The 121,896-nt window shown below is 46.8% G+C and overlaps 7 protein-coding genes across 13 annotated transcripts; 4 read left to right on the top strand and 3 right to left on the bottom strand.

Annotated features, from left to right (window-relative positions):
• Positions 1–1,057: 1,057 nt before the first annotated feature.
• ndst1b (N-deacetylase/N-sulfotransferase (heparan glucosaminyl) 1b) lies at positions 1,058–50,564 on the bottom strand. Of its 2 annotated transcripts, none has more exons than XM_076032981.1 (15): positions 50,178–50,564; positions 17,881–18,962; positions 14,007–14,489; positions 12,390–12,477; positions 11,858–12,012; positions 9,749–9,934; positions 7,886–8,014; positions 6,929–7,111; positions 6,372–6,468; positions 6,008–6,131; positions 4,379–4,553; positions 3,689–3,859; positions 2,470–2,579; positions 2,096–2,198; positions 1,058–1,989 (listed from the first exon to the last, which is right to left on the bottom strand). In XM_076032981.1, exons 2-15 carry the CDS (start codon positions 18,433–18,435, stop codon positions 1,870–1,872), a joined length of 2,679 nt encoding a protein of 892 aa, XP_075889096.1. In that variant the 5' UTR covers positions 18,436–18,962; positions 50,178–50,564; the 3' UTR covers positions 1,058–1,869. The 2 variants fall into 2 exon arrangements, with proteins under 2 accessions (XP_075889096.1, XP_075889097.1); XM_076032982.1 differs by lacking the exon at positions 50,178–50,564 and adding an exon at positions 34,847–34,867.
• Positions 50,565–52,273: 1,709 nt separating this feature from the next.
• Positions 52,274–56,632, top strand: rbm22 (RNA binding motif protein 22). Its single transcript, XM_076032977.1, has 11 exons — positions 52,274–52,416; positions 53,425–53,478; positions 53,556–53,585; positions 53,731–53,863; positions 53,963–54,063; positions 54,271–54,443; positions 54,546–54,746; positions 54,874–55,038; positions 55,347–55,435; positions 55,530–55,658; positions 55,941–56,632. The coding sequence occupies exons 1-11, from the start codon at positions 52,363–52,365 to the stop codon at positions 56,093–56,095; spliced, it is 1,284 nt and encodes a 427-aa protein (XP_075889092.1). The 5' UTR covers positions 52,274–52,362; the 3' UTR covers positions 56,096–56,632.
• On the bottom strand, positions 56,190–60,879 carry LOC142892725 (myozenin-2-like). Of its 2 annotated transcripts, none has more exons than XM_076032978.1 (6): positions 60,795–60,879; positions 60,504–60,594; positions 59,352–59,515; positions 58,540–58,693; positions 57,832–58,000; positions 56,190–57,135 (listed from the first exon to the last, which is right to left on the bottom strand). In XM_076032978.1, exons 2-6 carry the CDS (start codon positions 60,583–60,585, stop codon positions 56,952–56,954), a joined length of 753 nt encoding a protein of 250 aa, XP_075889093.1. In that variant the 5' UTR covers positions 60,586–60,594; positions 60,795–60,879; the 3' UTR covers positions 56,190–56,951. The 2 variants fall into 2 exon arrangements, with proteins under 2 accessions (XP_075889093.1, XP_075889095.1); XM_076032980.1 differs by having other exon boundaries at positions 58,612–58,693.
• Positions 60,880–62,496: 1,617 nt separating this feature from the next.
• On the top strand, positions 62,497–71,057 carry LOC142892723 (soluble guanylate cyclase 88E-like). Of its 2 annotated transcripts, none has more exons than XM_076032975.1 (19): positions 62,497–62,642; positions 62,765–62,940; positions 63,058–63,198; positions 63,813–63,952; positions 64,091–64,225; positions 64,852–64,975; positions 65,081–65,200; positions 65,281–65,365; positions 66,394–66,480; positions 66,773–66,890; positions 67,488–67,617; positions 67,871–68,017; positions 68,312–68,458; positions 68,561–68,717; positions 68,794–68,903; positions 69,005–69,094; positions 69,692–69,850; positions 69,950–70,087; positions 70,215–71,057. In XM_076032975.1, the coding sequence occupies exons 2-19, from the start codon at positions 62,821–62,823 to the stop codon at positions 70,365–70,367; spliced, it is 2,301 nt and encodes a 766-aa protein (XP_075889090.1). In that variant the 5' UTR covers positions 62,497–62,642; positions 62,765–62,820; the 3' UTR covers positions 70,368–71,057. The 2 variants fall into 2 exon arrangements, with proteins under 2 accessions (XP_075889090.1, XP_075889091.1); XM_076032976.1 differs by having other exon boundaries at positions 62,540–62,682.
• A 2,729-nt stretch (positions 71,058–73,786) lies between these two features.
• arl3l1 (ADP ribosylation factor like GTPase 3, like 1) lies at positions 73,787–77,807 on the bottom strand. Its single transcript, XM_076033060.1, has 6 exons — positions 77,473–77,807; positions 76,591–76,734; positions 75,349–75,465; positions 74,840–74,890; positions 74,458–74,643; positions 73,787–74,234 (listed from the first exon to the last, which is right to left on the bottom strand). The coding sequence occupies exons 1-6, from the start codon at positions 77,488–77,490 to the stop codon at positions 74,187–74,189; spliced, it is 564 nt and encodes a 187-aa protein (XP_075889175.1). The 5' UTR covers positions 77,491–77,807; the 3' UTR covers positions 73,787–74,186.
• Positions 77,808–81,543: 3,736 nt separating this feature from the next.
• rgs14b (regulator of G protein signaling 14b) lies at positions 81,544–90,469 on the top strand. 4 transcript variants are annotated; one of them, XM_076032972.1, is made up of 15 exons: positions 81,544–81,887; positions 84,782–84,803; positions 84,953–85,104; positions 85,238–85,330; positions 85,606–85,749; positions 85,842–86,003; positions 86,095–86,170; positions 86,283–86,383; positions 86,520–86,726; positions 86,978–87,051; positions 87,738–87,864; positions 88,198–88,279; positions 88,974–89,017; positions 89,104–89,158; positions 89,589–90,469. In XM_076032972.1, the coding sequence occupies exons 1-15, from the start codon at positions 81,768–81,770 to the stop codon at positions 89,837–89,839; spliced, it is 1,710 nt and encodes a 569-aa protein (XP_075889087.1). In that variant the 5' UTR covers positions 81,544–81,767; the 3' UTR covers positions 89,840–90,469. The 4 variants fall into 4 exon arrangements, with proteins under 4 accessions (XP_075889087.1, XP_075889088.1, XP_075889086.1 ...); XM_076032973.1 differs by having other exon boundaries at positions 81,545–81,921; XM_076032974.1 differs by lacking the exon at positions 81,544–81,887 and adding an exon at positions 82,419–82,598.
• A 6,477-nt stretch (positions 90,470–96,946) lies between these two features.
• On the top strand, positions 96,947–109,927 carry slc34a1b (solute carrier family 34 member 1b). The gene is made up of 13 exons (XM_076032970.1): positions 96,947–97,007; positions 98,949–99,022; positions 99,131–99,319; positions 99,506–99,637; positions 99,971–100,114; positions 102,010–102,121; positions 102,804–102,999; positions 103,605–103,700; positions 103,856–103,946; positions 105,367–105,534; positions 105,695–105,811; positions 107,799–107,923; positions 109,238–109,927. The coding sequence occupies exons 2-13, from the start codon at positions 98,962–98,964 to the stop codon at positions 109,829–109,831; spliced, it is 2,025 nt and encodes a 674-aa protein (XP_075889085.1). The 5' UTR covers positions 96,947–97,007; positions 98,949–98,961; the 3' UTR covers positions 109,832–109,927.
• The last annotated feature ends 11,969 nt before the right edge of the window (positions 109,928–121,896 follow it).

The following is a 121,896-nucleotide window of genomic DNA, read 5'->3' as shown; positions in this document are numbered from 1 at the left end:
ACAATAGTTGGCAGTGAGAGGAAACAATCTTGGCGGCACAACAGAGCCATCCGGACTCCCCCTCAGCACAGCACTGACGTTTCACACTATGGGAATGGGCTGATGGAAAGTGTAAACCTAAACACGCTCAATAATTTAGGCCTACCGACGCTCGAGTATTATGTACATTACAAAGTCTGGAAATAGAGGACCGACATGTGCATTATTATTAATTATTATTATTATTATTACATCATCAGAACATTGTACAAAACTATTGCAGTAAGAGCAGCTTCTTGTTATCTATGCTTGACATCTAGTTGCAGTGGTAACACCTTGAACAACAACCAAACATCCTCGTGGTCTCGATGGACATGCTGTTGGCTTGACCGGAAAAATAAAAAAAAAAGAAATTCAGAAAGGTTTTTTTTTTCTTTCCAGAGACAGTTTCGAGTTCCCCGTTCGTCCTCATCAGCTTTAAATTCAATTAATTCATTAAATGACAAAGTATAGGACAAAATATACAGCTTTGACTGAAGAGAAAAAAAAAATGGTGAAAATATATTCGAAATGCACAATCCTGTTCTGTACACAATCCCAACCTCGCGGGCCAGAGCGTCTAATTGAACCTACAGTAGCTAGCTTATGATCTTCTTCACAGATTGGAGCAGAACTCTTCTCGCTTATGTGCTTTGCAGTAACCTGTTCAGAGTCAGTGTCCACGTCGGGCGCCTAAAGTTTTGTGCTTTCAATATTGTTTCATGGCGGTTCCTGCTCCAGCCGACTGAAACGGCGACGGAACTGCTTCCAGAGCTCAGCGGAGCCAAAAGCGCTTTCAACACACCGGTCGAGTGCGCATCTGGACTTTGTGAAAAATGACATAGGATGTTAAGATTCCGTACATTCTACAATGATGCAATACCCTCAGCATTACATTAAACATTAAAACCAATAAAATAAAATAAAATAAAATAAAAATCTGTAAAGAAAACGAAAACAAAAAGATATGAAACTTAAAAAAAAAAAAAGGAACCCTCAAGCGTTCTTTTCTTCTTCTTCTTTTTTGAAAAAAAAAAAAAAATGAAGATTCTGTCCTGGCACTTGTAATGTGATAACTAGTTTCTACCAAGGCCTATCAAGTCAGGCTACAACATGCAGCCTGTCAGGACTCCTGATGGACTTTATTCTCTTCCCATAGCAACACTCCACTGTTGTCAAAGGCGTTCGCAGCCAACGTCTCTGACAATCAGGCTCTCATCTGTTTCGTCAAAAGCCGCGGTGCCCGTTTTAATTTGCAACAAACAACACGACTTCATAGATGGCGACACGGTTGATTGATTCATCTCCTCCACTTGTCCTCCCCCGGCTTCCCTCCCGAGAGGTGAGACTGTCAAAACTGCTCAAGTGTGAGAGTTCTTCTCCTCAGCTTGATTTTTCAGGTGAGTCTTACTCCAAGCAGTTTGATTAAGGAGAGCAGCGTTGAAGGGAGGGGGAGGGGGAGTGGGAGGAGGAAGTGGTGATGGCCACACACTGACCGCCTCCAGTCTTTACCCACCCTCTTAAAGACACAGTTAGGCGATCTGCACCCATCCTGTTCCGTCCTGCAGGGGGAGATAGAGGACTCGACGCTCTAACGGAGAGCAGAAGAACAATCAGCTGCTGAAAGCAACACGCGCTCCTTCCTCCTCCGCTCTTTTCCTCCTCGTTTTGGGAAGATTGTGATTTTGCAGCTCGAGTACACGTTCAAAACCCTTCCCAGAATTCTCCCTCCATGTCGGAGTCCCTTCCCAAAGCGTGTCACCGTCCCAGGCCCCTCGGCCGGCGTCGCCTCCCTTGCGGAGTTGAGCTGTGGTTCAGTGTGCGCAGCTGTGAACCTCCGCTGACGCGCTGCTACCTGGTGTGGACCAGCTCCTCTCGGAGCCAGCTGGGCAGCGGCTGACCCATCCTGTAGAGCAGCTTGGACAGCTCAATGTTGTGATCCCGGTAGTATTCCCTGAGGAACGCCTGGGACTGAAGCGCAAATGGAAGAAAAAAAGAAAAAAAGAAAAAAGGGGTGAGCTGAACTGGTGGGAGAGAAACGACAGGAGGTGCAATGTGCCGTGTGAAAGGTTCGTACCTCAGGGTCCATTTCAGGGTACCGGCGACCTTTACTTTTCCCTAAACACTTGGTCTTCCCTCCCTCCAGCAGCTGACACCAGAAGCCTTTCTTGGGATCAAACCTGAGCAAAACAAACAAAATATGAAAGACTGAAAAACATAAAACAGACACATGGCTTAAAAAATGGATCCACAGCGACAAATTACATCTTCCCTGCATTTAAAGATATAATATAAATGAAACCAAAGTGTTCCTTGACTAGAGAGTTAATGTGCACAGTGTTCTGCAGGTCCTCGGCACGTCACCACTGTGCACACCTCAGACCTTTCAGACATGCAGTTTTATGTTAACACCTGAATCTTGGTATGCGCACGCTACAGAATGTCACTTACGCCAAGATCTTGTGGTAGTTGATGTTGTTAGTCAAGCTCAGATACTTTTGGACTTTATCCATGATGGAAGCAGGCTCCGTCTTCAGCATCTGCCCATCCAGGACTAACAGCTGGGGGAAACAGAGGACAGAATTGGACGACGGAACTGTGACTGCTGAAATTATTTTACCATTTTACCCAGTATAGAAGACAGTGCGTGAGCGTTCCTGAAACTGACTCCCCCCAAAAAATACTTTTTGGTGTCTGAGAGTCAGTTAATTGAAGCCAGTTAAAGCACATTTTTTTTATTTATTAAAAAAAAAAAGAAAAAAAAAAAGGCCTGGATTTTCAAGACAAGACACATAGTCAGGTCCATAAATATTGGGACATCGACACAATTCTCATCTTTTTGGCTCTAAACACCACCACAATGGATTTGAAAAGACACATTTTCACTGCAGACTTTCAGCTTTAATTTGAGGGTATTTACATCCGAATCAGGTGAACGGTGTAGGAATTACAAGTTGTATATGCGCCTCCCACTTTTAAAGGGAGCAAAGGTCACGGGGCAATTGGCTGCTCAGCTGTTCCATTGCCAGTTGTGTGTAATTCCCTCATTATCTCATTTACAAGGAGCAGATCAAAGGTCTAAGAGTTAATTTCACTAAGATGAGAATTGTGTCAATGTCCCAATATTTATGGACCCGACTGTAGTTACTTAAGGCAAGAAAACTTTCAAAAGTCCCTCTAATATAATCATCCTTTCCATTAAAAAAATAAATAAATAAATAAATAATAATAATAAAAATAAAAAAGACATTTTATGCTCATGACCTTCTGGCACAACTTAATTTTTTACCAGGTTACAGGAGCTCAAACTAGCTGAAAATGCTAAATAGAGGGATTGCCCCCTTCTGGTATATTTAAAAGTTTCTTATTTCTAAATAAAATGTTATTAAAGGCAAAGTGTTTTCATGCATTTATAAAATGCGTCCCAAGAGAAAGTTTAGAGAAGTAAACAAGACTCGATTAGGTTTTTTTTTTCATGTAAATTAAGTAGAAAGTGATTGTGAATTGGCAACATTGAAGCCCGTGGTCAGTCACTGCAATGCTCCCACCAGTTGGATCTCTCAGTCAAAACACAGCTGTCGGATAAAAGTTGGGAGGTCTGAGAGACAAGGAGGAGTCTGGCTTGCCGTGGACGGTGGAAGAACTTTGACACGGATGACGGCTGCAGTACCTGGCTGGGGTGGTAGTGGTTGAGCCAGCGCTCCAGGTGGACGGCGTACCAGCCTGGCACCAGGCAGCGGTTCTGGAGAACCCGCAGCTTGCCCGGGGCATCGTGGCCTGCGGTGATGACTTCATGGAAGGAGTATTTCAGCGCCACCGGGTCGTCGTGAGCTCTCTGGTGCTGGGAGGGAAGGGAGTCGGACAAGAACAAGCATTTCATCACAAACATCTCATGTAGAAATAAACGGGGTAGTCAGTGAGTTGGCACAATCTATATTAAGGTGAAGATCATGTGATACTAACAGTAAAAATGAAGGTTGACAGACAAAAGAATCAGAGATGGGAAACTCCAATCTTTTGCTTTTGTTCTGTTCTACTCGTCAGACACCAGAGGCCATCCCTTTGAGAGGTCACACCACAGGACGGTTGGAATGATCTTTTTTTCGTTGGTCTAATTATTCCTGTGAGACAGCTCTGCCACTTGAGTTTGAGATGAAAACTAAATAAAATATTATGACATTCCAGTGTTTAAATCTTCTGTTTTTCCATAGAAATCGATGTCTCTCTGGTTTAATGTGGGCCACGCCAAAGACGATTTTCTGTTACGACAGATAATAAAGTTCTTTCTGATTCTAATTCTGAAATACAAAGACGGGTATAAAAAGGGGCCTTTGAGGGTGAATGTCTTCCTGGTACTGACCTGGTACCAGGAGTAAGCTCTGTCCGCGGGGTTGATGAGGATGGTGATGATCTTGGCTTTGGGCAGGAGAGACGCCGCCCTCTGAGCAGCCACCTCAGAGTCAAAGTAGTTGGCACTCTTCTCAAAGTAGTAGTCTGAACTGGTGTTGGAGGGCAGAGGGAAGAACTCCATATACCTGAACACCAAAAAAACAAAACAAAAAACAAACAAACAGCATGTCACAAGCAGCTTTCTGTTGACCCCGTTGCATTTGCCCTGCTAGATAAGAGGAGCTCCTCTGTGCTCTCTGTGGGTGAGCAGCCATGCGCAGCGGCTTGTGGGACAAAAAAAAAAAAAAAAAATCCAACAGCAACGCGACGGCGACGAGTCAATCGGAAAACCTGCAGAAGTCGTGTGCCAAGTCAATTTCCTGTTGCACTCTTAACACAGCAAGACATAAGACGGGTTATTTTATCATTTTTGCCAACAGTAAACTTAATTTGATAAATCACATAGACGTTGACTGCGTGTGTTGCTCTGAGACGTTTGACTTGCTGGTTTACAGCTATTCCAAGTCAAAAGAGGAAATGCTACTTTTGACACTCTAAACACAATCATTTCTTGAACGTCATCACTAGACAGCCACAGTGGAGCTGTTCAATGTGCTGGCTGTTGTCTTGTTTTATCATGCTTCAACATTTTCGTACGAATGCACAAAAAAATAGCATTATAGAGACACTTCAAGTTCCTACATGCTGCGGAATAGCAGTAGTGTTAATAGTAGTAGTACCGGTAGTAAAAAAAGCAGTGGTCCGGTTCACTTTGCAGTCAGCGAGACAACAGTGCTAAAGGAAACAGGCCAAGCTGGGATTCAACAGTTTGGGAAATCTAAAACATAGCCGGTAGTGCGTTGGTAATTAAAGGCTGCAGCTTTCAAGGTCAAACGGTGAACGTGCTGTTTCCACACTGCTGGAGAGGTCCTTGAAGCTAGATTTGGCTTTGCCCGCGAGGGAAAAAAAAACCAAACTTTTATTTTCCCTCTGCAACATGATTACGGTTTGGAAACGGAGAAAAAAAAAAAAATATGCGGACGGCTAAAAGATTGTTTTTCTCTCTCTGTTATTCGTGTTCCGACACGTGACCGCGAGTCCTCGGGAAACACTTTTGGGTAATATGGACGAGGCCTCTCGGTGACAAAGGGTCCTTGCGAAGTAAAATGTTTTTTGTGAGTTTTTCTGCAAAACAAACTCACACAGACAAGACAAGAGAAAAGCAATAAAAGAGGTAAAAAATGAAAAATCGGAGTTCTTTCAGCGGGGTGGACGGTGTTGTCGCCATTCGTGAGGTGGACTGAACGAATTGAGGGGTGAGGGCGCGCGTGCATGTTTGGTGGGGGGTGTGCATGAAGCACAGGTCGGAACGAACGAAAACAAAACACTTTGTAAATGAACCAATTTTGACTGTATCCAAGATAAAAACAAGCAGACGGTCAGACTGCAACATCTAATGACTCTCACAATGCACATCGTAAAGCGCTTTGTGTGCCTTGAAAAGCACTCACTATAGAAATCCAACCCATTAATATTATCATTATCGTCCTTGGAAATAATGAATCTGTGTGAGTGTCGGTTGGGGAGTGACTGTTCTCACCAGTCGATGCCTCGGTGGTAGTTGTGGCCATTGAAGAACTGGATCTCCTCAAAGGTCTCCTTGCTGGGGTAGTTACTGGTCAGGTCTGGGTGCATGCCAAGAAACAGGTAGAGTGCCGTCGTACCTGAGAGGGGGGAAGAAGCGATGCAGACAGGGCGGCGGAGGAGGAGGAAAGCAACGGTCAAAGTTGGAGTAAATCAGACCAGGGAGTCGTGTATTGGAAACACAAGTGTGCCATCTCACAAAGAGAAACATCAATCTGATGCACCACAAACATGACGGACGGAACACACGTCTCTCTTTCAAGCCACACAAACATGTTAGAAATTCCGCCTGTAGGGGGCGTTTAAGCACTGCGTCTCACCCGTCTTCTGAGGCCCAATGATGAGCAGTTTGGGGAAGCGATCGCACGTTTTCTCTTTGGACCAAATGTCCTTGTGCCTTTTGTCCTCGCACGGATCCTGTACACACACAAAGGAGGTAAAGAAGGTAAAGGAGCGTTCGCCATTTCAGCTGCTGCTGCCGCCGCACAAAAAGGAAAGTGGGACAGCGCAACTGGGCTTTCTTTGGAGGGCAGCCTGAGGAAATGCCTTTTCCAGAATGTTTAAAGGGGTATTATTAACGGTAACAACTCAATGAAAGCAAACAAATGATTACATGGCCTGCTTTCTACCTGTAGCATTACAACAAACTGTGGTGACAGCAATTTCAAAAGCCTTTCATAAAGTTTTATAACAGAACATTTCAGAGCTATTCCCTGACCCCTCTACAGGAACACAGTCCATTTCGTCAATACTTGCAGCTGTGGTAAATCAAACAAAGAACCAAACAAACAAAGAAGAAGAAAAAAACTGTCCACAAAGACTAATCTAAAAGTTGGCCGTCAATAAAAAAGTGCTGTAGAGGAGGCGTTGGTCTTGCCTGCCAGAGTGGATCTCGCTCGCTGGGGAACAGGCTAAAGTATTTCTGGGCCAGTTGAATGGGCGGCAGCGTCTGAACCTTCAGGTTGGTCCACGTGCGGATGAACATCATCAGGCTTTTGAAGGTGTACAAGCCCAGGCGGTCGTTGCCGTAGTTGGACAGGTGGGTCATGAAGATGCTAATCTGTGAAGAGGAGAAATCAAAAAGGTGATGGAGGTGATCAGTAAGATGAATCCCCCAATAAAATAGCCCAGCTCCCATAAAATGGACCTGATCACATGAGTCACACCAGGAGATTCAATCGCTGCACCAGAATTCAGTCTTTACAATACAAGTCGGAGGTGCAGCAGGATTTTCTTTCTCTTTCTTTCTTTAATCCCCCTTTTTGTCAAGAACAATCATTAACTGATAATCATCTCGAAATCGAGCCAGTCAAGAGCGCCGATGAAAGACAAATCCAGCGCCTTGTTCTTCTTGTTCTTCTTGTTCCTCCGTGTTAAAAACACAAGTTTATCTGATCGGCGCCCGTCCTCGCCTTTCAAGCCAGCGGGGGCAGGTTACATGTTTACGGAGCTCGTCACACAAATCGGCCGCTTATCGAACACCGGGACTGCGACAGCGAGGCCAATCTGACACAGATGAGGTGAGGCGTGGCGACGCCGTTTGCGAAGGAAGGAAAAACAAACAATTTTTTTTTTTTTTAATCTTTCATTTCCATCATCCCAAAATAAAAACACAAATCAGCTGATAAGATGTTTTTTTGTTTTGTTTTTTTTCAGCGACGGCGGAAAAAAAAAGGAGGCTGGACTCTGTCGCCGGCGCATGAGTCATCAGACAGTCGCTGCCCTGTGTGATGTGATGTTCCAGTACACACACACAAACGCACACATGCACACAGCAGCGATTAAATGCGTCCCCGCCACCCCCCCCCCCACTCAGGACGTGCGCCGGACTCACGGGGTTCAGCAGGACGGTGAGGAAGAGCTCCCCGCCGTTGATGAGCTTGTCCAGCTCGTTGGGGCTGCCGGGGTAGTCCTTGTAGAAGATGGTGTGAGTGAAGAGGCCGCACGTCTGCCGGGGCAACACCTGCCACAAAGAATATATATATACACATCATCAAACCCCAAAGGACAATAACAAGAAAACAACAACAACAACAACACACACACCAGAGGAAGGAACGGAACGAGCGCACAAACACCATCAGCCCTCCGCTGGGAGCGGCGCTGTCAGAACTCCAGGCAGTTACCCCACACATTGTTTTCTTTCAATAACATTCGTATTATGCAGCTCATCTAGCCAAAGCAAACCTCTTATTCACTCCGAGTCTATATGGAAATTCATGGAAATGTGTTTACAGTGCGCCGCGTCTGGGGGACTGAATATCAATCAGTGGTAAGCAGCAGCGACTGGCCGCCACCGCCGTGCCTCGCTATCTCGCAGACGGCGGCGAGGGCGGCGACGGCGGCGGCGTCCACCTGAGGCCGCCTGAATGCCAACGCTACAAAGGGACCCCGGGACCGACGGCGTGCCGCTTCCGAGCATCCCTAAAGGTCAAGCTGGGAGAGGGAGAAAGAAAAAAGAAGCTCCCAATATAGATAAGATTCCGCCCCCCCCCCCCTCTCCCCCTCCCCTCTTCAGCGCCATCTATTCAACTTTAATTCTGCTCTCAAGCCTGAATTATTCAGCGCCGGCTCACACTGTGCAGCCCCGACCAGAGTGCAGTTCTTGCTCCCTCCGTCGACCCCCCCCGACCCCTGCTAAAGTTTCCACTGATTGGCTGCTCCCTGACACTGGGCAGGCCGCTGCCAGAGGTGTCAGTCTGGGTTATGTCGCCCGCGCTCCGCAGGTCGTCGCGACCCAGGCAGGTGTCTAATGTGAGAGCGCGCGCGCGCACACACACGCAGATACACACACACGAGAGGAGTCCAACAAAAATAATTACATCCACGTTCTTTATCAGCACTTTCGCAGCCTCGACGACAGGCTGGAGAAATGAAAACAATACGCAGCTCGGTAGCGCCGAGCAGTTGCACTCTGTCTGTGAGAAAAAGTCGGGGCAGGACAGAGAGAGCGCGCAGGGAGAGCGAGAGAGAGAGAGAGAGAGAGAGACTGAGGGGGGAAATACAAAGGCTGCGTTCAGACTGCAGGCGAATCTGATTCAAATCAGATTCCTTCTCAAATCCGGGCCTGTCCACAGTGTTTTTAGCAAGTGTTCAAATGGGATGTGGCTCTGTTCAGACTGGGCCACATTATTGACCCATCTGACAGATTGCTGCAGCAACCACGTCGGAGCCGAGGCATCGTCCAGCGTAGCGTGTAGCGTGTGACGTCATATAATTGCGACAGTGGCACTTGTTGCGATTCATGCTCTGGAGCTTGGCTTGAATGGAGCCATTTCCCCACACACTGATGAGCCAATGAGTTTCCTCCTCTGTCCAGGTACTGCAGTTCTTCTGTCTGTACGTCACGGACAGTCAAAACCGGTGTGTTTGGAGCTGTTCGGACTGAGGCGCATCTGAAACTGAAACTTCTGAAGGCGGTTTCAATCCGTTTAGCAAAAGTTGGATTTCATGCGAGTTGTGACTTTCCAGACTTCAAAAAGAGCCATCCGGTTTCAATCTGGATGGGATAGAAATCAGATTTGGGCTGGCAGTCTGAACGTGGCTAAAAGGAGAGGAGGACGTGCAGATGGAGATAATTATTCGGTGAAGAATGGCGAGTGGGAGAGGACGGACGCTGAAGACGAGGAGGAGCCAGAAGTTACGAGATAACGAGGCCTCGTGGACAACGAGGAGCAGCAGGAGGAGGAGGTCTTACGCTGATGCCGCTGTGGATGAAACCTCGGCGGAAGCGGGCGGGCTTGAGGTGGGGGTACTCCTCCGTGCTGGTCACCTTGATGCCCCACACCTTCTTCCAGGCGTCGTACAGCTGCATGTGCACCGGGTAGACGCCCGAGTGGTGGGGGGCCACGGCGTAGCCCATATTGGTGGGAATCCCGTGTTCCTAGTGGTTGAGAGGGGGAGAGAAAAAAAACAAACAAGTGGAGGTTTTTACAAACTTTTTTGTTTGGTTGGGAAGTGGCGACCTCTCTGGTGGAAGCATGTAACTGCAAGGAATGTGCAAAAAAAATGACATTGACATTTGAGCAGACAGTCATAAAATGTTGTGTTTTCTTCACAACTGGCTCATATTCCAATCACGTGAATAACAATTACTCATCACTTTATGAGATTTTCTGTCCGTGGACCGTTTCCAGCAAGCCGCGAGCCGAGGCCGCAGGGAACAGGCGGCGCTGCCAACCTTGACACCGAACTCCGCCGTCTGTCTGCCTTCTGTGTGGGAATCTTCTTAGGCAAGGTCTGACTTCGGCTTGACTGAAGTTTGACTTTGATCACATCACACGCAGCCAGAAAACATCCATCAGTGGCTCTCGCCCCGGTAACAGGCGTCAACCACAAGAAAAGCTCGCTCATCATTAACTGTTTGCAAAACAAAGACGGACTAGACTGTCAGTTAATCTGTAATTTATTAACCGTCTCTGGAGCTTCCCAGCACAAACAATACCTCTGTTATGTTGCCAACAATCTCTGGTTTGCAACACATGATGCATCGTGAATCATTATCAAGTTGGAGTTGTTTTAGGACACAGCGTTCCCCCTTGTTTGTCTGTTTTTAACCTGTTCTGCCAGGTGGTTGGGAAAAACAAGCGAAAGGTCTGGATGGCCTGGACTAAGCCAGCAGGTGGAGGACAGCCAACAGAGTTCAGCCTCAGACTGTTGCATAAACCCTATTAATTGATTAATAGATTTTTAAGTATAGATGCAAGGACACGACAAAGCACATCCAGGGCAACAGCAGCAAAGGCTTCCGAACAGCAGGACCCAGGGCTTGTTTTAAGACTTGGGACGCTCGCTGTGACCTCATGGAGCTACTTGTAAGGCGCCGCCTGGCTTCCATCCGTGACTCTGACAATCAGGGAAGGCGTATGAGAAGCTGCAACGCAACACGCTCAGCTGCAAGTTGGCTCCGTAACTCAAAACAGTAGAGTCTGATATAGCCCTGAACGTGAAACGTGCCCTGAACGTCATCCAGCACGTGCTCCATCACCAGAACGGGAATTTCACTTTTCACTTTTCAAAGAGATCAGACGCAACGCTGAAGATGAAATGAATGAACACCAGAGGTATGGCCGATCAAACACAAAGTTCAGAATTTCGTTTGAAGAGTTTAGTGAGGAAAGAATATTGAAATTTCTCTTTTTCCATCTCTGGACATATGCTTGAGCGTTTAATAATAACAATAATCCCTTATTCGAATAGCCCATCTGCAAACAGAATACAAAGTGCTGAAACTGAAACTTTAATGAGTTAAAAAAAAAAAAAAATAATCCAAATGTGAAAGTGCTAAAATTGAAGATGAAATCATGAGAGTCGCTCTGATGACACAACGGTCCTGGAAGGGAGATGACTGAGTCACCCGACCTCATTTCTCCCGGCAGATTGTTCAGGAGCCGCGGGGTGCTGAGTGCACACTCTCTGTCCGTCTCGGTTAATAGTCTGGACTCCGGCACGGTCAGAGGAGCGCGACCTGAACATCTCATTGTACTGTACGAGCGGCAAGGCGCGGCACAATGAGGTCAGAGGAACAAGCCAGTGGGAGCCTCGAATCTAATCAGCAAGAAAGAATTTTCTTTATTTTCTTGGAAGAATTGGTTGGGAAATGGACAGTGACTCAGCGGAAAAAGCAAAGCGGCGTCTTTCTCTTCCTGCCAAATGTTTCACAGCTGTCCGTCTTTTTGCAGATTCCGACTCAGTCATCCTCCAACTGGGCGAACAATGTGCTGCTCAAGGCCCGCTGCGTTACACGTGAATTATTCTTTTTTAGATTTGTATCCAATTTGTCCATGTGTGTGTGTGCGTGTCCTACCATGGCAAACTTCTTGTTCAGCAACATCTGCTCCGCCAGCACCGACTGGTTGTGGAAGAGGTGCGGCTGCATGTGGCTCCACATGTGCGGGAACCACCAGAACTCCTTGACGTAGGAGAGCAGCAGGTCGTCTCCCAGGTCCTCCTCGTCCGATCCTGAGGCGGCACGCGGAACCGGGATGCGGCGAGAGAGAGCGGAGGAGGAGGAGTAGGAGGAAGAGGTAGAGATGGTGAAGGAGGAGGCGGGGATGAGGGGGAGGTTGGCAGAAGAACAAGGAGCGATGAGTAAATTGGAAAACGGGAGGAGATGAATAAAACATAAACAAAGAAGAGGCAGGGGTGAAACGGGGTCGGCGATAAAAAAGAGGAAATGAAAGACGGGGGGGTGGGCGAGTGAGGCCAAGGGAGTGACACAAAGGAGGAAAGGCAGAGCAAATTAAAAAACATTATCCAGGCATCGGGTGGAAGGAGAAGAGTGACGTGGTGCTTTTTTCTGCTCGCTGGAGGGGAGCTGGAGGGGTTGAAGGTCTTACCAGCGTGGAAGAATTTCCCTGAGAAGCCCAGGTTGAAGGTGAAGTTGGGCACATGAGTGCGCAGCTCCCTTTGTGTCTCCAGCAGGGCCTGGGAGGAGAAAAAAAAATATATAAAAAAAAAAAAAAACAAGTGGGAGGAGAGTGACTCAGTGCAACGCAGCGCACGCTGCAGCTGCATTAATGAGCGCAGAGCGATGAGTGGCCGGGCTCTCTCTCGCTCTCTCTCACGAGCGCGCGCCCACATCCATATTTTATCCTGCGAGTTTCTGTCGGTAAACATCCGACATCCACTCCCAGCCTGCCCGCCTGCCTTGCTGCCTGCCTGCCTCAGCGCTCTCCTCTTCATTCCGTTTGATTTTTTTCTCCCTCTTCTGATACGGGTGTTTGTTTCATTTGATCCCCACGCCGGATGAGACTCCCAACACGCGCACGTGCACGCACACACCCCTCACGTCGCTCCCTCGTACTTCTTCTCCGCCCCCCCCCCCTCTGTCTGCGTGTGATTCGTTCGTTCCTAAAAGCTCGCTGCCAAGCCGGCAGGATTTGATGGCTGCTCTCCCCCGCTATGTTTTTCTTACGCCCCTCCAGCCTCCACATGCGAGGGTGGTCTGTTCTGCTCCGAGGGGACGCGAGTGCCGAGCGGCTTTTCAACATTCTTTGTACGTCTGCGGGCCCGCTGAAATATTCATCGGCGCCGAGCTTCTGTGTGACAGCGCGAGCGGCGGGGCCTGTCAGCTTCTGAGCGGCCTGGCGGGACGCAGGCATTGAAAAAGGAGGAGAAGGGGACGCGAGCGAGCAGAGGGGGCTTTTCTGTGTGACTGGCAGAGGGTGGCGCTGTGCCGCGCGTCGTGGCCAGGGCCTTTGAGTTTGGCAAGAGCGCCGTAGAAGGAAGGAAAAAAAAAAAGGTCTGGCTGACGGAGGCGCGAGTTCGTTTATCCGCCCTGGAAGGTTTTCCCTCGTGCAAAAACACCCAGAAAACTCACTTTTAGGGCTGAAAATGTGAATCGATGCTTCGGAAGAAAACTGACAAGATTGCACTGCATCGAAATACGCCGGTACGACTCACCTTTCTCAACTATGCACAATGATAATTTAGCATGTAAAAATTATTCATTCATCAACAAAGGGGAAATAATGGATGATCGAAAAGATAATCGCATATGCAATAGGAATCGAAAAAATAATCATTTGAGTGATGGAGAAATTAATCTTTAGATTAATTGAAAAAAATATTGTTTGAATGACCGACAAATTAATCGTTAGATGACGAACAAAAAAATAACTTTTTCAATTGATTGATTAATTATTCGAAAATAATTATTGTTTGAATGATTGAGAAATTAATCGTTAGATTAATCGAACAAATAATTGTTTGAGTGATCGAGAAATTTATCGTTAGATTAATCGGGGGAAAAAAACTGTTTGACTGATGGAGAATTAATCGTTAGATTAATCGGGGAAAAAAGGCTTTGAATGATGGAGAATTAATCTTTAGATTAATCATCAAACAAATAATTGTTTGAGTGATCAAGAAATTATCGTGAAGGTGAAGCAAAAGATAATAATGGGTAGATTAATCGTTTTAAAAAAATAATCCTTTTGCCCAGCCCTACTCACCTTGACGTCGGGCACCTTCATGCGGGTGCCCTCTTTGCCCACGAAGATGTCGTCTATGTCCACCAGGATGTAGCGCTCCAGGGACATGGACAGCCTCTTGCCGGTGAGGAAGGCTACGGCGTCCACGAACACCAGCTTGTGCAGCCAGAAGGCTAGGTTGTTGCCGAACAGGACCCTCTGGATGCCGTCGTGGAGGCCCAGGTCCTGGACCACCGACGGCAGCAGAGCGGCGTTCTGGCCGATGGAGGCGACGCTGTCGGCCGACTGGGTCTTGGCCAGCAGCACGGGCTCGTAGGTGGAGTGGTTGGACTGGAAGACCGTCCAGTCGTCCCCGGGGAGAGGACCCGGCAGCGGCTGACCCGAGCGGGTGATGAAGAGCAGCGGGGACTTTGGGTTGACCGCGCAGTCCTTCAAACCCAAGTTAGAGTGCAGGAAGAGGGGGAAGCCTTTCAGCTGTGCACTCAGCAGACTGTTTTCGTTGGCCTGGTCGGCAGAAAGAAACACACAGCGAGAGAGGGAGAGATAAAGACACACGAGAGAGTCATCAAAAGGCGAGCGATGCAGACGGGAACTTATTTTTCTTCAATCATTTGTGAAATGAGGAACGTCGGGGCTACTCTGACATGAAAGCGCGAGGCAGCTCCTGGCCGCTCGGCTCCGAGATGGCCGTCAGAATGAAGCCACCCCCTGATGCGTCCTCTAAAGTCAAGGACTACGGGCCCGGTGATTATTGCATTAATTTCATCGCATAGATTTGACACTCTAATTTTCTCCCACATCTAAGGGCATAATTAGAGTCCTGCTTACTTCGGCACTTTTTACACTGCTAATACTCCACCCGCCCTCCACCTCCGCCCCCTACTGCGAGTGCAGGGGTGTTGGATGCAGCATTCGTTGGTGTCCTCCGTCTGAACTTGGATGGCGGATGGTCCGAGCTCGGTTCGAGATCTGCTGCACGCCGGGAAAATTTTGGGGGGGAAAACGTCCCGAACGCTTTGAGCGACGTGACCACAGCGAGCGACTTCGCCGGCGAAACCTGAAACCTGTCGTGAGGTGCGTTTCTCAAAAGAAACTTTCTTCGATTCCCACTTTGAACGTTTGCTTGGGAAGGTTTATGGGAACGGCAGCAATTTGAATAAACTCCCTTTGATTTGCATCATATTTTTGTCCACTTGCCTGGGGCCGTTTACGCTCAATCAGCTGAAAATGCGCCTCGGTTGCAAAACTGATTGCAGCTAATGTGCGAGCACCACTGCGTTCTGTTTGTGGACGACTGTAAACACCTCCAAGGGAACCAACCAGCACCGCCCCCCCACCCGTCTCCATTTCCTCCTCCATTTTCCCTTGAGTGCAAAAAGTGATCCGCTCGAGTGGGAACCAACATTAACGGGTTTCTAACCGCGAGCGTGCCAACGTAGTCGTGTCTGTTACCCTGCGGCCCTTCCACACAGGGCGCCAACAGCGACTAAAGACGTTGGAGGGGGAAAAAAAAAGAGGAGGAAATCCTCCGCCGAGTTACAGCAGAGCAGCTGCCGACGCAGGTCTTGCACCGCAGACGCCGTCACGCGTCACAATCATCAGAATCCGGCCCGCTGTGTGAAATCACACGCGGGCGCAGCAGCGAGCCGCCTGCATCGAGTCGTGCGAGAAGAACAAAAGGCGGCTCACTGGTGGACATTCTGACGCAGCTTCTCCTCACTACAAAGGTTCCAGTTTGTTTGCCGTCATCCAAATTTAGCTTTAAATTTCTTCCTCTTTGTTTGGTGTAAACACAGGGCCTCGGTTGGCACCGACTCTTTCCCCAAGTTTTTCACCGACGGGATCGTTTCATCGCTGATCTTTTAACGACGTGGGCTTTGGGATAAGATGGTTTTCTTTTATTCTATCTAGCTTCCCGATATACCAGCATAATAGACCCCTAAACACACGAAGTAGACTGGGACTTGTTCAAAAATGTAAATAAACCTTAATCCTCTGGCAGGCACAATTCAGTCAAATCTCTTTAAAAACAGACTTTAATCAAATAACAGTTTTTTCCTCCAAATCAAGTTAAGACTTTTTAAAGCTTTGGAGGACTTTGATCGTGAGATATGAGCTGTAGGAAGGAGGCTTAAGCGATTTGGACTTTTTGTTTTCCACAAGCTCCAAATGACTTTGGGTGTAATGGAGAATGCAGCATTGATGTTGTTGCTGAGGGGAGCCAGCTTTGTTTTTTTGTTTTGCTGCCTTCGCCCAATGACATCTGGGAGAGGCTCCAGCAGACCCCCGTGACCCTGAGCTCGGGAATTAGCGGGTATTGAAAATGGATGGATGGATAGATGGATGGATGGATGGATGGATGGATGGATGGATGGATGACATCGGCCAGACAGAGCTCAATGTTGAAGCTCAAGAGCAGCTGAGGCGTCCAGTCATGAACTAACACCTGGTGGCCAGTCAATTCTCCCCCAATCGCCACTTCATTCGGAGAAAAGCCACCAGAGCCTCATCCATGACGTGTACCCCACACCCCCCTTCACGCCTTCTTTTTTTTCCCCAGCTCCTGCAGCGGCAGCAGCAGCAGCGGCGGCAGCGCCAAAGCCATCATCGCGCTTTTGTGTACCGATATCATCCGACAACAGAGACTGACTGAAGCACTTGCGCTGATAAGATGTGAGAGGACGCCCACTTGCCACTTTAAATTGTGTTGTCGCATTTTCCCACTTATTTACTCCTTGCCTGTTCGATTCCGCCGAGGTTGCGGCGGAAACAATAAGTCGAAAGATTTACAAACGCGGCGTCGAAGCGGGGGAAAAAAACAACAACAAAAAGAAAACATTCATTTCATGAAGCGCACAAGTAATTTTCCGTCAGATCCACTCACCACTGCCCCCCCCCCCCCCCCCAAACCCACACACACTCTCTTCCAACAATAGAGAAGTGATATTATAAGCTTATTAATTTATGCTTTCACAGCCGCACATTTTTTTTTGTTTGTTTTTTTCTGCCAGCGCTCCTTCCTGCACTTGGCAGTCGCCGCTGTGTTGCTTCCGGGCAGGATTATGTCTTCGTATTTGTCTACTATAGTCCGAAATGCTATTTGTTGATAAAAAAAATATGCTGCTGCGCGGTTTGCAGCGTGTTGTATGTTTCACGTGTAGAAAAATAAACCGAGTTGTTTGCCTGCGTTACTCGTCGCAGGTTTGGGTTGGAGGCTAAACCATGAGAACGTGCAGGGTAAGCAGAACTTCAGGCTTCAGCTCAGGCTTTGGGTCATTGCGATGCACGTCCTCGCTCAGCTCCCCTCTTCTCCTCGATAGCCGCTAAATCCCGACGGGGCTTTTTTCCTCTCTAACCTTCACCTACGCTGCTCGACATCGACGCTGCCTTCACACGTCTTTCCATCTCCCTTCCATGGGCTCTGAGATGCTGATTAAAACCATAAGACCTGAAAACAGGCCTTGGGCAAAAAAGAAAAAAAAAAAGAGCTCAGCTCGGGGATTAGTGTGGTGGAGAGGAGAGGAGGGAGAAAAGATAGCGTGAAAAAAGAACAAAGTCTGGTGTGAAACTAAAACAAAGCAGAGACAACAGGAGGATAAAAGAGGGGGGGGGGGGAGTTAAGAAGGCGGGCGGCAGTGGCTGCACGCTGATGGACAACAAGCAGGAGACGGAGGAGGAGGAGTAGAAGAGGAACCGTGCGCTCGGGGCAGAGCGATATTAAGCCCAGCAGGTCTTTCCCATCTCCTTAGAGACGGTGCAGCCAGATGGACAGGGCAGAAGGTGTGAGAAAGGGGGGAGGGCGGGCAGGCGGGTGGGCGGAATGCGAGTGTGCACACGCCTGTATGTGTGTGTGTGTGTGTGTGTGTGTGTGTGTGTGTGTGTGTGTGGCTCTGACCTTGAAGAAGCCGATGATGCCGACGCCGTACTCCACGCAGTACTTGTCCAGCAGCTCCCGGTTCCAGGCGTCCAGGTTGACGTACTTGAGGATGTTCTCGTAGATAACCAGCGTGAAGCGGCCGCGCTCCTTGTCTGTCAGAGTGGGCATGTCGCCCTTGCCGGGGGAGATCTCAGTGCGGTACTTGAAGCGGCCCGACTCCAGGATGGCCACGATTTCCTGGCCCAGCTGGGAGTACTGGCTCTCCACGAACACCAGCACCACGGGGTCCGTGCGGGCCGCCGCCGCCGGCTCCTCTCCGCCGGGGCCGCCCGGCACGCTGCGCAGGGGCAGCAGCCGCGACGGCGTGACCCGGGGGTCGTCCGAGTCGGCCGACGCCCCCTCGGCGCCGGACACGCCGCCTCCGGCCGAGGGCTCCAGCTCGCGCTTGACGCCATAGAGGAAGTAGGCGGAGACGAAGACGCTGACGGTGCAGAAGAGGAAGAGGAGGAGGAGGGAGGTCTGCAGGGGGAGGAGACGGACCAGCCGACGGACTCGCGTCATGCATCCCAGCATCGTCTCGCGTGGGCGCCGCCTCCACCTCCGCGGGCCCGGCGACCACGCCTCGTGGGGGTGGGAGGTGGGCGGGGCAGTATATCGGTCGGGAGCGGGGAGGGGGGGTGAAAGGCGGCGGGCGGGCGTCGATCAAGCGCAGTCCGTTTGGCGGCGGAGCCAAACACAAAGGTCAGGGGTCGCGGTTGCAGCGGCTGCAGCTACTGGAGAAAGAAACGAGACGGTCTCATGCTGGCTCTCCCTCATGCTGTAGCGCCGCTTATGTCACCATGGCAAGAGAAGAGGGAGGCCGGTGGACTGCTGGTACAAAGTTCCACCTTCAGGGGCGGAGGGGGCGGGGGGAAGGGGAAGGCTGCCGGGTCGAGTCACTGGTGGCGACGGAGCGATTCCATCACCTGTCCATCACGCCAGTGGCCAGAGAGATCTCACTCTGCTCCTGTGACCCTCCTCAGGACCACCGCTCGAGTAAATCCAAAGTTTCGCAGGTCACCTCAGCCGCACCATGTCCTCGGAATCACCTCTTCTCACACCTTGAAAAGAAAAAAGGAATGGGAAAGAGGAAAACGTGTTAAAATGTGAGAGCGGAGGATCAGCTCCTATATAAGGAACAGGATATTGTTCTCTCTTTTTTTTTTTTTTTTTGCTGAGTGGGCATTGCAGCGTGTGGGAGACTGTGGATATGCACGCACGGTGCCAGGAGGAACAACAACAAACACAACAATCCAAAAGTTCGCTCTAAAGTAGTCCTTGTGTTCACCTACACAAAGCAAGAGCTGCAAATTTACCTTCGACTCATGCACAGCGGCAAACAAGCAAGTCGGTAAGCAAACTCGCTCGCACAACCACACAGTGCAATCAATAGTCAGAGTGAGCAACAGGCAAAGCAAAAGGAGGACACTCACCTCCCATCTCATCTCATCTTAGAGGCCGTTTACACAGACAGATTTAAAAAAAAATTTTTTTTTTGAAAGGCACATTTTAGAAAACGCTCTCAGGAAAAAGGAAATGCGTTTACACGAAGTCGTATTAAAAAATAAAATTAAGAATAAAAGAAGAACACTTGAAGCACGCCATGTTGAAAGCAGCGGAGGTTCGCTAACAACATTAGCGCCACAGGGAACAGAGAGTAAGATCGCTTGTGAACAGACGATGTGGATAAAAGCACAGAGTTGAACTTCTGCTTCAAGTTACTTTAGAACATAAAACCTTAAAAAGGTCCATGTTAAGGTTGACTGGGAGTCGTGCCAGTAAACGTTCGCTAACACTTTTGCCATTTCAGTTTCCTCCCTCAATATCTCAGTCCGCCCACCCAAAAGAAAATAAATAAAAAGTAAAACCGGAGGTTTGCAAATCGTTTTCGTTGCGTTTATTTTCCCTTTGCACGCAATCCACGATCGATACACGACCACCGTGTGCTATTGTTCACTTTTGGCTGATGGGAAGACTGCAGCCTGATCAATGGTAGCAGTAACGTGTCCGTTGCATGACGTGGCTGTTGTTGTTATGAGTGGTCGTTTGAGGAGCATTTTCGAAAAAGTGCGGTTTCGGTGAAGACGCCGGCTTTGTGTAAACGCAGAAAGGCAGAACCAACTAAATATTTGGGCAATTTCGGAGAACGTGTAAACGGCCCTTTAGACATCATTTCAAGAAGGGAAACACCCAATTAGGGTACTTAGACAGACTTACAGGTGTAAATTCTGAAAGTCAAAATGTGTTTGTAATTAAACGCTGGAATCTGAAGAGTATTTCAGTATTTAACTGAATTAAGAAGAAATCTGTATTAATTATTTTTAAATCAGCTTCCTCTAATTTGCAATAGTTAAAAGTTAAAAGAAGTTAAAAGTTTGTTTGAACATCTTTTTCAGAATCAGAAATAATGCCTCTTAAAGTGTAATGTAAAGAGACATTTGCAGAATAAACACTGACAAGGCAAAGCAAACATTCAGACGTGACCTGCTTTGCATGCATCCTTGGGGAGATTGTTACCGTATCTGGTGAATAGAAATTAATTCTGAGAATTTCATTTAAAAAATGCGATATAATTAAACAAAAAACCCAACGAAATTTGACTTGAATAACTCTAAGAAGATTGACAGCACTCCGAAAATCATTTTGTCAGAATTCTGAGGGAGAACAAGATGTGCCCAACAGAAAACTGCTTTTTCATTCAGAGATCTTTTCATCTGGATTTTCCGTTCCATTGTCAGCAAGCCAGGTTCGCTTTCATGCTACACTTTAAAAATTCCTTCAATGCCCAGCAGTCACAATTGAAAGTAACAGCGACCACCAAAACCCAAAGAAGAAAAAAGACAAAAAAAAAAAAAAAAAAAAGATCTTATGCTGCCAACAATTAACCACAGTGTAATTAAAAGGCAAATAACACTAAAAATCCCAGAACGGCATGGCAAAGTTAACCCTGTGGGTTAGCGCTCCCCACCGGGTGACATTACAATAAAACTACTTTATAGCTGCCTATCATTTACTGCGCTGACAAGACGGCTGCCGTGAACATCAGATAATCTTTATGGACGTTTATGACTGTCAACACGAGTAACCTGGTCAACCGTAATGAAAGAGGAAACTGTTTTAAATGTTCGCCGTCGTGAGCTCTAAACTTAGGAGCCAGGGCGTTATAAGTTAATACCAGTATGATTCGGAGGGACCACGCTGGGAAATCAATAATGTGCATCAGCAGCAGCATCAGTAAAGTTAAAGTAAACAGGATATATTGAAAATGCTCTGTGTGAAAACCTGCCGCACGTCATTGGATTCATTTAAAGCTGTTTGCATGTCTATGAATCACATCTGTAATAAATCTACAACCTCAATCATGCTTCCACTATGTTTTGGAGCCACCTGACTTGAGATTTAGAGAATAATAATAATGATCTCTTTGCTTTTAGCCAGGCAACATAAATCTCCCTGTGGGTTTTGCTTCCAGATCTCTCTCTCCTTCACAGTGAAGGCCAGCTATAATGCAAAGGGAAGCCATGAGAAGCAGTGGGCGTTAAGAGAATGCATCGCTGCAGAGCAGCAACCGGGGAAAAAAGAAACCCAAGAGCTCTGCTTGCTTGAAGATTCTCCCTGAAACAGTGTTTGTTCATTTCTGTGGCAGCAGCAGTCCGTGCCTTGGCATATCAAAGTGTGATTAGCCACAGGAAGTGACTGCAGCGGGAGACAGAGGGGAAGTTACGGGGGGACAACCTTCAACAGGGCAACAAAGCATGACAATTTTTTTTATGTGTTTGGGGGATTAAGGGCTTAATGACAAATTCTAGAAAAAAGGGGGAAAAAATAAACTTTCCAATGACGAAACTTCTTTGAACAAGTGAATTTATTGTGATTCCAGTTAGCAGAATTCAGGCAAAATGTTTAAATTGTCTCAGTTTTTTCAGGAAATGTTGATTACTGCTGCTTATTCTTCTATGTAAATATTAAGTGTGTGTTTGCATTGGTAGCCAACTAAACGTTTCAAATGTGGCTCCTGTTAATTTTGCAAAAATGAAATACAGCACATACACATAAATACCGAAAACACTGAGCTAAAGCACTCCAAGTCTTCAAATAAAACAGCTTAGCCTTAAAGTGCGTTTAAGGCAGAGCCTTATTATGATTAATTTCAACTCATTTGCGACTTCCAGTCTCTGAAGTTAATTGTGCGCCGATAACGAAGTGAGAGACAAAACTGAGCTGTTGGACATGAGTGAACAAACTTGATTTGCTACACATGGTTTGCCGTCACATTTTCTCTCCATGAAGTTCCACACAAAAAAAGGGAAGGAGAGAAATCACTTGTGCTGGAGTAATTACGGGGCTAACCCCGGAAAAGTTAATTTTATTTCATCCGAATGGGATGAAAGAAAATTCATGGCAATTTTAATGGGAGTGGAATGGGGTTTTTTTTTCCCCTCCTTATCCTTTAAAATGGCCTGGAAGCTGAATGAATGGTGACACAACACAAACACGAGAGCCGGGGCCACAGTGTGAAAGAGCACTTCTTGCCCAACTCACAGCAGCGGTGACCGCCTCCCGATGTTGACCTCCAGACTCTGATACAAAGAGCTACAACTGAAAGAGAGCATGGGGGTGGGAGGGGGATGTAGAGGGGGAGTGGGGTGATGGCCAAGAGGCCAGCTGACACATATGAAGTGGCGAGTGTGACGCCACGGCTCTGTGTGATACAGAGGACAATGCAGAGAAGCATAATGGAGGACGGTCGCTGACTGAATAACGGCCAAGCGGATCTGAAACGAGCGCTTGTCTAATGCGCGTCTTTGACCTGCGCCGCCGTGCGCATGTTGGAAATATAAAAGCTCAAAACATTCCCCGCCCCTGATCGATGCGCGCTGCGGAAAGATGCAAGCGCGCAGAAACAGGCGGCGTTCACAAGCAGCGCCGCCGACAATGCCGAGAGTGCGCCGGCGGTTCAATGGACCCGAGTGTTTTAGTCCAAACGGAGGAGAGTCGACGAGCAGCTCATGCATATAAAGCCCGAGTCGGACGGAGACTAATGCGCAGCCGCCCGCCCTGCCTTTTCATTCCCGGTGACAGAAAATAGCCGCGGCTGAATATGAACTGCGGCACACGTGGGATGAAACACTAGAGGTCAATGAAAAATAATGGGAGGAGAGAAAGAAAACAGAGGGAACAACAGAAGTGAAGACAATAGCGGAGGGAAGGACACCAAGATCAACAACTGAGCCTTGAAAGGGAGGGAAAAAAGAATAAATAAGTAGAGAAATTCAGCCTGAAGGCGACCATCAATCTCTGAAGGCTCTGGGAAAAAAATAAAAACTCAATTAAAAAAACAACAAAAAAAAAAAACTCCCCCCTCGTTGTTGTACAGCGGCTGTGAGGTTCGCCCAGGAATGGAGCGCAGGCGTAAACAAAAGCGGGCGACGGCCGAGGGAAACGGACTAGTGGCTCTCCTGCGGGTGGGTGGGTGGTCACTCACCTGCTCCCCTCTGCATCATGGGAAGCAGGCCAGGAGCGCGGCGTGAGATTAATGAGCAAGGGGGGGGAGGGAGGAGAGGAAGGAGAGGAAGGAGCCCCGGTGCTCAGCTGTAACAACTCCCTAGATAAACAACGACCAGGTCGCCATATGCAGCCTCAAATGTCTCACCCCTCCCCCACCGTACGAAAGAGGATTAGGGGCACAAGAAGAGAAAAAAAACATTCCAGGAAGGAGATTTTTACTCAAGTTTTCATTTCGAGTTTTAAGTTGAAATTTTTGTGAATAATGTCAAAATTTCATGAAAAAAGTCGCAGAAAAAGACGGAATTTCATGATTAAAGTCGATGCAAATAAAGTGCAAATTGGTGAGTAGACTGGATGGATGGTGGATTAACCCAGTTAGCCACAGTTAAAAGTAAACTGCTGAAAACAGGTGTATCCCACAAGGTTCACCCACCGTAATCAGGAAAGCGGTGAAAATGGAAGCACTCTACTAGACTTGCGCGTGGAGCCTTTGCACTTTATTCTTAACATTTTCACTTACGTTGACATTAATTGCAAAATGTTAATCACAACATTTTATCTTTTTTCCACTGTATTCTCGAAATTTCGACTTTTATCTCGAATTCTATCATAATTGTTTCTGTCTTCTTGCGGCCCTAATCCTTTTCCGTATAAACAGCTGCTTCACTTATTTAGGGTTAAAAAAAAAAAAAAAAGATGTGAGAGAGACCAAATGTCCGGAGTCTTGCAGAAGTGAAAACAAGTGCCTAAACACTGGTGGCCTCCTGGAGGAAACGCCGGAGGTGAACCTTGTTCCCAGGCAGGCAGGAAGGCAGGCAGGCCAGAGGAGAGAGGAGTTTAAAAACAGACAACTGAGCTCATCAGAAAGCTACAGTTGTCACTCTTTACTCTTCCCCGGAGCCACACCGGTACGGGGGCGCATCGATACGCAGCAGACAGACCCCAGAGACCCATTAGGTGCTCCACCATCCAAATTACGATCCCAAGGAAAAAAATAATAAAAGCCACGAGTCTCTGAGTAAATAAAGCTCAAGTTTTTTCGTGCAAACGCCACCGCCTTAAAATACCTGAAAATTTGAAAAAGAAAAAAAAATTTTTTTTTTTTTTTGTTCGGAGTGGCTGCAGCGTGGGCCAGGGGCCACGGGTGAAGGTTAAATGGGCAACAATGACGCCAATGTAATCCACGATCAGTAATCCTGTTAATCTCGACACTGCAAACAGTACCAGATGCGCTTATGCCAGCTCTGTTACTGTGCGGCAGGCCTGCGAGGGATTAAGAAACTAGACACAATGGAGTGACGGAGGCGAGGCCAAGGACTGGACGCTAAATTGAGGGGTGGGGGTTTAGGAGGGGGGGGTAACAAACCGCACCCCGACTCTTGGTTGTGACGAAGACACCTCGTTTCTGCTGCGTTTCGGACTGAAAACCAAAAATAATCTTAATGTGTGACATGAGAGGTTTCTTTTATTTTTTTTGGCCACTGTTAACTGCTACCTCTCTCATGCAGAAGGCAAAGCATTTCTTTTTCTTTTTTTTTTTAAATGTGAGCCCAGACTCAGAGCCCAGACTCAGAAAATTTCTTCTTCAAAAAAGCAAATTTCCATATTCCTCTTGAAGCACAGTTTCAGCAAAGCAGAGCTGTGACTCACCTTGTTAAAGGGGGGTTACGTTTGAAATGCCGCACTCACTCACTCACACGCTCGCCTTCCTCCTCCTCCTCCCCCCCCGTCTCCCCTTCCACCCGACCAATCTGTGAGCCGGGCTTGGCATTCATCAATACGAAATCAATCAATCCCTCGTATGAATTCCGTTTTATGCCTCCGTTGAGGCGCCGGCTGCGATTAAAGGCTTCGGCTGCGAAACAGCGTGGAGCACGTGGCGCCGTGTCCTCGCTCCTCCTGCCACCGCCGCCGCCTTCCAACCCTCCGCCGATCTAAAATGCACAAGCAGGCGGCTTCATTTTGGCTGCAAACATTTACACTGACACATTCCCTCTCCCTCTGTCTCATCAATTCATTTCAAGCCACCGTGTGAAGGACGGAGAGACTCGGGAGGGAGACGCGTTTCTTTCCGCCGTCTAATTCTCCAGATAGCGACTCGCAGACCATTTTCTCTCGCCTCCTTCCCCTCCCCCTCCCCCACACACACTCACCCCCAAACCAACAAAACCACGCGGCTGAATTATCACATCATTTTTTTCGCCACCTCAATTTACTGTCCCCAAGACTCGGGCAATTTCGCAGGAGAAAAATGCCTTTTTCCTCTGTTCATCCACGGCCCCTGCAATTACATTTCAAGGCCCTACTTGAAGAAGTCGGTCCCGGTGCCTTCATAATTGAAAGGATTGCAGCCGTTATTCCTTGACACAGTAATGGAATTTGTCGTCAAATTTAGACAGGGACTGCAATCTCCGAACAATTACGAACACAAAAAAGGGGGGAATTTTAAGTAGATTCGGGGACACGGAGAACATCACTAGTTTGCACGCGAGAGTGAATGGAGCCGAGTCGAACATTCACGTTACCATTAGCGGGATCATGTCAGGTGTACGGAGGGGGATTAGGGCCAAGAGAAGAGAAAAAAATTAAGATAGATTTTTTTTTTTTAAGTTTCCAATTCGAGAATAAAGTTGAAATTTCGAGATTAATTGAAATTTGGGCGACACAGTGGTGCAGTGGTTAGCGCTGCTGCCTCACAGCAAGAAGCTTGTGGGTTCGATTCAGGGGCCCGGACCTGGGACCTTTCTGTGTGGAGTTTGCATGTTCTCCCTGTGTCTGCGTGGGTTCTCTCCGGGTTCTCCGGCTTCCTCCCACACTCCAAAAACATGCATGTGAGGTCAATTGAACGTTCTAAATTGTCCATAGGTGTGCATGTGAGTGTGAATGGTTGTTTGTTTCTATGTGGCCCTGCGATGAACTGGCGACGTCCAGGGTGTCACCCTGCCTTCGCCCTAAGACAGCTGGGATAGGCTCCAGCAGACCCCCGTGACCCTGAATAGGAATAAGCGGGTATAGAAGATGAATGAATGAATGAATAAATAATTGAAATTTTGCAATTGATGTCAATGTGAATGAAGTTGAAAAGCTATGAGTGCAAGTCTAGTGGAGTACTTTCGTTTTCGCCAGTTTTCCTGATTACTGTGGGTGAACCTTGTGAGATACACGTTTACTGCAGTTTACTTTTAACTGTGGGTAACTGGTTAATCCACCATCCATTCAGTCTACTCGCCAATTTCCACTTTATTTGCGTCGACTTCATTCATGAAATTTCGTCTTTTTTTAACGTCAACTTTATTCACGAAATTTCGACTTTATTCACGAGATTTTGCCTTTTTTAAGGTCGACTTTATTCTCTAAATTTCGTGTTTTTTTTGTGTTTTTTACGTAGACTTTTTCACAAAATTTTGACTTTATTCACGAAATTTCAACTTAAAACTCGAAATAAATTTCTACTTCCTGTAATATGTTTTTCTCTTCTCGGGGCCCTAATCCTCTTTCGTACAGATGGGATGCACGCCAAAAAAAAGAGAAAAGAAAAAAAATCGTCCCTCAATGACGATAACCTGAGCAGGCACGGGCATAATGGCGTGATTACACATTCATAATGTGCCGGGCTGGAGGAGGGAGACGAATTTGAAAACATGATTAAATATACACGCCGCTGTCAGTCCCCTTATCTCGGAACATGTTCCCAGACTTCCGCATCTTTCTGTGCCGCGTCTGGGATCTGGGGCGAGAGGGGCGGACGTGTAAAATGGATTCGCTCACGGGGGCCCTGGGAAAAAAGGGAGGAGCGGCGGGGAGCCATCATGGGAAAGAGCGCGGCGGGCTGCCGGAGACGGAGTGGGGAAGGGTCACCAGGTGTTGGGTTGGATGGGGGGGGGGGGGGCGCTGTAGCCGAGGTATGAAATGAAGACTTGCTTCATCCGTACGAGTCCCCAGGGCGGGCGGGCGGAGCCGAGAGGAAGAGCAAGCGCCGTGCCATTATCGATAGCGTCGATTATCTCCGCACATGGAGAAAAAAAAAAAGGGGGGGGGGGGGAGGAGCAGTGCGTACCCACCCACCCACCTACCCGCCTCCACCCCCGCCGTTCATTCCTACCAGCAGCTCACTAATATCTATTTATAGACACTGTGTGCCCCATTTACAAGCATTGGGACGCTGGATCTGTACAATTAAACGCAGCGGAGGCCGGTGCTGGGGGGGGGGCGCACACGTCATCTGTGCGCTCTCTCTCTCTCTCTCTCTCTCTCTCTCTGCCGACCTTCAGCAGAAGCTGCAAACGTAAGAACCCACCACCGAGTTGACGCGCGCGGATTAATGGCAGCGTAAGCGGGAGGGAGGAGAAATGACTGACCCCGCCCACAAACGCAACACAGACGCGCCGCGTACCATTTCATCTGGGGGTGTTGCTCCAACAGAGTGCATCATTGAAATGCATATTCAATCATTTCCGCCGCTGCTCCTTTTGATGGCTTGACGCGGCGCGCACGGAGACCCCCCGCAGGGGGTAGGAAAAATCACACATGTGACGTGTTTGTACGCGGGAAGTTATCAGAGGGACGTGCAGCCGTGAGTAACCCGCCACATACCATGAGAGGGTGGGTGGTGGGGGTTGGGGGGTGGAGGAAAAAAAAACACGTACATTTTCTAGAAGAAGCAGGAGCACAGACTCTATTCTGCAGGCAGAAATGGGCTTGTAGAAGCTCGGACAGCCGGCTGGAGGCTCGGGGAGGTGGTGACAGAGGGAGGCAGGAGCTGGTCATTTATCATTTTTGTCAGGCCTGCTGGGAAAAAGAGGGGAGGGTGGAGGGGTGTGTGTGTGTGTGTGTGTGTGTGGGGGGGGGGGGGGGTCATATAAATCGAGCGTAGGTGGAATCAATGGGTTGTTGTTGGTAAGGATGGGTGGGGCCAGAGGGAAGAGAGATCAATGCTGGTGGGAGTGACTGTTTGTTTCCATTGTTTACCCGCCGCCGCCGCTGCCGCAGGATGCCGATGAAGGACGGGGGCGGAGCCACATATCCATCGGGGGGGATTGGAAAACTCCTCAAGTGTCCCTCCTCAAGGCAAACAATGGGCGTCACCCGGAGGTTAAAGCTACTCCTGCATGCAAACGAGGGCCCCGACACAAGTGAGGTCGGCGTGGCATCCGGTGAGGGTACAAAATCTGTCCGGGCTACGAGATCTATGCGGGGTCTTACGGCAACTCTATTAGGACAAACTACATCGCGGTCGAACAAACAAGCAAACAAACAGACAGATATAATATGATTACATGACGAACGAACGAACTAAAGATAGATGGATAGATATCTATCGTTCGTTTGTTTGACCGCGATGTAGTTTGTCCTAATTGAGTTGCTGTATGTGTCGTCATCGGCAGTTCAAGGACTCCCGGACAGAACTCGTAGCCTTACAGACACCACTTAGCCAATGACAGTTTGCCACGTCAGTGAAACCGCCGGACAGATTTTGTACCTACACCAGAAGCGGGGCGGCCAGCCACCGTTGACTCAGCTGTCGAATCAGCGGAGTGGGGGATGGGGGGACGAAAACCCTCCCCTCCTGCCTCGGAGATCCTCCGAGTGAAGCCTAGCAGTTTTATTAAGACTCTCAACACCTGCGGCGGAGTGGCGGTAACGGATCCGCCGACCTCACGTGAACCGGAGGCATTATTAGAAAACGACAAAACCCGAGACGCCCGCCGAGACGAGTCAAGAAAACCCATCTTGGCGCTGATAGTACCCCAGGGTATTTGGGGGGCCAAAAGGGGGAGGAGCCTAGCAGAGGGGCGGAGTGCATTTACCGGCTTTTGCGACGCACTCTCCAAAACGCTCGTTCCGTTGGATGAAACATCCGGACGGACGAAAAACGGGTAGTTTTTTCCTCGTTTACCTCGCCTGCGTGTGGACGAGGCCTGATTTTCTTGTTGGCAGAGGAGAGAAGCAGAGGAGAGGCTGGCGGATGGACGAGCACAATACTTGGCCAAGAGCTCAAAACCAAGAGGAAGAAGAGGAGGAAGAAGAAGACGAAGAGGAAGAAGAGGAAGGAGCCTACGGGAAAAAGTGGATTTCAGGTGTTATGATCGTTCCCATGGGGAATGGAAGGGAAGGGAAGGGAAGGGAAGGGGAGGGGAGGGGCCACCCCCCCCCCCCCGCCACCCCCACATACACCTCCCTCTTCCATCTCCGCCTGCTTTCATGGCCAGATAAGACGGGGCCCGCACTGATCTGACTGTGATTCGCGCAGCAGAAAACGCATTCCCATGGGAATATCACCGCGCCGACAGAAAAGCTGACACAAGAGATGAGATTCTGTTGTGCTGCCCATATTTTTGCCTGCGAGATCAAACAGATAGGGCTTTTTTTTCTCTCTCTCTCTCTCCTTCCCTTCTTTCTCCCTTCTCTTCCCTTCCCTTCCCCTTCCTGCGAGAAAACGCACGACTAATCACGGGCTCGCTTTCAAAAGCACAAATCAAGACCACCGGATAAATGGATGGAAGTGGAAACTCATCCGGCGGGCTGTGTACAGTGTGACTCGCGTAAACAAACAGGCCGCACTTGACACACACACCCGGAGTGCTGATATCAGGCAGCAAGAATGAGAAGGGGTCCGGCTGCACGTGGAGGAGGGGGGGGGAGAAACACAGCCGACTGATCAGCTCACTGCAAGAACAGTGATTACACTCCCAATTACCACCAATCCTATTATTATCCGACACATGAAGTCTTTGATGAAGCATTACGACCCATCAATCAAACACATTTCAATTGAGTTTTTAATAACATGACTCATGCGTTCCAAATGCATGATATTCACACGATCATATTCTGAAATTCTGAAAATAGATCGTCTAATGATAACGTTTCCAATTCTGTTGGAGTGTTGAAGTCTGAAGAATGAAACAAGCACATTTAGATCAGACCTCAAACTAGCAGCTTGGGCTGGGCGATTTTGGACAGAAGTAAAATTCCAATTCCTTTCTCTGAAAACTCGATTTTCTCGATTTCAATTGACATTTTTTGGGAAAACTACAAAAGACAATGCAATAAATTATTTCAAATATTTTATCTTTATTTTCAAAGAAATATAGCAAACAAATTTGCCTATTGGGAATGAACCGCAACCGAAAGATACTGTAAATCCTGCTTCAGTTCAGTGAAATCACAACATTAACATTTACTTATTGACCAAACAAAGGCGGGAAGTGAGAATCTCACTTTCAACGAACTTCACTTGAAAAGGAACAGGTTCTTCAAAAACAAAGGTGAAGTTCCCTTATTTAGGAATAAAGTAAAAACTGAAGAACCAAACACAAATGAAAACCCCTGTGGATAAAGTCACAACCTGAACTGACTTTCAAACATCACTTTAAAAATAAAATCTATCATCTTGAAGCATGCGAGAGGAAAATCGACTTTATGATTTTCCTGTTTTTTTTTTGTTTTTTGTTTTTTACATCTTTTTGACTAATCTGATTTCGATTTAAAATCGATTAATCTCACAGCCCTACTAGCAGCTGAGGTCGGCCAACCCTTGGCAGTACTGCGCACTGTTAGACCGTTTTATAACATTACTGTACAACATGTACAGGGTAATTTGTTTTACAGCAGCTGCAACTCCACCGTGAAGTTCATGGCTGCACACTCGTTCGTAAACAAGCTCTTCCCAGGGCAACATATTCATAAAAAAAATACCAATCTGCACTGAGAGCGGCTGTGTGTACCAAAGGGGTATAAACTGATCGGCGCGCAATGCAAATAACGTGGACAACATCTGCATGTGCATGATAAAAAACACACCGTTTGCGAGTTAAACACGGCGTCACTGGGGGACAGAGACACGCATATAAATCTAAAAGAAAGGTAATAGGAAAGTCGGAGGGGCTAAAACTGTTTATACAGCCGTGCCATTTGCCAAGCTGTACTTTAAAACTGCCGCCTGCCTCTATTAGGGCGATGGCGGCAGCTCGGAAGAATTTACAGGGTCTGGAGGCTGAGAGACGAGGAAACACCGCGCATTTAAATGCCGTTGCCCGGGGGAATCACCAGTAGCCCGTTTCATAGCAGACCTCCGAATGAGAAGCCACAAATGCGAGGGAAAAAAAAAAAGGAAATGGAAAAAAAAATCCCTTGCATGTCATCTGAGCTCATATTCTATGCTCGAAGGCATGTGGGAGAATCGGGGAAAAACACAAAGTTGAAGTGGGCTTCAAAAAACGCAAAGAGGCGTTAATGTCGTTTTTATTGGCCCATCACGTCGGGTCCTGATGTTGGCGCGAGGCTGTGAAACTTATCTCTCCCGGCTGCCGACCGGAGACGGGAAAGGCAAATACCAGCCGGCGGCGAGCGGCGTGAAACAGAGAGCAACTGTCCTCCAGCGCCGGCAGCTTTCGGTCTCACTCCTGAGCAGGATGTGAAACTGTTCCGACTTTCGGCCGTCGTGTCACAGACTAATAATTTTGTCCATGAAAATGTTCGTCAGTTATCATCAATGACCTTTTTTTCAGACTAAAATGAGACAATGACAACTAAATAAAAATGTATTCACAAAGACTAAGACGATGACGAGGTTTATTGACATTTTCGTGATCGAATGAGAGCTCATTTCGTTTGCGGAAGGCAACGACGATTTAGAAAGTGGTGGGAGGAGTTCAGAAGAAAACCAATCAGAGCAACGTGGTCAGGAAGTCACGTAGTACGTCCACACAGATTATCAGGAAGAGACTAGTTTGAGACCAAATGTCAACACCGGGGAGCAAGAGGCGACTGGACATTTGGACGCACTTCACATTTGACATGAAATAAAATAAAAGTTTGGCGCCAAGATATCAGGAATCGACTAAACATACTGTAATTTTAGTCGACTAAAATGATTATGATATTTCGCCAACTAAAACTAAAAAAAAATTTAAATGATTAAATTATGACTAAAAGTAAAAAAAAACATTTTAGTCAAAAGACTAGCACTAAAACTAAATAAAATTTTGTTGTCAAAATGAACACTGGTCACAGAAGGCTGTGTGTGTTCGCGGCGATATTCCAAACCCTCAGCGAGGGGGAGGGGTGAACAACGGGGCCGCCGCCGAGGCCGTACCTTTGGCTGGCTGCAACCTCCACTTCCGACTCTTGTCGTGACTCGTGCCTGTTCTCGCTCTACCTGCTCTCTCTCCCCTCCCGCTCCCGTTCCGAGCGGGAGGGCGCGTGTGCGTGAGGCATGTGTGGGCGTCGCGGGGCTGACAGCTCTATCTGGGCTATGGCCCTTCCTCATTTCCTCCCTGCGCCGGGGTATCCTATCTTTGACAAGCTGCAAACACACACACTTACAAAATATCAGTTTACCAGTTGGAGGTGAGGTGGAGGTGGGAGGGGAGAGGTCGGCTGGGGTCAAGCCTCCGCAGAGCTGCACGCACGGTGCACGTCTCCTGGAAACGTCACGTCCCCGCATCAAAACAGCGCTGGCTTATTTATTTATTTAGACAGGAGAAAAAGCTGTGTGTGTGTCTGTGTGCGTTCTTGTGAGGAGCGGCCAATGCTTTTCCCCCTGTCAGTTCAAGGAAATAACGTCAGCCTTATGGATTAAACGACACACACACACACACACACACACACACACACACACACACACACACACACACACACACACACACACACACACACACACACACACACACACACACACACACACACACACACACACACAGCTTGACAGTTAATGATGCGTCCGTGTACAGTTATGCACTGCTGGCAGATTGCTGCAGATTGGAGAGCGGAGCCCCTCCGCCGCATGAATTACGCCGACCTCAGCCAGTGTTTCTCTTTCTTCAGGCATGAAAACACCACTAAACTCTTTATATTAGCATATTATTTGATTTGAATATCACTGTATCGCTTGTTAGAGGTTACGTGATGTAGAAAAAAAAAAATAAGTACCTGCTAATGTCTCCTATCATAAATGTATTGGCAGGGTATCCTTGATTCAAGGGTGCGTTTTCCATCTTTGCTTGGTTGCGGAAAATTTCAAAAAGAGGTCAACAGTTGAAATGGCTACTGGCTACACCGTGTGCGGCCCAGCCATGAAAGCCCTTTCATATAACAGTAAATCACGGTTTATATCTTTTATATTTGTCCACTTAAGTGACCGTGAAGGGTTTCTTTTTTTTCAAAAAAAATAAATAAATAAATAAAAAGCCGACCGTCACTGCGACATTAGCAAGGCATAATCTAAAAGTTGGTGCCGCCGATGACGGCGCGGCCGGCAGCTGCAGCGCTCAGCGTCACCGTAAACCCCATGTAACACGTTCCTCTCCTTCGCCACGCTTCCCTGCCATTTGCTGTCCTCAGCACACAAATAGTCCTTTTCCACTCTCCACCCCCCACACACACAGACGGTAGTGGTGGGCTGTAACAGGTGTGCGGGGGGCAGGAGGCGGTAAGATGATCCAACCACGGCGACCCCAGGCCTCCCCCCCCCCCCCCCCCCCTCTGCCTTTGCCAAATCGCAACCCTCCCACCCCACCCCCCTTTCGTGCCGGTCACTATCCTTCATCTCCTGAAGGGTAACTTCCAATCAGTCCGGCAGATCAATACGCCCAGGCCTCAGGATATGAGGCTCTAAAGCTAACTAGAAACACTTAAGGAGAGCGGGATAGGTATTGATCACAGCGGGTAAATGGGACCTAACGCGCTGGCGGTGCAGCTTTTTTTTGTTGTTTTTTTTGTTTTTTTTCCCTGACACTGGAAATGTACAACTTGGTCGGATAATTGATACAAATTGAAACCTGCGCGCCGCCGAGGATTTAATAACAAGCACTTTTTGCTGCAACTTAATAAAGCGCAAAAAAAAGAAAAAAAAGAAAAAGAGGATCTGAATGAAAAAATTATAAGGGCTTCCGGGGGCCGGGAAGCGAGCGCACGAGGTGCCACGGCGAATCAGTGCACGGCGAGCCGGACGAACCAGAAGGAAAGCAAAAAAAACTGGTAAATCTTTCATTGTTGCCGCGAGTGGAAACGCCAGAGCATGAGAAGGTTAAAGATGCCGCGACATCTCTGCACCGCCGTCAATTATTCATCAATGCCTCTTCTGGCCCTTCAATTATACATCAATGCGCGAATAACAAAAAGGGCCGAAGGATGCTCGCCGCGTCGCTGCTTACAAAAGTCATGACAATGAAACCGGATGGTCGGGGCGGAGGGGGTGGGGTGGTGGCTCGTCCAAAGGCTAACGTGCCTTTGGACGAGCGGATGGAGGAGGAGGAGGAGGAGGGAGGGATGGAGGGATGGAGGACGCAGAGAAAACAGGCCCTGGGGTCTCGGAGCGCCTGCTGTCGAGCTGTCGCTCCTGATGCGCCCACCTCGGCCCGCCGTGTGATCCGAGATCTAAGGGTTAACTGAAATCCTAGCCTATAGCCCCCCACCACCACCACGCCGCGCTTACATTATTCAGCAGCTTGTTACAACAGCACCGCTCGCCGATTTCACACACACAGGGAGACGAGCGCCGGAAGCTCCTGCAGAGGGCGGGGGAGGGGCACGGGGGATGGGGCTGGGGACAAAAAGCTGGACTTCTTTTATTTATTTTTTTTATTAAGGGGAAAAAAAAAAGGAAACGGGTGGAAAAGACGTGTGGGAGAAGAAAAAAAAAGGTGAGGCCTCGGTACGAAAAAAAAGAAAAAACAGCAGGCTTAGGAGGATGAAAAGGGGGCATTGAGGAGAAGAAAGGATGAGAAGGTGCTGAGAGACGGCTGAACAGGTGGACAGAGGGGGGACGGACAATAGGGCCGGCATCTACCTGTTGCCGCCAGGGCGGAGGCGGCAGGGAGGAGGAGGGGGGGGGGGAAGGTGTGGCTCTGCATCTCTGAATCGTTTGGCCTTCCGCGGCCGCGCCTCATTTTTGCCGTTTGCCTTCCGCTCTTTCATCCGAATCTTTTGTGGCCGGGACGTCGGCCACAATCGAGAGGCAAAACGGAGCAAGACAAAAGATCCCACGTGCGACGCGACGCGACGCAATCGGAGCCTGAAATGCTTTTTGTGCTAACGTTCTAATCCATTTCGTCCTCGTGCCGCCCGTGTCCCGCCAAGCAGACACCACCTGAGTGTGGGCCGGTACAACAGGTTGCGCCGGTATCGATTGGCTTTTGTACGAGAGGGCGCGCACGGCGCACAACAAAGCAAAACAACATCCATCAGACCGACTGACGGCAACCGTGTTCCCTTTTTTTTTTGGGGGGGGGGGGGGGGGGTGCCCTGTTTATAGTCGTAGTCTTGCGCCTCTGCTCAGTGAGCGGCCTCCTTTGTTCATTAATTGATTGGCCTCCCCTGCTGCTGGGCCTCAGTAACTAGGTTACGCAGACCCATGAAAAGAAGAGGATTGGCGCCCCCTCCCTCGGAGAGGAGGCAGGCAGAGGACGGCGGGATGGATGGACGGATAGAGGGAGGGATGGACGGACGAACGAGCGACTCCCAGGCAGAAATTTGAGCGATAATGCAACTAATGGAGCGAGGAATGACAATAACTTTATTGAAATCACCCGTGTCTAATTAAAGGGAGCAGCAGGCGAGAGCAAACAGGGCGGGACGGCGGGCTGAATTTCCCGAGTGCAGGGAGTTGAAGTCGCCGTTCCTTTTAACTGACGGGCACTCTGCATAACTGTCGCGGCAATTTGGCAAAAGAACAGAAACAGGTTTGGGAGGGGAGATGCGAAAGGTTGCTGCCAAACGCGAGCCTCCAAACTGCAGAGACATTTCCAGAGAAGAGCCGCGGTCCCCTGTTCCAGACTTCTTCTGAACGCACTGCACTACGGGGCGACATTTATCAGTTGCTAAAATCGTCTCACGGCAGAGTCAATTAGCGCGTCTTAATAAAATGTCAAGCGAATTTTAAGCAAACTTTGAAAAGCAAACTTTAAGAATTTGCTTTAAAAGATAAGGAAAGAAATTGTCCCACATTTCCATGAAGCAATTTGCTGCAAGCAAATGGAGCAATGAAAGCATAGCTCCCGTGTTATACAGTAAAGGCAATTGCTTATTTATTTCATGAAACCTTTGTTTATTTTTCTAACATAAAACAATTGGGTGTTTTTCTTGTTTTGGGCTCGAAAAATATGACCAACACATTAAACGGGGAGAGAAAACTTGCACACTGCTGCCATATTTACAAGTGAGGCTCACCACAAGCCAGTGCGTAAAACAAAACCATAAACCACCAACCAAACAGGACAAGACAGTACAGCCAAGAGGCTGAAAATAGACTTTCAATTACCACTTGGCAAAGGCAATTATTAATAAATAGAGAAAGAGTGGAAATCGAAAAAGAAAAAAAAATTGAGAACCAATTTGGAAGTACACACAAAAAAAAAACCTTGCAGCAAAAGAGTCAGTTTCTCCGGTGGCTGTCTTACTCCTCCGATAAGGAGTCCGGAGACACCGTGAGCCCTTCCTGTCAGCACGTGGCACAACAGCTGAGCCAACACAGCGTCAGCATCTAGCCTGCACTGCTCAAAGGATACTAGTTTCCACCGTCCCCCACCCCCTCCCCATCAGGTGACTCCTACCCTCCTCCTTCAACAAATAGATCCGGGTGAACAATGGAAATGACAGCGGGCGGCGAGTCAACAGTAGCTGCGTTCCCATCACAGTTCCTTCGCACAATAAAAGCGATATTTCTAAAATTTAGACAAAGTACAAGGACAGTACAATTGCGATTTGCAGGTGTTTCCATTGAAAGGTGTGAAGCGCATAAGCCCTAATTCTCGTAAAATCTTGTCCCGCGAGATTTACAAGAATTACATTTGCGTTTGTTTGTCTGCTGTCAAGAATGGTTGTTATATTTTTCTCTACGATTACTTAAAAGAAATACGCCTCTTCCTCCGTCCAAACGTAACACGCCATTTTTTTTACTTGAAGTGAACCGGTCATGTGACCTCCGTACCACCCATGCACCGCGTAAATCCGATACATCTGAAAAACCACCTCGCGTAAAAACCTTTGTGATATTTGGGAGATTTTTTCGAAATTTAGGTATTTCCATTCCCTGTTTTTTATTGCAATATTTAGGTTTTGCACAATTCTAGGGGTAGTGGAAACGCTGCTACAGACACCACCAGCTTGTTGGATACTGGCACATGTGGGTACATGGCGGCCAGCAGGAGATGGCGCGCCAACTGGGAATCAGCGCAAATATACAAGAATCCAAAACCCCCTGAATAAAAACGAGGCAGCTTCTTGGAGATGGGATGGGAGGAACTGGGAATGACTCTGCAGAACCGTCTGGCAGGAAAAGATCCAGTTGCCGACTCACTCACGGCACGACCCTGATACAGTATTTTATGTCCCGACCCCGAAGCGACAGCCGCCATAATGCATTACCAGCTCCAGTGGGCTGCGAGTTCCTTGAGCGACAGAGCAGTTGACCACTCCTCCTGGAGGTCACGCGAGGACATCGCAGAGAGAAGACGGGGTCAACGCTGCTGTCAGCAGCAGCCAGAGGGAAAGAGGAGAAAGAGCGAGTCAAAGGAGTTAAAAAAAGAAAAAAAAAAAAAAAAGAAGGAGCAGAAACAATGAAACGAGGGAACCCAAAACATTTCACCTGGATTAATTCTGACTCAAAGTCAGAATCGGGGCCAAGTGCGAACCAAAGGCAGGCCTGGGTAATGATGTCGTCTTTAAAACCTTCCTCAGTGACTGATTGCTTCTGATTTTGTGGCGGCAAAGGTTGAAGCTCTGTGCTAATTCTAATTTAGAGCCAGCGGGTTCGAATCAGTCTAACCCATTTAGGAGCTTTCCCACGGGAGTGATGAAGTCAAAAACAATATTATTGTGCCGGCAAGTCACTGGCTGTGTGTGTGCAATTTCATTACGCTTAAAGACTGTGATTTGTGAAGTCTGGTGACCGTAATGGGAGAAAGCTGAAGTTCCCCAGTGGCGCATTGTGGCCAAATAACGTGACGGAGAGGAGGGGGAAATGCATCACATCAAATAAAAGTTAGGGCTGGAGGGTTCGGAGCGAGGCGGGGTGTTTCTTCCTCGGCCTCATCTCCGTTGCTCACCACCTTTCCATCCCAAGTGCTCTTACATGAGTCCAATTAGCTGCGTCTTTATGTCCATTTCCGCTCGCCGAACGAGATTAACCACCACCGCGTCAGCGTCAGCCTCCACATGAAACACCATTAAGTGGAGCAAAGGGCTCGGCATTGGGCTTACATCTTCCCCACCTCATCAGAGCACAAAAAACAAAAAGACGACCTCACGACACAGCTCCACTGCATCCAGGGCAAGATAAGGGAGTGAGCAGGAGTGTTCAGCGAGGTTGCCATGGCTTCAAAGACAAAACCTCATTGTGAGAGGTTTGAGGTCCCACATTACGGCCCATTTTCACATCATTTAGTTTCACCCTGAGCCTCGTGATTAAATATCAAAAAGAGCCCTCTCAAATCTCCAGAGAATAATCTTTATCCCTCCGTTTACAGCCTCCACCAAAAATCGTACTAATCGGGACCTTCCACACATCTGCAGGGAGCCAAAAAAAACAAAAAGGTACAAAAAAAAAACTTTCCGAGTATGGACATTTTATCCAGCGTTGAGGTGGCCGAAACACACGAATTTTAAAATGGTTGAAAGAAAGGCCGAATCTCTGATCAACTTTTCAGTGGTATCGTGTGATCACATTTCTTGATGATGTTCAAGAAAAACTTTCTGGGGGGGAAAAAAAAAAAGAAGGGAAAAATAGTCGACAAGGCTCTCGAGATCGGACTGAACACCCGGCTGGGGCTGATGTCACTAACCTGGGAGGGGAAACGGTGCCCTTGTGATGTCACATGGGGCCAATTTTACAAATATTTGTTTTGGAACCCGTTCTATAGAAAGTGGAGCAAGTATTACCCTCCTTAGCATTTCTAAGAAGATCAGTGACAAACAAGTGTGACGTTTAGAAAATAGTTGCTAAGGTGATGTTTGCATATTTTAGTGATCTATATAGTTGAACACGACGTGTCCTATTTAGAAACAGGTAGTTTGGGAGTTCACGGGAGTCTATGAAATATTGAGCAAAACGTTTCGCGACGAAAGGTATAGAGACCAAGCGATGCATTATAAACACATGCCAGAAGAAATGCCAAGTAAATCTTTCCATGTCTTCAAACTCCTTGTCAAAATGCCTCAGAGGGCTCAAACCCAAGAATGTCAGGGAGGACAAGAATTCATACAGACGTGGACTCTGAGCTCGCTGAAGACAATCCATTGTTTCAAATGGTTTCCAGATGCTACATACTTTAAACTGTTGCATTTTCTGGCAAAGCTCTGTCATTCTTGGGGCTTCCTATTAGTTCCCGTCAGCCGGGCCACCACCCAAATACATCTTTAGTGAGCAAGAAAAAGAGAACTTCTGGGATCACTGGGTGCGTTCATTTTTTTTTCCCTCTCCTGTCCTTAAAAGAAATTCTCCACCAGCTCCCAGAACTTTATTGCTCAGAATCAAATAATCCGGGAATACAGACTCGACGCTGCGAATACAAATGCCAGTGGCTCTGTAGATGTAAATACTGTTGCTGCAGAGATCCAATTTTTTTTTTTTATCTCAAATAACTGTCAGGATCTGCACAACGCGTCGCATGGTAGCAAGTATAATTAGTGCAGAGTCAGCGCCCTTCGACACATGTTAACAGGCTAAACCTTAAAAATGTGCAAATGATGGCAACTTAATTTTCTTGTACAAGAGATTCCACATTTATATGCAGGTCTGACTGAGATTTAGATACATAGCATTAGTGCTGAAACCCTCCCACATTCTCTGCGAGGCTCGGCATCCTAACGAACAACGACTAAATAACATTTGGGTCTATTAAAATGACACCAAGGATTGATTTACTCTCATTCTGTCCATAGAAGACGGCAGATGACACAACCCTCGTATCTTGAGCCATTAAATACATAAATCAATATCCATTCATTGACTAAAGGATACATGTTGTGTCTAATTTAATGTTCTTCCCTAAAATGAACAGAAGCTGATTCCAAAAAAAAAAAAAAAAACACATGACGGAGTATTAGATTCATTTTGACCGGACTTAAAATGTCAATGTTTCCGCTCCCAGTGCGATGGTTTTTTTTAAGACCTTCAGACCACCTCAAAGACGCCGCGGCAGGGAAAAGGCTTCACATGAGGCGCAGACGCAGGCAGGAAGACAAAAGATATCCGTCTGATCGGACATGCTGTCAGCCGACGTGAGAGCACGCAGCCGATATTTACAGCTTTCTGGAAACATCTGTGGGCTCACAGAGGACTGTCAGGCAAGCCGGGTAGACATCATGCTTAAGAGCATCTCTAAAACCCCGGCGAGAGCTGAGCCCGTCAATCACACACACATCAAGCTGGTGGAAGAAAAAAAAAAATCTGATTCGGATGAAAAGGAGGCTGCGCGCACGGAAGCAGGGAGCGCAGCTGCAAAGAAGCACAGCAGCTAATTGCAAAAAAAAACAGAGTTGAGAGTTGAAGTCTCCGATGGGACAAACAACAAAAAAACTGAACAAAAACCCGACTAATTGAGATGTTTTGCTGAAAAAGTTGCATCGGATCGTTTTAGCAACTGCTTCGAATGCGAGTTCCACAAGAGGGGGAGAAATGTGCCGCTGAACGCAGCGCAGACTGAGGAGGAGGAGAAGAAAAAGAAGAAGGGAAAAAAACAAAGTGAGAGAGAGTGAGGAAGAGAGAGAGAGAGAGAGAGAGAGAGAGAGAGAGCGGCACAGCAAACGTAACAAAAGACAACAGAACAGAGTCGGAACACAGTGGAGCCGAGCACAACACACCAGAACAGGCTGTAATTGTGTTGTGCTGGACTGACCCTGGCGCATCCCAGCAGGCACTGCATGATGAATGGGCCTGGCCGTGACTACATCCCACATCCATCCTCCCTCCTCCTCCTCCTGGTCACGTGCTCTATTCTCTCTCTGTCGCCACCATTAGCCCTCCTTCTTCCCCTTTTCCCCTCCAAAAAACAAAACAAAACCCCAAAACCACACACTCTATTCAGCTGCTGCCATCCCACTAGATTAATTTGCATTCAGTGCACTTAGTGGCGACTATTGTGCCCTGACACAATGACATATTACGGCGGATGGCGCACACCTATTAGACACATGGCTCGAGATGGAGCGATGACGCGTTTATCTGCGAGTTGCTCGCGATACGGAGTACAAATGTGCGGAGAGCAAGGCGCGAGGGTGGCGGGTGGAGCTGTTGGAAAAAAAATAACAACATGTGGAGGCTCTGACACGCGAGTCGAGATGAAATCATTATGGGAAGGGTTAGATAACACCCCCCCACCCCCGATTAATGATTCACAAGACCCAAACTAATAAACTGGGTCAGATTGCGTTAGCAGTGTCGGCAGGAGCAGCGCAGGGCCTACAGGTGAGGCAGCCAGAGCGAAACAGTGCGAAAGGGAAAAATTAAAGAAGCAATAGAGGCGCCGCCGTTCCTCCACCACAGACCCTGAGGAAAGAGACGGTAATGCATCGGAAATAGGCTCCTTCCTCCAGCCCCCTTTGCTCCCCATTCTCCTGCTATACTGTTCCATCACGACCACGTCCGAGGGGAGCAAATTTAATTTGCGACACCTTCTCCAGCCTTCAGCACCCCCCCCCCGGGGACAAATGAAATGGATTCTGGAATTTGGAGGGGGAAAAAAAACAGAGTGACGCAGGCGGGCGGGAGGGTTGAGGGGGGAAGCAGGAAGCTGCGTTATGTGGGCCAGATATCCACGCCGTCGCTTCTCACAAACGCGCTCCGGAGGCCGGCCATCTGGGCGGGGCCACGGGGTTACTCAAACATTCAGAGCGAGGAGGAGACTGAGGCGGCCACCGCCGCTGGCGGCGCGCAGCGACCAAGCGTGGAGGTAGCGGCGGGGCGAACAATCCATTACCTCATCCTGCTCTAGTCCCATGGGAAGACGCAGGATGGAGCCGGGTGGCACGCGAGTGTGCGTGTGTGCGTGCGTGCGTGCGTGCGTGCGTGCGTGCGTGCGTGTCTTCCTCCAAACCCAGAGCTGCGCACCTTCAGGCTGTTACTCGACAAAAGGGAGCTTGTCGGAGTTACATCACCCACAAAGACCAGGGCCTGTGTGCAGGAGGCGAGTGGGAGAGGAGGGCGCGAAGGCTGGAGAGGCTGCGGACGGCAGTCACTGGGAGTCGCGTCGACTGACTGGAGGCGCTGACGACTCCCAAGTTAAAGGCAGAGTCTGTGCAACTTCAAACGACGGCTTTAGGCGGGCCAGATCAGAGGCACCGGAGGGATAAAGGGGAAAGAAGGTGGGGGTGTTGAGGGGGAACAGGGACTACGGAGACACGGGCATTAGCTATGTTTACATGGACACAAATAATGGGAATAAAAGCCTAATCAGACTAAAAACGCTTCATTTAAACACGTCAATCGGAAGATTCTGAACCGATACGGTCCATTCAGAAAGAAATTTAATTCCGAAAGAGAGAGGTGGTTTATGCCGATGATTATTCCATGCGGACAACGCAACATTTGCTTACAGCACAATTGGGAGCACAACTTCTATTTCTGCTACGATTTCCTGAAAATTAAACAAGTCCGCGCATGCCCGAATGAATTATCCTGATTAAACACTTGGTGCATTTATACGCACGTCATGATCACACCATTTTATTTAGTGTCCGTGTAAACAGTGGCTTTGGAATTTACGATCAACAAAGGTTTAGATCGGATTGGAGCAATTTGCGCGCGTTAACATAGCTATTGTGTTGTATTTCATGATCAGAGTCTTGACCAGTTCAGCCACATCGCAGTCCCACATTAGAGGGCTGGGAGAAGTAGAGAGAGAGGGAAGCTTTGACCCCCCGGCCCATTGAGAGCCAATGGGCTCTGCTTGATTTGCAGCAGAGGGTTGGGGGCCATTACAGAGAGAAAACAAACACAGACCTCTGGTCAGACACGACACACACACACACACACACACACACACACACACACACACACACACACACACACACACACACACACACAGACACACACACACAACCCAGTCCAGACACCTGTGTCCCATTCACCAAACATATCCGGCCACTTAACACTTCACAGAAGGGGTTGGGTGTTGTTTGTGTGTGCAGGCTTGCACAGCCACCACTAAGGCTCCTGCAGTTTTGCTTCTCTGCCCCAAAACAGCCTCTGAGTGCGTCTGGGAGTCTGTTGAGGACCAACTGCTCACAGTCGCGGCGCGTCCCGCTGAGAGCAGGCCAGCCGTCGCGCCACCCGACTGGCGCGACTGACCCTTTTCAAAGCAGCCCACTCTGAAATTCAAACGGGCGTTACAAAAAAAAAAAAAAAGAAAAGGAAACTGCACCTGTGCATACCGCGATCGTTTGCAGCATCTGTTGACGTCTCTATCTACGTGTCCCAGCTACATCTGGACCGGCCTTTTGGTTTTGCCAGCAGCTGTCCTGCACAGGGACAGACAGACAGGCAGACAGGCAGACAGACAGACTCTTGCCCGCCACCCAGGGTCGCTTGGAGACAGGCAGGAGGCTGGGAAGGCACGGCGCTGCAGCGGATCAGTGGAGGGGTACGCCTGGAGCTGCTGGGAACTAAACCTTGGGGTGCGCACCGTTGCAAATCTTTCTGCCTCAGCGGTTCAAAATGGAGACGAGGTATGCCATCAGCTGGGGCTCGGCTGATAGGCCAGTTTGTTGTTGTTTTTTTTTGTTGTTTTGTGCGTCAAAACAATTTGATTAATGTAAAACCCAGGAAGACCCACCAGCCTCGACAGATCGCTCATAGTTTCCACCAAGAGATTGCAAACAGATAGCAGCACAGGGCTGTTTAGATGTGGCGGAGGCCCTTGCATGCCGCAATGCTTTGTTTGCAGCGAGGCCAAGCTGAAGTCACAGATGGGAGTCGACTGAACACCAGATGACTTGCCGCAGCACAGCGCCGTGGTTGACTCTTGGTCAAGGGGGAAAAGGGAAGTTAGCAAGGGGTTCCTGGTTTCATGTTGTCCAGGCTAACAACATTTTGCTAGTGTTGTTTAGCATTAGAAAAGTAAGAAAGAAAGAAAACCTCACCCTGAGAGTGACCTACCACACCGCTGCATTTATCACAGCGGCCCTTCAAACACAAACTGTGGTTGGTAAACACAGACCAAGGTCCTCCGGACTGCATCGGGTCACAGCTGTGATCTTGTTTGAACTTCAGGATGAACAGTCAAACAGAGCAAGCACAAACAGCTGGAAAGGTACACCCACCGACGGCTAATGCAGTCCAGTGGAAAAGTTTGGAAACGATTCCGGCTTGGATGGAGGTTGGCGGGGTTGATTTTCTGTCTGAAGTGCCTGCAGAGGTGCTGCTCTTTTGGCCATTTTAGAGACTTGCGATAACATCTGCGGAGAGTCAGGATTTTTGAGTCCAAATTGAAAAATGGATTAAAAAGAATCAAGATATCAGGGACATCTCCTTTTTTGTTTCTTCAGTATTTCCATACCGTCATCAGTTTGAGTTTCTTTTTAGAAGAAAAAAAGAACTAGGACAGGAAGTAGATTTTTTTTTTTATCATACTATTTTTCTTTAACCCAAGACAGCAGGTTGTTTTTTACTTTTAATTAATGTGCAATTTTAAACTCAAAATCAAAGTTGAGTGAAGTTTTCTCATTCAGCTTTGCATAACTTCTAAACTCTGTGTTCATTTTGAACAATGTTTAATGCCAATATCCACATATTACACTTAACTGTTAATGATTAGTGTTTTATCAAGCCAATCACAATATTCATGCTGCATGTAAAATATAAGTACTAAAATAATGCGTCTTCAGGGTTTAAAACAAGAGTGTACAACCTATCACAAAGAAGTTTCTCTTTTAAAATTGCAAACACAATAAAACACTGCAATTAAAATTTCAATCTTTAAATCACATTCCCCTCGCCTGTCCAATGATGACAGCCATGCTCTATATGTAAAATACCGTGGTATGCATGAGTGCGACTGCACACACATCATGTCTACAGTAGGTGAGAGGGTATGTGTGTGGTACTTGTGCAATGAGACCTGAGTGAGGCCGCTAGACAACTGGGTAAACACACAGACCCAACCAACCCTCCCCCCTGCCTCCATCGTCTCCCCCACAGTGAGCTTTAACACAGAGCCATGGCTCAACTGGTCCAAGAGTATTGTTCGGAAATAGCATAAAAACAGCGTCATGCACTGGCAAAGGAGAACTTGTTGTACTTGCAAAATATAGTATTAAAAAATAGGAAAAAAAAACATACACAAAACAAGTTAAAATGTCACGTTTATCAAAGTAATTCCGATGCTGTGCTTTGCGCTATACATCTCTCACTCTTCCTCCAAAGCAATCTCAATTGTTGAATTGTGGTGACCGATAGCACTTGGGAAGAGGATGGGGTTAAAATATCCCTGCAGTGAAGTGGTATGTACCCATTACTGCATCTCTCCATCTCTGAAAATGGCATCATTAGGAAGCCAGAGCCAAGAGCTCCCGAAGCCGAGAGTGTACGAGCCCACTGTACCCTGAGGGTCTGCCGGAGTGGCTGAGGTGAAGTCCATTAACACTCATCGGCTGTTTTTTTTGACCACTAAATAAAAACGGGGTATTGTCTGTGTCTGCGGTGTAAGCAGCATAAAGCTCATGGGCCAGGGAGGTTTTCCCAGAAATTGTAAGGCAGGGGGAAAACTGCAAGTCGCCAGAATCAGCAAGCTCGAAATTAAACCATTAGATTTGATTGCTAAAAGTGCGTCTTAACAGGTGTCAGTTCAGAAAGCCTGAGTCATTCTCTTGCAGAGGCACAACACGGAGTCCTGCGCTGTAAACTCCAGCATTTATAGTGGTAAGCTGGTGTCTCTTCAGCGCCTCTCCTCAGTCTGCTTCACGCTGATACTACAGGAACATGGAAACGCTGAAGAAACAGGGCATGGGTACAGCATTGCCTCCATTGACTCCATGCTAAAGAGAATTTATGTTTTGTGTGTTTGTATTGAAAGTCACCTTTAAGGTTCACTGTCGCACCGGTTCTCGCACAAAACCAGCAGGTTCATGCAAGAGCCTGTCTGGTGAATAGCTTAGGCGGATACAGCGTTTTTTTCCCCCCCTCAATTGTCGGGAGTCATTTAAGTGCCAAACCTTATTCAGTTTAGCCGCCTCAATGGACCTATTCAAATCCAAAGGAGTACAACAGAACAACGGTGGGTGGGTTCAATGTGACTTGCCGTGGATCACTTAGTCGCTTAAATTGACGCAGATATACATTGTATCGAACCAGTAGATTTTCAACACGGCGTGAAGCGCAGAGAGGAGCTAGCTGGTGCCCAGCTGGATTTTAATGTGGAGAAGAAAAAAAATCCATATCTCACATAACCCGTCCCGCTCTTTTGGCATACTTTCCAAATCCCTCAGGCAACCAACGCCAGCTACCTCCGGGCCTATGACATAGCTCTTACTTTCCCAGCACTTATGCTCTAATCATGTGTCATCTGATGAAACGTTACACCCTAGTCACCATTATTCGTCTGGACACAGGAGCCTCTGGAATGTATCGGATTTCTGCCTCGGGGTGGTAAGTACCTTGGAAACACGGTCCTACCTCCACCAGCAAGCCTCTCCCACTCCCTCCCTGCCTCTATTCCTCATTGCCTATCTTTCCGTTCAGCAAAATTCCACTGGAGGCCTGCTAGATTTACACTGCCTCATTGCCCATGTGACATGCACCCATATTTTTTTTTAAATGTATGACTTTACAATAAAAGCATTTGCGCAGGTCAACGGGGGAAAAAACTGTTTTGAATTTCAAAACTGTTTTTCACATTACCCCTATAGATTGTACTAAAACTCTGCCAGAAATCCAACAAAAGAAAATGACTGTCCTTAATAGTAAGACCACTCTCGACCTATTCCAGTCTGTGCAGAGCAACAGTTATGCCTTACAGGCTAGTAGTATTGAGTATCCCTAAGTCACTGGCCTGCGTAATTCAGTCTAGGGAATTATGACAGTGGAAAATCATTTCCCTGGGCCAGGGATAGGAGGGCATGGCTAATCGTTCAGTAATCTGATCTGCTCACAGACTGAATTCAGCCACTTGCTAGCCTAGCCAGCCAGTCACACATGTGGACAGCCCCAGTGCCTGCCAACTAGCTGATGGAGGTTAGCACTATTCACAAAACCACTCTCCAGGTTTTGCCCCTCCGAGGATTACAGATGCTATCGGATCATTTTCTAATACTCGGTTGTGCTGTGCTGTTTGAAATGTATTTACTCTCCTCCTGCTCTCCAATACCACCCACAATAGCATGGCCTAAGCCAGAAAAATGCCTCAGCCGCATTCCAAAAAGGAAAAAGGCTACCGACTGCAAACCACTTTCCAGTTGACATGATGCGCTCTGGCTCTTGCAATTCATGTATCAACGCTTGACTTATTGAGGAAACGTCTGACTTTGTCAAACAGCTGGCCATTTTTGGGACTGCTTCCAATCGCAGATTCCAGTGAAGCCAGAGAGCCAGTGGCGCTGCAGTGGAGTATGAAGAAACAGAACCATAGGGAGCACACCGTGGCACAAAGCATTGCTTATACCCAGCAGAGAGCACTGGAGGGACTTGAGTTTTGGAAGGATGCCTGGCTTCAGCCCCACTTTAAAGAGGGGTCTGCCCCCCACACACTGAGTGTGGATACAAGGACCACTGACATGGAAAAAATAAAAGAGCTGGCATCTTGTTGGCACTGCAGCTTCACACAGTTACCTCGTGTCGCATTAAAATCTGATGGTTGTATTACCTGCAGAACAATTTGAATCATCTTCCGCTCTGTTGGAATAATTTGCAATAAAGCAACCAACACTGTGATTGACAACTACCAGCTACTTCTCACTGTTCCAACATTCAGGCCATAAATTTAAGACGACGCACTGACTCTGATCATGACTCATTCTTGACAAACAGCCAAACTCTGTTTGGGGACCTGATCTGTCATAATTTGTGACGTGTGGAGGTACAGTATCTTCACCGTCCCGAGATGTGTAGACATTTGTGACATGCATATCTAAGTAAAGACTTGCTGATATAAGATCAAATGGCTGCCGCAGCAGTGGCAGGCTTCAACAGAAAACGCTAGATCACAGCAGGCTTGGCAGCCAGTCGGCAGCACTCAGAAGGAGGGTTGGAACAACCAGACATACAGTTGGCACAGACCTCCAGAGCACAAGTCTCCACAAATTTGATGAACTACAGCGACCAGTATCTTTATTTTATTTAATCTCCAAATGGAACAAACCCTTCTTTCTTTAAAACAAACTATTAAACAAATACTGGAGCAGCAAGTGTAGAGGTGCAACTGTCGGGATAGAAGACAATTCTCATGGCGCATGAAAGCGGGAGGATGCTTTTCAGTGGCAAGAAAGCCTCCTGCAGCAGAGGCGAAAAGCAGGGGAAAGTCCTTGCGACTTTGCCAAACACATCCCGAGCGTGAGTCATGCTCTCGCAGTAATCTCTTACTCAGATAGGTGCATACGCGCACCCCCAAGGCAATAGATTTCAGGCAGGTCTGGGCCGCCTCCTTTCTGCTTCTGAGTTGAGTCAAGTGTTTATAGTATTTAATATGTTCAGGGCTTCACAGTGGACACAGTTCACTGTTGCAGGAAAGCAACAAAGCGCACTCGCAGAGCCATGGCAAATGATTTGCCCATCTTAACGCTCATAAATGAACCAAGACAGACCTCTTTGTTAGAAGCATCTTAAATCATTCTACTCCTCCAAAAAACTGTTTTGGATTAAAGCACAGAATTACCAGCGTTGTTCCTTGTGGTTCCGTATTAGTTTGGACCACTCATATACCTGACTGTGTGTGCGTGGCTTTTTAAGGTTAACGGTGAATGGATGTCAAAGATTCCTACAGGTAGCACCACAGAACTGTGATGCGTCGTCGATCGCAGCACAAAGCCTGCAGCCACTTCTCACATTCAATTCGTGTTCCTCAAATCGTTAGGAAGGCGTGATAAATCTCCAAAGTCCTCGGTCCATTCGCATATACGCATCCCCCCCCGCCCCATCACAGCGAACCGACCGCTATTAGCCTTTGGTAGCAGAAAACCAGTAATGACCCTTTTAATTCCGAGTAGCACGCAAATACGTTTATGGCGAAGGGCACGCCGGAGAGCAACTTTTGTGGTTGAGAGAGGGGGGGGGGGCGCCACCCTTTGAAGAAAACGCTTTAAATTAGCTCCATTCTGAGCATTTAACCAGCCTTCCATGATTCACGGCGGCTGCTACAAAGTTCCAAAAAACAAGTTAGCCTGTTCGCCCGTCGCTGGGCGCCGTGCTGCATTACGGTATCCGGCTGAATAAAGGAATTCCCATATTAAATCACAGCGCCGGGGCTGCACGGCGCTACCCATCTACCCGGAGCTCAAACTTCGACCCGATCCGCTTACATAAAAACACACCACGACGCTAGCCTCGCTTTATCTGCTGCCATAAGGACGACCTGCAAAGCTACACCGCGCCACCGCCGAGCGTCTGGGCTTCTTTATGTGTCCCCCAGACGGAGGAACCAGGCCGAGAGACTGGCCTCGGTCTCCGTCTGCGATACACAACGCTTCCTCGCCCGGCCTGGGGAAGCGAGCTGGCGGCGGCAGCGGCGGCGGCGGCGACGGCGAATTGTGGCGGGGCTCTCGGTCGTCCTGCCGATCATGTGCGGGTGGGAAAAAAAACACACCACCGCGACCACACACTCGCTCTGTGTTGCTGTACTCACCTCGTCTATGGTCTGTGCGGGTCTGGGACGACGCTAACTGTGTGAAACGTATGCGGGATTGAGGCACGCACGGCGCATGTCGTCGTCGCCTTCGCTTGCTTGCGGCCGTGCAGTGGAAGCCGCTCAGTGGACTCGGCTGGGAGAAATCGGGAAATCTGAGAGTGCCCCCCTCTCCCCTGCCTCTCTTTCTGCAGCCTTGTGCACAGGCAGTGACCCATAGCTGTCGACAGGAGGCGCCAGCACGGCATATTTTTTTGTCTGCGGCTGTGCGCATGCATGCAAACTAAACAAGCCTTTGGACGACTTGTTTGGGTTTCACTAAACAATTTCTCTACTCAGAGGTCATGTTCTTGCGTGGAGTGAATGATTTGCGTCTCGGCTAAACTCCCCCAAACAGTTCAATGGCGCGTTTTGAGTATCTTAGTTAATTAAGTCTGAGACATTAAAGCTCCTTTATTAATACTTATTATTTTACTATTCCCTGTCAGCATTTTTGCCACAATACCATTGATCCTGCAGACTTGACTATCCTTGTTATAATAACTACGAAGTTTGCCTTAATATCTTGATCAATGATCAGCATTGTATTGTTATACACAATATATCCACATTGAATGGGCTTTATATTGAAACTCAATATTAATCTAAGCATGTAACTGATATGACATTTTTTAGAACAGCTTTTTACACGATTTTTGAAATATAAATATTCAATACGTGTACAGCATTAACATATCAAATAAACAAATTACAGCACCACGAGGATCGAAAGGCTTAGAAGGAGAATACTTTCATTACACTCTATATGCCCTTCTTGTGACTCATAAGGCTGACGATTTTAATTATGGAGTCTGTTAGTCCCAAACAAAGCCGTTCTTCAAAATGGTTTTAGCTGTCTTGGCCACATCACATGACCAAGGAGATAGGGTCACACGACTTAGTGGGACAAAGAAGGCCATGTCCCGAGGGTTTCATTTGATGTCCAGCTTAACATAGTGGAAGACTGACACTGCACCAATGAAAGCGATTTAGGAGGTTTTAGTGCAATGTGTTTTCACATGAATATAGTTACTGGATTGGTAATAAGCAATCGTTATTAGGTCTACAATACAACTGATTGCACCTTGAGACCACTGAGTCATGGTCTAAAAAATATGCAGGAATGAAGAGTAGAGATACCTTTTATTTTCCTCCTGAACAAAACCTGCACATTGAAAGCATGACCAGATCTCCGAGCCTGTATCTAATCCCTATGGTTTGACTCCGCACCTTCACCCTGACTGTAAATAAGCATGAGCAACTTAATGCTCATTCATAATCTCAAAACTCCAACACTTTTCTAATTGGAGATTCACACCACATCACCACAAAGACGCCTGACCTAAATTGGAACAGGTGGATAGATAAACAGTAAGTGGACTACACAATTGGCTTATGGCAGCTCACATACTGCAGCCAATTACAGAGTCTGTGTCTTACACACACACATATACAAGCACAAAGAGGTGCACAACATCTTACAAAACACAGCAGCTATATTTAAATCTGAAACAGTGTCAAGAATTCCTGGGAAGATAAAGACTTAAGTTCTGAGAAAGAAAAATAATGATTTCACAGAATGCCGACTGTTGTACCAAGATTCATTAGATTGCTTTTTATATATTAAATATCGTGACTGTTTTAGATGTATGTTATATGGAATGTATTCTTTTTTCATATTTAAAGACGAAAACTGTATGTTCACATTATATACGTTTGTCAAGTATCTTTATCTTTCATCTCTATGAGATTTGACAGCAGCCAGCATAATATTTGTCTTTTTGGGGTAGAGAACTCATATTTCTGTATAGTGATACAGAGGAAGAAGAAAAAACATGTCTGTAATTCAACTGCATACAAAAAGAACATAAAATTGTAATGATTAAGGTTTTATTTCAAGATGGTAATACTGGAATTCTACTTGATTGCTCTCCTTAATCTTATTTAATACTGAAATTAGCGTTTGTTGCCGGAAGTGGAAAACACCCCCGCGAATTTATATTTTCTTCTTTGGTTGTTTACGTCTCTTCTTTCTAATTAGGTGCATAATAGTTGAAATAGGGCGACACCCATAGGTGAACGTGGCTTTCGGCCGCGGTGCATTGTGGTCCGTCCCTCTGCGCCTGTTTGGCTCACATTCTCCAAAATGGCGACGTCGCTAGGCTCCAACACCTACAATAGGCAGAACTGGGAAGACGCGGTTGGTTTATTTCCATTTATAATCGTTGAAGCAGAGAGAGCGGGTCGATTATTTTAGTTACAGCCTATTAGAAGTTTACTTTGTCCCAAGTTATTGAAACGGACCCGACTGATAGCGTTATGTTTGGTTAGCCTTCGGTTAGCTAATGCTAGTAGAAGCATGGCGGCGTTTGCTTCATAGCAACTTTTTAGTAAACGTATAAAACATTTCTTGGGACACAATCATATTGAGTTAATTGTTCGCAAAGTGCCATCGATTAACGCCAGCCTACCGGTTCGAGGCAGTCTAGCAAATCACAATATTTTAGCATTTGCTTGTTGTTTCATCTCGACCAGGACTTGAGTTACCTTAGCTTAGCATTTTTTAATATGCTATAGGTTAATGCCCGATATCCTGACATTTCCGTTATAACCAGCTCATAGTACATACACTAAATTAATAATAATAAAAAAAGGGTTAAATTTGCCATTATGTGCTAGAAATTTGAATTCAAGCAACTTCATGTTCAAGGAAGCCGTCTACAGGAAGCGTTCAGGAGCCGCAGTTCATTCGTCTGTTTTTCATCTTTATTTCTGACCGTTTAAAAAAAAAAAAAAAAAAAAGTGTTAATTGTACAGATTTAAAAGACAAAAATGTATGTTATTCAGTGTTGCAACATGATTTTAGTTTTCAGGCCAAATCGTATTCACAACTATGAAACCAAACACTGGCTTTATTCAAGTCGGTAGGCCTGTAGGGGCTGTTCTTATTCAATCTTCTGTATCGACCCCTGCATACCACTTGCACATTATCACATTATAAATGTTCTTATTTCAAGGCGTGTATGACTGGCAACATACCAGATAATTAGCATTTGGATTAAAATTAGGTCCATTGACATAAGAGAATGGGGGGCAAGTTTGTCCTTCAAGAGACATGCATGAAAGGGTTGTTGGAAGAGTGACACATGTTCATCATATATCAAACTTACATCTCTGCTTCTTTCTTTTTTTTTCTTCCCCCCCCCAGGATTTCCCAATTCTGTGTCAGACATGTTTAGGAGAAAATCCGTACATTCGTATGGTGAGTGAGATGAAAAATAAATACTTTACTTGTGTATAAGATGAGAGATAAACATATGTCATGCTTCTGTTTTCCAGACCAAAGAAAAGTATGGAAAAGAATGCAAGGTGTGTAATACATTCTTTGTCCTTATTTTTTAACTTTACTCATTATTTATTATTATTATCATCATAATTATTACTGTTAGCTTTGTCAAATACATCTGTATTACAAATCTTGACTAAACATGCTGTTTTCAACCCCCCATATCAGATCTGTGCTCGACCCTTTACTGTGTTCCGGTGGTGTCCAGGCACTCGCATGCGCTTCAAAAAGACAGAGGTCTGTCAGACCTGCAGTAAAATGAAAAACGTTTGTCAGACGTGTCTGCTCGACCTGGAGTATGGTTAGTCCCTCAAAATAAAAACCTCACATCACTGCCTGTTTTGTTGAAAAAATGTAGAAGAAAAATATTTGGAGAGTTAAACCCAGCTTTGTCTTCTAGGTCTGCCTATCCAGGTCAGAGACACTGGGCTGGCTGTTAAGGAGGAAATACCCAGGTCAGACGTCAACAAAGAGTACTACACTCAGAATATGGAGAGAGAGGTACCGTTTCTTAACATTCTTATTTATCAACTCAAGTTTTGTTTTTAATTCATAGAATGTTGTTTTTTTTAAATATATTTTTATTTAGTATTTATCTATTATTACAGAACCATAAACTGTTGGTGCTCCTTATTAGGAGTTTTCAATATTTTATTTGTTTATTTTTGATTCTTGATAACTCATGCTTGTCTATATTTGTGTTCTCAGTTGGCCAACTCTGACGGCACACGGCTGCCGGGCCAGCTGGGTAAAGCACCCAGCTCTAGTGACATGTTGCTGAAACTGGCCAGGACCACGCCGTATTACAAAAGAAACCGACCACACATCTGCTCCTTCTGGGTGAAAGGAGAGTGTAAGAGAGGCGAGGAATGTCCCTACAGGTGAGCAGAGGAGTGTTTTTTTTTGTTTGTTTGTTTTTTGTTTTTTTTATTATTTCAAAGAAGTAGATTAGTTTACAAAAATGTTTTTTTCTCTTTATACAGGCATGAGAAGCCCACAGATCCTGATGACCCTCTTGCTGACCAGAACATTAAGGACCGTTACTATGGTGTCAATGATCCTGTGGCTGACAAGCTCCTGAAACGGGCCTCCACTATGCCTCGACTGGATCCCCCTGACGACAAATCCATCAGCACCCTCTACATTGGTGGACTGGGCGATACCATCACAGATGGCGATCTCAAGTAAAGATTTCTAATAAATTATACTCCTTTTGTAAACGTGTCACATTTGCATGGATGATCATTTCATGATGCATTAACTGATTGTTTGCCAGTGTTCTGAGTTGACTGAGAGCGTGTCTGATTGCAGGAGCTTCTTTTACCAGTTTGGTGAAATTCGTACCATCACCATTGTCCAGAGGCAGCAGTGTGCCTTCATACAGTTTGCAACAAGGCAGGCGGCTGAAATGGCTGCTGAAAAGTCCTTCAACAAGCTCATCATCAATGGGCGGAGGCTAACTGTGAAATGGGGAAGGTAAGAAGCATTAGTGTCTATCACCAGTCTGAGCTTCAAACAGTGAAGAGTGCATACTGGGGATACAAACTGCACTGTTTTTTGTTCAGGTAGACATTTGTAGCTGCCCACGATTCATGTCATAACTTGCTCAGCAAATGCTCTGTTGGGTGATTTGTATGTCTGAACGTCGCTTGGAAAGTGGGAGGAATGTGCACACTAAAAGCTCTTTAAAGTAATTTAATAAATGTCGAATGTCACCAGACATTTTTTATGTGAGTGCAGTATGTGTATATGGGACTGATAACAATACTATTTGTTCTTCGAAGGTCCCAGGCTGCAAGAGGAAAGGACGGTCTCAAAGACGGTGTCAGTGAGATGGGCACCAGGCTGGATCCTGTACCTGGATTGCCTGGAGGTCAGTCTTCTTCATGCAGCATTAAAACATTCTATTGGTCAAAAACAATTTTGCAGTTTGATGTTAACTCTTTCTTTTTTCTCTTGTGCTTTAGCTCTCCCTCCGCCACCAGCTTTAGACGAAGAGGCTCCAGCAAACTACTTCAACCTGGACCCCAGCAGCTCCCCCGCTGTCATGAACATTTCTCTGCCTCCACCTCCGGGTATCAACCCACCACCTCCAGGTGAAGCGTCTTTGAGATCATAGACAAAGCTTTCATCACATGCGTACTGCAATGTGGTGGCAGACAGTGCATTGAAATGTCCTCATTCTGCCTGATTACTTATTCGTGTTAATGTTTGTCATTGTCTTCTCATACTGAAGTTAATTGCTTCTTTTCAGGATGTTGTATAATCTCCTGTAAAACAATGACAGAACTGCAATTTTGTCCTTTTATGGTTTTAGCTAATTAAACTCTTCGGGCATCTGATTAATCCTGATGTTCTTTACTCAACTCCTCAATCAGGTTTCGGACCGCCAATGTTCCACCCCATGGGCCCAATGGCTCCACCCATGCCGCCTCCGATGAACATGAGACCCCCCGGTCAAATCCACTACCCTTCACAGGATCCTCAGCGCATGGGTGCCCATGCAGCACACGGCGCTCGTCATGGTGATTAGTTGCTAAAGTGGACTGACGTTGTGCTCACTCTTTCCGGCTCATCCAACATCGTCATGTGTGTTCAGTCAAAGTTAAAGACTGGGCGAGACACACTGCACAGAGAACAGTTTATTGCTCACAGGATAAAATCTGATCCATCATGGCACCTGCAGCATCACAAATGAACTGAAAAAGACCGCCTGAGTCTGAACAGACAACCAACTGCAATCTTAGGATTCATTTGGCACTTGCATATTAAAAAATACAGAGGAGCATCTGAACAGTGGATGGCTACATAGAAGATGACATTATCTTCCAGTGTGGCTGGTATGATTTTCAAAGGCCGTCGAAATGTAATATGTACTTTTCAGAATAGTTTTGGTCACATTGTGTAACTCCTGTAACTCAGCAAAATATTTTTTAAACATGTTGATTTTTAGTTAGTATTTTTTTTTTTTGTTTTACTTGACCGACGTTCCACCGCAAAATGACTTCATTGTACTGTGTTCTTTAAATGTTTCTTTCATTATTCATTAAAATATGACATTTTGTCATTATTTGTCTCTTTTCTCTGTGCAGTTTGTGTAAGAACATAGTTTCCTCCGTTGCTACCACATCAATGAGATTGACTGACTGTGATGGTTTTGGGGTAGATTGTCACAGCGATTAGAGGGTCTCCACAGTTCAACTGTTCTTTGTTCTGTTATGGTAATAAACCTTGCTTTCTAAACCACTCAGCAGAAATAAACCGCCTAATATGCTGTATAGTGTTTTTTTTCTTCTCCCTGGCAATGCTCCTGATAAACAGGGATCATTCTTGTGGAAGGCAAAGGCAAACATAGGTCAGTGCTACAGTCTTTGCTGATTAGTCCATTTTCATAGTTCATTAGACTCAGGGTTGTAATCAATTCCCCATCCCCTGGGTGCTCTGTTGAAGTTCGGCCGCGGACACATGGGCTTTTGAGCGGTGCTGGGCAGCTTCGGGATCTCGACTGGCTCAAGCGTAATTGTTGGGATTACCCTCTTGCTACCCATAGCTCCACCAAACGGCATGGCAGACCTGTGAAGGGAGACACTATAATGAGCAGGGTGATTGTGTTGGGTTTCATATCTCCGGCTGAAGAGGACCCCTGATACACAAGGGCTCAGGCTTCTTCCCATTAAGGGGAACGCAGTGGTACATGATAGCCCACTCTGGTCATGCTAAGACCGGCCCAGTAAACCCCTGAGATTCAGTTTGACGTAAGCAAAATGTGCGGTTAACCCCTCCACCTTGTTTAGCCTTTGCTGAGACCAGATTTATTTCAAGGCATTCATTTTCAAAGTAATCTTAAAGAGTGCAAGTAGGGGGTCCAGCTCCAGAATGGGTGTCTGAAGTTTGTGATCAATTCTGTTTGTCTTAGTCTGGCTAAGGCATACCTCGTCCAGACCCACTGCACTGGTTAATTTTCTGGTATACACAAAGAAATATGATTCTGTTTTGTTAGAAATGTTGGTAGGTGGGTCTTTCAAGGCTTCTCCTTTCACCAGTATATCCTCTTTCAAGAGCCGTGGTTCAAAATAGCCTTTGCGCAACCACAGGGAAGCGTAGGCTAGATAGTTCCAATTCATTTTATAACTGGAAACGTGGGCTGATGCCGAGTGAGGAGATGACAGAGATGGATTCCGTGGTTAGGTCATTTGTGGTTCTATTTGAAGACCAGCACTTGTCAACAGCTGTGCATCCTGCTAATTTATTGGGGTTAGCAACGTTTACCTGTTGAAGCTCCTGTAATTGGCTTGCTGTAGTTGATGTGGGGGCATCTGGATATTCAGGTCCTCTTCGATTCCTCCCAGAGCTTCTGTCCAGGGGGAGCAGTAGGACTTAGGAATCACTGTTATGTTGAACTTCTCACAAGGGACATTCTTCAAAGGGCCAGAATATCCTGAAAGACCCAAAAGTTTGAAGAAATTACTCCACTATCGAGTAAATTCACTGAAATTCAAACTGAGCAGGACCAGAATGTCTGGTGTTGAGAAAAAAGAAATTGTTATTCCTTAGGTTTCGGAGCTCATAATAAACTGTACTCAATAACTTCACAAAGCAGAAGCCGATCTAATACACTCATAAATCCCTTTGATGTTACTCCTGTTAGCAATAGGAGTCGTCATTATTAGACCTCAGCGTGAATCTACCGTGATAAACAGAGCTCAGCCGCTGTCAGTCATGCTGGAAGCGTTGCCTTCTGTTGGGCCAAACACAACAATGCTTGGCTACAGATAAGTGCTTCTGCAAACTGCCAATTCCCTTGGCACAGATAAGGCAAAAATAATTGGTTCACTCTGTGTGATTTTAAATACAAATTGAACGATGAAAGGTTTACGGCAAGTTTTGAAGCACTGCCGTAGCGCTTGGCACTGCGGGAAGCTCCTGTACAGCCAGTGGTAGCATGTGATAATCCGTTCTTGAGGTTGCACCATTTACCTGGGGCGAGGACATCGGGACTGCCCTTCGCGGCTATAGTCTTCTGAAGATTCATGACCAGGCTGTGCTTACCCGGGATGGTGACGGCCTGGTTCTCTTTGCCTGTCTGCATCTGTGGGATGTTCTGTGGGGGATGAATTACCTCTGAATGGACCTGGGAACGGGGCAAAGACATTTGTTCTAGAGGGGTTTTAGAATTGATGTTGTTTTGTCAATGCAGACAGTGGGCTCTAACTCGGCATGCCTTGTGAAATGTTGCAGAATTTTCTTTTGTATCCATCTGGTAACGATCCATTAGAAAGCACTGGATGATGGTTGGCAAAACTAGGAAAGTGATTGAAGGAAACTTCTGTCTGTCCAATTCGAGCTGACCAATCAGATTTGTTACAAGCTACACGTCGCTGCCACCACATCTTGTGGTATTTATTTAAATGCAAAAGTCTATCCAAGTTTGAGACAAAAATCCCCAGTGCCCTTTTTTTCCATCTTGCCCCTGTTGTGAAAATGCAATCAGATTCTGATAAAACTGCTGCTGTAACAGCTTTGTCCTCCATTTATATTTTGGTTTTTGTCCTTCCCCGCAACCCTGAGTTCAGGAAGAAGTGGGTATGGAAAATGGATGGATGGATGGATGTCATTGTCCTTTTAAGGGCAGCAAGCAACAGTACCTTCCTGGCCTCATCACATGTAAGAAAAGGCTGATTTGTAAAGGAACTTAAGTGCAAGACTCAAGGCTGAAGAAAAATGTTGTCTAATGGAGCCTGGCAGGACTGATGAATATTCGGAAAAAAGTCACAAAACTCCTGCCTTACACTGCTGGTGTTGTTGACGTCATTGGCAATGTTCTCCAACGTGAACCTCTCAGCTCTCTTCTGTCTTTCCAAAAACATTCGAGAGCCCCGATTGGACGTGAGGTTGAGCTCCTCCATCATCACATCTTTTGGGACGCTGATCTTCTTCCCCAGGTTCAGACCCCCTGACACAAGAACACAGAGCAGCCAAGATGCCTTCCTAAGTTATTTATTCAGAAGGATTTTTTTTTTTTTTTTTTGCTGTAGGTCATTATGCTACATTGCATCAGGCACGAATGCATTCTGACAGTTTTTAATGTGCAAAGGCAAGGATAACAGCAACATGCAGATATTCAGTAGCAGCAGGGAAAGTAACGCAGACTAAGAAGGTCCTCTGGCGATTCTTAATGTCTCCTCTGATCTTCTTGTTTCTGCCGACTTTTAAAACAGCTGAGAGGCACTGATATAAAACAGCCAAAGCGTGCGTGGCTTCACTAAATAGGTATTTGCAGTGTTCTCGCTTTGGGTCCCCTTCTCGTGTTATATCATGGCACAGCAGACGGTCTGAAATAGCCCCCGAGGTGATGTCAGAGGGAGCATCATGTACGTGTTATGGTCCAGGGGTGCGTCGGCAACCGAGCGTATAAATAGAATCGCGAGATGAAAGACATGCAAAAGAGCGCTTGTCCCTCTTTCCCTTCACATGAAACGTGTCAGAATGTGCCACCCCTGAGTGGCCGTCTTTGATCAGCCGGCGCTAAATCCAGCCAGCGGAGACACATCTCGATTTGTTTCGAGGACTCGGATTTGAAAGTCTAGCTGGTGGGCAGCGGTGGGAAAACAAACGCCCCAATTAAGACGGACCCTGCTGAGCCCTCGCAGATAGTCAACAATGCACCATCACATCTGAAGGGTTTTGGGGCGTGCAAGTGCACACACGGCGGACACATTTCAATGTTCGATTGTTATTTGACAGCCGCGGCTGCGAGCAAACTCTACTGCAGTGTCAGTAGGAAGGGAAAAAACCCCCACAATGGCCAAGACCAAGTTGTTAATGCAGCAATTAAAGCAGCAAGCAGCATTAACAGGTGCATTTCTATGAATTTCTATTTATTCATCATATTCCAATATATTTAAAATTCATCCGAGTTTAATGGATGCATCCACACTCACCTCCTCTAGCCTCTTTAGACAGAGCCCTGGCCTGCAGCATCCTCTGCTTAGTCAGGTCGTCTGTGCCTGTGTGCAACATCATAATCCTACCCTGAAAGTCACATATATTCATGAAAATACATATTTTTTCAACACCTTGTTTGACAAAATCCCATCATTAGTCACTTTTGTCCAATACAAGTAGCAAGAAAGTTCCTTTTTTACTACAGTACCACACTCAACTAAACAGTCTGTGCATTAAAAAGCCTTGGCCTCTGCCGTGGCTCACACCCACTCTCACTCAGTCCTCACCTGTGTGTCCTGTTTGCCTGGAGCTGTGGGAGCTGCTCTGGAGGGCAGGGCGGCTTTCCTCGCACTGGAGCTGGGAAGGAGCAAACTGAGCAGAAGTTATCCCAGGATGCCCCGGGCACTGAGCTCACTGGGTTATTTTTTGCAAGGAGGGAGGGGGGTGGGGGGAGGATAAGAGAGTGAGGATGGATGGGTGGGGGAGGGGTTGTTTGGGTGGGGGGTGGGGGGTGGGGGTGGGAGGGGTATAAAGGGGCGATTAAAGGGTAGGGGAAGCTTTAACTGTCAGATTTACGTCCCGACCTCAAGGCTTTTTGATAATAGGAGTCTGATCCTGCCCGTGTGTGTGTGTGTGTGTGTGCCTCTGAGTGTATGTGTGTGTGCGTGTTTGTGTGTGCATGCGTGTGCAGTGGCGTGTGCATGTGTACAGCTGCATTGTAACAGCTGCTGTTGAGACAGTGACACTGACCTCTCAGAGAGACCAAACTTCCACAGCTGCACACGCAAAACACACACACACGCACACGCACACACACACACACTCACTCACAGAGTGTCTTTTTTTTTTTTTTGTCTGTCTTTTCCCCTCCGGTATAAGTGCTCTGGTACTTCTCTGCCGTAAATGGACCATTGCTCTCTCTCACACACACACACACAAACACACACGCACCCACACACACACACACACGCACGTGCACACACACAAACACATGTTTCCCATTAATGTAAAGACAGTTTTACAACAGCAGCTGTAAAATTGATGGGGTCACTGTGTTCAGAGGTTGTGATTCAGCGAGGTCAAAGGTTAAACTCGGTGGAAGTTTGTTCTTCCACACTTGACGGCGGCAGACCTTCAGCGTCCCCCTTGCCTCCACACTGATTACAGCCTTGCTCCTCAGCGGCTTAGCTGCCAGACACCCGTAATATATGGCGATGAAATGGTCTTGCTTGTGAGTTTTCATGTTTTCCAGCCGACTTTTGTGCGACTCGAAGATATGCCCTTTCAATTTACGTTCGGCTGCCCTCTTCTGAGCTCGGTGTAGTCCTTATCAAGCTGTTTCCCCCCACATTTTTTTTTTTACTCGAATCAATTTATCGAGCACAGCGCGAGCCTTGAGGGGCTAAAAAATGTTTTCCCTATCCCTGCTGAGATTGGATATCGATTTTGCAGCGCTCCATAATGCCTCTATTCCACAGCGGGAAGCCTCCAGGCCACTGAGAGAAAGTGAAGCGTCATCCATAGTCACAGAAAATCATCTGCAGACACACAAATCAAATAGCTGCTGTGGGTTTTTTTTTTGGAGGGGACTTGTTTTGGAGGGTTCTGTTTGCCAGCATGGGCAGATTTGATTTATAAACGCAGACCAGAGGAGATTAGCCAGCTCTTTTTCACAAATTGTTTTAGCCTGTGATGCTGCATTGATTACAGCCGTCCAACTTGTTTAGAAGCACGTTATGTATTACATTCATTACAAGCACATTAGGAAATGCATCCTGCTCTCGGTTTGGAGTGGGTTCCCTGGAAAGAACAGCGACGAGACCACGAGATCGGAAACCAATTCCCGTGACTGGTGTCATCTGTGTTTGAGAGGCGGCCTCGGCGGTGTGTTCCTGTCACATGGAGAGAGGTGCACGGCCACCAGGTCCTGACAGCTGACACCTTGACAATAGAGGCCGAGGCTTCAGATCCAAGGGCTTGTGCAACTGGCACAGCTTTAAAACTGTTGGCATCGGTGGCTTTCAGATGAAACCTTAATGTGGCCCCCTCCCGCTGACTGGAGCAAGTTCAAAAGCCTCGCAGGCATCGTCAGGAGCAGGACCAAAACAAGGCGTTTAGCTGCCGGCGTCTAACAGGTTCACACTGGGAGCTAAACACATTAACATTTCTTCTGCGGTGTGGACAAAAAATTTTTGTCATTGCGAGTGCTTTTCTAGTTTTCCTTTTCTTTTTTTTCCCCTATTAAATCGGCTTGCAGGAGCCCTCAGGAGGAGTATTGGAACCTCAGCTTGAGTTTCAACCCACAGAGACAAGATGTACGGACTGCTGTGTGAGAGCCTCCACGATTTCATCAAGGAGTCATATGGAGACGACGTGTGGAAGCTAGTGAGGGAGAGAGCCGACGTCAGGCTGCACTCCTTCGTCACCCACCAGGTACGCTGGTCTTGTGGCGAACTGCAGTGTTGCTTAACCGTCATTGCTTTGCTATTAAAACCCTTTTGCAGTCCTCGACATCAAAACGTGTTTAACCCCCCCACTGCATGTGAGCAGGTGTACAGCGAGAGTGTGATACCCCGTATTGCCAAGGCAGCCAGCGGAGTGACAGGGACCCCCTACAATGAGCTGATGAACTCTTGGGGCGTCTACTTCCTGGGCTTTGTTGGAAAATACGGATATGACAGAATTCTCAAGGTGAAAGAAAGAAAAGCCATGACTGAAACTGTTGATGCTCACTTTCTTTATCTGTGTGTTGGTAAATGCATTATTTTTTTTAAATTTATTGTTTTGGCCCATTTTATCTGTCTTTGGACATTTTGCTAGTGATGCTGCTTTGGTTTAATTTTTTTAAAGAAACCATAGACAGTTGAAAAAGGTGTAAATTATTGTCAAAATCAGAGAATCAGAGAAAGATATCCTACACGTCTAAGTGTTGTGAGCAGTTTCAATCACACTTAAAACGTCTGGTGCATTTTAATGGTGCAGGTCCATGTTATAAAATAATGAAAAATGTATAAAATAGTAAGGTAATATTTTCTGGTATAGTCATCAGTTATCACCTAATATGCTTTCTCATGAATTTATTACATCAGGCGTATCCTCAAGTCAAACAAACTCCTCAGTGACTTAATTCTCCAGATTCCAGTGGGTTTGTTTTTTCCACAGTTACATAAGAAATTATAGCTCTGTAACTGTTTCTGATGAGTATAATGGAATTGTGGTACAGATTCAGCAGAATGTTCCTAAAAATAGGAATCGCAAGAATTTTCCCCCCTGAATGTCTGAATCTTTAAATTTTCAAACTCTAGGTGCTCGGCCGCCACGTGCGCGACTTCGTCAACGGGCTCGACAACCTGCATGAGTACCTGCGCTTCAGCTACCCCAAGGTGCAGCCACCCACCTTCTTCTGCCAGGAGGAGTCGGCCACCGGAGTCACCCTCCACTACAGGTCTGAGGCAAGATAGAGGAGGAGGAGGAGAAAGAGGAGGCTGGGAATAGTTGGGAAGGGAAAACAGAAGAAAAGTGTGGAATGTGACTGCGTGGTGATGTGATAATGTGATCGTTCCCCCCCTTCCTCGGCCTGCAGGAGCAAGCGCAAAGGCTACCTGCACTACGCCATGGGGCAGCTGCGACAGATGGGCAAGCAGTTCTACGACACCGACATCCATGTGGAGGTGCTGTCTGAGCAGATGGTTGGCGACTACTCCCACGTCACCATGAGGTACCGACATCCACAGCCGCCAGGCGGGAACTGAGCACTTTCACCACACTGCACATGGTTTTTTGTTGAAAGTCCAAAGTACTTTGCTTCTTCTGCTGCGCAGCCCTCTGCAGAGAGTGCATGGTAAAATACACGGTTGTGGAAATTGGCCTTTTGTGATGTCACAAAGGGCTCAGGTAGCCTTGCACTCACAAGTTACCAACCATGATTCCATTTGAACATGAAGACCTGTTTAGACGTGAGAAGGTCTAAATATTCTGCTTTCTAGAGATGTAGATTTGACAAGGCTGCTTCCGATGAGTCAGGAATGACAAATAAAGATCTAAAATGGGACTTACAAAGAGAGAAAAGAAGAAAGAAAAACTATTTTTGCTTTATGCACTGCAGCTGCGCACCATTTTGGCTTGTGACCTTCTACAAAACAGCTTTTCGCTTGAGCTTAAAATGCCTAAAATGAGTCATTATTCAAAAACAGACAAGGTTGAATTATTCGCCACAAAGAAAAGATGAAAACATATAACCCCTCATAGTAACAATTGAAATGACTTCCAGTCAAAGATCTGAGCAGGTCAACGTTGAAGATTTTTGCCCTGTGTTTAAATAAAAACATATTTGTGTCTTTGCAGGCTGAACTTTGACAACTCAGCCTACCGCTACATCATGAAGGAGGACGAAGAAGAGCAGGAGATTCTGCCCATCACCTCGGACTTCTTCTTTGAGGTTTTCCCCTTCAACATCGTCTTCAGACAGGTAATGTCACGCTAAGCTCGTATTCCTAGTCACTCAAAGAACAACTGGTTGGTCGAAGGTTCGTTTGAAATGTCTGTCTGTCTTCTCTTCCTCTCTTTACTCTAGGACATGGTAGTGCACAACGTCGGCTCCGGCCTGGCCACAGTCTTCCCTGATCTGGATGGCAAGAAGATCGGCGACGCCTTCTTGCTGGCCCGCCCCCTGGTGGAGTTCACCTGGAACATGGCAAGGCCTCCTTGACAAACCCACGCGTCTCTGCTATAACACAACGCTCGTTAAGACTTTACCTTTGATTGTGCGCACAGATCATCTCCCACCCCAACAACCTGTTTGAGATCATGTCCAAGGAGCCCGTGAAGAGGGAGAGGAACCTCCACAACCGAGTCCAGAGTAAGAGTGGAAGCAGACATGCAAACTCTCGCAGGGGTGTGTTCCCGGCGGTCAAGGACTCGCTGGCTTGGTGCCCTGAACGGTTTCTTTGCAGTTAGTTGCACTAGACGTCACCGGTTGGTGTGCTGAAGAATAGATGTTTGAGCTTGGTGAAAACTAAAAAAGATTTAGAAAAATTGGCTTTTTGTGCTCACCACTTGTGAAACACAAGTAACACACTTCACCGCATCAACAGCTGTCAACATATGAGGTATAAACAACCGACAATGCCGATTCGGCTGGTCATGATAAGAACACAGATGCAGTATTACCATTCTGAAGCAAGACCCGTGCAGGATTTATGGCCGGATTAATCTGACAAAGTCTTTACGTTCTTTGCAAGCAACACGCATTTTTTAGTTTTTATCAGGATTATGGAACATGAAGCCAGGCACGATATGAGTCTCCTCTAAGTAAAAGCTCCTTTAATCAGATGGCAAGAGGAATAGGACCTGATAAAGCAGTAACTCAATGAATCAACCGGAAGACGATACCCAGATGTTTACTGCTGAAGGACAGAATGGGAACATTTCCTGTTTACGTCTGATAGTCATCTCAGCCCCAGCCACACATTGTCCCCCACTTACATGCTGTTTGGAATCTTGCCGCAATATCGCATGAAAAGGATGACTTGTTTCAAACAGACTAGCGTGTAGAGAGGAAGTTCAGAAGTTCAGAGGAAGTGAGAGTGCTGCTGAGGCAGTTTCCCGGAAAAGGAATGATGCCACATTTATGTTCAAAAAGATTATTATATGAACTCGTGTTGACCCACAAGGAACTTCACACGTGTGATCATAGCAGTAGAGGCTGCATGCTTGCACCCGTTTGCTAGAACCCTGGGCACAGCCAGGCACCGTGCTTTTTGTAATTACCCTCACTGCCAGAAGAGGGAGATAGAAGGTTTGCAGTGCAAGTGCACCTTTCAAAATGGATTAAATTTAGTGAGGCTCAAGCTGAGACAGGATGACTTGAAGTTTTGTTTCCCACAGATTCTGACTATGAGAATCCCAACCGCTCCGCAGACGTTGACGTGGAGCTCATGGCTTTCCAGTCCATCATTGGAGATGATTACAAAGGTTGACAAAGGCTGGACACTTAAGAATAAGCACTACAACAAACGACTCAATAGAACAAAAACCTTTCCCAACTGTAAAAACTGGCCATTTCTGTCATAAACTTCACAATACACAGTAATAATCTAGACATTCAAGTGTTACACTTTAACATATATTATAGAGCTTAAATGTTACACAATTGCCTTCAACTGGGTGCTGATGCTCCACACAAGCACAAGTGCAAATTTATCAACACACAGCAGTTGACTGTGGAGATGTGGCCTGTTAAAACTTCAATATGCTCCTCTTCCAGATGGCAACAGCGCTAACGCAATGGAGAGCTGGGGCGATGGAAGCCGCTGCCTGAAACTGAAAGGACAAATGAGATACATGCCGGAGTGGGAGTCCATCATCTTCCTGGGAACCCCTGTGTAGGGCCTGAAAACACACACGCACACACACGCGCGCGCACACACACACACACACATACACAAACACAAACACACAAACACACAGCCATAGGCGCATCTTTATTAAACTGCTGAAGTAGAAAACTAAAACATTTTAAAAAGCAGCGAGAGCCAAACTGAATTATGCTGCTGCAAATAAAAGCCTGGGCAGTGAATCAAATCGTGGGGCCCGTCCTAACAGCACTTAGCATGCATGAAATGAGCTGCTAATTAGCTTGTAATCAGACAGCGCAGCTCTTGTGAGCATAATGGGAACCCATTTGCAAGCGAGAGTGTTTTCCACAGAGCGCATTACCAAAACAGCTCCATGCTTCTCTAAAACTTTTTTTCTTCCCTTTGTAAATGAATGTCGATGTACGTACAGACAAAGCCATGGGAACATTAAATATCACATCACATTATCTTCGGTAATAACGTGCTGTGCAAAGAATATAAACATTAAACGTTAAAATGTGCATTGTATCCCTGCTGTTCTTTGTATTGCTGTTGTTTATGTGTGTGTGTGTGTGTGTGTGTGTGTGTGTGTGTGTGTGTGTGTGTGTGTTGGTGTGTGTCTAGGATGGAGAGCCTTAGCGCCATGTTTAAAACCGGTCTGTACATCAATGACCTGAGCATGCACGACTCCAGCAGAGACTTGGTGCTGGCAGGCACACAGCAGTCAGAGGAGCTGAAGAGAGCTCTCATACAGGTTCACTCCACTCTGCTGTGCAGCCACTCTTATTTATTTATTTATTTATTTATTTATTTATTTTTCCTAAAAGGATGTGTGATCGGTCCTTTTGTCACTATGCATTATGCAAAGTTCCGCTGAAAGCTCTTAGGCGGCCGAGAGCTTCACCCCGCTCCCTCCCCTTTGCCCCCCCTCCCACGCCCAACTCAGCCACTGAGATGGCAGAGTGCACAGTTCGTTCTCACCCCTTGCCTGTTCTCTCTGAGTGCAGGAGCAAAAGAAGTCCAGTAAGCTGGAAGAGAGCATGAAGATGCTGGACTACGAGATGAAGAAGACAGATGACCTTCTCTACAGAATGATTCCCAAGCCTGTGGCTAAAAGGCTGCGCAAGGGAGAGCCAGCTGTCAACACTTGCGAGGTGTAAAGTACAACTGTGAAAAGCAAAACTTGCGCTTAAGGACCAGTTGAGATGAATCAGTGTGCAGTCAAAGTGCTGCCATTACCTTCAAAAAGACAGATTAGCATTTGGGTGTATTTATTATCCGTAGGCTTATGCTGTGCATTAAAAAAAAATCTTTCACCCATATTTAAATAAAAAGCATCTTTGGATGCCAAGCAGGTCTGTGTTTTGCAGAATACAGATGCTCAGCAGCACTTGGCATCTGTGTTCCTGCTGGAGGTCCCTCTAATTCCCTCGCCTCTGTCCTCCCAGGTGTTTCCAGACGTGACCATTCTCTTCAGCGACGTGGTGGGATTCACCCGCATCTGCAGCCACATCACCCCGATGCAGGTGGTGTCCATGCTCAACACCATGTATACGCTGTTTGACACGCTCAGCGAGAAGCACCGCGTCTTCAAGGTGCGTCTTTTTTTTTTTGTGTTTCTTTCTTTCCTTCTCGTGTGTCGAGGCGCTTTGCTGTGCCAAGACGCGCACACAAGGGCAATTTCTGACTTCCCGCAGGTCGAGACCATCGGAGACGCCTACATGGTGGTCGCAGGTGCGCCGGAGAAGACAAAATACCACGCCCACAACATCTGCGACATGGCCCTGGACATGGTGCGCTCCATCGACCACCTCAAAGACCCCTCGAACGGCAACAACATACAGATCCGTGTTGGTGGGTGGAATTCCTTTCCTCCCGATTATTTTTTTCCCTCCCTGATGTTTTAGCGACCTGCTGTCCTGGCTTGCAGGGATCCACTCTGGGATGGTGGTGGCAGGTGTGGTGGGACACAAGATGCCGCGCTACGGCCTGCACGGTGACACGGTCCACACTGCGTCCGCCATGGAAAGCAACGGAAAGGTCTGGTAAAAAGAAATGAAATGAGACTTTTTATTTAGAACATACATGTGGCTGTTTGTTGGAATCTTTTTGCGACTTTTTGCTTGTTGCATCCTCTGCAGGAGATGCACATTCAGCTGAGCAGCGCCACCTATGAGCACCTGAAAGGAAGTCACTTCATTTTTGAAAGGAGAGGCATCATCACCATCAAGGTTAAGGGTTTAACGCAGCAGCAGCAGCAGCAGCAGCAGCAGCAGCAGCAGCGCTCTCCCACATCCAAAATTGTGGCCTTTCAAAGTCGTAAAGTCGTCACACAGTCACGTTTTAACACAATTGGTGTGCAGCGCGTGCGCCACCAGACGGTGACGTCAGAGCTGCGTTTGGAAGCGCCCGAGTGGCTCCACTTCACGCGTGTCGCGCTCAGGAGCAAACACTGAGGCTTGAATGGCACATTGATTGCAAGGCGTGTGTATAAATGAATCAGGGTCGAGGGCATCGTGGCGTTCGACTCATATTCAAACAATAAAACCTCTCAGGGTATTTGATTGACAGGTTAAATCATTTCAAGCCACAGTTAATGTTTCACTTTTAGCATTTTAAGAAGTCAGGATGTCTTGGCCCTGGTTATTCAGTACATTCAAAATTGAGAGCCACTCACCGCGGCCTGAACATCGGTTTGCTTTCCCCTTTACACCCTGGCTTCAACACAGTGAGCAACACGTCTCATTTCATCTGCTGCATTCACAATCGCCACTCCAGCGAATGAAGCCAAACTCCCTCCTTCACCCTTTGATCTGTCTGATTTCCAGGGCAATGTTGAGATCGAAACATACTGGCTGAAAGGAAAGAGGGACAAAGACGGGAACGCTCAGGCGGCGTGTCCTCAGTTCGAGACCCAGACCATCAGTAAGGCCATCAGCAAGGCCACCATCTCTAGCCCGGAGACTGTGGAGGAAGACGAGGGGCTGGTAAAAAAAAGAAGAAGAAGAAGACATTTTCAATCAAATCAAACTCAAAATCTGTCTCTGACTTTTTCTAAACCTCTTCTGACTCTTTCCTCCCTCCAGATTTTCCCTGCGATGGCCGGGGAGGACGAAGACGACGTCAAGTCCATTCACTCTCATCGGATGAAGATGGAGATTTCCGGCCATTCTCTGGAGGAGTCCATGGAAGAGTGCCGGGTGGAGGAGATGTCGGTTCATAAGGTGAGTTCCAGGATTTCTTCAAAATCTTAAATGTAAATTTAGCGTCTAACTATAATCTCCACCATAATTCTGTTATCATTAGCTGTACACAATGATGATGATCTCCTTCTTCTTTTCCCCTCCACAGTCCCACTACAAGGACGCCTTGCAGGACGACCTGCAGGACCCTCACCTGGAGCTGGACTCCCCTGAATCTGACGGCAGAGGCTCCATGATGGACTCCAGCGAGGGCTCTTGCGACTCCCGCTGCTCCAAGAGTGCCATGTGCTCGCTGTCTTAAGGCCGTGACGCTGATAGCAGCTCATTTTCTTGTTTGTAAAGCGCTTTTCATATAGTTGGCAGGATTTATTGTGAGACTGAAATTCAGGATTGAAAGTAGATTTATTTTGTTTTTTTTGTTTATGGTTATTCATTTATCAGACTCTTTCTGCTCATGTGTCGTTAGCGCAGCCGCTAGTCTGTAATGCCAGGAATTTTGTGAAGCGTTGCAGGGTTTTGATGTACCGTCAATGTCCATTCAACTCCGACAATAGCGGAATCAATTGCGGCCGTCGCCGTTCATCTGAAGAGATGCCCCGGAGTTTTAAAAGCTCTCAGAGCGAACAAATCAATATCCGCACTCCTGCCCGCAAAGCAGCCCGCCGCTAGAACTTTGCCGCCTTAGTCGTCATGTGACTAGTTTTAGCATCACTGCCTGTGTTTTCAGCCGGACACAAGCCAAGTTTCCTCCTGCATTGTATGTTCTGCCGCACCTTATAGATTTGATCCCCTGTAGAAGCCACGCCCCCGGCCCCTCCCACTGCCCTTCCCGCGACCTCTTTTATGCCCTTCCCCGCCTCCTGCACCCCTCTCCTCTGTCTTGCCCGTCTGAAGTGCCCCGCTTCCTGCTCAAGTTCCACGTATAATCACAGCCGCAGGATGATGTAAAACGCCTGTCACCTCTGTGGAAATAAAGCCTGATGAGTGCTGAGCCGTGGCGTCACTGTTGTTTCCCCGCCGCTGACAGCCGTTGCTTGTCACATCCACGCGTTTGCAAGGACTTCTCACTTTATTGAAAACAATTCTTCACGGCTGATGGCACACGTTGGTTGCGTCCTCGTGCCGCTCACATGAAACATATTCCTCTGACCTCATTTTATTTACTTTCATAGCTCATATTCACTGTGATTTATTGAGTTGTACCTTTCGATTTGAGTAACGCCGCGTCACACGGATACAACGCTAAAATGAAAGCAGATCAGAACTGAAAACGTCAGGAAAACGAGCGGTGACATGAGGGCATCACTTAAAACAAACACAAAAAAAAACCATTGATGGATATCAACCATTCCTGACTCAGCTTTCCTCACACAACATTTCCCTCTGGGGAACTGCACCTATAGGTGGCGTCCTCGCGCTCCATGTGGCTTACGTTGGCGGTGCGCAAGTCTTTAGGAACTGAAGCGATGGAGCAGTGAAAGCAGAAGGTGTACGAGAGGGCGAGCAGGAGCAGGAAGCAGGCCGAACTGAAAATGACGATGACGGTAACGGTGGACAGCTCCTCCCATAACGGCAGCAGCTCAGTGGAGGTGGTGGGTGTGGTGGTGGTGGTGTTGGCAGCCAGGAGGGCGGAGCTCTCTGTGGGCAACAGTGGCCTGATGGAGGCCAGGCGGGTGGCGTTTTGCATGGTAGGAGGATGTTTCCACCCAATGCTTGTGTATAATCCGTTGCAGCTGTAAGCAGAGAGGAAAAAAAAACTTTTTCTTTTGCTTGAGCTCATTTATTAATTATCATTCGGTAACACTCGCAAAGTGCGACTATTCATCTGCCAGCGACTTAAAAAACAAAAGACAGCCCCGAAAGCTGCACTTTTCTGTGCAGCTTTAGATATGAAATTTGCAAATGTTCATTTTCGCGGCATCAAGCGAGGGGGTTAATTATCCTGACAGACAAGCCGACGCCGCCTGCTCCTTTTGTTCCTACCTGTTGATGAGCAGCCTCTCTGAGCGGGACTCCTCACAGTTCCTTTGATGAGCGCAGCCCGGGGAAATGAAAAGAAATGGAGGACTAGAGAGGAGGCTCCGGGCGAGAGCCGCTTGATGGACCGCCAATGACAGCGGTGGCAGAGGAGAGGGTTGCTGTGGCAACGCCCGGGCCGAGGCGGGCGACGAGTGTCGGAGTGATCAGCGAGATTGTCATTGTGCTCCGCGTTTCAACGCTGCTGTCGAAGGAACACAAACGGGGAACAAAAAACTCATCATGGTTACGAGAAAGGAACTCTGACGCCTCCAGACTGTCTCCGGGCCTCCTTTGAAGAGCGCCGAGGATCCTCCAGAACAAGTTGTCATTAGCCTCGCCACCCCCTACTGTGCCCCCGTCCATGTCAGGGAACGTTGGAAGGAGATATGCGGCAACTTCCAGATGCAGTTCGAAGAAAAACAAAAAAGGAGGGCCTCTTCGTTTTGTCAACGTGAAGGAGCCGCGGCGCTTTTCTCTGAAGCCTTCCGTAAATAAATACATATTCATGAGTGCGACTGCGTGTCGAGGAGGACGTGCAACAAAGCTAATGGGATTTCTGAGCACTTTCAGATGGTTAATTACAGCTGCAGACAATAGGCACAAAAAAAACCCATTAGTGCCGACTGCAGCTGGGAGAACAGAGAGAAACGCGACTGAGGTTCATCTAAAAGACATGCATAAAGAGCCGCAAGGTGGTTCAGTGCATTCCACCACCCACATTCCACATGCATCTAGGGGAAATTCACTATAAATCTTAATTTAATGTTTTTTATTTGCAGGCAACAAAAAAAGTACATGATTTTATTTTAAAGCTCCCACACACAGTTTCCAAATTCCTCTGTAGGACTCCAGTGTATCATAACTGAATTCTACAACCAAAAAGCTCCAGAGGACCATTAAAAAATATTTTGTGGTTTCTGGATGCTTGGTTGGGCCTTAAAAAGGCTTTATGTGCAAGGTGCTCTCAGAGGGCTGATCAGACTGCCGGCAAACTTGGGAGATGTATCGGTGTGACATCATCGCCATGTGTGATGTCACAGAGTCATCACATAGAGACAGCTTTAGTTTTTAATTACAGAGAAAACAAAATTTCATTGACTCTCGCGTTGAACGAGAGGGAGGGAGCCCACATTGCTCACAGAACTATGAAACTGAGCCGACGAGCTCTTTGAAGAGAGGTGCTGACAAGCGCAGACAAACACGCGACATTCCCAGGGAGACTGTGTACAACGCAATAGCGGCCGAATTAACATATAAAACAAACGTTTTCGGAGGGGGGAAAAGTCTCCCCGCTGTAAATTGCAGGCCCCCCGCCACCGCCCAACCCCTCCCTCTCTGCGTGCAATTTCCTGCCCTGCTTGTTCTGCCGCGCCTTGAAGATTTGATATCTTTGTCTTCCACGCTGGTGTATAATTGTAAACTGCCTCCTCTCTCGCGCGCTCTTGCTTTCAATTAGTCTCCCTCTCCCTCGCCGCGGAATGTAAGTGCTCGAGGAAATAAAGCGGGCTGACAGCCGAGCAGGAGCGGATCCGCTCGTTATTGTTCGCCGTGTTACCCGGAGCGCCGTGCGTTTGCTCCGTTTCTGTCTGGAGCTCGGAAGGTTTTAACTCCACTTACTTAGACGCTAATGCGCCATTGTTTGCGAGTCGTCGACTAAAACTAGGTGACTGGAAGCAAAAAGGAAAAAAATTTGGTTGTAGTCTAATTTCTTTTTTTTTATTTGTCAAAAACTTCAGAACACATACTGAACACTCACACTGAACAGGCGTCTATGTGACTGACACTTGGAACTATGTAACTACACACTCAGATGTTTTTTTTTCTCTCACTTTTTAAGAACGCACACACAAATCACAATTCATCAGACAAAGGAAACCAGGACGTTTTAGGATGGGGGGGGGGGGGGGGGGAGTGGCAAATTTACTCCATTTCGCAAAATTCTGCCTTTTCGGTTACCTACACGTTGCAAAATAGTCATTAAAACATACACAAACGTTAAAAACAAAAGGATCTTTCCAAAAAGCGTTTGGACTTTGTTGCGTCGTGCCGCTTCTCTGTCTGAGCAGTTTCTCCGTCTGAGCCGTTTCTTCTTGACGAAGGTTTATTTCTTCCTATTCACAATATTGTTGCAGATCCAGTTCATGCCATCCTGCCGGGATGATAAAGAGAATTTCAGAACGGCTGAGAGAAGAGTCGACAACATGGGGAGGTGCAAGGGGGTGAAAGAGGTGGCTGGATAAAAGCAGAGCTGACAAGCAGCCAGTTCAGACGAAGAATGAGCGCCGAGCGGTGAGGAGGAGGAGGCCGGGCCGGTTTGATGCTGCTAATTGGCTTCGGTCTGAATGAGAAAGGAATAAAATCAAAGCTCAGACCTGAACTCCTTCCCCAGACACGGCTGAGCAGGCCTGGATCTGCCACTCGCGGTCCCGGTACGTGTGCAGGTTGAGTCCCTCTGCGATCTCACTGGCCGGTGACGCCGTGGCCAGATCCTGCTTGTTGGCAAAGATGAGCACCGGAACTCCTTTGAGATTCTCCTCATCGACCAGCTCTGACAGCTCCTGCTCACACACACACACACACACACACACACACACACACACACACACACACACACACATACACACACACACACGCGCGGCGGCGGGCGAGGTGACGGATGATCAAGGAAATGCATAGACGCTAATAGAATTACATTCATTGGTCTTGTCAGAGCGAATTGTCTCGCAGACAGTGACAACTATGCATCAAGCTCACCAGGCCCGTCTCCTCGAACCGCTTCTTGTCTGCACTGTCGATGACGTAAATCTGGAAAAACAAGCGCATTAATGCAAGACAAATTGGTATATTTGTTGGTTTCTTATCTGGTGTTTAGATTTTTTGTTTTGATTTCATCTTTATTTTCATCTTCTTTTTTTTTTACATCTTTTTCCTTGTGCAAGGTGGAGGCTACAAATAAGCCCTCTTTGGCTCTGCATCTTCTGCACTCTATATTATTTATCTTTTAGGACAAAATATTTTCGCACAAGATTTGTTAACTGTGCTGTGCCGCATAGAAGTAAATAAATAGGGACAGAGAATAGCTCTTACTGCTGTCAGAAGACAGTTTCAATGGAAAAAGCAAATTCAGGAGATGCAGCAGTAGACAGTTGTGGTGATGGTGAGTCCTGAATGAGGACATTCGGCTTTGCCTTTCCAAATCACGGATGTTTTGCACGTAAAATACGCATTCAGAGTGATTTATGGCCGAGCCCGAGGTGACTCACCAGCAGGTCTGTGTTTTCGAGGTACTTTTTCCAGAAGGGCCTGATCTTCCTCTGTCCTCCGATGTCCCAGACATTGAGCTTCATGCCGTGGGAGGCGACGCTCTTGATGTTGAAGCCCTGGGGTGGGCCACAAAGGTCAAAGGTCACACTTTGTTGTATGTACACATTCTGCAGAGAAAATCCTGAGGAAACGCCGACCCGGAACCTTTAAAATGCTCACTCGGTGACTCATAGCTGTTTTATTTCAGCGTGTGTGTGTGTGTGTGTGTGTTTGTGTGTGAGTGTATGAGTGTGTGTGTGTGCGCGCGCTGCTTCCACTCTACATTAACCTTGTTATGTTTCAGCAGGCGCACGGGGCGGTTCGAGCGGAAATGCTCTCGGTGTTAATCCACAGGCGTTTTTCATAAGGCAGCAGCTTTTTCTGTTCCAGTCGCCCCGGTTGTATAACTGCTTTATCCTGAGGGTCAGTTGAGAAGCAAATCTGAGGATAAGACTGGAGGGATCAAGCGCCGTCTCTGTGTTTATGTGTCAGGTCTCGTTCAGCTTTACAGCGACTGGCTGTTGCCGCAGAAACGCGAACCTGTCACCCCGCCGTCTCCGGCGAACGTCACACGACGGTTCTATATAATCATATCAGAGGTGAGACGATGGCGCTAAAAGTGCCGGAGAGATCCAGCAGTAGGAAATCAGCTCCGTCACATCTGAGCTACTTGAAAAGCCCGTCTCTCTGAATATTTCTCCCTTTTTTTCTTTTTTTTTTACAGGACGGGGCAAAAAGAACTTCTTGCACAAAGGCGGATCAGTCGTGTTATACAGTGTGACAGTGGCGGCGGAGATGCAAAGGTGATCGGGGTTGTCGCTGCCAACAGGAGCGAGCGTGCACAGGTCCAGCTGGTCTCCAAAGATTAGATGCAATCCTCCTGCCTGCTATAATGCTGCCTTTTCATGGCATATGAAAAAGAAAAAGAAAGCCGTGCAGCCACCTCGTTCAAACACAAGGGAACCCAGCGTCGCACAAAAGAGTGAAAAGGCTCCAACAGACGGCTACAGTCTGTTTTCTCCAGTTCCCCAGATTATTGAAGCCAGGGGGAAGAGAAAGAAAGACTGAAAAGAAACAGGAAATGACTCTGGCTGCAGCTGCAAACAACATGACTGTGGCTAGCGAGGTCATCCCACGTGTTTGTTATTTTGCATTTCTTGTTTTTTGTTTGTTCAACTTTTGACGCTCCCCCCCCTTCTCACCTGTGTCGGTGTGATGGTGTTGACGTCCTCGGAGGCGAGGCTCTTCAGCAGGGTGGTCTTCCCGGCGTTGTCCAACCCCAGCAGCACTATCCTGACCTCCTGCTCTGTGGTTCCCTTCAGCTTCTCAATGACAGAGAGTAAGCCCTGGGCGGAGGTGAAGGGACGGAGGACATGGCCAGAGTGTTAACAGGGTGCACAGCTTTTTGCATATGTGCAACAACCAGTGCAACAGCCTTTTGACTCATGCTTTATTCACTATTTTGTGCTAACGGCACACTGGACTTCAGTAACCTTCCTTTTTGCTGCTTTTAAAGTCACAGAAAATTCATAATCACACCCAACGACCTCCTCCTGATTTGAGGTCTTTGACGCCGACGCAATGCTTGGCTCCACCCACTTGCCAATCTCCAGCCCTCTGTCTCGGGGGCTAATGATAGCTCTTAACCCCGTTCTGAAAACGAATTCCGCTGCTCGCTTCATTTAGAGCAAAAAAGGTCATTTGTCACCGGCGCTACGCTGATGCAGACTGTCTGATGTGAATCGCCCGAAGCAGTGCGGAATCAGCCGCTGACTGCCAAACAGCCGACAGAAGCAGCTGCGGCCTGAAATATGATGTTGATTTACTGATTAGGTATGGACAATATAAACACAGGCACACACAATATACATTTGATTGAGTGGAATCAGATGACACCAAAGGTTTGATTTAATAAAATCTACACTAATAATGATCAATAATGACCAGGAGACGGATTGCATGAGGAACACAAGGTGAAGCGTATTGTCTGCAGTTAAAATCAATTTCCAAATGCTTCTACCAGGCTACCAACGTTTTCTATGCCATTCATTTAAGTCCTGCCTTTCAACCATCAGGTCATTTACCTTTTGAGCTTCTCCCATGGTGGCGTGTTTCCTGTGGCTTGGCTAGCGAGCTGCTGCTACATTCTCCAGTGAAGCTCTCACAGGTGTGTCAGCTATCTGGGGTCGCCCAGGTTAGTTTGCTCAGAAGACGGCGCCGGCAACCCGAGTAGTGTGTATTTTTTTTTTTTTCCTTTTTTCTTCAGTCCTCTTCCTGCCGGCGGGGTCACGGACGAAGCGTATCTGTGATAGCAACGTCCACCTGGGCGTCAGTTGCTTCTTACTGGCAAAGTTAGCCGGCAGGAAGAAGAGGGGGAGGGTGGATGGTTGGGTGTGGGATTAGGAGGCCAGAATTAGCCCTTGTCATCCATGCAAAGGCCACTCCACCACCCCCACCTCCTCCGTCCGTCCCTCCATCTCCAGTTTGCCGTGGCTTTACGTGGATTATCCCTTTGCCACCTGCTCTAGGAGGAAACTCAATAGACGGCCCTCCCTCACACACTCTCACAACATTTTTCACTTTACACTTTACTGGCCGGCAGCATTTTTATCAGAAAGGCTGACGGGGGGAAAAAAATGCTCATGATGTGAGAAAAACAATAATGTTCTGTGGAGCGTGTTGCCGGGCGGACTTCACTTCAAGGGATTATGTCATGTTTTTGAAGCGGGCAACTTCTGTCCGCGCTCCATCGCTGCAATCCCACACCCGCCCCTCTTGTCGGTCAGGAGGGGACAGCATTTACATCCCGCCCATCCATTTATGTGTCACCCGCTATCTGCTGCCTGTGCCGTGTGTGCCTGTGAGCAGAGCATTCAGCTGGATTAGCGCGAGCGCGCCCGTGTCAGGATTAAAACATTTCGAGATGCATTTCCTCCACTGAACAGGCTTTTTGCTCCGCCGCAGCGAGCAGTTTCCCATAAATAATGTGCTTTACAATGCATGCGGCCTGATCAGGATGTAAATCCATGCATGGCGGGGGGCCCTCCCCCGGACTTTAACTTGGCACATCTGATCTCACACATCCAGGAAGACGAAAGAGATTTAGAGGTGGAGAGATTTTATTTGGTGTTTAATTATTCAAACAGACAGTTTAATGCAATTGTGTGTTTCTCTTTAATGTGAAATGGCTGAATCACGACTGTCTCGGTGTGAAGGGAGCAGGAGCAGCTGCACGGTCGGCCTGCGCTCTCTGCTTCATCCGCTCTCTCTGTCTCGCTGCAGAGAGAAAAAAAAAACTGTTTCGGTTTTATTGATTCAATGCTGGAACATGTGTGTGTTTAACATTTTCAGTGCTGAAATTGAAAAAAACAAAACAAAACCCCATCGCCATAAAGGATTAGCGCACGTATCAGATACAGCAGCAGCAGACATTTCTTCTGATGACGTGTCTCTTGCCTGCCGAGTTCATCTCTGACAGCTTCTGCCCGCTCCATTTTTCATAAAACATGTGCTAAATGGGCTAAACTGGCATTTTGTGATGCGATTGTGCTTAGCAACAACACTGACAGCTCGCTGGCTCAGGGCTGTTTTTTGTTGTTCTTACTATTCAAAAAAGAGGGTCCAACAAAGCATCAGTTTTAGCTTCAGCCATTTTTGTAATGGGCTGTAAACAGAGCGTTAATATCTAGGAACATGATTTTTGCTGATGTGTAAGGATTTCTGGGGGATATCAATCACACAAGGCTGCTCTGGAGTCTAGGTTGAATTTTTTTTTAAAAATGGATTTGGTTGGACAGGACATTTTCCATGCTTGGCTTTAGAAAAAGCTGCACAAGCCATTCACATCTGCTTTCACTCTTTTTTTTAGGCTCACTAGATGCAGGATATACACAACACATGATTTTTTTTTTTTGCTATTAAGCAGCTTAAACCTCTGGTACATCTATCTTTATTTACATCTGACAAGATTTGTTCAGATATGAGAGTCGAGGCATTACCATTTTCCCTGCTGACTTTCCACTTCAGAGCTAGTGACACTACCAGGATCAAGACCAAAGCTGCAACTCCACAGACAATCAGCAGCAATATATCTCTGTCTGCACAACAACACAGAGGACAGAGACAGGGACAGACAGTGGAGATATACTGAGAGATGTGTTGCATTTATTGTTATGTGAAAACAGTTAGGTGTACAAAAAACAGAATGGCTCTTCTCTTTATTCCTCATTTCAGTTATATAAGACAAAGCAAATGCTTTGTGCTTGGCTGTGTAAATCCAACAAGCAGGCAAATGTTTCTACTCACTGTTCACAGTGACACCATGTGGCAGTGACTCAAAACTACCACATACACTGATGACGGTGCAGGTGTACTGGCCCGAGTGATGTGAAAAGACCTTTTCAAGAACCAGTTGGCTTTCATTTTGTCCTCTGGAGATTTCTTCCCCGTCCTTCTTCCAGACAAACTCCACAGTGATATCAGTGAGGTTGTGGACACATGTGAGAGTGACGGCTTTGCCCTCCTCTGCGTCTGATCCAGTGCTGTTGACAGAAGCCTGAAAGTCTGATGAACAGAATTAATGAAGACGGTAAGGGGTTATATTGTTAATTGGATGGCTTTGAAAGCAGATGTTATAAGCATTACCTTTACTGCAGTTTTGTGGCATATCTAAATTTGAAGACATAGCAAGAAGTGAAAATTAACTTTTTGTAATAGACGAAAGTCATTGTAAAATGTATTTTTTTCAGAACTTATGCTCCAGTGGTTCAGGGTTCAACTGTATAGTTTAAGATGGGATAATTATAGTTATGGAAACTACTGAGAATTGCACTCACTGTTCAGGCACATGGCTGTATTGTTTGAAACTTCAGGGGACATGGAAATGGAAGATGCAGCATTAGGAACATATGAATTTTGCACCAGACACTATAATTATCTATAATTATACGTAATGAGAGATTCTTTTTCTTTTTTTTTTAAACCTGCTGTCGTTCCTCCTGTGACATTACAGCTCATACATTGGGTAGGAATACAGGAATAGGCAGCAGCTGGTGTAAAGAGACCGTATGGATAAATCAGGAGAAATAGGTAGCACTTTCTCAGAGAATAAAAACATTGGCATCAGGAAAAGTGTCTTACCTATGACGAGACCAAGAAGAAGATCAAGAAATATTTCCCTCAAAACCATTCTCTGTTGTAAAAGCTTCATGTCGTCACATTGATTTTAAATTAGACGTGTAGGCAACCTAAACGTAAAATGATAATTCCACTGTTTTGGTCTTATAGTTAGTAAACAAAACAGATATGCTGAAGAAGTGAAACATCCCTGTTCGACCTTTGATTAGGTCTGCATGCTTTGCCTATTCTGCAGGTGTTTGCATCCACAGAACTGATGGTAAGCACAGATAAGAATGCAAATAATTCAAATATTTCATTATTTATTCGGTGAACAATGTCATTGTGTGTGTGTGTGTGTGTGTGTGTGTGTGTGTGTGTGTGTGTGTGTGTGTGTGTGTTGGGAGTGGAGATACTTTAACTGCTCCTGATAAATAGCTCTGGAAAATTACTGAAGATTTCAAATTATACTCCAGCACAAAGACAACATGACAACAAAGACAATATGGTCACCAATTCCCAGTGGCAGCCAGTAGAGGGTGCTGTGGATCATTCTTTGATAAGGACGTAAATTACTGGTGACACTGTGACGCAGCAGCATATTATTAATCATCATCATCATCGTTCAGGTCAGAGTTTTTATATCGATCTTATATATATGTATATAAGATCGATATATATATATATATATATATATATATATATATATATATATATATATATATATATATATATATATATATATATATATATATATATATATGTATAAAACGCCAAAGCTTCTAATGTCATAGTATATTGTAAAAATCTTCATTTCACAATTTATTTCTAATGATGTTATGTTTTTGACAATAATTATTCACTATTAATTGATTAAACATATGTGTACATGTAATATAAGTAAATTAATTAACCTAACAGGCTAAATGCTAACATGGAATGGTAGGAAAGTCATGTGGCATGATTTGATTTTCAGATTTGTTATGGTTTTGTTCAAAGTGACTCCGAGTACGCTTAGTGTCTGACTTTACAAAAAAAGAGAAGAAAATCACGAGGATTAAAAAAAAAAAGAAAAGAAGAAGAAGTTTAGTCTTGGCCATTTACAGCAGTTCCTGTCATGTCGGCTAATTAAGGCTAAATTCGTTGCAGCTGTTGGCTAGCATTAGCTCGTGTGCGCCCGGCTTGTCAAGGCCAAACTTTGCCTGTGAACGTGAACAGCGTTCTGTGGAAAGATTCTCACTTTAATGTGTTTGTTCCGCCTAACATGGTAGCTTTAAGACGGTTTTGTCACAGGTTCTCCCACCTGGTTAAAGTCGCTGCTAAAAAGCAGCGGAGGAAACAACAAGATGACACTGTGGCAGTTAGCACACCACCGAGCCAGAAGGTACGACGACACAACACAGCAGCACACACTGGAGGTACATGCACTCAGTGCGATTGACACTGCTTGATGTTGATGTTGTTGAGCTGCTACTTTTTGTTCAAGTTAAAACACAAGCTCTCTTCACTGTGCTTTTAAACAGGTTAATGATGTGGAAAGGGGGAATTAATCCCAGCGCACAGACACGTTAACGCTTTTGACTTTTCTAATTAAACTAATGTGTGGAGGGATGAACTCCTTTAAAACTATGCTTGTGTTTTGCTGTTTTAATGACATAACTTGTGTAGGTTTAACAAGAGCTTCCAACAAGAGTGAGTCGACCACAGACAGATTCCTGCTTCTGGGTTTGAACAGCTGGAGCCGCTTGGCCCTGGAGTGACTGAGGCATTATGAGTTTGGCATTTGGCTCATCTCTGTTCCCACAGTGAAGCGTTTCTCAAGACGGGCTGAGAAGAGTTTGATCATAGTAACCGCACTTCCTCTTTTGTGGGTTGTTGCCATGGCAAGACTTCCCTTTCTGGCAGGAAGTGACAGGAAGGCCTAAAGTGATGAATTTTTCTGCCTTTGTGCATCAAGTCTGGGTGGAGCACTTCTTGCTCTGTGGCCCCCTCGCTTTGTACACATTGTGTCGTCGTCTTGAGCAGGAGGTAGTCAGGTGTCTGGGCCACCATGGCGAAGAACGGCAACGCTCGAGGGAGTCCTGCTGGCCACATGGTGAGTTTCTGCGTCTCTGCTAAGGTCAAGTTTGACTCCAGTGTCTCGTTAAGCCAAAGTGTACTTGACAAGACAATTTGCATTTGTGTAGCTGAGAGGTTGGCTCAGTTTGTCGTAATAGTAATGAAAGGAGAAGTGGCCTTTGACAAGTCAAGACCACTCGCCTTGCTTTCCGACTGGTATGGGTTGACACCAGCGTTGGACAAGGACCGTAAAGCACTTCTGTTTGTTTATTTCTACTCAATTTTGGCTTCCATTGCCTGTCTCGGCTCCTCAGCAGCACCAGCCAACCTGGCAGCAAGGCTACCGCTGGTGGCTACTGAAAATAGTCGACCTGCCTCGAGAGCAGAAGGCAGAAACTGAGCCATGTGCTTTTTGCCAGTCTGTCATGTGTAGTCTCACTTGGCTTTAATGTGAGAACAGAATGCCTCTGTGTTTGGCTCGTTAATCCAAAGGGTGTTAATTAAAGACGCGTTTCAAAGGCCCAAGAGTGTTGGTGATTAGCGTGCTTAATAATTTGTGTGATGTTGCGGACGTTCCTGAGATGGGTTGCGTGTTACAATCTTGCTCTTCACGCTCGATTGTCTTCTGTTGAGTTTTCAAAGAAAGCTTTTGAAGAGTTGTGCAAACAAGATGAATGTGAAGTCACTGACTTACAACATGTTGTGGAGTGCGGGATCATGTGTTTTCCCCCTCCCGTCAGGTGGCTCTGCAAGTACTGACATGCTGCGTTTCTGGGGCCAGAGTTTGACGAACAAAAAATAAAGTGAAAGGAGTGCAGCCTTTACATCTGAAGAACAACCGGGCCAGATTCACCTTATTTGGGCGAAGTTGCCAAGAACTGTCACTTTGGTCCACAGCAGAGCGTGTGTGTGTGTGTGTGTGTGTGTGTGTGTGTGTGTGTGTGTGTGTGTGTGTGTGTGTGTGTGTGTGTGTGTGTGTGTGTGTGTGTGGTTTTTAACAGTTACATTAGGGTGGGATAACTGGCTCTATTCTTATTTATTGACATTTTCAGTATTTAGCAAGAGTTCATCCAATGCAGCCTCAAACGTTTGACTATTTACTAGACCATAGTATGAATGGGTACACTGGTAGGTCACCCCTACTAATGCCGTTGTCATTGCATGGCTAGTGAAAACACCTTACAGATCCCTTCACATTTTGGTCCGATTTTGTCAACCACACATTTCCAAAAGTCTGCATCATCATCAGTTATCATTGTCCTGATTGAGGAAATCCAAAATTGTGCAAATAAAACCTTTGCCATGTTTTACAAAGGAGCCTTATGGAATGACACTTTATAGCAGCAGTAGCAGTCACTGAGCATCAACGAGCGCACCTCATCAAAATATTAAGTAAATGACCTGTTTATGGTGCAGGCGTGTTGGCACCAACTCTTATCAAGCATCAAGGGAAAACAACAGGCGCTGCAAAATGTTGTTCCAGTATGTCAACCATTGGATATAAACACAGAGACAATAGAAAATGTATACGTGAGTAAAGCTAAAGTGAAAAAGGAACTAGTGGAATTAATTTAATTATAAATGGTGATTTTGCCTCAGTAGCTTCCTAAATGTTATATTTAACCTCATGGTACTGTACAGTTGTTATTGGCTGCATGTTTCCTTCTTGCTGTTTATAAGACTGCTGTTACAATCGCACCCTGTGGATGCGTTACAGCTGAAAGTGGCACACAAACTCTGAAGAAACGCCCTTTTAAAAAAATAGGAGCATGCAAATCACTCACAAGGCCTCTTGAGTGATTGTTGTTTCTGAAACGTAGAGCATCAAGTTGTGATTAGGTTTACACTCCAAAATACTCCTGATTCTGTCGACTGTAAAACCTGAATGACGCCCACTGTCATCAAATTGTCGACCACTTCCTGTGAAAGTCTTGAATGGCAGCAGTTGTCAAACAGGAAGAAACAAAAAGCGCGAGGCGTCAACACAGTACTTCCTAAATATTCGCCTACGTGCTTTTTACACGCTCAGCGTGGGCAGCTTATTTACATGTTATGCACAAAAAGTCCTATTTGTTCTGGAGTTCATGTTTGCTTTTATTAAATTACGGTTGCAAATTTCACTACAATTTGAGCATGGAAATGTTGACACAAATTACCCTTGGATGCATGTAGTAATATTTGTTTGTCTGTGTGTCTTATTTTTTCTCTCTCACTACACAGAGCCAGGCAGTGTCAGACGGAGGTAAGCGCGAACAACCAGCATTTCCAGTCACTTGTGCATGTCTGTGCGTGAAAGTGTGTTTCTGAGGGAAATCTCTCCATTTGGTCTCGCTGTCAGTCAATGTTTGCTTGCTGATAAATGGGTGTGCTTGTACCCTGGCTGTGCTGCAGAACTGAACATGTCTGCACGGGGCTGCGGAGGCAGCAGCTCCAGCCTTCCAGGAACCCCTGGCGGGGAGTCCGGCCCGGTGAACAGAGTGCTGAGCTGGGCCGTGTCCTTCGAGAAGCTGCTGGAGGACCCCTGCGGAGTCCAGCACTTCACGGTGAGCTGCACTCGACCTTGCGTCGTGCTGCGATTCTCAACAGGCTCGGGAGCAGAAGAGGAGCAGTTTGACATGGTGTTTCTGTCGAGCTGTGCCACTTGTGTTCACGCGCGTCGGGTTTCTCTCTCCGCAGACCTTCCTGATGTCTGAAGTGAGCGCAGAGAACATTTTATTCTGGCAGGCTTGTGAAAAGTTCAGGAAGATCCCTGCTGGCTCTTTGAATGAGGTATGGTGAAACTTGAACGGTCTCTGCCCCTTTCACTGAAACCCTTCATGACATTTTCCCAATTTTTCCTAATGTGTATATAGACTTTTCCTCCTTTCCTTCCTATATACTGTCACCTTAATAGTGGCAGTGGTTATGAATGTTATTGCTAAACCACTTTTCACCAGGCAGGGCCAATCAGCACAGTATGTCTATGTAGGTCATACATTTTGTTTATATGTGACTCACGGTTTCGATTTGAATGACGGCCCGTCTGATGAAGCTGTTGTTTTCAGCTCAAGGCAGAAGCTCGCTCCATCTACAACAGCTACCTGTCTGAGAGCGCCCCCTACTCCGTCAACATCGATGACACGGCCAAGACGGAGGAGAAGGACCTGGAGCGGCCGACGCCTGATATGTTCAACAAGGCTCAAGGACAGGTGAGCTTTTGATAACGGTTTCCTCCTTTCATACTGTGAACAAAAAACTGTTGAGCGTTGCTGATTAGTGTTTGATCCCTGTTTGGTGTCAGATATTCAAACTGATGAAGATGGACAGCTACAGGCGGTTTGTGCGCTCTCCTCTGTATCAGAGCTTCACCCTGGCTAGTGTGGAAAGCAAACTTCTCCTGCAGCCAGACCGAACTGGATCCTTGGAGGACATGGTGACTAGAAGTCCTTCTACAAGTAATAAGGTAAAAAAATAAATAAATAAGAAAAGCAAAGGGGAAGCAAGTAGCTCTATTTGATTTGTAATAGCAATTTCGTTTGGATTGCTCGCAACAGAACAAGAAATCAAACTCCAGCTATTTGTCAGAAGGCAAGAGTGAGAAAAGGCACCAGAAAAGAGGATCCTGGGGAGGTCGGTGTCTCTCTGACTTTGGGTTCGTGCCAAGCAGTAGCGTCCATTATATGACTTTACCTCATTCTTGGCACCCCCTTCTTTTCGTCTTTCTGGCCATTGGTAACAACAGATGCATCCATCAACCATGGTGCACTGTCCAGAAAGGAGCTGCAGGTGTCTGCCAAGTCAAACAGCAGTGTGGAGCTTGGCTCCCTCTACAGGCAGATGGAGGTCAGTGAAGTCACGTCCAGTATTGCTGCTGCTGGTTCACAATATATTTGTTATACTTTTATGATGCTGAAAAGCAAGCAATCTTTTTTGCTTTGAATTTACCTTTGTTGTTTTTTCCCTCTCCTCACTGTTGCAGAACGGCAGATCCAGTCCCTGCTCCCCAGAACACGGGGGTCGGCTGGGGGTTGAGGGGGGCTACTGCTGCGTCTACCTGCCCGACGGCAGCGCCTCGCTGGCCCCCACACGCAATGGCCAACTCATCAAGGACATGTTGGCAAGCCTGTGCGAGAAGAGAGCCTTCCCGCTCAAAGATGTCGTCATCTATCTGAATGGCAAGGACAAGGTGAGGAGGGCTCGACTGCTTTGCACACAGCACCACCTACAGCCGACACAGTGAAATGCTGTTCAGGGCTGTTTTGTTTTGTTTTGTTTGTTTTGTGACAGGAACAAGTGAGAAATAATAATTTTTTTGTAATTATTCTAACACATTTACTTGCATATTTTACATTTCATTTGAAGTAATTGTTGTATTTCTTCAGATTATCTCAGTGCTTTTTGAGAAGACCTTAAAACGCTCTGCTCCCTCTTCAACAGCCCCTCTCGCTGGACCAGGACTGCACCATCCTGAGAGACCAGCAGGTCACTCTGGAGCTGAGGGTGACATTTGCGTGAGTCACCTTCCTGAGTGCTTCCTTCCCCACCATGCTTACGAGACAGCGGTTTTCTTAATATCACACCAAAACGGGAAGCCACGCTGGCAGCCTCTCAATATATCGTGGGGTTATAAGCAGAAACTCCCACTGAACAAGACTTCATGTATTTTTTACAATTCAGTTCAGTTGCTGCAGACAAAGCACTTGAGCTGTTTGTGTCTTTTCCCTCTTCTAATTGCTGTGGTTTTAATTGTTACTGTGGCCACTTTATCGCCTTCCATAGTTCTGCTGGATTCAAAACTGCTGTGTCAAACCACCAACTCTTCACTTTTGTAGCTATTGAGAATAGACTGGAGAATGTGCAGGCGTTCAAACAGCAGAAGAGTAAAGTCAAACAAAACTTGTGCTAACCACATTGAATTGCCAGATGTTATGTAGTTCCACACAGAAATGTCGCTGTCATTTCAAGGCTGATGGAGCCGGATTGTTCAGGAGCAGAGCAGCAGAGACACAAAGCAGCTGGTTGGTTTGTTTTCAGGCAGAGACAGTTTTGACACCAAACAACCATTGTAGTCTTTTGTTCCCCCCCCACTTTTGTCTCTTTTGACGCATCTTTTAACATGACACTGCTTTTTGTTGACTTCAGTTGATTAGGAGTACAAAATTATAAAAAATAAAAAGTATGTTTTATTGTTTCTCAGACTGGAGATCGCCTTCACTCATAAAACTGTTGGGCTAATGGCCAAGTCCAGTAAGTTGCTGCAGGACGCCCTCTCTGCTGTGCTGCAGAAACACCAGCTCGAGCAGAAAGATGTCGTCGTCACCATTGTGAGTGCGTTTAAATGAGGCAACAGAGGTCCGTTGTGTTTGTTCATCAACAACCCAGAATGTGCTGTAGAAGACGCTATGCTAGCTCGCAAAATGCAAACCATTCTAGAAGGTTTGACTTTTGTTGTTATGTTGAATTGTAGTTTGACGTCAGAATATCTTGGGGGCTGACTGTTTGCTTAGTGACATTACATGTTTTGTCTCCTCATTCTCACCATTGTCTTTTTGTCAAATGAAAGGCCACTCAAATTAGCCAAACTAAGCAGGCAAAGTGTATTTAATAAGAAAAGAGATTCATTCCCTAATTGACGTCTCAACCTCCCTTTTTTTTAGGCTGGAAGTAAAGAGCAGGTCAGCATGAGCACTAGTGTGTTTAAACTGGCCAATAAGACGCTCCGCCTTGACAAAATCCAAGGTAAATGTATTTGACCTTTTTTGAAAAGTGCTTACTGACTCGGTGGACCAGAGGGAACATGTTTGCATAATGCAATAGCACCCACACTCGTCCCCCAAGGAAAATAACTGGCAGGCTGTGAATCTAATTGGTCATTTAGTAAATTAAATGACTTTGATTATATTAAGGTGCTCCATCCTCGTGGGTTACTTTGTTTCGAACATATTCTCCATTTGCGTCAGCCTTGCCTGTGCCTTCGTTAATGATGTCTAAATGGATGTTATAAAGGAGGGCTGTGTGCACATCCCTGCTCTCCCTACCTTAATGTTCCTCTAATATTTCCCTTTGATAGCGATGTTTAATCCTAATGTCTCTTTCGCTTCAAGCGTGACTCTGTGTTGTTCCGCGCGAGGCCATCTGAGGCCGTTTGCTTTGAATACTTTATTCACTCGTCTGTTTGTCCCAAATGCTGAGAGAGCAGAGCCAACTTTGCTTTGGATCAGTGCTCCTGCCTCCTCTATGCTCTGCACTGCTCCCTGCAGTAAGCATTTGCAATTCAATTAGTGTCTCATATCAAGATAATATTATTTGGGAACATCATAGTTAAAAAAGAAAGAGAGAAAGCTTGCAGCTTCTTTTTAATCGTATTTTTTTCTTTATAACTGAAGCCAAATGACTGTTTAGATCATTTGTGTCAATATATATTTTTATGCAGGTGGAGACTCTTCGATAGGCCCTGGTTCAGGCACAGCCACACAGGTGACTGCTAGTGTTCACAACGCTGCTGTGTAAGTGATTACAATGGCTGCATGTTGCTGATATGACATGCCGTGTCCTCACTGCAGATGGAGCCACCAAAGCCTCAGCAGCTGCGGCCCAGAAGGAATCGTGACATGGACGGTAGGACATCTCAGCAGTATTGACTTCAGAGTAGTCACACAGCGTTACCCCTCCCCCAAAATGTATTGAAGTATCTTGATTAAAGGTTCCCCATTATGACTCTCAGATCATCGCAATGTTCTTATGTTCTTCCAATTGGAATCTCTGCTTGAAATTCTATGTTTTTAATAGTTACAAAAAAGCAACACAGCATTTTGGAGCTTTTTAGAGTTTTCAGCCTCGCTGATATCGGAGTTAATGAAAGTAGCTGTTTTGTGTGACGCGACTAAAGCTTCACACACAATTGAAATTGTCTTTTTTGTTATTAATGATGAGGAAACCATCAACTTCCCAGGCCACCCAGGTTGAAATGCTAATGATACTCAGGTGTTTGATGTTATAAAGTGGAGGCATTTTCTTGATTGTGTGTGTGTCTGTCTGTGTGTGTTAGGGTTGCTGGACCTGCTGACCAGGGCTCAGTGCTGCAGGGTGGATGACCAGCGAGGCCTCTTGACTAAAGAGCAGCTGGAGCTGCCGCGGTTCCTCCAGCTGTCCTTAGATCAGGGGAAACCGCCGGCGGTGGAAGAGCAGACGGAGAGCTCCTCCACTGCAGTGACAGAAGGATCTGGATCAGCAGGAACAGCAGAGAAATCCCCAGAGTCCAAATCTGAAGCCAAAGACCTGAAGGAAACTGCAGTTTGATGAACTGGTGACACACACACTGCAAACTGCATAAAAAAAAAAGTTGTTAAAAAAAAAATGTTGATGCACTTTTTAAAAAATAATTTGTTTACAAGTGAGGGAAATCATGGCAAGACTTCACTGTCATTGTAGAACACTAAATGTCTCTTGAGAAAATGCTTTTGTAAAGTAAGTTTTTATTGAAAAGATGTTGGTGTGTTGGCTGAAGCCTCGTCTGAGATGCAGGACCGTTAAGGTTGTTTCACACTGCTTTTGCTTCTTGAATGTGTCATTTCTGTCAAAGAGCGTGATTCTTCACAGGACTGTTCAGCTGTCCAGTTTGAAGTTTATTGCACAATTGAATGAATTAACATTATTGTATTTTTATTTTATTTTTCTACTTTGATGAACTTTTAATATGTCGAATGACTGATTTTCCGCTTAGTTTGCCTGCTTGCTGTTGCGTGTGTGTGTTTGTGGTGCTTAAAATACTTTGTGTTAATTTTTGGACAGCACCTGGAGAAGCCCCAGCTGGTCAAGTCCTGTTTTTCTGCCCGCTCAGACTAAACCTTAGGCTCCAGATGTACAGCTCATCATCTCGCGCTCCCACACGCAGTTCATTAGATGGTTAATTAAAATGTTTTACAATGACCTGCGAGTCCCTGCCGCCTGGTGTGCGTTTTGTGATGACAGCTTAGTGAGGTATTTTTATTTTTTTTTTTGGGGGGGGGGGGGTTCTACCTTGACGAAAATGCGACGTGATGCGATTTTTAAAGGAACTGTAGCAAGAAAGTGCTCTGCACTGTCCCCGGTGGAGCGACAGTGAGTCACGCTGTCTGAGGCAAGTCTGATCCGTATCTGTGTAGGTGTCACTCGCTGTTAGCGGCGATTCCATTATCTCGTAGCTGCCGTTCTTCCTGCTGCCACGCCGACGTCATCTGCCACTCCGCCGCTCTGATTGGCTACCGAGCGCGACCTCTTAGCCAATGGCTGTCCTAATCTCTTTGCAGACTTGTTGCTGGAAGGTGTTTCCTCCTCCTCCTCCTCCAGGACCATGATGGGGAGGATTTATTCTGCTTGCTTTTTACGTTGAAAACCACTTGAGTCATGGTCAGACGTATAGATGATGCCAGCAGAGTGCGTGTCACAGTGTATGTCCCACCACCACCACCCCCTTGGTACAGTCTGTATCACCCCACTAATGGATGGGTAAGGCTGACTGTACCTGAGGGAGCGAAAAAAATAACTGCAAATCTGCAGCTTGTCTTGGAACACCCACAGCTAATGCAAAAAAACCCAAACATTCTGTGATTGACACACCTGGCTTTTTTGGGTTTTTGCGCGCGCGCGCGCCTCCCTCCGTGCATGAGTGTTGCGTCGGCAGAGCGGTGAATGGACGAGGGGGTGGGCGGGTGGGCGGGGGGGGTGCTCTCTCGGAAGGCGGCAGTGAGACGAGGAATGCCATCCACTCCTCTGCACGTCCCCGCTGAGAGCAGGCAGGCAGGCAGGCAGGAGGGAGAAGGTGAGTGAATTTCCTCCTCTACTACACCATTTATATTTTCTTAAAAGGCTCTTTCAGCTCAGCCGATGCACCGACGTGCCTCCCTTCCGCCGTCGCTCCCATCCTTCACTCTCGTCTGTATGCCACTCGCAGCCCGTCTCCGCCTGATTGACTGCCTCGTGCTGCCAGTGACAAAAAAAAAGAACCCACCGCAGCCTCATTCATAGAATTTCTCTGAGATGATGGATTTTTTTTCCCCCCCCGGTACACTTCCTTCTGAACAGAGATCACAGGTTATCTTGAAGTGGATTCCCTTCACAATTTTCTGCTGACGGGAGCTCCTCGAGGCACTGGCTGTGCCTTGGAGATGCCTGCGGAGGAGAGCATGAGCAAGGCTGAACGGAACGCGTCCGTCAGACCGATGCACTACTTTTCATTGGGTTTATTCATTTTTTTTTTCACTCAACAAGGTGTCTTCTTGAAGAAACAATTTGGCCTAGCTGTGAAACGCTGGTGTTCAAGCTGTGATCCAAGGCGGTCGACCACCGCTGACTAAGGGTGGGGGTGGAGGTGTGGTGTGGCTCTGGAGCAGAACAGACAGCCCATCATCGTCGTCATTGTCATCGATTAGAAAACGGTGTTCTTTGTGAAGGCCCCGTATTATATCCATTGTCACATCCTTTTCATCCTTTTCAGTCCTGCACTCAACTGTAAGAGTCGGACAATAATTCTACAAATTACACAGCCTGTTCAGAGCTCCAGAAAAAAAGAAAAGAAAAGAAGAATATTTAGCCCTCTGTTTGTAGCCTTTCAGCAAAAAACAAAAAAAAAAATGCTGGGGAACTTACCTGGCTACAGCTGATGTATCAACAATGATTCAACTGTGTTTCACGCTGATATAATTTAATTGCTACAACACTTGGAAGGCTTCCTTGAACCATGCCGTTTTACTCTTGCACTTGTTTGTTACCAACCTCAGTCTGTGGCGTCTCACTGGGTGGCAGCCATTTAGGGCTGTAAGGCTCCTTTGGACTTGATGTGAATATTTGTATTTATTGACAAACTACAGCCATTTATTGTAGTTAAAAGAGTAAATTTGGCATAGTTTTTTTTTTTTTTTTGTCCACGTGCTCACTCCGCTTCTTCAAGGCACCCAACGTGAGAGTGTATTTGTGTTCATTATGCCTGGCCCTGTAATTACGTACTTCCTGATTTGGATTAGCGTGCGCCACAGTGCACAGATGTGAGCGGGTGTTGGGGAAAGGTTTCCGTTTCACCTCCAGAATTATGGGTCATCAGTTGAACCAAAACAGTGGAAACCACCTGTGAGCGTTTATCTCTAATCTCGCTCTGTTCAAGGAGTGCACGGCGGTGATGAGCAACTCAGAGGCACTCTTCTCGCATGTCTCTGCCGCCCTTGTGAATGCTGTCCTTCTGCCGTACTCCCTGAAAATGGGGCTTAAAAACTTTTTTTTTTTCCCTGTCCTGCTAGCCAGCTTAGTTGGGAGTTAATTAGCGTTGACCCACCGACTGGCCCGGCCTTGGATCCAAATCTCCTGCACAGTATTACAGTAGTTCCCCCCCCCCCCTCCTCTCGTTCTTAATGCAGATGCTTACGTCAGACTGTAAAAGCTGGCTACTTAAACTTTCTTCCATCGCTTCTCTCTGTGTTGTTGGTCCGAGCGAGGATTGAGGAGGGAAAAGGGCGGAAAAGAGTGCTACGTATTCAGTGTGCCCATCCTTGCAGAAAGACTTCCTGAGTAGCTTTTAGGTCCCCGAGTTGCTTTTTTGTGTGCGCGTGTGTGCCTCTGTGGCCGTGTCAGCGTAATAATGTATGAAGAGTTTGCGCATTTGTGCACGCACTGGTTTTTTGTACGTGCAGGGTTTTATTTATTTTTTTTTAACTTAATGCCACCTTGGCCGTCGTCGGGCTGTTTGATCATGCGGAGTAATGGATGGAGGAGTGGCTGATGAGATTGCTCACCTAACTGAGGGACAGTGATGAAGGACAGCAGAGGTGGAGACGGGATGAGGGGAGGTTAGTCCCACTTGGTCTGGGTTTTTTTTTTTTTTCTTCTCCACCCAGTGAGAGCTGGTCAGACAACGCTCGCGGCTTGCCACTGAATTCAGGCCAAGTTTATCCTCCACCAACTGTGAGGCACATTTTCAGGCGGAGCAGGGAGCTCGGCAGTCTTTTAGGCCGGCATGCCAACTCAACCAGCATTTATGTGCATGCATAACTGGCCTGATAGGCTGGACGCACTCAGCTCGAGTTGAAGTGGGTGAGTGCACTTCATTTTGCAAGGCCCGGGTCTCAGGGCACCGCTGGTGATTGACGGCTCACCGGCCGCTGTCTGACGGCTGGATCAGGATGCCGGACTCGTAAAGTACCAAGTACCAGAAGAAAAGTATTTTTCAGTCGGTCGTTGGGTGGCATTTGGATTTCAGAGGCATTTGGGTGAAAGAAGACCAGGTTCCCTTAAAGAAAAAAAAAAAAGAAACCCGGAGAAGATGAACGAGAGGTAATGACTGCGGGCCTCGCTGCTGTTATGTCACAAACTGAGTGGCATTTTCTAACGGAAGGACAGATTTAAAACCAAATTGTCTCGGTGTTTCTTTGGACAGCACGTTCTTGCTTTTTTTTTTTTTTTTTTTTTACAGGACTCTTTGGCAACAGTGTAAATGCCACAGCCAGTCGGCCTGCTGCTGGCTAGCAATTGGTGGGTAAAATGAACCCTCGCAACCAATAGGAATCCTCTGTCTTATAAATGCTCCAGTAGACTGGTTGAAACAGATTGTTTTATATATGTATTGAAGGTGGAGAGTGTGTATGTACAAAGTATGTTATCCACCTGCATGAAGGGAATCAAAAAAACACCTGTATATCTAAATGATATGTGAAGTACAGTGCAGAAGAAATTCTGAGCGATTTTACCAGTGAAGCGGTGGCAGGGGTAGTTATTAGATCAATGTTGCCACCTAGTGAGGAGAGACCGTAACTGTTCAGCTGACATGGGATTTCACAGTTACTTTGATTGGTTCCAAAATAAAACTCATCAATAGAAATCAATGTGGGTTGATAATCATTAATCATCAATCAACACAGTTTGTCTGTTTTATTTTTCTCACCGCTGCTCTCCCTCGTGTTTGTTTGTGCAGTTTCAGTCAGTGAACGTCAGTGTCGGCTTTCTGAACCTACACCAGCACGCAACTGATAGTGAATCTTGGAAGCAGCCATGGACCAGAAAAGCAACGAGGTCTGTGAGAGCTTTGGAAACATTTTGTTCAGGTCGTTCTGACCTTGTCTATTTCAAAATGACAAGTCTGTGTGTCTGCGTAGGGTCCAACCAACACCTCACCACAGAAGCACATGAAGAACAGGTCCAAATCTACAGAGGAGGTGCAGCAGACGAAGAAGGTAAGCAATGAATTAAAAAAAATAAATAAATAAAAAACCTTGTTTGGGTTCCAGGCTCCTGATTCCTGTTTTGCCTCTCCCTGCAGGCATTTCCCTCACAGAAGTCTCTGCCAGGCAGACCAGAGCTCGATAACGTGAAGGTGAGCTCTGCGAGCAGCTAGACATAAATTCTCTGGGCTCTGATCGTTATCAGGGTCACTCTTGCCTCATGATCCCCCCCCCACCCCCACTTCCTTCCAGGAGTGTCCTGATGGCTCGGACGCCTCCATGTCCTCCACCGAGGAGCTGAAATGATGAAGACCGCTGCAGTTCCAAGCACATCAAAACATTTCTGTCTGTACACTGGGAAGCATGCAAAAATAGTCAACTAGAACAAAATGTGAAAGGAAGTGGTGGTGATGGTGGTGGGAGGGCTCAACCTAATTATTCACAATAGAGCAGTCAAATTTAAACATGATGACATGACGATGTTGATGCTGTTTCATTGTCGTGTGAGTGTTGTCTCGGTAAAAATACCAAAGTGGATGTGTGTTGATAATAAAGTGATGCCGTTGAACGACTGTCTAACTTCTGCACTCATTTCCACCACATGTGCAATGATCTACCAAACATAAAAATAAAAAAAAAACAGTCTGAAAACTGTGAATGAAAGTAATTTCTTAATATGGAAAATGTTTGGTCCCCGATCGGTGAGTTAAGTCAAAATGAACCTGCTGGGTTTCACACTTGTATGTTCTCAGCTTGTTTGAGTCGGTTTTAAAATGCACAAGAACAATTATTGCAAAATTAATACGCTTGATAGATGTGTCAACATTTGAGCCTCCGCTGGCATTTCATTTTTCACATCAACAGAAATATCATCAGCTGACACTCGGAGCGTCACCCAGAGGGCTTAGCAGGCAGCGTCATGTGCGAGGCCCCAGTGTTAACTCGACAGACGCGGCTGTGATAAAGATGATATCTGCCGTTAGCGGGATAACAGGAGGCGACAGCTAGCAGCTTGCACCTGCGCTCGCCCACTGCTGCCTGTGTGCAGCGTCATGACGCTGACCCGGTGGCCTCCGCTAGCTTTATCCCACCAGCCTGCTGCTTGCCATAGACCTGCGTGTGTGTGTGTGTGTGTGTGTGTGTGTGTGTGTGTGTGTGTGTGTGTGTGTGTGTGCTCTGCACATCTGCAGAACAGATTAACAGCTTGAAAGAGAGCTGAAATCGAGCCAGAGATTTAGCGCAGCGTGTCGTCTGTAAATGGTGAAATGTTTGCGACCGTATTTGCATGTGAGGCTGCAACTGTGGAAATAAAACATACATGCAATCAATTGGTCTCTAAAGTATCCAGTAAATGGCCAATAAGGAATCAGAGTGACTTTTTTTTTTGCTGTGCTGCTGTATGTCTGACAGTGTTCTGCTCTACCAAACTCACAGCTAACCTCAGATAATCTTTCTTTTCTCATCTCTCAACCCTATGACCTGCATGTGTATCACAACTAAACGGAGGGTGTGTGGCCCTTCAGCACTGAGAGTCGTTTAAAAAGCACCAGCTCAGGTTATTGAGTTGAGCACCTCTGACTGGGAGTAGCTACTGCTGACGGGTCACAATCACCGCTGGTCTAATCATCAACCATGATTCCAACGTCCAAGTTATGGGGTGCAGTGGGGGTGGATGCCTCACAAGGCAGTGTGGTGCGAAAGCAACTGCGTGCGTGGAGGAAGTTTTTTTTTTCTTTCTTTCTTTCTTTCTTTCTTTTTTTTTTTTTTTTTTTTTAAATCGCTGACTTGAATTGTGGATGCGTAACTACGCTAAACACGACTCAGCAAGTGTGGCGACATTATTCTGATTGTTTAAGGAACCTTAATTTGTCTCTAACGTGCAGGAAATGATGCTGATTCTTGTGCAAAATAGTCATCGGGCTGACAAGTTGAGCCTTATTGCGGCTTCCTTCCAGCATCGGCCACTAGATGGCAGGTTTCTCCAGCTCTTCGGCGACCAGCGCCTCTCCAGAACTTGGAAGCCTCAAATCCGGCCTTTTCAAAAGCCAGAAAGAAAGAAAGAAAGAATAATCTACTTGAGTAAACATTAGTCACGACGTGACACACAGAACATTACCAGAAACTAATGCATCATTAAGTGAAGGCATCACATCACTGATTAACCATCGAGTTATGTCCCCGTCACACCTGACCCTGCGTGGTAACTTATTTAAAGCTGCTTTCTCACTTCGTTTGTGTGTCTTTTTCTCCGTGGGCCGTCACACGCACAAACAACTGACAAGGTAAGATAAAATAAAAATAAATAAATAAATAAAATATTTAAAATAAGCCATGTAGCCACGCTAATGAACGGCGACAGGCATAGCATGGACTCTGACGCTAATTATTTGCAATCAGTAGCACTAATTTATCCTAAATTGAAATCCATCCTCGTATAACTGCAGTCGTGAGGGTCCCAGAGCTCATGCATTTTAATGAAGCGCTCGACGAGTCAGCTGACAGTGGCAGCACTTCTAAAATGTTTTTGCTCATCCTCTTTAAATTTTCAACGCACACACACACACACACACACACACACACACACACACACACACACACACACACACAGAACCAGTCAAATAGATGCCGGCGGAGTGAAAGTGTGAGTCACGGTGACAAGAAGTCAGACAGAGGGGGGCACACAGGGGGTCGATCAGGTGAGGCTGTGTGGATTAGAGGTTACCGTTCAACACACAACGCAACACAACACAACACAACACAACACAACACAACAGAAGGTAACAACCGGGCTCATTCAGCAGTAATCTGCGCCTGCTTGTCTCAGGCAGGTTCCTCCTGCAGGAGGACTGGAGGATGCCTCCATTCGCAGTCTGTGCGGCTGCAATTACACTCATTTCAGCCGACGTAATTACCCGACTCACTTCCATCCTCTTTGCATTTAGGAGACACATTAGCGGAGCCCAACCCCCCCCCCCCCCCCCTCGCAGACCCACCCGCCTCCCCTCCCCAAATCACGGCAGAGCTTGCTGACATGAAAAGGGTGAAAACGCTCTCCTTAAAGAAAGAACCTTTGAAGGGAAGCTGAAACGGCTCTATAGACGGAGAGTTTTCTTTTCTCGTCTTTCTTTCCCCCCCCCTCTCCTCTCAAAGAGGCGACTCGCAGCTGGCGGAAACCGGAAGAGCTACATGGGAGCTAATTTCTCCGTATTGATTCTGATGGGGGTTGGGAAGCTCATTTGTTTGTGATGTGCAGTTTAACCTTGAGTTGAAGGGCGGCTGCCCGCCCGTGTTTTTTTTTTATTTCTTGAGCGACGCAGGTCACCTTTGTTTCACTGGTGAGCGCTGGGCTCGCTGGTCTCGGTGGGATGGAGGGATAATGGGGCTGAGACACACGTGCTGGAGCTCCTCTGGGCTTCTGACTCTGCAGCCAGCTGATAAAACTCCTGGGTTCTCCCTGGAATGGTGCCATCTTGTGCGGTTGACTTGTTTTTGATTTTTTTTTCTGTTTCCCATCGTGGCCATTTCCAGATTGAATAAATTACTTTTGATGCTTTATTTCCAATAACAAACCAGGTTTGTTTGGTCAAAAAAAGGCCTCACAAAACAAGTCTTTCTCTCTGCCAGCCTCGGGAGGCCGTTCTGGCTCTGCCTCCCTCTCCTACCGCTTTTATTTTGAAAAAAAAAATGTAATGGAAACGCACCTCGTGATAATGAGCAGTGATAAAGTACAGTGACGTAAAAAGTCGAGCAAAATCCAAACGGCTCGTTTCGGAGGACGATGCCAGCCCATCTGCACAAGTTGTCATTTTTGTACTTGGTGTGTTGAATCAGCTTGCCAGTTACACAACAACACATGTTAAAGAGCTGAAAAAGTCAGTTTTTCCTAATGGCGCCCAATGAAAATCACACCATATTCTGGTGTTACTGCCACCCTTGTTTTACGATGAAATAAAAACAGTGAAAAAAAAAAAATCATTGCATAGATTTTCCAGAGAATGGCACACTTTGCCCTCTGTTTACAGCCTCCTACAAAAAAAAAAAAAAAAAATCAGTTTTAGTTGGGGAGGTAAAACTGACGCTGAGAAGCTTCACCGAACCCCTCGCTGGTCTTGACGGAGACCGAAGCAAGGCAGCCGAGCAGAGGACGTAAACGATGGACTTTTCCCATTTCCGAGATTCTTTTTTTTCACCAAGCTTCTAATCACCCTTGTGTCTCTGTGCAGCTTTCAGAGAGCCATGACCTCTCTGTCCGTAACCACGCTGCCCTTTGGATGCAGGCCAGGACCGGACAGCCGTGGTAACCCTCTTGTTGTCATGCTTTCAGTTCACATGTCTTTTTTTTTTTCCCCCCCTTGCAGCTTCACGGCTCCCACACAAAGGTTTGCTCTCTTTCTCTTGTGTCCAGGTTCAAAGGTGACGCAACCTAAAGTCCTGCAGGAGAAGGAGGAGGAGAAGGAGGAGGAGGACAGAGAGTCAGGCATCGGCTCCACTCTTGACCTCAGCGGCAGCGGCGGGAATTACAGCCGACACATCGCCGATCAGCACTCCGACGCGCTCTCACGCTGCGAGGCCGGCGGCCAGGTTGAAAGGGAAGGTACGGCGGAGCCTAGCGGGGCTCTCTCTCCTCTAGGACGCACAATTACGCAAGGAAAACATGAAAGGAAAAACGTCGGATGAAAAGAAACAAGCGTTCTTCTTATTTTCTTGTGACACTTGATCTGAGGCTCCGAGGGCCAAAAACCCTGCTGCTGCTGCTGCTGCTTATTGTTTTTCAAAACAGACACACAAACCTCGGCCCACGAGACCAGGCGGCTCCTGCTCAGCTTATCCAAGGTCCCGCTGCTCTTGGTCCTGCTCTTCCTCTTCGTCTGCTCCCTGGACACTCTGAGCTCGGCCTTCCAGCTGGCAGGGGGTACGTGCGATCCAGAGGCTGAGCTTGTTGACGTTTGAAATACAAAGAGCGAGGCGCCACCGAGGATTTCACAGCCGTCCCACTGGGGCGGCACTGCTGAATACACACACACCCACACACACACGCACAAACACACACACGCAGACACGTGCACTCACCCACACGGACACACACACACACAATCGTGGCGTGTGACCTTTTTAGACATGTAAAAAACAGGCGCTTTGAGTCGTGTCTAACATTGCTCTCTGTAACCCTGTCATTGCAGAGACTAGTAGTGTGTGTGTGTGTGTGTGTGTGTGTGGTGTGTGTGCATGCTGCATACTAATACAGGTAAAGTGGCAGGGGACATTTTCCAGGACAATGCGGTGCTGTCCAACCCCGTGGCAGGCCTGGTGGTGGGCATCTTGGTGACCGTGCTGGTGCAGAGTTCATCCACCTCCACCTCCATCGTCGTCAGCCTGGTGGCCTCCGGCTGTAAGTGCACGTACAGACGCGCGCGGCAAACCGCTGCGGCATGAGACCGAATTTGTATCTGTATATATGAATATTTTCTGAAATGGAAAAACAAAGCCGGCGCCTGGACCTATGACCTTAATGAGTCTCATGCCAGCAGCTTTGCGTGTCTGTCTGGTTCTCCGGGCCGTGTTATTATGCAAAGATCTTTGGGGAAACGGAGACGACATCGTCGGCAGTAAAAAAAATAATATTGAGGCAAAATCTATCATTGCGTGCGTGCGTGCGTGTGTGGTGTGTGTGTGTGTGTGTGTGTGTGTCAGGGATGAGTTGTCATTAATTTGGAGTTTGCAGCCGTGAGATTCGTGGCCCCGCAGCGAAATCCCCTGTCGTGTTTCCCCTGCGGAGAATAAAGCAAATTGTACACGCAAACGCACACACTCGCACTCACGCACGCTTTTTCCCGCATCAAATTTAAGTCAACAATGCCAGAAAATCTGATCTCACTCTCATCACAGTTTCCCTTTAGATGTCCCCCTGTTTGAATATGTGTATCCCTTAAATATGTACAATCACAGGCCACGTTCATCGATAGCCCCCTTCTAGTACGTGCGAGACTCATTACGTTCGCGGCATGATGAAACAAACCAGGAGTCAGAAGTGAGCCTTACTACCACTGACCAGCGATGACACTAATTAATATCATGTCTCTGTAATGAGATGAAGACAAACGCAGAGACATGTTACAAAAGCAAAATGTAATGGAGCAGAGCAACGACTGGACTATTGGACGCACAACATTGAGGCCTATGCTGCAGGGCTGCGACCTCTGAAATAATGTAATTATAACCCGTGCAGCTGTAAGACGGCCAGTCCACCAGTCCGTGCAGCCTTCAGTGAAATATCATTCCAATCCAGAGCAAACACGTGCGCCTTCACCATGTGGATTCATCAGAACGCGAGTTAAAGGCCAAATCCCCGTTGCATTCGCCGTTTGTTTCGATTAAAAAGCAACAACCTAACGTTGTGTCTCTTCTGCTCTGTCTGCCTGGTGGAAGTAATCTCGTGAAGTGACGACAATCATCAGTATGCAGGAGGAGATTCTCCACCGTGAATGTAAATGGCGTCCATAAGTGATCTGGTGGCTTCTAATTAAACAGAAGGAGAGATGCGGAGACATGTGCGCGCCTCATTATAAGTACGCCGGCGCATGAGCGCCACCTCAAGGTCTTGATGAGAGGGGGGCGTCGACGGCAACGAGAGCGACACGCCCTCCTTGCGCCTCGACCCGCCTCGCCACTTCAAACCCTTTGTGTTGCGCGTCGAGTGGCTGAACGCGCACAGTTGTCGCCAGCATTGTGTTTTGCACACTGTTGTGGGGATTACTCCATAAAAGTAATCCAACTACTGATTACTGATTACTCCTTTAAAAAGGAATGTAATTACTTCTTTAATTACTTTGTTTCACAAGTAATCAATTACTAATTACTTTAGTTTAAAAAAGATAAAGTAACTTGTGGCCGTGTTTCCTGCACGCAACGCACAACGAACCACAGTATTCTTTGATTTAGACGAGATGAACTCAAAATAATGTTCGTATTTCCATCATCAATCTGCAACATTGTTGCTTTTTAATTGCTTTTCTAAATGTCAGACATTTTGTTGATGATACGACATTTTTAGCTTGCAGAACATTCCAGGAAAGTAATGGAATCGTTACTTGATAAAGTAATTATGATATAATTACCAGTTTTGCCACACCAATCCTGTTACATTACTCTGTTATTTAAAAGTTTAATTACAGTAGTGGATTACTTAGTAATAGATTACTCGCCGACACTGGTTTTGGAGCGGCGTGCGTGACTTCTTTAGTCATTGAAGGGCCTCCGGGAATCTTTTTTTCTTTTTTTCTCAAGTGCTGGAGGTAAAGTCGGCCGTTCCCATCATCATGGGCTCCAACATCGGGACCTCCGTCACCAACACCATCGTGGCCATGATGCAGGCATCGGAGAGGCGGGAGTTTGAGCGGTGAGTGGAGGCGAGGACGAAAAGGTTCTGAAGACTGAGGAGAGAAGGAAGAGAGTGAGAGAGAGAGAGAGAGAGAGAAAGAGAGAGAGTCAGCCGCTTTCCTACTTCCACTTTCCCTCAGCCTCCACGCCGATCCCACACTGCTGCAACCCTTTGGCATAAAAAGCGAGCCGCCGAGCAGATGGCGCGTTACCTAATCGTAATAATTTGGAAAAATAAACTGTTTTATTCATCTCCCGCAAAACTAGAAAACGCTCATTACATCACCGCGAAAATACATAAATAAGTAAATCCTCCCATCCATCTTCTAGACCTGCTTCCTCTTCTGTTAAAGCCTCTCCCTGCTGTCATAGGGGCGAAGGCAGGGTGACACCCTGGACGAGTCGCCAGTTCATCGCAGGACCACACAGAAAGACAAACATACACACACTTAACAGACAATTTAGAGCTTCCAATTTGCCTCACATGTATGTTTTTGGACTGTGGGAGGAAGCCGGAGAACCCGGAGAGAGCAGACACAGGGAGAACATGCAAACTCCACACAGAATCCCAGGCCTGGGATTGAACCCACAACTTTCTCGCTGCGAGGCGAAACTGCGCCACCCGAATGAATAAATTAATAATAAAAGAAAAAAGTTGATCCCCGCTGGATAATTTTACCCCTTCGTTCCCGCCACCGCAGGGCCTTCGCCGGCGCCACCATCCACGACTGCTTCAACTGGCTGTCGGTGCTGGTGCTGCTGCCCCTGGAGGCGGCCAGCGGCCTCATTGCCAGGACGTCTCACTTGATGGTCACCAGCTTCAGCCTGCAGCCCGGCGAGGAGGCGCCCGAGCTGCTCAAAGTGGTCACCGAGCCGGTCACCAAGCTCATCATACAGGTGAGGTGAGGCGCCCCCGCGGAGCCGCCGCTGCTCCCAGAGGTCAGGGCGGTGTCATAGCAACAGTGCAGCGCTCTGCTTCGTGATCATTTCTCTGACATCAAAGCGGCGTTTCAATCCTGCCTGTCAGAAACACCATGGCACGTTTTCGAAACTTGTGACCTCGACCAAACCGAATTCAACGGCAGCTGAAGCCACTGGCTCAATATGTCTAACAGGAAAAAGAAACAAAAAAAACATAAAACAAAAGTGAGTTTTGGTTTTTGTTATTCTGCTGAAAGACAGACCAAGAAACAGATGACAGATGACAGAGCAATTGTTCGTTATGGTTGGTTGTGGTGAGTTAAGAAAACAAAAACTTGCACTTCTTCTGGCACTGGCTACCTGCACCTGCATCCAGTCAAACTTCAAACTTGTTGCACTGACTAAGGTTTTCTCCTTCCTGTCTAATTGTCACTTACGGAAACGAGCGTCTGCGAAATGAAATTGTGGAATCGTCGACGCCAACAACACCCGACCGGTTCCCTCTGCGCTGCTCCTGAACGTGAGTCAGAAGCTTTTGTCTGATTCACTAATCTGTGTTTTTCTTTTGTCCTGACCTGCAGCTCGACAAGTGTGTGATTACGGCCGTGGCCCTGGGGGAGGAGGAGATGAGGAACCGCAGCCTGGTGAAGCGCTGGTGCCACTCTGACCTCGTCCTGGTAACTGGCCTTTTGTCTGCCGCCACCTCCTCCATTTTCACATGCAGATAAAACACCTTGCACGTAGGCGGACGGTCGCTCAAACCGTACGGTTATTTTTTCCCCACCTCTGTTTTTCATTGTTTGTCTCTGTGTTTGGTCCCTCCTGTCTGCAGCCCTCTGACAACAACCGCACGTCTGGAAGCTGCGGCTCCCTCCACCTCCTGGCCCAGTCCTCCTCCTCTTCCTCCTCTTCCTTCGTCAAGTGTGAGTGAGCTCAGACTCAGTCACGTGTGGGAACCGTGCATAGTTACGTTAAGTGCTGTCTGAGGTGCGTCACACGTGGCACAATTTCATTAGATTTCTTTGAAGCAGCAGCAGCAGCAGGGGCGCCTCCTCAGAATGATATTGCGCTGAGCGTCTGTCTGCTCAAATTGCCGAGCCGCGACGCAGAGCACCGTTTCATTTCAGTGTGATGACGGCTGATATTAGCTGCCGTGAGGGTGGCGCGTCGGTCTGTGTGGCGTCGGCAGGTGCAGGTCAGAGCCAGAAACTCATTTGTCCTCCTTCTCTCCTGCTTGCGAAATGTCTCATTAAAAATAAATAAATAAATCAATGAATACAGCATGAAGACTTTCTTTAATTAAAAGAATCATAAAATCTTCCATCAGATATTGGAAATTGAACTGGTCAGCCGCGAGTAGCCAACTGCCACCGCTTCTTAGTGTTATCACTCTGGCCAACCAAGTAGCCGCATTTTAAAAATATTTAAAAATGTATCAGGAGTCTGGCTGTTGCGTATGAGAAATCTTACATTAAAGAACGACGTTCACCGCAGTCGAACAACCAACTTTCATTCAGAAAACTAGTGGAGGCCTCCCGCAGTGCTCGGAGTCATGACTATCACAGGCCAGTGGCTCGCCAGTAGTTGTAAACGTAACACTGAAAATATGGTTTCAAAAAAGTATATGGTTCACATAGTTTGAACTACTTTGTTACCAATAGACATTAGAAATTAAGTTGCACGTTTAAATTGTAATTTAATATTTTAATTGAACATATTTTTACACAACAATCAATAATGTGCAGGATGGATGGCTTTTACAAATAAATGAAATAAATAAAGCTGAAAGAAGAAGAAGAAGAAAAAGCGATCCTTATTCATAGCCAATGCTACGCAAGCTACGTGAGTTTGCATCCGAAATGAACACGTTCAAGACAACTCAGAAATCGGGACAAACCCCGTCCCGTACCGATTCAAAATGCGACGCACCGTTTTATTGTCAAATATGGGACAATTCTGTATTTTAAGGGTCAGTCGGCAACTCTAGCACATACTGTAATTAGCTCGCTGGCAAGCAAAACTGTTAGCTTGCAAGCTAACGTTACGTTACCAAATAAAAAAAAAACAAAAAACTTGACATGACAACTGTGTATAGAAAGAGTGGTGCGTGAACAGAATTCACCATGTTTCTGCGTTTCTGCGACAAGAAATTTCAGAAGTGTGCGTTGTATCCTCTGCTACCTCACTAATGTGCCTCTTTGCTTCCGGGGTTTGAATTCAAATCGTGTGTGAAACAGCACACGGCATTTTTGTTGGGCGAGAGACATGTGACTTGGGACACACCTGGAGTCTTTTGTGGAATTCTGTGACTGTGTTCTGTCCTTCTCGCCTGCCTCCCCTCAGGCAGACATCTGTTTGTGTCCACCGAGCTGTCGGACCTGGTTGTGGGTCTGATCCTCCTGGCGGGCTCGCTGCTCGTCCTCTGCTCCTGTCTGCTGCTCCTGGTCAAGCTGCTCAATTCCCTCCTGCAAGGCCACGTGGCCAAGGTCATCCACAAGGTCATCAACACAGGTGGGCACGCCACCGCCGCGCCGCCGAGCGGCCGCAGCGAGGCGCAGCCCGGAAAAAGCAATCGGATGCACTTTGCATAAAGAAGGTTGTGCGTTGATGCTGCAGGCGCGACGGCTCCTTTTCCACACATGAATAAATTGAATGTATTTCTCCCAACAAGACCTGCCCGATCCGTTTGGGTGGCTGACAGGATACATGGCAATGGCTGTCGGTGCCGGGATGACCTTCGTGGTCCAGAGCAGCTCCGTCTTTACTTCAGCTATGACCCCACTTGTCGGTAGGCGGTCTTTCTTCTCTGCAGAACTGTGCTTCAGTTGTGTTCCTCACTGTCTTCAATGTGGAATCTCAGCAACCCGGCTGCCCCCTGACTTTCAGAACTTTCAGTCCCAGCGTTTTTCAAAATGATGCAGATTTTTCAAGCACAAACCAAAACTAGAAACCAACACATTTTTTGTGGCTGTTCCAACTTTTATTTATATTTCCACTTGACAGTTCTCTCTAGTTAGTCGTGCAGGAAGTGCTGTTTATGACCTGGTGGTGATAATGTTCAGTCCAGTTTCCTCTCATCCCAACGCCGCCGTTCCAAGTTTGTCTTATTTCCTGCGGGCTTTAGGGAAACTCTCTCTCATAAAGTCTAATTAAGCCCAAGTCATACTGCAATACACTGCGTCTTATTAAGCAAAGTGCAGAGGGAACTTCTTGATTTATTTTATTTATTCTTTTGTTATGACATGACAAAAAAAAAAATTGAGCGCAATTAGAAACAAAACAACTCAACTTATAGAAGAGTTTTTAGAACGGCACTGTGACCGATTAGCTCTTCGAGATTCCAAAACATGAGGCGCAAGGGAGGCACCAGAGCCCTTGAGGTTATAAATTACACCAACAAAACCTCTCAGACACACTTTTAAGCAACAGTGCGCCATAATAAATCAAGTGCACAATGAGAGAAGTCTTGTTCTAATCACGGATTCATTAGCCACAAAGAAAAATGTGTGCTCAGCAGCAAAAAAACATGTTAGAAACAATTTACCCCGCTGGCTAATAGCTCTTTTATAACCCAGACAATAAATTCCTAATATGGACGTAAAGCTCAATGTTTTCTCCCATCTGTACTTGGGAGGGGTTGGAAGAACACATTGCACAAGCAGCCCTGTGCGCCACAAGCTCAACCAAGCATGTCCAATCAGTGATTAAGGAACTCATCGGCCTGTTGGCCAGCGATAAACGCGGGGTGGGGAATGATTTCTCATTTGTGCAGGAGCAATTAAACTGCTCCTCAAAGGTAAACATGAGGCGAGCGTGAAGGCTGATCTGTGACAGATACGCATCGCTTCATGTTTTTGTTTGTTTTACTCGGCGTGGCGGTGAAAAATAAGTACAAGTCACAGAGACAGGAAGCAAAAAATGTCCACAGTTTGAGCACTTTGGCTGCGCCAACGGCAGCTCTGCCCTACTTTGGATCGCAGCGGCTGTCGGGCAGCCAGACGCTCATTAGTCATATTATCCGGCACTGATAGATTTAAGCTGATCGTTCCTCCTTTGCCCTTTTAAATGTGGCGTTAGTTCATCCCTGACCACATAGTAATGATTTAATTTTCCGTCCATTCGACCTGGATGTGGTTTGACTCAAAAACAAGCAAATAAATTACGGAGAATCAGGCCTGTTGGATCAAATCGGAAAACCCGGAGTGGATAGTGCATATTTTCTAAATCGCTTGAAAGTGCTTTGATAAGGTCACTTCAGATCCCGACAGTCTTTCTTGTGCCGGTTTTGTAGCGTTGTTGCCAGATGTGTCCACTTTGTTTCATTGTTTACAGGATCCACTGCCAACAGGTACCAACGGGGCAATGTAATGCTGACCTCCAGCCACAAGGTGGCGCTCTGCTGTCGTGAGCTGCGCTAAGTTTAGAGAGCTGTTTTGTAAAAGTGCAATTCAAGATTTTGCAGAATTACAATTCCGACGCTTGTCACTTTTTTCGTGCAGGAAAATTTCCCGTTCCGGAGGCGCTAGCTAGGCGGTGCTCTAGCTTTCAATAGTTTAGGTTTATAGGTTTTCTAGTGTTTCGTTGCCGCTAAGAATTAAATAATAAGAACAATTATGTGATTCATTGTCATTGTGTAGCTACAAACTTCTAACATGAAAACGGTGTCTGTATCAGCTACACCGTCGTCCTTCTAATTGGTATCGACTCAGGATGGAAATCATCACTTTACATTTTGTTAAAGCTGCTGATGTGTCACAGCTCGCCTCCTTCACCAGGTATCGGTGTGATCAGTCTGGAGCGGGCTTACCCCCTCACCCTCGGCTCCAACCTTGGCACCACGGCCACAGCGCTGCTGGCAGCTTTGGCCAGTCCCGGCAACAAACTGGCAGCCGCCCTACAAGTAAGAGACCGTTCGTCGTTGGATGTGGCAAACAAATAGAGCAAACAGGAAGAAAAGCCAAGTTTGGGAATCAAAGGAAAATGTAAATCCATGTCCACAGAGATTGTCGACAAACAGATGTCGCAGAGAAATGAAGTCAAACAATGGGAGTTTCAACACAAACGTGCACACATAAGTCGCACTTAAGGCCTTGGCAAACTGAATGTGTAACAAATGCGTCGTGAAAGAGTCGGTTTGGGGGAACGCGGCGAGGTGGGACTGCATTGTGGCTGTTCCAGACGGCTCTCCGATGTCTGGAGGACAGTTTGTACAGTTTAATTTGTGTCTCGTTTGTCAGACAATACTCGGCGCTGAGTGACAGATAATGAGCTTGTCAGCCAGTTGTTGTTGATGTTGCTGCTGTGGGAAAGGACAAGACAGCAGTTGCACACAGTCACCGGGATTTGTTGAATTGTTCGCAGTGCAAAAAAACAAAAAAGAATCCTACAAAAAACAAAAACAGCCTCAGTCCAGGAAGAAATTGGCATTTCTTTCAGGTAGAAATAAAAAAAATTATGAATAAATACTGTTTCTCAGGTCAAAAAAATAATTCATGCCTTTGGTGTGAAATACCTTTACGCTAAATCATCAACACAAAGTGGGATCTTGTTTCAATGCAGACAAAGCCATTATCCTAATGAGGACTGATTGTGCAGCCGTGCGTCGATGCACAATGGGGAGGATAAATTGAGCAATGTGTGAGAAAGCCTTTATAACAGGGGTGGGCAAATTTTCTGACAGCTGGGGCCACAATGGGTTCTTATATTCAACAGAGGGGGGCTGGAGTAGGAGCAGATGGATGGAGTGTTTTGGTGACCCACCTCATTGTAGGGAAAAAACATATCATGGGATATGTAGAGAACAAGTTGCTTTGATGTCAATGGAAAATGAATCAAAGCAAAAGTTTCAAGCAAATCAATGTCTTTGAAGCCCACCGATATTTTGCTCTTTGTTGAAATGACTCTTAAAACACTGGAAACATGGATGAAATACAGCTGTTTTATGACTTACTGACTATTGATATCATTTCTTCAAGTTTGGCGGGCCAGATTAAAAGGCTTAACGGGCCGCATTTGGCCCCCGGGCCGTAGTTTCCCCATGCCTGTTTTATAGCGCGCTCTGTAGGCTAAATTCAAAGCGGTAAATTCCACGTGCCAGATCGCCTGTTATCCACTTTGCTTCGGTGCGAATTTGAGTCGTCCGCCAAAGTCAAAAAGCCGCTGCGCCGCTGACTCTCTCCTCTCCTTGTCTATTTCCCGCCGTGGCTGCGCCCAGATCGCCCTCTGCCACCTCTTCTTCAACGTCCTGGGCATCCTGCTCTGGTACCCCCTCCCCGCCCTGCGTCTCCCCATCAGGATGTCTTGCGTCCTGGGCGAGCGCACGGCCAAGTACCGCTGGTTCGCCGTCCTCTACCTCCTCCTCGGCTTCCTGCTGCTGCCGGCGCTGGTGCTCGGCCTCTCGCTGGCCGGCTGGAGGGTGATGGCCGGCGTCGGGGCCCCGTTCCTGGGGGTGAGCGTCTTCGTCGTCATGGTGAACGTGATGCAGACTCGCAGCCCCGGCTGCCTGCCCGCCAAGCTCCGGACGTGGGACTTCCTGCCGCGCTGGATGCGCTCCCTCAAGCCGCTGGACGGGCTGATCGCCAGGGCGACGGCGCACTGCAGGGGAGCCGGCGAGGCCGAGGCCGAGGCCGAGGTCGGGGGAGGGGAAGGAACGAGCCCGGCTAGTGCGGACCCGCAGAAGACGCCGGCGCTGGGGAAGGCGGAGTTCGCTTACGACAACCCGGCGCTGCAACAAGTGGACGAGATCCGGCCGGGCGTCCGCGTTTTTAAACTGCGAGGGCTGGAGAGGTGCAACAGCACTCCGCTGTAGAGGCTCCGAAGTCTGGAGTGAAAGTCATCACACTCACTGAAACTAACAGAGCAAACAAGTCAATAAAAAAAAAAAAACCTCTGATATTTCACAGTGTTTGTGCTGCTGGTACTGATGTCATGAATTATTTTCTCTCAGAGAATAATAGCAGCGCCGTAATACTCAAAGATGACAGTGTGGATGAATCAGACAGGATGTTTGAGGCCAACAATGGCTGTAATTTTTTTTATACTAGTGAACTTGCAAAAGAGTTTAATAAGCATGATCAACGACTGAACTTTTTTTTCCTTCAGAGTTGTGTTTTAGAGCACTGCGCTTTCTTCATGACCAGAGTGGAGGAGTTAATTCTTGGCCATGAAACAGTCAGATTGGGCTCAAACTGAGTGTGAAAGATTTACAAAAAAAAATCTGTAAATGAAAATAATAACAATAAAAAAAAAAGCAATTAGCATCCCAATGTTTGACCCGTCTTTGCTGATAACGCCTCAGTCGCTGTTTTCAGCGTAATTAGAAGGCATTGGCGAGCGGAGGGGAACGATGCCAGAGAAGAAAAGAAACATTCTGTCGTCCAAGGCACCAGCGGCCAGTTTCTTTTCTGCACAGACTGAGGAGGAAGTACACAGGAGCAGCGTCCAAAGGTTCACAGCTCAAGCAAGTTTAAAACGAGAGTTGGAAAATTGTTGACTTCAACAAGATAAGATATTAATAAGCGCAGATGTTTAAAAACAAGTACACTCTTAGGTCACTTTACTACCATGTTCATCTGCTTGTTAACACAAACAGCTCCTCACGGCCCCACAAAAAGTGGCAGCCGTGTGGAGGAAAATTCCTGTTTGATGTCAGGGGTCAGAGGTCAGAATGAGCTCTTATTAGTGGTGAGCCATCAGGAACTCGCAACAACTCCAACCTAGAACCAGTGTGTAAATGTACACACTCAGCGGCCACTTAGCTAGCCAGCACAAGCAAGCTGTGCCTAATAAAGTGGCCGGTCAACGTACCAATTGAGATTCTTTGAATGTTTGTGCCATTCATTCCAATGGTGATAAATACCGCCTGTGGGATCAAGGCGCTTTGACTGTTTCAACTTTGCTCATTTTAAAGCAGCCAAACTATTTTGGGCCCTGATGTAAAAAAGGCACAGAGGTCTGCGTGGCCTGTTGCCTGAAGCTGGCATGACCCCTGAAACTAGTTACTGACCTGTTTACTTGACGCACGGTGCAAAGTTCTGCACGTGACTGCGATCCCAGCGTCAACTGTACCCGCCGTCGGGGTTCAGCAAGGTCAGGCTGCGCAAGGATCTGCGTTGTTGAGAGACGCCGAGGGAAACACAAAGGAAACAACGGGGAGCCGTAGACAAAAAGTGAAGAGACAAAAGACGTCTGATGGCTGTGATAAAGTATCTGATGCTGGCTGGTTATGTAAGTGTAGGTGGGCGACGGGAAAGACAGAGACACCGCAGAGGATTAAGGAATAATCACATTTAGCTCCCCGATGGCAGCGACCGAGACGTGTGTGAAAATGTTGCAGCTAGCGCACGTGTGCCTGCGTGTGTGTGTGCGTGCGCGTGTGTGGGTGCGTATTTTAAAGGGGCGTCTCACTCCGCAGGTGTTGCTGAACGTGTGAATATGTGCCGTTGTCGCTGCACCGTCACCACTGTGATTCTGAGCTGAAAAAGCGCCGATGTGCCTTTGTCGCGCCGAGACAATGAGGTCGTTCCGCTATTGTTTGCCGGCGACAGACGCGCAGCGGCGTGACCGTTTTGAAGAGCGAGCGGAGGGTTCGGCGCCGCGTGACTGGAATCAGAGCTCCCTCAGTTGTCATCGTAGCGTCGCCTCTGCCGGAGCCACTGCTTTGTTTCGATATCGTCACATTTTCTAATGAGTCCCACACGACAGCTCGTCCGTATTGAAGAGCTCCCGTCTTTCCCGCTGGTCTTAGCGTTGGGTGACCTTTATTTCTTCTCCCTTGGACTGTTCACTCCCGAGGCTGCTGCAGCCAATCATATGATATCATATCCTCCAACCCTCTCCTCCTCTCACACCAGCTATCCTTACCTCCTCTGCATCCCTGCATCCCTCAGCCTCATCTCTCCTGCCTCGGCATCCTGACGACCAACTCCGGTGCTGTTTGAGTGGAGCTGCTAAAGAACCTCAAAGACGAGCGAGAAAAAAAGGAAGATGTTACAGGTCCCAAGGGCTGAGACCTGATGACAGCTTATAATGTGGTCCTTGTCAGTGTCCGTCCTGCAAAACTGTGAAACAGTATCAAGAGGAGGCGGAGACGTGACATGCGCTGTGATTCCAAAAAGGCCATGACGGCGAGATCGTACTGCACTGCCCATTGGAGCCGCTCGCACCACGACACGTCCCACACCGCCCCCCCCCCACTGACCTGGAGGCACATCACACCTGCTGCACTAGATAACGATGAATAACCAAACTAATGATAACAACAAAAATAAATAAAAAAAATAAATACCCTACTTGTGACCACGCGCAAGGGGCGTCACAAAGACGTGGGTGCGTAAATTGTAGAGACGTTCTCCTTTGAATGAAGAACCTGAAGAGCTCAGATGGAACAAGTGGGAAAGAAGTTTCCACTTCACTCCTGACTGGTGCCGGCAAGAGCGTCGTTGATTTTGGGGGCGTTGTTGCCTGCTTTAACTGGCAGTGTAATGAATAAATGAGCAGGTGGGCAGTCGCAGTGGTAGCAGTAGTATCACTTTTTCACCTCTGAACCACTTTGATGCTGTTTGAGGATCAGAAAACTTCCAGAACTTTCCCTCTCGCTCTCATCATCGTCATTCACCATCGTCATCCTCCACCTGTTATTGACGCAAAAACCCCACATATACCCCACCACCATTTCTTTCACCTGGCAGATGAACGTTTATCCTCCTTCATAGGTTTTTTTTTGTTCTTCCAGCTCGGCAGCAGAAGGTTTAAATGTTTTTTTTTTCTATGTGCTTGAAAACACAGTCACAACACACTCGACAGCTAATGTTTGAGCCCTTTGAAAACGTTGTTGCGCCGATTTTTTTGATGTATTCATTTGTGACTCAGAGGCATTTTGTTTCATTTACCAGGTGCAGACGCAGCAATAAGACGTCAGCGCACTTTTCAAGCTGCGTCAGACGATGTCAGAGAATTTCCCCCAGGAATTTAAAAAAAACCCCTCTTAATCACAGAGATCATTCAGAAGCATCCTTAAAGAGAGTTTGGGGGGCCAAACTAAACAAACAAATGAATCGAGAAAAGGGGCACCGCTGTTGAAATCAGCAGGCATTTAGTTTAACATGCAGTCAGTACAGTGTGGGAGTAGCTTTTGCTTAATCTGCCGTGTTGGCCCTTAGAAATATGTTCAGTCAGCAAAAAAGTTAACATTTAGTGCACTGATACTTTTGTCCAAACATCAATTGATGATTAATTACAGATTGCGTAATGCCCGGCCAAACTATCAACACAAAACAAATGAAGACAGATTGTTGAATTAGCGGGAAGAGAAAATTAATTAAAATAGTTTGCATAATAAATCTCCTTTCTACAAGAAGCCTGATCACTAACGCTGCTGTCCCTTATTTAATAGCAGTGGCATTTTTTTTTGTTTCTGCTACGCCAATATTACAATTAATGTGTATTTAGAGAGAAGAAACTAGACAAACTGGAGGCTGTAGAAACCAACCATACGTTAAATTACCCACAAAACTGGCAGAATTTAAAATCAAATTTGGTTTATGGCTAATTAGACTTTAACTTGCCACCTAAACCCTCACAATAAGTTTAACAACAACAAGACAGAACAGACCTGTGTATACTAAACTGTGTCGCGCCTATAGGCTGAGCTTCTGTTCGTTCTGTGTGGAGTTCGCATGTCGCCCCCTTTGACAAGGACAGCTGGGATAGGCTGCAGGAAAAACCCCTGTGACTGTGCAGGAGAAAGCCGGCACAGAAGATGAATGAACGATTAAACTCAAAGCACCAAAAAAAAAAAAAAGAGCAGCTCTTGATCAAACATTTCCCGGGTTTCCACTCTGAATTCAGGCTGGCTTTCAGTCTTTTAGCGAAAATTTGAAGCATCAAAGTCAAAAGCAAACGTCAGTAATTCCACGTGAACCAACCCCCAACTTCTAATTTGGTACTTTCACGGCTCCGTGTGATTGCTTCGATTCTCGTCATGACTGGAGTGGCGACGGCCGGTCTTAATGGAATCCTAACCGGCCATGCATTTTAATGAGAGCCCCTTGTTTTTCACCGTGATAAACTCAAACCGCGTTGGATCCGCGTGCCTGCACATACATAACGCTGGGGGACGAGGACGGCTCCTCCACCTGGGGGCGACAGGTCGCTGTTCGCAGTGGTGAAGGGTGATATCGGAAGGCCCGCGGGTGCCTTAAGAGCCGCCGCCGAGGTAGCTCGTTAGACAGTAAAGGAGGTGTAGACTTTCACAGCCTATCGTGCAGTCACGTCATCACTCAGAGGAATGAGATAATTCAAATTAAAGTCACACACTGAGGCACGATTATTCCCTTTTTCGCTTCATCAATCAGTTGAAAGAGCAAAAGCGGCTGCGTTGTCCCGTGACCTCGACAATTATTATTCGGATTATGATTCTGTTTTACCAAGGCTATTCTGGAAAAAACATTTAAAGAGGTAAAAGGTGGAAAAGGTGGTAAAGTTCTGAATGTCAAACTGCAGCGCGTAGGCGTGCCATTGTTACATAGCCGCCCTTTCAATCTGTGCCGCACTCACAAAATTAGCCTTTCAGAGATAAAGAGAGAGGAAATTAGAGGAGCGACGGAGGGATTTTGGGCTTGGAAAAAAAAAAGAAAAGAAGCAGGGCTCTTTCCCTGCTGGCCGAGGTTGGGACTAATTCAGAATGCGTGTTTAGCATTGCACACTCACTCACTCACTCGCTGCTGCTGCTGCTGCTGCTGCTGCTGTCGTTGTTGTTGTTGTTGTTGTTGCTATCGTGTGCACGATATTTCCTTTCAGCTACACGGCAAATGCAGGACATGGGCTATTTTTTGTTATTCAAACAGAAATTTAAACTGCATGATTACCCTGTTTTGAGCCATTTGAGGTCATTATTTTAAAGCACGCAGCGTCCCGTCAGTCAGCGACTCCAATTTTTCAATTGTTTTTTGCTAAGTTTGTCACGACGATGAGGCACAGAAAAACACAGACACAGGGTGTGGACTATGGTAATATTGCGCGCGTGCTTTGTGTGTGTGTGTGTTTATGTCTGTGAGTGTCACAGAGAGAGACTGTGGGGAATTGTGCTAACCCCTGGGCCTTGTTCAGTCAGAGCTGTGTTTGGAAATAATTCAGGCTCCGCACCGACAATAAGTCTTGCGTAATGCCGGGCCACATTCCATTAAGTCCAATATTTGTTCGGCCGGGGTCTCGGTGACATGCTAGTGTTGTGCAAACGGCAGCAGCAGCAGTAACCGGGGAGGAAGTGTAGCTTTGTGAAACACCACCGAGGAATCGCCACCTTCGTCAGAATAAGACAAGAGGCCACAGAAATAAGATTGCTGTCAGCTGATGGATCAGGAGTGTAGCAGTTATGCTGCATACTTTTAGCTTCTTCTTGTACCAGCTGGCATTGCTGATCATCAATCAGGTTTACATGGATGCAATTTCTGTTGAGGTTAGACTCACTAAACTTCAAAGGTCCTGAAAGATGTCGTGGAGTAAAATGTCAAGAAGGGTCCTGCAAGGTTTATTTTGGCACCTTCATATAGAATAATGTATATGCAATTTTTCATTTTAAGCACATGTGGATAAATGATATAGATATATTAAGTATACCAGTGCATTTCTTTTTCACTTACCTAGGGTACGTAAAGCTGCAAGCAGTGATTTGCAGGCAGTTTGAATGCACCAAGTTTTTATTTTCATGTTTGGCTCCGAAGCAGCAGCAGCAGCAGCAGCAGCAGCAGCAGCAGCAGCAGCAGCAGCAGCAGCAGCTGACTCAGACTGAGTGATAAAGATACAGAGCTGCTCGCCGAGATTACGTGATCATCAAACACAGCTGATCTGATCTATATGTTTATTTATGTCGGATTCCATCCGCCACGGCCCGCTGCTGAATCCAATGGGCTTGAGCGTCTCAGCCGCCCGGCCGTGAATCAATGTCAGCGAGTCTGAATGATTTAGACATTGAATTTGGACTCGGAGCAGGACGTCAGATTTAGATCTTAACTTTGCTTAGATCTTCACTGCCACTCCGTCCGTCTTGCCAACCTTCAGCAGGAAGTGGAGGAAGTCAGTGCTGTCAGTCTTGAATGTCAAAGCCATCAGTTTCCCTCATGAAGGAAGCTCTCTATGTGTGTATGTATCCCGCTGTACACGCACGAGTTGTAAACAATGTCTGCTGCTAACCGATTAGCATGGCTGCTGCCATGGCGGCCGTCTCATCCCATCTGGAGGCATTTTCACATGACAGAGAAACAAAGATCAGCCCTGACGGCGTTTCCTCTTCCAGTCCTCCTCTCCTCCACTCATCCAGTCCTCCTCTCCTTCTCTCCTCCACTCCTCCACTCCTCCCGATGTTGGCCACCGTCCAAACGATTTAAAACACTTCAACGCGGCAGCCGGAAGCAGCTTGACAAGTCGCTCCATCTGGAGTGCCAATCTTCAGACTCCACAAGAGGCTGTTGACTTTTTTGGATTTGGTCATCAACTCCTGTGTTGCTTCTTACTTTTCCTTTTTTTTTTGTTTGTTTGTTCGAAGTCCAGGTTAAAACTGCGATCAATCAGAGGCATTTCAATCAAAGAGATCTCTGTCTCTTGGTTCAATCGGTCAGTCAAAAAAGAAATAAAGCACAAAGCGCCAGAGAGTGAACATTATGTTGACCCTGCTTGTTTCTCCACTGGACCCGTGTTTCGTGACCAGGAGTCATGGATGAGTTTAGCTCAACTAGTTTATTTTCTCACAGGTCTCCGTCTAATCGCATGCACGTGCAGACCATCAAACTTTTTCAAAGAAAAAGAACGAAGAGAAACACATTCGCACGCAGAAATGCAGCGTAAATGATCCATCACATCAATGAAGGGGAGGCCTGACAGCGTGTTTGTTTACCCCGTGCCGACCTGAAACAGGAATAAGGGGCCACTTCATCACCGTCTGCCGCCGCTCGCACCACCATCCATTTATTGTAACCCCGCGACGACGCTCCGATGCAGAACTCTGACACGTAAGTCACACATTTTAAGTTCGGTGCTGCGTGTTTAATTTGACCGGAGCTTTCAGGGGTCAGTTTACCCGCACGCTAATACCTTCACAGATCGAGTCCAGTCCACACGTCACAGCAGGCTGCCTGTGTAAACGTCGCGGAGGTGTAATGGAGGTGAAAGCTGCTCTTGAGATGGGCAGCGATAGCAGGACCGGCGCTGAGTGGACCTCTGTGGTGACGCAGGGAGACAACAGCCAGCTGCGGCGCTGTGTCCGTGCAATAGCCGGGCATCAGGTATAATAGTATCATCACTTTCCCCTCTCTGTGTGTGTGTGTGTGTGTGTGTGTACTCTCACTCTGCTTCCTACTGACCATTGTTTCATTTACTGGCAACACTCAGGGACCTCCTGCAGCTCAACCTTAATTTGTTGCTCCCAATATGAGCTCTTGGAACAGCGGGTGGAGGGTGGAGTGGGTTGGTGAGGTGGACGGTGGGGCTCGACGGAACTTGCTGCCAGGACCCGCGGGCGGTGGTGCGAGCTGTTTGGATGTTGCCTTGAATGACTCATTTCCTTTTTGTCAAAAAGCCTGTTTGGCCCCCTAAAGTCAATATTGTGTGATCAGTGCGAGCGCCCCGGCAAGTATCGTATAGCGCTCTTGTCGGCTTCGGGAAAAGGTGGTTTGCAATCCTGCAGGGGGTTTCTCATGCACGAGAACGCACGCCCAACGTGGACATGACATACGCTCGCCATCCACTTTCATAGGAACATGCTCAAGTGCTTGTTAGCTGACTATCAGGACGTGATGAAGAGGAAGAGGATAAACATCAGAAAATGGTTACGACCTGAGAAGGAAAATAAACAATCCAGTGAGTGGCAGTTGTGTAATGGGAGAAAATGCCACGTTGGTGTCAGACTGGTTACAGGCCACAGAAAAGTTAAAGTCCCAGTGATTGACATCCTGAGGGACGTTAAAGCTGTCCTCCGTGTTTGACCCACCATCTGCTGAGGGAGCGGTGGGCAGCAGCCATCCCAAAATACTGAGTGCCAAGCAGGGAGGCAATGGGTACCATTGTTACAGTCCTTGTTATGACCCGGCCAGGGATGGAACCCTCAACCTACCAGGCCCAGGGTAAGACACTCTACCACTAGACCACCGAGCTGGTTAGAGAGACAACAGGAACTCAATTAAGCCACTGGTTACAGCCAAGAAAGCACAACACATCCACCCTTAAAGCAATTTATATATACTGTATACAGTAGAGTATTTATACATGCATGTTGTGCATATGTGTTGCTCGTATATGGGTCGTCCAACAACTGAAAGGTCAGCGGTTAGGATCCTGGCTCCAACTGTCCACGCGTCCGAGTGTCTCCGTCCAACACGCTGCACTCTAAATTGCTCCAAATGGCCGAACGGTGCTGGAATTCTGGGCAATATATGAATATTTCAACAAAGAAAAAAAAAAAAAAAAAAAAAAAAAAAACGCCTGGAGATCTCCGAGGTCTTTGGGAAAATCGTCGAGGACACTCTGCGATTACGTAAAGCCCCCGCATGCATCGTCCAGTGAAGTGATAATGTATGTACGACGCGGATCCGTGCTTCCGCCCCGAGGCAACTGGAGCACATGTCAGCGCCGGACTGGGTAAGATGGGCAAACAGGCTTTGTCGCACTGCAACACAACTGAGGCGGCAGAGAAAGAGAGAGAGAGAGAGAGAGAGAGAGAGAGAGAGAGAGAGAGAGACTTGTCTGTGTTGTAGCAGATCTTCCTTCCTCAACTTTTCACTCTTTTTTTCCTTCAGCAACGTTATCAAGGTTTCCTTTATAAACAATATTTCTCTCCTATCTAGTGGGATATAAATAGTTTAGCGAGAGGCCTAATCTCTGCATTTCTTCCGTTTGAATCTTTCTGAGGTAAACCCAATGGGATCCCTGATTTGGGATGAACATCCGAGAGGCCTCCTGGGAATCATCTCACCTTGGAAAATCTTCCCCCCTACGCGCATCCCTTTTGTCCATATAGGAGCCGAAACGTGCAGAACAGAGTAGGATGGCTGAGTAGGCGGGGCTAAAACGGGATTCCATAGTGGTAGAAAATGCATGGTTTTAATATGTACAGGTTTGTACCAGATGTAGAAGGTCAAAACAAAGCAAAGCATTGTAATTGTTTTACTTGTGTGACTCCTTAACTTTTTCCAGATCACACTTCTTCCCCTCATGGCCGAGGAGATCCATCTTTTATTCTCGTCGACACGTAGAAAAAAGGCACAGCGGACAGCGGCTGCACCAAAAGCTGGCGGAGACGTCCTCCGGTGTGCCGAGCGCGGAGGACGCCGGGCACCGCTGGCATCGAGCTGACATCATCTTCACGCCGCTCGCTGTGAGAGAAGAGCCGAAAGAAAAACCATCATAAAAGACGGCCAACTCCCTGGACGCCATCTGTTCCCCGCTCCTCCCGTCAGACTCCGCATCAGTCCACACTCAAAGTAGCTTTTTCCCCGTTGCGCCGTCGCTGCCGTTGAAGCCGTTTGGAGCCCATATAATATTTATGGATGTGTCAGTGACAATGTGCAGTAATGTGTCAAGACCAACTCCGTTAATATTCAAACAAACCCTCACGCTGCTGCTTCAGCAGCGCTCCCAGGTGTGTAGTTCTTGAGGTAAACCGACAGAAGATTCAAACGTGAGTCATAACAGGCTATACATTAAAGATTAAGATTTGGGAGCTTATGCCAGTGTTTGCAACAATGCGTAACATATGGCGCCACTATGTACATAAAAGTGAAGCAGCAAGCAAAGAAATGGAAAGATCAAAAGAATTCAAAACAAGTTTTTCACTTCAATCTGCTTGGGATCGTCTTGGAAAACAGGATGAGAAATTACCTGAGAGACCATGGCTGTTTGGTTGCTGTTTTGTGGGCTTTTTTGTTGGTGCGTATATGAGCTTCGTGCAGCATAAACACAGGTCCATAATCCAACAAAAAAAAGAGACAGTTTGCGGAGCGGAAATCTCGAAAAAAGAAAAGAAAAAAAAGGAACAAAATTGCACCTTTGGCAGTCTGAAAGTGTGACTGAAAAAAGTCAGCAGAAGCAGCCGGCAACTTTGGTGTTGATAATAATTTCCATCAACTTGGGCATACGCTATATATCATTTTGGTTTTTCCGTGCACTGATCTGAAATGCATGCTTTTGCCAAACTGCTGCAGGTTGATTTGCTATATTTTGGCTGTTGATTGGTGCACAAGACTTCTAATACAAGTGATGGTTTCTTTTTTTTTTAAAAAAACACTTTCTTCTCCTCTTCAACTTCTTTTTAACAGCAAATTGCAATCACTAAAAAATGTATACAGTAAATTTTACTTTGCTCTTCACCGAGAAACATGCACATCCGCAATGCTCCTGGCTAGCTGTTGGATTCTCAAGTTAGCTGGCATGCTAACGTTGCTAAGTCATCAGTCAGTATGCATCCATATTTTCTGAAGCGTTAATCATTAACACGACACTAGCATCGTGTTTGTGTTTCACTTCCTGTTTGGCTTCAGCAGGTCAGGTTCTGCTGTTCTTTGTTAACCTGACGGGCTCCAACTGCTGTGTTGTCTCGTCAAGTCCTCTGTGCAACAGCAGCCTGTCTGCACCACACCGTCTCATCTTCCAACACGGTTTTTCCAGCAGCGTCAACTCTTGGTGAGTGTTTCTGCTGTGCTGCTGATTTCTCTCATCTTCTCCTGACACTTCCCCCCCCCCCCGCAGCCGCACAGCTGTGTCAACTTTATCCCTGATTTCTTTGAGAATTTTCTCGAAACTAACTTTGTTGAAAGGATCAAATGTTTGACAGCGAATCAGTTGGAAAGTCATTAGTGCTGCAGGGACGGCCTTTTGTGCGCGTTTCCTCCTGAGTCAAGAGTTTTATTCGCAGCAATGTATAAATGGAGTTATTTCCTATCTGCCAGCGGCCTGCAGAGAAATGCTCTTAATTCAAGCGGATAAGATCTTAATCTGCATGCTCGGAAGCAAAAGTACCTCTGTCTGCTCTTGTCACCCGCGTCCTTGGTGAATGCTCATCGATGCAATTAAACAAAGTCTTGAGCACTTTCCCGCTCTGTTCGTCTGACACCAGCTTTCGGGAGAATCTCCGTCCATCACTTCCATTTTACCTCACGTAGAATCCAAGTGAAGACAGGCTGCAGGTCTGAGCCTTCGCTCTCTGCTGCCTTTGTGCCCCTGATTTCCATGAATATGTACAGACAGGCAGATGGAGGGACTCTGCTTCATTCCAAGCGTGATGCTTTTTTTGGGCCTCTTTCTCCTTCCTGACAGTTTGTTGGCAGCTCTGGTCAGGGAGGAAATGAAATCACTTTAACAAGAAAAAAAAGAAAAAGAGCAACCCAGATGTCACAGCAGGAAGTTTTTCCGCGAAGGCCAATAACACTTGTGATGCGATTTACCTAAATTAAAATGGCTTTTTACTAAAGGAGACTGTTAAGCTGACATAATGAAGTGAAACTGAAGAGCAAAACAAAAATAAAAACAAACCCCTGCGGGATTCTTTGAGGAGATTTATATTGACTTTATGAGATTAATATCGATTTAGCTCTCAATGATGCATTTATACGTAGCAGAAAATGCCTGACGACGATCGTTGTTGTCCTCCTGAGTGGGAATTCAGAAAGAAATTAAAATAAGGGTTAATCAATTTTGACTTTCAAAAATAAAAGCACTTATTTCACCAGAATGAGTCTTTTCATCCCAGGTTAATTTTGTCAGAGGACAGCTGATTTCCTCTGTTAAAACACGGTTAAATTATGCCTGAAAACCAAATCAAGGTACATTAAAGCGACTGTTGTTTTGCTGTTTGCTGGAAATGTGTCGTGAGAAGAAGTAGTTCTG

The sequence above is a fragment of the Nelusetta ayraudi genome, unplaced genomic scaffold (genome assembly GCF_046127955.1).
Source record: "Nelusetta ayraudi isolate G7.1 ecotype Tasmania unplaced genomic scaffold, CSIRO-AGI_Nayr_v1 ptg000039l, whole genome shotgun sequence".
Lineage (NCBI taxonomy): Eukaryota > Metazoa > Chordata > Actinopteri > Tetraodontiformes > Monacanthidae > Nelusetta > Nelusetta ayraudi.
The sequence above is the reverse complement of the archived record's forward strand: the minus strand, read 5'-3'. Positions and strand labels throughout refer to the sequence as shown.

Bases quoted from the DNA above. Each gene is read 5' to 3' on its own strand.
- ndst1b (XM_076032981.1), bottom strand. From the start codon at position 18,435: ATGCTGGGATGCATGACGCGAGTCCGTCGGCTGGTCCGTCTCCTCCCC. The intron at 3,860-4,378 runs GTCAGTACCAGG...CTTCCCTCCCAG, and splicing joins GAGCTTACTCCTGGTACCAG to CACCAGAGAGCTCACGACGA. The intron at 2,199-2,469 runs GTAAGTGACATT...TGTTTTGCTCAG, and splicing joins AACTACCACAAGATCTTGGC to GTTTGATCCCAAGAAAGGCT.
- arl3l1 (XM_076033060.1), bottom strand. The intron at 74,644-74,839 runs GTGAGCTTGATG...GTGTGTGAGCAG, and splicing joins GGTTCGAGGAGACGGGCCTG to GAGCTGTCAGAGCTGGTCGA. The intron at 74,235-74,457 runs GTCTGAGCTTTG...TCATCCCGGCAG, and splicing joins TGTCTGGGGAAGGAGTTCAG to GATGGCATGAACTGGATCTG.
- LOC142892723 (XM_076032975.1), top strand. From the start codon at position 62,821: ATGTACGGACTGCTGTGTGAGAGCCTCCACGATTTCATCAAGGAGTCA. The intron at 65,201-65,280 runs GCAAGGCCTCCT...TTGTGCGCACAG, and splicing joins TGGAGTTCACCTGGAACATG to ATCATCTCCCACCCCAACAA. The intron at 65,366-66,393 runs GTAAGAGTGGAA...TGTTTCCCACAG, and splicing joins CCTCCACAACCGAGTCCAGA to ATTCTGACTATGAGAATCCC.
- LOC142892725 (XM_076032978.1), bottom strand. From the start codon at position 60,585: ATGATGTTGCACACAGGCACAGACGACCTGACTAAGCAGAGGATGCTG. The intron at 59,516-60,503 runs GTGAGTGTGGAT...TTCTTGTGTCAG, and splicing joins GTCTAAAGAGGCTAGAGGAG to GGGGTCTGAACCTGGGGAAG. The intron at 58,001-58,539 runs GTAAATGGTGCA...TGGGTCTTTCAG, and splicing joins TCCCGATGTCCTCGCCCCAG to GATATTCTGGCCCTTTGAAG.
- rgs14b (XM_076032971.1), top strand. From the start codon at position 82,433: ATGAATTTTTCTGCCTTTGTGCATCAAGTCTGGGTGGAGCACTTCTTG. The intron at 86,004-86,094 runs GTAAAAAAATAA...TGCTCGCAACAG, and splicing joins GTCCTTCTACAAGTAATAAG to AACAAGAAATCAAACTCCAG. The intron at 89,018-89,103 runs GTGACTGCTAGT...TCCTCACTGCAG, and splicing joins GTTCAGGCACAGCCACACAG to ATGGAGCCACCAAAGCCTCA.
- slc34a1b (XM_076032970.1), top strand. From the start codon at position 98,962: ATGACCTCTCTGTCCGTAACCACGCTGCCCTTTGGATGCAGGCCAGGA. The intron at 102,122-102,803 runs GTGAGTGGAGGC...CCGCCACCGCAG, and splicing joins GAGAGGCGGGAGTTTGAGCG to GGCCTTCGCCGGCGCCACCA. The intron at 103,000-103,604 runs GTGAGGTGAGGC...CCTGACCTGCAG, and splicing joins TCACCAAGCTCATCATACAG to CTCGACAAGTGTGTGATTAC.
- rbm22 (XM_076032977.1), top strand. From the start codon at position 52,363: ATGGCGACGTCGCTAGGCTCCAACACCTACAATAGGCAGAACTGGGAA. The intron at 53,864-53,962 runs GTTAGTCCCTCA...TTTGTCTTCTAG, and splicing joins TCTGCTCGACCTGGAGTATG to GTCTGCCTATCCAGGTCAGA. The intron at 55,659-55,940 runs GTGAAGCGTCTT...CTCCTCAATCAG, and splicing joins TATCAACCCACCACCTCCAG to GTTTCGGACCGCCAATGTTC.